Genomic DNA, 115783 nt, shown 5'->3' on the forward strand with positions numbered 1-115783 from the left:
GAGGCTTAGTTGCCCTGTGGCACGTGGAATCTTCCCAGACTAGGGATAGAACCTGTGTCTCCCACATTAGAAAGCAGATTCTTAATCACTGGACCACCAGGGAAGTCCTACTTTTTAGAATTTTAAAAGGTTATGTAAATATATGTCTATATAAAATTATATAGAAATATATATATCAGGCTATGGCTTTTCCAGTGGTCATGTGTGGATGTGAGAGTTGGACTGTGAAGAAAGCTGAGTGCCAAAGAATTGATGCTTTTGAACTGTGGTGTTGGAGAAGACTCTTGAGAGTCCCTTGGACTGCAAGGGGATCCAACCTGTCCATTCTGAAGGAGATCAGCCCTGGGATTTCTTTGGAAGGAATGATACTGAAGCTGAAACTGCAGTACTTTGGCCACCTCACGCGAAGAGTTGACTCATTGGAAAAGACTCTGATGCTGGGAGGGATTGGGGGCAGGAGGAGAAGGTGATGAGAGAGGATGAGATGGCTGGATGGCATCACTGACTCGATGGACATGAGTCTGAGTGAACTCCAGGAGTTGGTGATGGACAGGGAGGCCTGGTATGCTGCGATTCATGGGGTCGCAAAGAATCGTACACGACTGAGCGACTGAACTGAACTGAACTGATATATATCATTTTAAAATAAAGCATTAATACATGTTTACACACATACATATATGTGTGTGTGTGTATATATATATATATATATATACACACACATACATACATGCATTTTATTTTTAGAGAAGTTTTAGATTCAGAGTAAAATTTGGCGAAATGTGCACAGAATTCCCACCTCCCTACCTTGTCCCTGAACACAGTCTCTCTGATCATCAACAATCCGAATCAGTATGGTACATTTATTTGTAACAATCAATGAGCCAACATTGACAGATCATTATCAACCAAAGTCCCTAGTTTACATTAGGGTTTACTCTTTGTATATTATATAGTCTATGGATTTTGACAAATGTATAATGACATGTATTCACTCTTATAATGTTATGCAGAATAATTTCACCACCCTAAAAATATCCCAAACTTTACCTGTTCATCCCTGCCTTCCCACCACCCCCTGGCAACCAACTACTTATCTTCCTACCTCCCTACTTTTGTTTTATCCAGAATATCACACAGTTGGAATCATTCAGTACGTAGCCTTCACAGATTGACTTCTTTCCCTGAGTAATATGTTTTCGTTTCAGTTCAGTTGCTCAGTTATGTCCAAATCTTTGCAACTCCATGGACTGCAGCATGCCAGGCTTCCCTGTCCATCACCAACTCCCGGAGCTTGCTCAATGTCCATGTCCATTGAGTCGGTGATGGCATCCAACTATCTCATCCTCTATCATCCCTTTCTCCTCCTGCCTTCAATCTTTCCCAGCATCAGGGTCTTTTCAAATGAGTCAGTTCTTCACATCAGGTGGCCAAAGTATTGGAACTTCAGCTTCAGCATCAGTCCTTACAGTGAATATTCAGGACTGAGTTCCTTTAGGATGGACTGGTTGGATCTCCTTGCAGTCCAAGGGACCCTCAAGAGTCTTCTTCAACACCACAGTTCAAAAGCATCAATTCTTTGGCGCTCAGCTTTCTTTATAGTCCAACTGTCACATCCATATGTGACTACTGGAAAAACCATAGCTTTGACTAGATGGACCTTTGTTGACAAAGTAATGTCTCTGCTTTTTAATATGCTGTCTAGGTTGGTCATAGCTTTTCTTCCAAGGAGCAAGCGTCTTTTAATTTCATGGCTGCAGTGACCATCTGAGTGATTTTGGAGCCCAAAAAAATAAAGTCTGTCACTGTTTCCACTGTTTCTCCATCTATTTGCCATGAAGTGATAGGACCAGATGCCATGATCTTAGTTTTCTGAATGTTGAGTTTTAAGCCAGCTTTTTCATTCTCCTCTTTCACTTTCATCAAGAGGCTCTTTAGTTCCTCTTTGCTTTCTGCCTTATTTTATGGGTGGTGTCATCTGCATATCTGAGGTTATTGATATTTCTCCCAGCAATCTTGATTCCAGCTTGTGCTTCATCCAGCCCAGCATTTCATGTGATTTACTCTGCATATAAGTTAAATAAGCAGGGTGACAATATACAGCCTTGATGTACTCCTTTCCCAATTTGGAACCAGTCAATTGTTTCATGTCTGGTTCTAACTGTTGCTTCTTGACCTGCATACAGGTTTCTCAGGAGGTGGGTAAAGTGGTCTGATATTCCCGTCTCTTGAAGAATTTTCCACAGTTTGTTGTGATACACGTAATCAAAGGCTTTAGCGTAGTGAAGGAAGCAGAAATTTTTCTGGAATTCTCTTGTTCTTTTTTTTTAAATCATGATGTGTTATTCTTTATATGTTTTCTACTATATATGCATATATTATGTATTATTGAATTCAATTTTTAAATATTTGTTGAGTTGTTTTTTTTTTTTTTTTGATCGCGCCACTGCTTGGCAGGCAAAATCCTAGTTCCCTGACCAGGGATCAATCCCTGTGCAGCAGAAGTGTGGAGTCCTACTACTGAACCACCAGGAATCCCCCAGCTGGGGATTTTTTTCACCTATGTTCATGAGGAGTATTGGTTTGTAGTTTTCTTTTTTGGACTCCCTTTCTTTGGTTTTGTTATCAAGGTAATGGCAGCCTCCTAAAATGAGTTAGAAAATGTTACTTTCTCTTTATGTTTTCTGGAGAGCTTTTTAAAAACCTGAAGCTGTATTGTAGCCAAATCAAAGGACCATTTAAGGTAAAATTACTCTCTCAGCATTTTTTAATCCATGAAATTATTCTACAGCAGATATTTCATTTTTTAAAAAACTATGCCTGTTGGGAGGAGAGGCACCCTACAAAAGGAGATTGATTACTGCCAAATTTCTGTCTTGAATAGTTTTTTGTTTCATAATTTTAGACAATCTTGGATTATCTAAATTTTAGATAATCTTTAGGGGAGACCCTAAAGATTTGTTGGACTTTTGGTAAAATGACTTCTACTCTTTGGAATCCTAATTCTGTTTGACTTGGATTTTTAAACAATTTATAAAGGCCTAATACATTTCAAAACCACTTAATATTTGTACATACTTCAGAATAGTTCATTTTAAGGGAAGAAATATACAGGTGTGTATATATTTGTATACCTGTAAAAATCAATTTGTATATATGTAAAAATAAAAACCATGACAATTATTGTGTGAAACAATGATTTAAATATTTCTATTTTTTTCTGGAACCAGTGACACAGATAAAACATTCTTACATAAACAAAGGCATGGAAGTGTGAATTGCTGAGGGATGTTCAGTTCAGTTCAGTCACTCAGTTGTGTCCAACTCTTTGCGACCCCATGAATCGCAGCACGCCAGGCCTCCCTGTCCATCACCATCTCCCGGAGTTCACTCAGACTCACGTCCATCGAGTCAGTGATGCCATCCAGCCATCTCATCCTCTGTCGTCCCCTTCTCCTCCTGGTGTTCAGCAAATGCTTCTATTTGCCCTGAAAATCAGATGTATGAAGGAGCATAGTAGGAAATAAAATTGGAATGGCAGTTGAGAGTAAGGGTCTTAAGTGATAAGCCCTTAGACTTCACTGACTGCTCACTCAGATTCTGAACGGAAGAGGTGATAAAGAATAGTGGTTAAGAACCCAAGTCAAATGAGGGAGATCTGAGTTCCAAACCTAGGTCTGCCATTTAGTAGTTATATTTCCTTTCCAAGAGACTTATTTTTCCTAAGCTTCCATTTTCCTATCTACAGAATGGGGTTAATGATGGTACCTACTTTGAGGGGTTGTTATGAAGATTAAATAAGATGATAGAGAGAGAGCCTGGTGCCTGCCACATAGCAAATATTCTGTAATTAGTGACTATCTGATAAGAGCTGTGCTTCAGGAATATTAATCTGGCAGCAGTGTGTATAAACGATATAAGTACATGGCTTTCCTTCTTAAAACAGAACCAGAGCCTTCCAAAGTTTGTGCCAAGAATATTTCAGAAAGTTGACTCTCTCGGTGGAATGGCATGTCTCTGCAATTGAATTACCAAGATTTAGAGGCTACTCTGAAGGTCAGGGGAGAGGGAGTCATGACTGCATTACTGTTTTCTATACTCCAGTGTTCCCGTACACTGTTCTATTTTTAAGCACTGAAATTCAAGTATTTCTGTTGGTGTAATACCATTATCCTAGACATTTGTTGACAACGTTATTTACTCTCTTTAGGTCCTCTTCAAACCCTCTTTCCTTCTGCTCTAACCCCCTCCTCATCACTACCACCATAAACTCTTCCATCCCCTCCTTACCACCCAGTTCCAGTAACTCCCTACCTCTGCTAACTTCTTCATCCTCCACTACGCTCTCTCAGCAAAAATACTGAGTGAGGATTAGATGGGAGGAGCCTCTGAAGTAGGAAATCTCCCCACAGGAGATGAAGAAGAGTCAGATTCAGCTAGAGCTCACAGGAGATAAGTCATTTACAATCAGAGGAAGTAGCCCTGAAAACTCTACGGGTTGTAAATTGGGCAGGAAAGTTTAGAAGCTCTTCCAGACCAGCTACAACAGAGATGATGTATGTGTGTGGATGTGTGTGGGGGTATAGATGGGAGAGCAGTAAAGCTGCAAAAAGCAGCAGAGCCAGTAGTGGCTAGAAGGATATTTTGTCATTTTAAAAAATATATTAAATAATACTTAGTTACATTAATATTTTAACTTTGTAAATTCTAAACATGTAAAAAATCCAATATTTTGACTTTGCAGGAAATCAAAACAGAAACATTAATAACATAATTTTGTTCCAGTATTGTAACTACTCACTAAGAGAGGAATCAAAGATAGTTTTAAGTGTGAAAAACCATTGAGGACAGGTATAAAAATAGGGAATGTCAAAGCAGGATTATCAAACATTGTCCTGTACTATAAAATATGATGTCATGATATGGATTCCAAACTGTTTTATTTCTTTTTTCTTTCTTTTTCTTTCACTCTGTTTTAAACTAAAGAGAGACAGTGAAGAGAGAATTTTGTAGTTTTCCTTTGCTTTCCTTTGGTATCCACACCAAGTACCAAAATATTGGATTTTATTTCATCATGTGTTCAGAATTTATAGCATTTTTTTTTGAAAATTAGTGAAACTGCTGCTAATTCACACTGTTGTTGTTTAGTTGCTGAGTTGTATCTGATTCTTTGTGACCCCGTAGACTGTAGCCCACCAGTCTCCTCTGTCAATGGAATTTCCCAGGCAAGAATACTGGAGTGGGTTGTCATTTCCTTATCCAGGGGATCTTCTGGACCCCAGGGATAGAACCCACGTTTCCTGCATTGGTAGGTGATTCTTTACCACTGAGCCACCTGGGAAGCCCTTCTCGCCTCAATAAACTTGTCTAAAAAAATAATAATAGATAGTGAACAAGCAAAAACAAAAGGTGATCACTATATCACTGTATTTAACAAATCTGTTAGAAGTGCACCTAGAATCAAGGCCAGTTGGCTCTCAGTGAGAATTGAAGAACATTTCTCATAAATGAAGTCCATGAACTCGGATATATAAACTTCATGACCTCTATTTTGGTAGCTCCAGGTGGTTTTTCAGAGCTGAGGGCATAGAGATGTTCCTCTGCAGAATCAGCTTCAGTAAACTCTTTAAGTGTGGGCATCTCTTAGGGTTTTATTCTCTGAATAACTGAGTTGTCACATAAATTATCTCTAGAAGATGAGTTGTACCATAGTCTAACAAGGGGTATTTCGCTCTTCCAGGATTGCACCAGCAAATCATTAGGTTGCAAAGAGAACCTCACAGGATATTTAAGCCACCTGGAGTACAGACAATAACTATTAAGTGTAGAATTTAAGAGCTAAAGGAATCTGGGATTGCCTTGCAGAATACAAGGCCTTTCAAAATGAGGAGTCAATTAAATAAATATCAATTGAACACTGTTCTGTTACTGATTGCTTCCACTGCATTCATTTCCCCTAAAGTGGTACCCAGATTTTGCTGAAGGCACACCATTTATGGCCACATGGCTTAGGTAATATAAATGATACCTCTGGTTTTAGAAGTAGGTTCTGATAGACTTATGGCAATATTTCTGGTCACAATAATTCATTCAAGGATGGCAATATGACCCAATTTAGGCCAATTACACTCAATTCTTAAACATCTATTTGAATGAATAAGAATCTCTCTTAATTGCATACAAATCCATATACACCTAGATTCAGGCAGCTATCCTGAACCAGGAAGGGAGAGCTTGCTGAGGATGAAGACAGTCTCAAGAAAAACTAGAAGAGAAAAACCAGGTCCTGGTCACATTTTTTGAGTTGTTGGATCAAGCCACACCTGAAGCCATATACTTGTGGACATTTTGGTAATGTGCACTAATAAATTCCATTTACTTTTCAAAGTCAGTTTGAGTAGGATTCTTTGTGTGTTACTTGTTGTTCTAACACAAACCCCAGCTGAATACAATTCTGATGCTAACCACCTGCAGCTGGTGCAAGACTACACAAGTTTAAGGGCACAGTTCTCAGCAAGACTGCCCTTACATCAGATGCCCGCCACACTCTGAGGGTCCCCAGGTCACCCACAATTCTGACAACTGGCAAAAATTTAGGGATTCCCATGATCCCCTCAGGTTCAGTAAGTCACAAGAATAACTCACAGAACTTAATGACTCAGGAATGCACAGTTTAGTCAGTTCATTTGTGCCTGACTCTTTTCGATCCCGTAGACTGCAGCACGCCAGGCTTCTCTGTCCTTCATCAACTCCCAGAGCTTACTCAAACTCATGTCCATCGAGTCAGTGATGCCATCCAACCATCTCATACTCTATTGTCCCCTTCTCCTCCCACCTTCAATCTTTCCCAGCATCAGGGTCTTTTCAAATGAGTCAGTTCTTCGCATCAGGTGGCCAGAGTATTGTAGTTTCATCAGTCCTTCCAATGAATATTCAGGACTGATTTCCTTTAGGATGGACTGGTTGGATCTCCTTGCAGTCCAAGGGACCCTCAAGAGTCTTCTTCAACACCACAATTCAAAAGCATCAATTCTTCAGCACTCAGCTTGCTTTATAGTTCAAATGTCACATCCATACATGACTACTGGAAAAACCATAGCTTTGACTAGATGGACCTTTGTTGGCAAAGTAATGTCTCTGGTTTTTAATATGCTGTCTAGGTTGGATATAGCTTTTCTTTCAAGGAGCAAGCATCTTTTAATTTCATGGCTGCAATCACCATCTGCAGTGATTTTGGATTCCTGAAATACAGTCTCTCACTGTTTTCATTGTTTCCCCATCTATTTTCCATGAAGTGATGGGACTGGATGCCATGAAGTGATGGGACTGGATGCCATGATCTTCGGTTTGTGAATGTTGAGTTTTAAGCCAGCTTTTTTACTCTCTTTTTTCACTTTCATCAAGAGGCTCTTTAGTTCCTCTTCGTTTTCTGCCTTAAGGGTGGTGTCATCTGCATATCTGAGGTTATTGATATTTCTCCCAGTAATCTTGATTCCAGCTTGTGCTTCCTCCAGCCCAGTGTTTCTCACGATGTACTTTGCATATAAGTTAAATAAGCAGAGTGACAATATACAGCCTTGACATACTCCATTTCCGATTTGGAACCAGTCTGTTGTTCCATGTCCATTTCTAACTGTTGCTTCTTGACCTACATACAGATTTCTAAGGAGGCAGGTCAGGTGGTCTGGTATTCTCATCTCTTGAAGAGTTTCCCATCTCTTGAAGAATTCCCATCTCTCGAAGAATTAAGTGCAGGAATGCACTGCACTTTACAATTACAGTTTTATTTAAAGGATACAACCAGGGCCAGTCAAATGAAGGGCAGGGTGAGACCTGGGAGGGTTATGAACAGGAAGCTTCCATATTTCTGCCTGGGAGCCAAGACGTGTCACCTTCCCAGCACACATGTATTTACCAACCAGGAATTCCTCTGAGCCTCAGCATCCAGAAACGTTATTGGGATTTCATTAGGGAGGCCTGATGCATTGGGTCATTAGCCACATGATTCGACTCAATCTTCAGCTGTGTTAGAGATGTTTGCTCAGGTTCCCTCTCCTTGCTGTCCCCCCTGCCTGTGCATGAATTCAATCCCTCACCACTTCTCACCTGAACCCTTAGTATAGCTTCTTGGTTCCCATTCTTATTCCATGTCAGTTTCTCACTGGTTGGGCCTCCTTATTCTAGCAGTTTCTCTGCCTTGATGAAGCCCAGGAGATAGGCTTAGTCTGGAATAGTACAGGTGGGATTTCTTCATCCCTAGTTAACCTGCAAAGTCCAAAGACCATCTTAAAGATCCTTGTTACCCGAAACAGAGAATATAATTAATGGGAAATTTAGGATGTTTCTCACTATTCTCTCACCTTCTTGTCAAATCTGTCATTTTGAGGTCCATGTCATCCATCCATTCATCTTTTATCCCTTCTGAATGCAATGATCTTCCAGATGCTTGGCCATTTTCCTCACCTGGCTCATGGCTTTCCTGTTCCTTTCCTGGGCAATTATAAAGTCCATGTTGCCTCTCAGCTTCCTGTTCCCATTATCTCCAATCCAATGAATTTCTTCTTAACTCCATGTCATCCACAGTTCTCTTCTGTTGTCATGCTGCCATGTCTCCTTGACCCTCTTATTAATTCTTATGGCTTTAGACACAGTCTGTGTACTCATTACTCCTAGTTACTCTTCCAGTTCAGGCTTCTCTTCTGAAATTCATACCTCCATATTCAGCTGCCTGTTTAGCATATCCCTTACATGACTCACACTCAGACATCTCAAACTCAACTTCTCAAAACTTATATATTGCTTCTTTGAACTTCCTTAGGCAAATCTGCTACATTTCAGCAAATGATACCATCAGCCATTCAACTGTGCAATCTGCCTTTCTCATCCCTTCATTTATTCTATCAAGTCCTATTCATTTTACCTCCAAGATATGTCCTGAATCTGTTTACTTCTCAACATCCCCAGTGCTGCCAACCCAAGCCAATGTATCATCCCTTTTTGCCTGGACGATTGTAGGAGTGTCCATCAGGCCTCTATTTGTTCTTGTATTCTTTCAACTCATTCTATACGTAGAGAACATGTATGTAAGTTTTTTTTTTTTATGTACACATTTTGTCTTTATTCTCCTCTGTAAAATATTTTAGAGGCTTTCTGTTTCCTCGGAGGATGTTGTTCAAGATCTTTTGCATGTTCAACAAGGGCCTTGCATGATCTGGTTCCCTCAGTCTTTCTGGCTTGCCTCCTGCCACTCTTCCGTCTGTTCACTGGGCCTGTCACACAGGCCTTGCTCTTTTCTGAAGCTACCAAGCTCCCTCATGCCTCAGAGAGTTTATATATACAGTCCCATCTACTTTGAACATTCTCAACACCCTACTCTCGTCTCCATCTACCCCTTAGAATGTGACAGAAGACACAACTAAATAAAATACAACTCTCTTTCCTTAAGAGCTCTTGGTTTAATAAGAGATTTGTGCTGTGCTGTGCTTAGTTGCTCAGTCGTGTCCCATTCTTTGTGACTCCATGGACTGTAGCCTGCCAGGCTCCTCTGTCTATGGGGATTCTCCAGGCAAGAATACTGGAATGGGTTGCCATTCCCTCTTCCAGGGGATCATCCCAAACCAGGGATCAAACCCAGGTCTCCTGCATTGCAGGCTGATTCTTTACCATCTGAGCCACCAGGGAAGCCCAAGAATACTGGAGTGCATAGCCTATCCCTTCCTCAGGGGATCTTCCTGACCCAGGAATTGAACCAGAGTCTCCTGCATTACAGGTTGATTCTTTACCAGCTGAGCTACCAGGGAAGTCCAATAAGAGACCTACATGTAAGCAAAATAAATAAATAAACAAAAATTCCACTGCAGTATATAAATGCAATAGAAGTATGGCCAAAGGAAGAAATATTTATCTATCCATAAAAGTCAGGAAAGGACATTTAAATAGAAGAAGCAGATGTCCCCAAGGACAGAGGCAAGGACTTGAGGTGATATAAGCAGCTTGGCATCGTTGGAGAGTAAAGGCAAGGGGGTTGTGGGAGATGAGTTGGATGCTGTGTTGATGGTTTTATCCAGTACACAAAGAGGGTGTCCTCCATAAACGATTCTACGTAGAAAAATATGAATACATATCAACTACAGTGCTATCAAACTGGTAGTGTTGAGAGAGAAGGGCCTCAATAGAAGAAGGTGAAGGCAGGAAGTCAAGTAGGAGAATGCTATGATAGTCTTGGCAAGTGGGGATGGCAACTGAATTAAGGCAAAGGTAGTGAAAATGGAAAAGGAGATGGGCAGAAGATATTTTTAAGGGGGAGGATTTGATAGGACTTGAGGACTGAACAAAACATGAATTCTTGCCTTTATGGAGTTTGCATTCTACTATAGAAGGCAGATAATACGTCCAATAAACAAATACATACATGACACAATCCCTGTCATGCTACAAGCTATGAAAGAAAATAGAGCAGAGTAAAATCCCAGCAAATGAAGGAGAGAGTTATTTTAGATGAAGTGGTCCCTTTGAGGGGGTGACATCCGAACAGAGACATGAGCCATGTGAATATCTGGGGAAAGAGTATTTTAGGTAGTGTGAACAGCAAGTACAAAGGTCCAGAGATGAGAATGTTCTTGTCATATGTCTGAGGAAAAACAATGAGACTAGTGTGATTGAAGTAAAAAAAAAAAGGAAAGGGAGAATGGAAGAAGATAAGGTCAGAATATAGCAAGAAGCACATAGATCATGGGAAAAACCTTGGGTTTTAAGTGTGAGGTGAATCACTGGAGGGTTTTGGAATAGGGAGTGGCATATCCTAACTTATACTGTAAAAAAATCACACCCAGAAGACTACAGTGGGACAAGTGTGGAAGCTGGGTAGCCAGTTATAAGGAAGGGATCTGGGTGAGAGATGACGGCAGTTTGGACTAGAAAAATAGTGATCAAGTTGGTGATAACTGATCAGTTTGGTTTATATTTTGAAGGCAGAGCTGATGCAACGTGTTGATGGATTAAACGAGGGTAGCAGAAAAAGAAAGGAGTCAACAACGACCCCAATGTTTTTGGCATGAACAACAGGCTGAATCACTGAGCCATTTACTGAGATGGAAAAGACTGATAGACAGGAAGTCAAGAAATTGATTTTTAGACATGTTTAGTTTGGAATACTATTAGACTCCCAAGTAGAGTAGCTATTGGAGATATGAATCTGGAGTTCAGGAGAAAGGTTAAGATATATAGTTTTGGATATATTGGCATATAAATGATATTTAAGATGATAGAATTGGTTAAAATGAGTATAAGCAAAAGCTGAGAAGAAGTCCAAGGATGGAACAGTAGAATAAGGCTTAAAGGTTGAGAAAAGGAAGATCCAACAAAGAGACTGAGAAGGAGTGTCCAGTCAGGTAAGAAGAAAATCAGTAAAGGATAGAAGCCAGGTAAAGGTAGTCTTTCAAGAAAGAGGAAGCAATCAACTGCTTAAATGTTGCTGTTAGGTCAAGTAGTTTGAGAACTGGATGTGGCAACATGAAGGTTATTGGTGACCTTGATAAGAGAAGTCTCAGAGAAGTAACAGGGATAAAAGGTTCTAAGTATCATAAGAAGTTAATATACAGTACATAAAAAGAAAGTGAGAAGATTCTGTACATCAAGAGGAGCAGAAAAGTAGTGCAGTAGCTGAAGAGACACATGCCGTTTAAGGAGGGTTTCTTCAAGAAGGGAGGAAAGACTGGTGATGCAGAAGAAAGAGGAGCATAGGTGAAGAAGAACTCAAGCAGGTGAGTTCTCTGGATATTTGAATATACAGGCCTGGAGCTCAAGAGAGAGGTTAAGGCTAGAGATACAGATTTTGGAATGATTAAACTATATATGAAAGGGGCAAATGTGAAACTAAAAGAAATTGGGACGAATGAAAAGCAGAAGCCAGGGAATAGCCACAGGTATCAAAAATTAGGGGAAATAAGGGGAGTAGATCCAGTAAGGAAGACTGAGAAAGAATATCCCCTATTTTCCAGCTATTTTTATGCTCACAGCCCATGGCATATTGTTTCACTTCTCATGCCTGTAAAGCATTTCCTTCCCTGGATTCATACCCATCTTTCATAGTACTTTATAAAAATCTTCATTAGCACTTATTTCACTGCATTTACATTATATGTCTGCTTCTTCCACCAACCTGAAAGCTCCCTCTGCCAAAAACTTTATTCATCGTCTTATCTACAACTCTTAACATAATGCATAGAAGGTGCTAAATGAATGAGGCATGGAGCAGGGGGAAGTTAATCCACAAATAGAGTGTGTGATATATAAGCATAAGAAAGTGTGAATATGCCTTTTATGTCTTTCTGAAAGAAATAGACATGTTGGAAAGAATTCACCAGAGGAGCCATCTGGCATATTTTTTGTAGAAAGGTTTTGAATTATGAATTCAATTCCCTTAAAATAGAAAATATAGAATTTTCTCTTCATTATTATCTCAGTTTTGATGTTTTATTTTTCAATAAAAATTTCCACTTCATCTGAATTGCCAAATTTATTGGTATAAAGTTGTATTCTCTTACATTTTTAATGTCTATAGGACCTGTGGTGATGCCCCTTTTTTATTGTTGATATTGATAATGTATTCTCTTAAATTCTTCTTTGATTAGTCTTTCTAGGGTTGATTAACTTTTTTAGTCTTTTTGAAGATTAGTAAGTTTTGCCTTGTTGATTTTCTCTCTTGTTTTTTGCTTTCTATTTCTGATTGTATCTTTATTTCCTTTTTAAACTGTCTTTGCATAAATTGCCTTTTTCTAAATTTCCATCCGCGCTCTGAATTCTGACAGTAGTTCTCTAGCTAAAGTGGCCCACTGGAGAAGTCTCAAGTCTGGAAGGAGTGGGCTTGCATTATTACTCCACCATGCTCAGTCATTAGCTAGGAGCAGGTTGTGGGAAGTGTGGCCTCAGTCGTGAACACATTGGCGGATCTACATCAATATCTGAGGTCATCAGTTAACTGTGTACCACAGCAGGAAATCCAGTGGCCCATTTTCAGAAACACCACTATCCACTCCTTTCCCCACAGATCTACTTCTTGCTGGTTTGGGGGAGAGCTCTTCCATGGACCTCTCCTTCTGAAGAGAAACTTGGAAGAGGGTTAGTGGAATGAACTACAGAAACTGGTCTGGAGGCCACGATTGATACTCATTCTCTCCCTTTTCCACTACCTACTCTAAATTCTTCTCACCTTCAGTTACCAACTTAGCAGGTCTTGATGGCTTGTGTGGTGGTGTGGTTCAAACTTTTATTTCTGTGGAGACTGAGCTCTTAGTAACCACATCCTTCTTAGGCCAGAGTTGCTGCATGTGTTCACAGTTACAGTGAGGCAAGGGAGTATCAGGAGATGCCCAAGTGGATCACATGGAATCTGTAGAAAGCAGTGATACCTTCTACTGATCTGGGTCAGTTTTCCTTGTCAGGATGGTGACTTCTCTTTTCATCTACTGGTCCCTTGAATAATGAATTCAAAGTGCCCTGGTGCAATCATAGCCCATAGTTCAACAGAACCTTTGTTATGACCCTTGGATGGGAGTGTAATCCCTTTGGGGACCAATACTTCCAACCCTACATATTCCAGATTTGTGGGTATTGGAAACAAAAAATCCTCTAGTGGGTCACTGGTAGTAAAGGTAAGTGGAGCTATTTCTGCATCCACTCCCTGGTTAGTGGACCCATGTATTTTTCCTACCAGGGTCATAAAGGCCAGGATTTAATGTGTATAACATATCCTGGATGATAGCATCTTGGTTTTTCAGAGTGGCCACTGACTGGCATTTCACTTGAACCTTTAGAAATGTCATTCTAACTCTGTATCAGGTCAGTTATTTCTGACTGGTGTGGTACTGATGAGGTCATAGGTCCACTCTCGCACTTTTTTTTTTTTTTTTCACCATGAAACAGTTGCCCTGTTTGGATGCTACATTATGCAGGATTCTGTGCCTGTGGATTGGACATCCCACAAGCCCCATGGTAACCCACAGTTATCAGGAAAATGAACTATTGGCCCCTCCAGAATGGAAGGAACCCAATGTTGTCAACTTGTCACCAAGTAGCCAACTGTCTCCCTGAGTAACAGATCCAAACTGGGGGCTCAGCATTGGTCTCTATTGCTGATATGTTGGGCATTTAGGCATCAGCAGCTAGGGTGGCCTTAAAAACTTGGAGTCCAAGCTTCATGGGCCCACAGCTAGCTTCTGTCTTCCATGGTGGCTCACTTGGTAAAGAGTCTGCCTGCAATGTGGGTGACCCAGGTTCAATACCTGGGTCGGGAAGATCCCCTGGAGGAGGAAATGGCAACCCACTTCAGGAGCTAGCTTCTGTCTCTACCACTGTGGGCACACCATTTGTGTGCCTGCATTAGTTTCTTAGAGCTGCATTACTAAAGTGATTTAAACAACAGAAATGTATTTTTAAACAATTTTAAAAATAATTTATTTATTCATTTATTTATTTTTGGCTGCACTGGGTCTTCAGCAGTTGTGGTGATGCACTTAGTTGCTCCAGGGCACGTGGAATCTTCCTGGATCAGGGATGGATTAAATCCGTGTTCCCTGCATTGGCAGGTGGATTCTTATCCACTGTACCACCAGGGAAGTCCTAAACAATAGAAATACATTGTCTTACATTCCGGAGGCTAGAAGTCTGAGATCAAGGTGTCAGAAGGCTTGAGTCCTTCTAAGGATTGTGAGGGAAAACCTGTTCCATGTTCTCTTCCCCAGCTTCTAGTGGTTTGCTGGCAATCTTTGGCATTCCTTGGTTTTTACTGCATCACCCTCATCTCTGTTTTTATCTTCACGTGGCATTTCCTCTGTGTGTCTGTCTTCATACGGCCTTCTGCTTATAAGGATACTGCTGCTGCTGCTGCTAAGTCACTTCAGTCGTGTCTGACTCTGTGTGACCCCATGGACTGCAGCCCACCAGACTCCTCCGTCCATGGGATGTTCCAGGCAAGAGTACTGGAGTGGGGTGCCATTGCCTTCTCCTTATAAGGATACTAGTCACATTGAATTAGGGCCCATCCTACTGCAGTTATGATGTCATTTTAACTAATTACATCTGTGAGAACCCTATTTACAGATGTCACATTTTGAGGTATTAGGGATTAGAACTTTAACGTATAAATTGGGGGGAGGAGGCAGGCGCGGAGCGTGTCCCAGGAGAAACCATGGCATCGCTCAGCTGTGGTACCACTGTCTGCGTTATCTGTTTGGAGAAGCCCAAATACCGCTGCCTTGCCTGCCGCGTGCCCTATTGCTCCTTGCCCGGCTTCTGGAAGCACAAAGGGAAATGCAAGCCTGCAACTGGTCTTGTTGAGAAAAAAATAAGATCAGCTCTCACTGCAAAAACTAAAAAGTCTGTGGAAAATGAAGATGATGAAGACGACTCTGTGGCTGATTTTCTCAGTAGTGATGAGGAAGAGGACAGAGTGTCTTTGCAGAATTTAAAGAATTTAGGGGAGTCTGCAGCGCTGAGGAGCTTACTGCTCAACCCGCACCTCAGACAGTTGATGGTTGACCTCGGTCAGGCAGATGACAAGGCCAAGCTTATGTGGGCCTGCGTGCAGGAACTCTTGTTTGTGGAGTTTGAGGACTGCTGCTTGAGTATCGTGGAGCCGTCTCAGAACGAGGATCCTTAAGATAGATGACTATGCTGTCTGCTTCTCCTGGGAGGCGATCATGTGTGGGCCCTGCCCAGGGTGGCGCGTCCACGACTCAGCGGCTGATGTCAGGTGGGCCACCCCAGCCCCCTCTCCAGCACTGCAGGCTGGGGCACAGGCAGGTGAAGGTACTCACCGTGGCAGACCCGTATGGAGAGAGAACTTGACGTTCAAATGGTTGTTTTTAAGTGTTTTATTTTTGGTACAATTAAGACATAAATATTCCCTGAGTTTCCACACCCATTTGAGTAAAAACTTGCTCAGTGTTTCTAAATAAAATTATGGTGTGATGGTTAAAAAAAAAAATGGGGAGGATACACTATAACCCACAACAGTTCCCATCAGACTGGTTCCAAGGTAGCCAATGATTACGGTTGGTAATGACAATTGGATGAGTTATTCTACTTCACTGTTTAGTACCTTTTCCCTGGCAAGTGCAAAATGTGTTACAAAAATCTTCACAATTCATGCCCACTCCTGTATATCCACCCATAAGACTCTACTCTAGACCTTCTTGTCTTTGATCTTTCAGGCCTTTTTCTTCCCAGCCCCCTACCAGCGAGCCAGGCCATTGACATATGCCCAAGCATCTATATATATTTACTTCAGACTGCTTCTCCTAATATACAAACCAACTGACCAGGGACAATGCTTGTAACTCTATCCATTCGGAAGATTTTTCCTCTTCTCTATTTTTCAAAGCTTATCAAGTATGTGGCTATAAAACAGCCACTATCTAATTTTGGCTTACACCCACATACTAAGCTGACTCATCCATAAACCAAACTCAGCCTTTATCCCTCCTCCTTCAGCTGGTCAGCTGTTGGTGCAGCTATGGTGGGTGACATGGGAGTCTGGATTACTTGGTCCTGCAGCTTACAAGTATCTCAATTGTGCTTGAGGTCCATTTCAGATGTACTATTTCCATCTTATAATAAATGCTACTGGGTCCATCTGAATACCAAAAGAACCCAGACCATAACGGGCAGTTCTGGGGACAGAGTCACTTGGAGTCCCATGGTTAAGTGTTTGGTTTCTACCAACGTGCAGTATCACACTAGGAGTTGTTTCTTAAAACTTAGGTAATTTTCTGCTACAGATAGAATGCTGCTACTGCTAAGTCACTTCAGTCGTGTCCGACTCTGTGCGACCCCATAGACGGCCCACCAGGCTCCACCGTCCCTGGGATTCTCCAGGCAAGAAAGAACATTGGAGTGGGTCACCATTTCCTTCTCCAACGCATGAAAGTGAAAAGGGAAAGTGAAGTCACTCAGTCGTGTCCTGACTCTTCTCGACCCCATGGACTGAAGCCTACCAGGCTCCTCCATCCATGGGATTTTCCAGGCAAGAGTACTGGAGTGGGCTGCCATTGCCTTTGGCCCTGCTCAAACCCCAGGGACTGCACTTTGATTTTTCCACTGAGGCTTACCATAAGTTTTGTCTCAATTCAGTTTGGGCTGTTATAATGAAATACCATATACTGGGTGGTTTAAACCACAGAAATTTGTTTTTTGACAGTTTTGGAGGCTGGAAGTCTGAGATCATGGTGCCAGCATGTTCAGGTTCTGATGTGATCCCTCTTCCTGATTTGGAGACAGTCACCTTCTCATTCTCACTCTGCCCTCATGGTGGGTGGGGGCAGCCAGGGAGAGCTATCTGGTGTCTCTTCTTCACCATCACGTTGGGAGTTAAGGCTTCAACATATGAATGGGGATGGGGACAAATTCAGTCGATAACATTCCACCCCTGGACCCCTAAAATTCATGTCATTCTTGCATGCAAAACACATTCACTCCATCCCAACAGCCCCCAAAGTCTTAACTCATTCTAGCATCAACTAAAAAGCCTCCTCTAAATATTATCTAAATCAGATATAGTAAGACTCAAGGTATGATTCATCCTGTGGCAAAATTCCTCTCCAGCTGTGAATCCGTAAAATCAGACAAGTTATGTGCTTCCAAAATACAATGTGGGGGGAGGGGCAGGCATATAGGATAGGCATTCCCATTCTAAAAGAAAGAAACAGGAAAGAAGGAAGGAGTGATGGGTCCTAAGAAAGTTCAGAATTTAGTGAGAAAAATTCGATTAGATCTTAAGGTTTGAGAGCAATTCTCTGGCTCAGTGCTCTGCTGTCCAGGTCTTACAGGGTGGCAGCATCACTCCCAAGGCTTTGCTGTCTAGTCCCACTCCCAAGGCTTCAGGAAGAAGCCACCTGCCTGTCAAAACTGACACAGTAGCCCTGACGACCATCTATTATTCTGTCCTGTCCAATTCAATAAATCCAACAGTCATCCTTTATTTTTTCCCATCTCTGTCCTCTTCAGTTCAAATTGGCAGTGTTTCTGCTCAGGTAATCCCTATACTCCTTTTTAAGTAATAATCTAGTAACACTGTTGGTTTTTTCATTCAAACACGTTTTCTCATTTTTTGCGATATGGGTAGGCCGAGAGTCTTCTAAGTCATTAAGTTCTAGTTTCTCTTTGCTTTTTAATTCACCTCTCTCCTTTCATGTTTTACTCTAAGTAATAAGGTGAGACCAAGCCCTTCCTTCAGTACTTGGCTTAGAAATCTCCTCAGCTGAATATTCCATTTTATCACTCAAATTCTACCTTCCACAAACACTAGGACACAATTCAGGCAGGTTCTTTACCATTTTATAACAGGAATCACCTTTCCTTCATGTTCCAGTAACATATTCCTCATTTCCATCTGAGATCTCACTAGATTTTCCCTTAATGTCCATATTTCTAGCATGTAACTTAAAATCATTCCAGCCTTTACCCCTTATCCAGTTCCAAAGCTGCTTCTGCATTTTACTTATTACAGCTGTACTCCACTGCTCATATCTGTATTAGTCAGGGTCCTCCAGAGAAACAGAATAGGAGTTAGATATAGATGTAAATTTATTATAAGGAACTGGCTCACGTGATTACAGAGGCTGAGAAGTCCCAAGATCTGCAGTCAGCAAGCTGATGACCTAGGAAAGCCAACGTTCATGTCCAGCTGAGTTCAAAGGCTTGAGAACCAGAACACCTATGGTATAAGTTCCAGTCTGAAAGCTGGCAAGCTCAAGATCCAAGAAGAGACAAGGTTTCTGTCCAAATCTGAAGGCTAGGAAAGACCAGTGTCCTAGCTATACAGTCGGGCAGTTGTAATTCCCTTTTACTCAGTTTTTTTTGGGTTCTATTCAGGTCTTAAATTGATAGGATGTGGCCCACCCACATTAGACAATCTGCTTTACTCAGGGCAATCTGCTTTACTCATTCTACCAATCCTATGTTAATCTCATCCAGAAACAAACCCCCACCCCACCCCAGACACACCCAGATGTTTGACCAAATTATTTGGGTACTCCATGGCCCAGTCAAGTTGACACAAAATTAACCATCACAAGCTCCAAATTGCATCTTTTCCCACTCTTGACCCCTCTAATACAAGAGTCTGCTGGAATATATGGCCAAAGTGACAGAGATACTTGTATAGGAGACCGGACCATCTGAAGAGCCCTTCTGTTCTGGGTCTCAAAGCTGGAAATCTTCTGTTACCTAGTATATAAGCTGGAGAAGTATTCCCAGGTATGGAATATACTGCCCCAGAAGATGAAGAGAGATACCAAGCCCTGTGCATTCTTTGTGGGAGGGGATGCAAGATGCAACAATTTATTTTTTACATGGAAGGGTGGACCCTTAAAAACTTCACTGAAGTGACAAATCCTTGAATCTTCGCAGCATTTTTCTACTCTCTGCAGCATGGGTCTTACCAATGCCTCCAGCATACTAGCCACCTCTTGCTTGCACTTGTCTGCCCAGCATAATATCATCTATGTAATGGGTCAATGTGATATTCTATGAATTGTCCAGGTGGTCCAGATGTCTTTTGACTATATTATGACAGAGGACAGAGTTAACTTATCCTTGAGGCAAAACTGTACATATTATTATTTACCCCACATGTATGTGAACCTTTTCTGATATCTTCTCTAATTAGAATGGAAAAAAATTCATTCAACAAATCACTGGCCATACACCGTATCTTGATGCCTTATTAATCTGCTCTAGCAACAATATTATGCCCAGCACAGCAGGTGTGATTAGAGCTGTTACTTGCTAAAGCCTGCAATAGTCTACAGTCATTCTTCAGGATCCACCCAGTTAGTTTCTGCAGGGGCCAGACTGGCTAATTAAATGGACACATGACAGGGACTGGGTTTCCCAGGTGGTGCTAGTGGTAAAGAATCTGCCTGCCCATGCAGAAGACACAGAGATGCAGGTTTGATCTCTGGGTCAGGAAGATCCCCTGGAGGAGGAAATGATAACCAACCCACTCCAGTATTCTTGGAAAAGTCCATGGACAGAGGAGCCTGGCAGACTACAGTCCATGGGTTCATGAAAAAGTTGGACACGACTTAGAGACTAAACAATAACAGCAGCAACAAATTACAAGGTTGGTGCCAAAGTAACTGTGGTTTTGCACTGTTGAAATTTGCCATTTGATATCAGAATATATTCTTAAATGTGGTTATGTTATTCATCATTTTAATGTACATTTCTTGCTCTGTTTTTTTGCTAATGAATTATTACTTGCTATGTATATTATATATATTTTAAACTATGGAAATCATGTTAGGCAAAAAAAGCAAATACAAGCGATTTTCTTACTCAAGTTCAAAATGGGTCATAAAGCAGCACAACTTGCAAGGTCAACAATACATTTCTCCCAAGAAGTGCTAATATACAGTGCAGTGGTGGTTCAAGAAGTTTTGCATAGGAGACAGGAGCCTTGAATATGAGGAGTGCGGTGGCATGCCATCTAAAGTTGACAATGACCAATTGAACCATCAAAGCTAATCCTCTTACAACTATATGGGAAGTTGCCCAAGAGCTCTACACTGACCATTCTATGGTCATTAAGCATTTGAAGCAAATTGGAAAAGTGAAAAAGTTCAATAAGTGGGTGCCTTATAAGCTGACTGCAAATCAAAAAGAACTGTCATTTTGAAGTGTCATCTTCTCTTATTCTGTGCAACAACAATGAACCATTTCTCAATCAGACTGTAACATGCAATGAAAAGTGGATTTTATGTGATAACTGGTGATGATCAGCTTAGTGGTTGGACTGAGAAGCTCCAAAGCACTTTCCAAAGCCAAACTTGTACCAAAGAAATAAAGGATCAGGGTCACTGTTTGATGGTCTGCTGGTGGTCTGACCCACTACAGCTTTCTGAATTCCAGCAAAACCATTACACCTGGGAAGCATGCTCAGCCAATTGATGAGATGCACTGAAAACTGCAACGCTTGCAGCTAGCATTGGTCAACAGAAAGGGCCCAATTCTTCTCCATGACAATGCCCGACCACACATCGCATAACCGATGCTTCAAAAGTTGGATGAATTGGGCTACAAAGTTTTGCCTCATCCACCATATTCACCTGACCTCTTGCCAACCAACTACCACTTCTTCAAGCATCCTGACAACTTTTTGCAGGGAAAATGTTCCCACAAGCAGCAGGATGCAGAAAATGCTTTCCAAGAGTTTGCCTAATCCTGAAGCATGGATTTTTATATGACAGGGATAAGTAAATTTATTTCTTGTTGGCAAAAATGTATTGACTGTAATGGTTCCTGTTTTGATTAATAAAGATGTTTGAGCCTAGTTACAAAGATTTAAGATTCAGGTGCTCTTGCACCTAACTAACTGTCAAATAGATCAATTCCAATTACATACACAGGAACTGAAGAAATGATCATTGGGTGGGCCAACAGACACCATGGACCCACTGTTACTGACTTTAACAAGGACCCCATTTACCACAAGGCTCTCATAAGCTTCCAGTCTAACAGGGGGCCATGACAATGCTTGGGTCTCAGGGTACTGATATCCATTTTTTGAGTCAATTTTCTGGTTATCCCTCTTCCACATTGTGCAGTCACTATAGTAAATGGCCACAGGTCTCTTTGGGGGAAGGACTGGAGAATTATTACATGTATAACTTGCTGAAGTGCTGCAGGATCTGCCATCTCTTAGTCAATGGATTTCAGATCTGAAAAGTGGCCCAAATCCAGACACTGAACAAGGGATAATGACTTTTTGGCTAGGGTTGGGGGTGAGGGGGACCATCTTCAGTCTCCTATTTTTCTATCTTGGCCTGTTTTTGGTTGTAGATGTTAACTTTACCTCTAGAGATGCTCTATATCCGTCGCCATAATTCCCTGTGGGTCAAGGCCCTTGGCTGACAATCTTGTCAGATGTTGCTAATCTTTTTAATATTTGTGGCCTCCCAGTGATTAAGTGCCACCATCTGGCCTATATTACTTGGGGGAAGGGGGATATCATTCCCATAGTTATTAATCAATCCCAGCTCTGTTCCAACCCCAGACTGTTTCTATGTCAGCCCAGACTGCAGAGAACTTCTTGGTGATGCTCTTGCCCCTCACCAGAGGATTTCTGATGGCCGTAGTGAATGGTGTGTTTCCTGGGTCTTCCTGTGGAACATAATCCTCTGATGGGTCCTCTGGCCTCACACCTATTCCTGCATGCCCACTTCCCTGTCTTTTTATTCATTCTTCTACCACATGCCAGGGCAACTGAGACATTTCTACTTTACTCAGCATTGGCCATCACTTTCTCTAGGTTCCTAAAATCCCCCCTGCAGTTTGTTTCATCCCCAAGGGTTTTTGCTACGGTGTTAAATCCTGTGCCTCCAGAAAGTGCTCCTAATTCAATGAATTCCTGATTATAGTCTTATAGTCCAGCCCCTTTGATCAAGCAACCTCAAAATTCAACTGCAGGATACTCTCCTGGCTTCTGTCTGTATATGCTAATTCTTACAGCTCTTTGTATATAATCTCTTTCCTTCTGTATCAGGCCAAGTATGTTCTCAGCTGGGCTTCGGTAGGATTTAACTCTAGTTACTGGAGGAGGAAATGGCAACCCACTCCAGTATTTTTGCCTAGGGAATCCCATGGACAGAGGAGCCTGGCGGGCTACAGTCCATGGGGTCGCAAAAAGTCGGACACGACTGAGCGACTACTACTACTGCCCTGGCAGCCAGCAGAGGAGGAGGTAGAGACTTCTATGTTGCCTTGTGGGGCAGTGGCTCTGCAGTGTCTTTCAGCATGAAGGGAGTAATAAGAAGAGGCAAACCACCTCTGCAAATTTTGAGAGTTCATGCGGGGCTTGCAGAACTAACATCCTTACAGACATCCATTCAGATGCACTATCTCTTGTTTCAGGTTTTCTCAACTAGGGCCCTGACCTGTTGTCTCTTTGATGTCTCGAGTCAGTGGCCTAACTGTCAGCTCTTCCATTATGGGAGATAAAAGCCTCTTTGAAAGCTACTAAAGAGGCCCACTGTCTCTCATTCTTAACCATTATCCAGGGGAGAACCCTTGCTTTCTCCTTATTCCTTTCCAGAGTGTCACTACAACTGCAGTAACCAGTAACTGCCCTTACAGGCATGTTTCTCCCCCAACCACCATGCATTTCACATGCCTGAAATTGTACCTGCAAGGGCTTTCTCCTCCACTAGGATGTGTTCCCAGGTTGTTCTTAGTCGCTCGGTCATGTCCAACTCTTTGCGACCCCATGGACTGTAGCTCACCAAGCTCCTCTGTCCATGGGGATTCTCCAGACAAGAATACTGGAGTGGGTTGCCATGTCCTCCTTCAGGGGATCTTCCCAACCCAGGGATCAAATCCTGGTCTCCCGCATTGCAGGCGGATTCTTTACCGTCTGAGGTAGCAGGGAAGCCAGGTTACTAATGATTAAACCTTTAGCAACTAGATCACCAACTGTGTTAGTAACTACCCATGCCCCTACACTACTCAGGAAAAACATCATCTTTGTTTACAAGGTAGTGAGTGTGCCAGTCAGAGTTTCTCAACTTTCTATGTTTTCTTGGACCTCTCCTGGTACCACCTGTGCTAGTTTGGGCCCTCTAAGAGGCAGTTGCCAAAGTGTGATTTGACATGTACATCAGCTAGGGCTGGGTGGCTTAAACAATAGAAATTTATTTCTCACTCTTTTGGAGGCTAGAGGTCCAAGATCAAGATGTCAACAGGTTTGGTTTCTTTTGGGGCCTCCATCCTTAGCTTGCAGATGGCCACTTTTGCAGCATGGCCCTTCCTCTGCACACATACCCCAAGTGTCTCCTTACGTGTCCAAATTTCCTCTGCTTTTAAGCAATCAGCCAAACTGGATTAGGGTTCACCTTAACAGGTTCATTTTAACTTGTGTCTTTCAAAGACTCATCTCCAAATACAGTCACATTCTGAGGTACTGTGTGTTTAGGGCTTCAACATATGGATCTTGGGGAAATCACAATTCAACCCATAACAACATGCAAGATATTTATTAGGGGAGCTTCTGTCAAAGATAAAAGGAAAAGGAGAAGGGAAGGTGGGAGAGTCTGCAAGCTGTGACTGTGAAGTCACATACCTGACATCTATGCAGAGAAAAAGGAAAGGATTGAGTAGGCAGGTCTCAGACCGCAGCACAAATTGAAGAAACTCTAAGTTAGGCTGATGGGTCCTCCAGTCAGAACTGCCCATCAGAGGAGTCCCAAACGTTACAGCAATGAACCACATGAGCAGCCATGTGCAGTTATTTATAAGTCAGACAACTAAGGGCACATAAAGGATTCCGTTTAGGGACCATTTCTTACTGGTTTCTTTGCGTAGTGTTTCCAGTCCACTCTGGCTGTTCTGCCACACTTTATTTTGCTCCAGGACCCATGTGCCTAGCTCTCCAAGGTGTATGTCTTTCTATTTTTTGAGTCCAGCTCATTCTCTGTTTACCTCATTCCTTTCCTTTCTGTCTATGGCTTCCTTATTACTTTTTTTCAGAGGGATATCCAGTTCATCTTTCAATGAAACACTTATTGAACGGGATTGATTACGGGCAATAAACTACAGTAGGTGCTGGATTTTTATGCCCTAATGGTCTACTTTCTTGGGAGAAAACAAGATTTCCCTTCTTATCCACAATCAGAGCTACCTGCAGCTTCCTTTCACTTATGATATATAGGGCACAAGCACATTTACCCTGAGAATTCTACATTCAAATAATTTTTTGAGACATTCACCATAATATCTGATATTAATAAGGGCTGCAGAGCACCCTGCATCCCTGGATGTTCAGGATATATTATTATGCTTGAAGTGAGCTTCCCTGGTGGCTCAGCAGTAAAGAACCCGCCTGCAATGTAGTTTGATCCCTGGGTCTGGAAGATCCCCTGGAGAAGGAAATGGCAATCCACTGCAGTATTCTTGCCTGGGAAATCCCATGGACAGAGGAGCTTAGTGGGCTGTAGCTGTAGTCCATGGCGTCACAAGAGTCAGATAGGACTTAGTGATTGAAAAACAACAACAACCTATTTAGATACATAGGTAATATTTATGTAGGTATGTATAAATAGTTCAGTTCAGTTCAGTCGCTCAGTCGTGTCCGACTCTTTGCGACCCCGTGAATCACACATGCCAGGCCTCCCTGTCCATCACCAACTCCCGGAGTTCACTCAGACTCACGGTGTATTTCAAAAGAACTTCAGAAGAGAAAGCATAATGAACTTAACAAAGCATAATGCAGCTTAACTATGGCCTTTGTAATAGAAAGGCCATATTAAGCTGACCAGAAACCTGAGGGATAAATCTAAAAGACGTCTGAGGATTGCTCTTGGAATTTCTCCTCAGTTTTATCAGCGTCAAACTTCTTACTGGCTGGAGGACACAAAACAAAATTCCAGTTGAACTCATGAGGGAAGGACATAAAGGATGGGGAAAACAGATACCAATACTCAGAAGGCTTGTTTCTATATTTCCCTTAACACTGAATTGCCTTGATCATTTACAAACCTAATCTGAGGCCAAGTCAGGAATTTGAGAGAAACAGGCCTGGAGAGGTTGAGGCCTTGACCAGTGGTATATTATTAACCAAAAATGGAACGCTGGCGTTTCTCTTTCAGTCATACACCACGCACTAAATGACTTCCTAACTGGCTATCTTTCTTGAACGTATGATTTACAGCTCTCTATGAAGCTGTGAGTGTGCTCTCCTACCCTTAGGGAAGGTAAGTTAGAAAAACAAGACATTGCTGCCAGTTAATTCATGGATAATAGAAAAAGCAGTGAACAATTTGAATCCCAGATCCAGAGCTCTGGGTCACTAGGTTGAAAGCCTGTAGTACTAGTGGCTGGGGGGTTAAGAATGGGAAGTCCCCTACACATGAATGAGTTCCCTTCCAAGAGCGTGTTAGTAAGTCCAACAAAGTTAGCCTAAGCATCCAACTAACACAATCGGCTATATAGTACTGTACTGTGATAGGTTTCTAAATACTTTTCACACTAATATATAAAAAACAAACACAAAAAAATAAAGAAAACACTTTTAATCTTATGGTACAGTCCCTTGGAAAGTACAGTAGTACCAGCTACATCACCACTGCTTTAGCTCACTTCAGGATGTCTTGGCCTTGAAATAAAGATACTATACTACTGTACTCTATATACTACTGTAAAGTACACAAAAGCAAAACCACTTGTAAAGGACGCACACATGTGACAATGTATGCCAGACATGTGAACTAACTTAGGTAACTGGACAGGCGAAGGCACTTCCCACCTTTGAAAGTTTGCAACTTTCAACTTTGAAATTTCCTATGTAGGAGACTTCCTGTAAAATTACCCTGGCCATGGGGAAACTTCAAGACCTTCCTACCAACTAAAACTCACCAACTTTTCTCAACAAACGAGCCATGGGAGAGGTGAGCTGAAGTGAATGGACTCGCTCACGCCACCGGTGCAGACGCAAGCATTTCCCAAGTTCAGTCCTGCAGGCAGTCACAGCACCTAGAGGGAAGTCTGCGCCAGAGCCGGAAGAGCGGGGAATACAGCTAACAGCCGGGCAGGTGGACAGAGAGGAGAGCCTGGGACAAACGCTCTCTGACAGGGACCCATTAAACCAGGGTTCAGACAGTCTGGCTCGCCATAAAATTACCCAGTCGACAATCTTGGAACAGGTTGACCACACGCCTCCAGTTCCGAGCGCCCCTGGCAACCACTAGCGATTTAAAACGGAAGAACGACCTTTGTCCCACCCACCCTGGGCCACCGGAGGCCCGGCGGGTTAGCTCGTTGGCCCAATCACCTCGGCGGGAACTCCGATCAACCAATAAGAGACAAGTACGGGAGGGCGGGCTGAAGAGGTTGCGAGCGCACGCGCAGCTGGGAGAGTGGCCCTGGCAGTGTGGCGGTGTGGGTGAGTTAGTTGCAGGTGGACTCGTGTTGGCTCTAAGAATCCCGGAGTAGCCACTGCCGCTTTCTCCTGCTCTTACCATGTTTCTCACCCGGTCTGAGTACGACAGGTCTGTATGGCTGGGGGGGAGGGGAGAGGGGGTCAGGTAACGGGTGGGCGGACGCGGGGCCCGGTCTGGGCCTGGGTTCTGCCGTGTCATCGGGGCACCCCACGAACCCGAATTCTGGCCCAGCCAGGGGGTTTCCTCCCTTCCCCAGGCGTCCGCTGTGTTCTCCAAGGCTAGATTTGTGCCCATCGGCCTCAGTTGTCCTACCGCTGAGTCACTGCTGGGTCCCAAGTCGGTGCGGAAGCGTGAAGCTCCGCTTTGTGCTTCGGAAAAGAAGGCTGGTGGGGCCGGAACTCTGACCTTTAACCCGGGGAAGGCTAGGAGTCACTCTCTCTTCCCTTCTTTTTGTGCTGAGTGTGACTGCCTTTTAAAAGATGTAAACGCTCTACCTGGAAGAAAAAGCAATTAGGGATCACTTAATGGGTTTGATGATTTCAGCTCCCTTTTCTTTCTAGGAGGACAGCCTCGTTTTCCGTTTCTTAGTTGTGGGAATAAAGCTGCTATTCCTTTGATTGAGTTGTAGTAGGGCGTCCTGGGATGTTTAGTTTCTGCAGAGGAGCGAAGGAAGTCTCAGCTTTGCCAAGACACAGTGTCTGGAGTCAGATTTTGTGGGAACTGGAATTTAGAGTGATTATCAAGAGTTTTGTCATCATGCTGATTCAAATAGCCTTTTTGAGTTTTTAAAAAGTTTAAGGGAAGTTGCTTTAAGTGTGTCGAAAACCAAACCTGTTTTTGAAATCAGAGCTGTGAGATTGTTGTAGCTATTTAAAAGAAAAAAACTTTGAGAGCTTGGGAATGTTAATATTAAGTTGTTCTACTTATGCTGTAGACATTTTTACTTTCAGTTTCTGTTTTGATCAGTTATGATTCACATAGCTAGCTATTAAGTTGCTTAAAAATTTTGAGGTCAGGAAAGGCAGATGTTTTCTCTTTATTAGATGCTTTGAGAAGCTGCATTTCTTCTCAAGTATATGTTGATCTTGTTGAAAGTCTTATCAACTTAGAACTGCTACTTCTAAAAAAAATTTTTACTGACTCAGAAGATGTATGTGAGGCTTTAAAACTGACTTTTTTTCTACTGTCCTATAAAATGACTTTGTTGGTCTGTATTTTCTAAAACATTGAAGAGAATCGTCTTTGTGTGATACAGTTTTGAGTAAGGGTGTGTATGATGGAAATTGTCCTTATCAGAAAACCTTTATTAAGGTTTTTGTGATCATTTACTTAACAGCTTTATTAACTGCTTCGTGTTACTCATTTTTGTATCTTCCTGCGTTTGTGTTGAGTCGCTTTACTCGTGTCTGACTCTTTGCGACCGCATGGACTGTAGCCCACCAGGCTCTTCTGTCCAGGGGATTCTCCAGACAAGGATACTGGAGTGGGTTGCCATTTCCTCCTTCATTGTATCTTCATAAGAATGCCTAAAATATAGTCTGCTTGGCTAATATACTTAAATGCTTGCTGTGTACAAGGCACTGTTTTAGTTGCTGATCATACAGCAGTGAACAAAAATCAAGATCCTTGTTCTCATATGGGGGACTGTCCTTTAAAAACTACTTAACAGGAAAATTCTCTGGTGGTCCAGTGGTTAGAATTCTGGGCTTTCACTGCTGAGGGTGCAGGTTGGATCCCTGGTGGGGGAACAGATCCTGTAAGCTATGAGGTATGGCCAAAAAAGAAAAAAAACCAACGCTGTTTACAAAAATAACTCCAGTATAAGTCAGAAATGTGTTCATGTCATTAGAGAAGCTGAAATCAACACTACGGGAGTTTTAATGACAGAGGTTGCATTTGATATTATAAGGGGATTATGGAAAACTTTAGAAGGAGTTGATATTTAAACTGAGTTCAGGAGTAAGAATTTAATAAATATGCGCAGTAAGAGTTAATAGTTTTGAGGCAGAGAATATAAGATGAACAGAGGAAGGGCCATGAGAAAACACAGTTCATGTTTGGGAAAATTCTAGGCTTCTGGCACATACGATGCACATATGGGAATAGGGGGAGTTCAGAGAAAAACACTGGTGCTAGGTATTGGGTGGCTTTTAATTTGAGTTGAAGGGTTTGGGTCTTATTTTGTGCCATTAATTGTCATTTTAAGTTACATACTCATAATTGTATTTATAGAAACTAATTGACTGGATTAGAGGAAAGAGTCAATACCAGTTAGATGGCTGTTATAGTTGGGTGAAAGGTAATGAGGGCATTGAGAATGGAAGGGAGAATTGAGTTACTGTGGGAGAGGAACTGATTTAAATTAATATGACTTGGCATATGGTTAATATGGGAAAGGGCTTCCCAGGTGGCTCAGCGGTAAAGAATCTGCCTGCCCATGCAGGAGCTGGAGGTTCATCCTTTGGTCGGGAAGATCCCCTGGAGGAGGAAATGGCAACCCACTCCAGTATTCTTGCCTGGAAAATCCCACAGACAGAGAGGAGCCTGCTGGACTCCAGTCGGTGGGGTTGCAGAGTCCAGCACGACTGGAGAGACTGGGCACTCGTACACTAATACAGGAGAAGGGAAGCACTGAGTCAGGTCATTCAGAACTTTCTCGCTTGGGAAACTGGGAGCAGGGAGGTGTTTCAAAGTAAACAATGAAGTAGGAATGGCAGCAGGTGGAGCCGATTTCGAAAAGGATGACTGGATTTAAGATATATCAGATTGGAAAGTGTTAAGTGTTTGGTATTAATGGGATATCCATGTGGAAACACTCAGAAGACATTCAGATTAACGAGGAAAGAGGTCAAACTGGCAATAGAGATTTGGAAGTAGTTAGTGCTTAGTATAGATGAAATAACCCAGGGAAGGTTTGAAAAGAGGGCCAAGAGCAGAGCCCATATTAGAGAAGATATGGGAATACTTCACCAGGATGAAGTTCCTGAATTAGAGCGAAAATACTGTATTCATATTCACCGAGTAATTTGGTGGCTCAGACCGTAAAGCGTCTGCCTACCATGTGGGAAATCCAGATTCGATCCCTGGGTTAGGAAGATCCTCTGGAGAAGGAAGTGGCACCCCACTCCAGTACTCTTGCCTGGAAAATCCCGTGGACGGAGGAGCCTGGTAGGCTACAGTCCATGGGGTAGCAAAGAGTCGGACACGACTGAGCGACTAAACTTTCACTTTCATAATCTGTGCCATTCAATACCAATTGTATTGTGACAGAAGCAGGATAGGGGGGGTGTTTTTTCTTTTTGCATTTGAGAGAAGGAAAGTTAGTAGGTGACACAACTAGAATTTAATCCCAGATCTTCTGCCCTGACTTCCCTCTCAGTGATTTTTAAAAAACTGTTCTTTAGAGTCATAAATTTCCTTTTAAATGACCTTAAGGAAAGCACCTCTGTGGAAAATGAGAGGCTGGAATGGTGAGATTCTCCTTTGAGTCCTGATAGTTAGAAGCTTCTTCTCTGTAGTCGGATTGCCTAAATTCTCATTCCAGCTCTGATTCTTATATGCTGAGTGACTTTGGGCAAATTACTCCACCTCTTTGTGTCTCAATTTCCTCTTCTCTAAAATAGTATCTGCTTTAGTGTACTTCATGGGATTGAGGATTAAGTGTGCTGTCATTTCTAGGATTATAACAGTGCTAGGCATATAGTAGACATGCAGTAAACATCAGCCTTTATTATCTGTTTTATGTTTGGGAGTTACACGCACACACATTTCTTTTAGGGGAAGAAAGTTTTTGATAAATTTGAAAACACTGCTTTTTATCATGATAGTTACATGTTGTAAACTCCAGATTCCATAAACCAAGGAACACAACTATTTGCTTTTATTTGTTCAAATATTCTTAGTGTCCATCACGTGCTGAAAGCTTGTATAGCTAATACTATGCTGCCTCTTCTCCAAAGGAATTTCTAACAGACCGGAGCAAGGAAAGGTTGGGAATTGTTTAAGGGAGAAGAGCATTCTGGCATATAATTAGATAATATACTGAGTGAATTAATCAGGTTAGGTTTTAGGAACCACACAGATCTGTGTGTTGTTCCGATAACAATACTAATTCATACGAATAAACAGAGAAATGTCCCTGTGGCTGATTTCTACTAAAAAGAAATGTCAAATGCACATAATGGAAAGAGGATAAGGATAAACGCACATTTTCTTAAGAATTACCTGATAGTTTGGGGGCATGAATTTACCAAAGGGATTCCAAATTGATTCAGGCTTGAGGCAGAAAGTCGCCTACTGTCATTTGGTCAGTTTGAAGATACTCTGGGAGTGGGACAGAAGTGTTCTGTACATAGGTTCCATTCTCTTGAAAAACTGTTAAGGTACCCAAAAAATAGAAGATTGTTGTGGTTAAAAGAGAATAATGACAATATGCACATCTGAGCTAGATGTCAGGGAACTTGAGTTTAATGTCTCTATGTGGTTTTTTTGTGTGTGTTTTTTTTCTTTTCTCTGAAAATTTTAATACCTTTTTTTTCTTTAAATTATAGGGGTGTGAATACTTTTTCTCCTGAAGGAAGATTATTTCAAGTCGAATATGCCATTGAGGCTATCAAGGTATAGTATCCAGTAGTATCAAGTGGGATAGTTTTTGAAATTTCATGTTTAATGCTTTGCTGGCAGAGCATTTGGAGTAAATGTATTTAAATAATTTCTTTAGAAAATGTTCTGTATCTCCCTTTAATCACAGTTAACTATAAAAATATTTTAATTGAAGTATAGTTGATTTACAGTGTTGGGCACAATTAAACTTTTTTATAACAGATTGAGTCCCAACTATTTGAAAGCTTTTTAAACAAATTACTGCTTCACAGTTATGTAAGTAGCTTTTTCTTAGTAGGGTTGGAAGGACATGTTTGTGTTTGTAATGTTCTTAACTATAAAGAAAGGGGTATAGAATTCCTGAGTTAGCACCTGCGAGATATTTTGTCATCTTGAACAAATTATTTAACTGATCGCCTGTATTCTTGTTGGTAAATTTGTCAATTTGTACTAGATATTTTTGGGACTGAATAAGAGATGTGTTCTGTAATCTAACAACAAAATTGAATAGTTCAAACCAGTTTTCAAAAAATTAGTTAGAAAGTAAACTGTATACTGAAATTTAGTTACGTGGGATCTTCTCTTTGTTGGATTGTGGATAGTCTGAATTCTGATTTAAATCTAAGTTAGGTCGAGGAGAATGAGGTCCAGGCATCAGTATTTTAAGGACTCCTTCGGTGATTCTAGTGTCTAGCAAGGGTTGAGAATTACTGATCTAGTCCAGCTCTTCGTTTCAATCACCTTTACATCCCCAAACAGGTTGTTTTTGTAGTTCTAGTGACAGAATATTTTCTCACTAGATAGCTCATTCTGTTTGAAAATAGGTCATAATGGTTAGAAATTTATCCTGTATTGAATTGAGTCTAGCTTCATGAAATTTGCTTCAACTGGCCGTAGTTTTACCCTTGAACCATACAGGATGTTTAAACCTCTTCTGTAAGACAATTGCCCACATATTTGAAGAGAACTGTTGTGCTTCCCTCTAAATTACCTTTTCTAAAAAGTGTATTTTGGGGGAAATGGTTGTATGACAGTCTGGAAAAGGGCAAAGCAGATTCTTAGTTGAAGGTGTAGAAGTGAAGGTGGAAGCATTGTAATAGATAGTGGGCAGAAAATGATGGACCAGCTACCTGAGCTGTTTTTCTGTTTCCTCACAATATTGTTTTCCTGAGAGTTAATAATTCTTCTTTAAAAATTTGCCTGATTTGGTATGTAAATATCAATAATTCATCCCCAAGTTCTCCAAGTTATGCATATCCTTTCAAAACACCCAGGCACGTTAAGTATACCGTTTAAAAGTTCTTAAGAAATCTTTGAGCCTCTGACCTGCTTCAGCCTGACTGATTCTCTGGGCCTGTGGCATGGCTGTGCATTTAGGATCTTCCGTTGTCATCTTCCTTTAACTCCCTCCTGCATTGTTTTATCATTTTATCCTTAAAATGATATGATATAAATCATGTTGCTTCTGGACTTTCTTTGCTTAGCTTAGAATTTGGATTTCTCATGTCTGCTTTATTAAAGAATTAAGAATCCTTTAATTCTTCAAGGGTTAAAAAAAATTTTTTTTTTTTAGATTTTTTTTTTAACCCTTAAACTAGCTAGATTCTTTAGATACTTTTTTTTGAACTGCAGATCTTGAATTAGTGGGCATTGGGTCAAATTAGCAGGTAGTAGGAGCATCTCTCTTTTTAAGTGGAATGGAGCAATGGATTTCAGGATGCCTTGCCCAGAGTGTTGGTGATTTCTGTTCTTATTTTCATGAAACTTTGTTTCTATTATATTTGTTTCTCTGTATCTATTTGTACATTTTGGTCCTTGATGTAGAATGTATTTCTTAATGTAGATTTGGATCAGAAAATTTGAAAACTCCTACTGTAGAGAAAACTGCCTCTTCTCATATCATGCCTGAAGGGTATTTTTGGCTACTCACTTCCGAGAGCAGTGTAGGGGAAGAAGGCTGGGATTTGTAACATTAAGCTTGTCAATTTTTACTTAATCCCCTTGTTTTGACAGTAGTACTCCTACCTTTGAACGTGCTTGGTGTCCTCCAATGTAGACACACCCTCATTTTATGCTTTCCAGAGTCGTCTGCAAGAGTGGGAGTGGGGGGCATACTCTAGCTTTACAGTGTGGGGTAAGGGATCTAGAAATCTGTTTCTTAAGCACACACTGAACTAATCTTGTAATTTTTAGCTGTTCCGCTTCTATTCCCAGAGATCCTTGTTGCCATCATTCCCTTTTTGAGCACCAGTAGTGGGGTGGTCCTGTGATATAAATCATGTTGCTTTTGTACTTTCTTTACTTAGCTGGGGATTTGGGTTTCTTGTGTCTGCTAAGTAAATTATCACTTCCCCACCTTCTTTTTTGAAAATGTTGTTGTTTCTGTGGCTTTGCCTTTCTCTTTGTCCTAGTATGTTTATCCTACCCATGGTTAAGCCCTTTAATCTCCTATCCTCAGGCTTGGGGAAGGAGTGGAGCTAATGTACATATTCAGTCTACACCTTTATTCAGAAGTAAGAGCATTCATTTTTTACATAAAATTCTTTGGCAGTTCATTTCCTGCAGTTATGTATGTACTGTGGATTAATAAAATATACAATGAAAAGCAGGTATATACATTTAGTAACACTTCTAAATAATGTAATGGCAACCCACTCCAGTATTCTTGTCTGGACAGCCCCATGGAGCCTGGCGTGCATCCATGGGGTCCCAAAAAGTCGGACACAAGTTAGTGACTCAACAACAACAAAAAATAAGGTCATAACTTTGTACATTTGAAAAGTAATACAGATATGTATGAGCCATGATCATTCAGTCTGCATATGTGTTGAAAGCATGTTGTGCACAATGATTCATGAAATTCATTCAAATACTTTGCGATAACAGACTCCAGGAACCTGATGCTCACACTGACAGTCATTGCTTTGTAGAACTAAGTGAAAAAAATGATTAATTAGAGAAGCGAGCACATATAGTCCTGGGAGACGTTACGAATGATGGGGTGGGATTTGGATTGGAAAAGGGAAGCGTATATTCCAGGGGTGACGGCATGGCAGAGGTGCAGATGCAGGGGATGACATGGCATGAGAAAATGGATTTGGCTGCAACAGGGGGATCTGGTTAGAGGATAATGCGTAATAAAGTTGGAAGAGAAAAGTATGGTTAGGTTTTGAGAACTCTGGAAGCTTGCTTGGATTTTATGTGTAGGCAGTATAGGGAGACATTGGTTCTTCACAGAAGAAGTATAATGAAAATAGCATATTATTGTATCAGTTAGGCTATCCATGAACAATGCATTGGGAGGGAGATTAAAGATGGGGAGACTAAGTAGGAGGCTGTTGAAGTCATCTTGGCACATAAAACAGCTAACATCTGTTGCTCGTTTATTATGTGCAAGTTGCCATTTTAAGTATTTTATGTATTAGTGTGTTTACCCTTCTTGATGGATAGATATTATTACCCCCATTTTGCAGATGTGAGATGAAGGGTGGGTGACTAGGATGGTGTTGTGCAGCTGGAGGGATGAAATCAAGCTATATTGTAGACTGCTAGTGACCTTGAGAGAGATTTTTATGTTGTTGGTGATATTTCTTTTTCTTTCTTTCCTTTTTTAAAAAAATTTTTTTAAGTAAAATTTTTTTTCTGGAGGTCACATACATTTGAGGGATATCACCTTTTGGGATAATTCAAGGTAGCAGAGGTAAAAAGATACCAAGTCCAAAAGCAACATTACAGTTGTATTATTTCTCATCCACTATGTTTAGGATTTTAGAACCTGCCCGTCTCCAAAAAACTGGCACTAGAGTTGATTGTTTTCCAGACATTTTGAATACCTTATAATAAAACTTCCCCTTTACAAGCACAGAATTCTGTAAATCAATGGTCTTGTCACTGACAGGAATAGTACATTATTTATTAGGGGACTCCTGTTCTCTCTGTGTACTAGATATGGCTGATTGAAGCTTCAATCCTGTGAAGATATACAGAGAGATTTCTGGTGAGTAGGTGAGACTATTCTTTGACTTCTCCATGATAACATAACCTGTTTTTCTTTAGCTTGGTTCCACAGCCATCGGGATCCAGACATCAGAGGGTGTATGCCTAGCTGTGGAGAAGAGAATTACCTCTCCACTCATGGAGCCCAGCAGCATTGAGAAAATTGTAGAGATTGATGCTCACATAGGTAAGAAGTAGAGGAAGATTGTTCTGTAGGATCTTGCTGAGTTCATCAGTCTTCCTTGATGTTCCAAGGGAGGTTCATTAGGTGAACATCTTATTCCCTTGTTAGCTGTTGCTTTCCAGGCCATTGTGCATAATATTGGTAGTAGGAAGCAGTTGTAGGATTCACCTACTCCCAGAAGTTCCTTTTTCCCTCAAATTTAGACTTGGCAAATGTGATCGTTATTGAAGTATGTAAAAGTTGAATCATAGGCCAGTTCCCTATGATGGCTGGGTCTTCATGGATGTATAACATTAGGAGGCCACCTGGAGCAGAATTATTGTGTGGGCAGCTAGGGGTATCCACTGAGAAAAGAGAAATTCTTAAAGATCTTCGGAGTGACTAAGGTGCAGAGAGTATAAAGATAATAGACTTTGACTCAGATCGCTACTCTTCCTCCGTTTTCAGATTTATCATTGTATTCTATCTCCCCCTGCCTTCCCTTCCTCCCCTCTTAGGTCTCTGATAAATTCCCCTCCTGTAGCTTCTGGCATCACTGTAACATAAGCAGTAGTTCTACTTCTTTATAGCATGGCATTTTAGTTGACTGCCCACATTTTCTTCACCTATCTATTCATCTAATTAATGAAACATTGCTAAAATAATTAATTGCTTGAAGACAACAGAACCAAATGCCATGGTGACGAAGGAAGCTTGACACTATCTCTTTCATAGATACAGAAACTGAGATTTAGTCTTTAAGGATTAGAACATTGTATCTATCTCAAGCCATCTCATCTGCCTTTTGGAGGTAGGTCAGGGTCACTTCATTCAACAAACTGACAATCTACTGTGTGCCAGACTTTGTGCTAAACACCCGGGACACAGAAAAGAGACATAGACATAGTCCTTTGTGTTCTAGGAGCATGCAGTTCAATCATAGAGATAAACATGTAAATAAGTCAGTGCAGTTAAGTGATGTAGAAGGCAATGGCACATCACTCCAGTACTCTTACCTGGAAAATCCTATGGATGGAGGAGCCTGGTAGGCTGCAGTCCATGGGATTGCTAAGATTTGGACACGACTGAGCATCTTGACTTTCACTTTTCAGTTTCATGCATTGGAGAAGGAAATGGCAACCCACTCCAGTGTTCTTGCCTGGAGAATCCCAGGGACAGGGGAGCCTGGTGGGCTGCCGTCTCTGGGGTCGCACAGAGTCGGACACGACTGAAGCGACTTAGCAGCAGCAGCAGCAGCAGCAGATATTAAGAAAGACTGTGGCATATGTTCAATAGGAGTATAACTGGGGAAATACTTAGTTTTTCCTGGGGCCTGTGTTAGTGAGGCTTTCAGAACATAATTCCATAAAGGTGATGCTTGAGCAGAGCTGAATTCTAAAGGATAAGGAGGTGTTTACCAAGCGAGTAAGTGTCTGGGTGTAGCAGGGGAGAGCTTTGTGATAAGAGGGTATAGAAAAGAGCAAACCTGTGATGGTGTAAAATATAAAATACCTTGGCACCGGCAATTTGGGATGAATGGGAGGTATAACGTGGTAAGAAATGAGTCTAGGATCAAAGAGTGAAAGTCCTTTTTACCATACAAAAGAGCTTAAACTTGATCCTTTTGCATTGACATCAAAGATTGTATGCATTGAGGTGACATGATCAGATTAGGATTTTAGAAAAACCATTCTGACAGTAGTGTTGAAGGTAGAGTGAACGGTACTGAAACTGAAGGCAGGGAGACCAGCTCAGAATCTAAATACAGAGATGAGGAGGGCTTTAGCCAAGGAAGTGGCTGGACATCGGCGAGGTAAGGATTAATACCAGACAGGCTAATCAGACAGTGATCGATAGAATTTGGGATTTTTGATTGGTTATGAGGGCCAGGGAAGAAGATGGAGTCAAGAAGGGAAATGAGTTGAATCTGTGGTCTCTCCATGCAGATATATTAAAGGAGACATTTGGCTTTATAGGTCTGAACTGTGGAAGTGAGACCTAGGCTGGAAATTTGGATTTGAGTCATGATATGTTAAGTAATAGCCATAATCTCGGCTTCCTGGGCCATCTCTACTATAACTAGTTGGTGTTTGGCTAGGACGTGAGATTTTTTATATTACTTTAGGGTGTTCCACTGTAGCTCATAGTGAGATAGTTATTTAAAAAATTTTTCCCCTTATTTTTCTTGTTGGAGTGTTAGTGCTTGCATGGGCTACAAAGAGTGCTAAAGGAATGTTTGAGTATGTAAATATGACAATTCATGTTTGATTACCTGTCCTTCTCTGTCTCCTCTCTTAATAGCTGGACTTCTGTGTCACTGTGGATGGTTTTTGTTGGTGATATAATTATACTTGTGTTCAGTGCAGATACTTGCTCATTTAATCTTGTGGGTATAGTGCTATGGGATTGCTGGTTGGCTGCCATGGTTTCACTCCAAAATTTCAGTTATTTCCTGAGTGGGTGAAAGTTTTACAAGGATTTGGCTTACTGGGTCACTGTTGCTTTTACATTGCAGGTTGTGCCATGAGTGGGCTAATTGCTGATGCTAAGACTTTAATTGATAAAGCCAGAGTGGAGACACAGGTAAAATCAGCATCAACTCTCCTTTTCACCATGATGCTTGGGTTCCTTGTTTAGTGATGATACAACTGCCTGGGCTGTACTGTAGCTATCTGTGTTAATATCTGATGTCGCTCTTGGGAGTGATTTTGAGCAGAACCGCTGGTTGTAACTTTCTGAGGCCGGGAGTCTAGCCATCCAACCATTGCGGCTCTGAGGAAGCCCTGGTAAATAGTGCTGACAGTCTCTTGCTTTTTCTTGATTTGCCTTATATAAAGTAGGCAGTGCACTGCATTCTGTTCCCTAATTGACTTTCTGTGGGAGCACTATAGCAGGAGGTAGCGGTAGCTAGAGAAGTTTTGCCCCACCTGCCCTTTGCTGCTAGGCTTGCAATGACAGCTCTCCTGTGGTGAGTAATTATATGTACCAGGTGATAAATGCTGCTTAGGAATACTGATTTTTTTTTTTTTTAACTGAGTTCTTACTACCTGTAGAGTAGACTGGTCAGGGGAAAAAAAAAAACCTGATTGGTAAAAATTCTTTGTGCTTATTTGCAAGTTTGCTGTCAGTACTTATGTAAGAATAAGTCATTCACTTTAAACCAGCAGAATAATAAAATAGAGTCTTTGAGGGAAAGTGGCACTCAGCTATTAACTTTCACTTTGTAAAGAGACTAAATTTGGTTCTTTGAGGGGTTAGCTGTTTTTCAAGGGAGCGATCCTCTAGCCATCATTGCCCAGAGTCCTTTTGGTATAACTTTATTTCCAGAGCTATTCCTCTTCCTCTCATGCAGTCCCAAACATTTGAGTTTAGTGTTAAGGAAAACACACCCGAGCTTGAGCCTGCAGTTTTTAACCACAGTTCAAAGGGATGTGTGTAGTTAGATGGTAGGCTACTTTTAACGCCCGTCTTGTGAAAGGTAAACCATGCATTGCTCTTCTTTTAGAACCATTGGTTCACCTACAATGAGACCATGACCGTGGAGAGTGTGACTCAGGCTGTGTCGAATCTGGCGCTCCAGTTTGGAGAAGAAGACGCAGACCCAGGTGCCATGGTGAGTGTGGTGTTTGCGCCAAGCTGTCTGGCTGCCCTGTGGGACTTAGGATGTCTGTCCTCGGAGCGTGTCTTTCCCTGGTCTTCTTGCCCTCTTACTTCACTGCTGTTGACCTTAATATCTTCTGATTTGTGGTTCTAGTCCCGTCCCTTTGGAGTAGCCCTGTTATTTGGAGGAGTTGATGAAAAGGGACCCCAACTGTAAGTACCGTTTTGCCATTTTCCTCCTGATTCCTTTTCGGGAGACTTTTTTATAATTTGGGATGGGATTGGTTGTTTATCAACTGAGAAAGATTATTATAGAGTTGTAAAAATGAAGGGCTTCTAATTCTATAAAGTTGAGTGATTCTGGTCTACTTACACAAAGACAAATTGGGGGATTTTATGAAGAGCACCCCTATTGGAACCAGTGCCACTTCTGGAAAGAAAGGAGAAGTAACTTTGTTACTATAGTCAAGATATGTTTTAGAGCCTTGCTTGCGAATATTTATTTGATCCTTATCCTCAAATGGTGTTTGGATAGTCATACATAAGTGTCATATTTATATATACTGTATGTGTAGAGTATATTTATATGTAATTCTCTAAATCCCAAAGGAAATTATTGTTTTCTTAAACACTTTTTTAAAGATCTGATTTCTCCAGCCATGGGATGTCTTTTGGATGTATGCCTTGGTATTTCCTGGCTGCAGGGCCAAGCATTTATATTTTTTAGAGAGATGTTTGTAATGGAAAATATCACCATTTCTTAAGCATTTTAATCCTCTTCTTTCTGGTGGTTTTGCAGGTTTCACATGGACCCATCTGGAACCTTTGTACAGTGTGATGCTCGAGCAATTGGCTCTGCTTCAGAGGGTGCCCAGAGCTCCTTGCAAGAAGTTTACCACAAGGTAATTAAGCATTCCCATGCCTTTATTATTATTTTGAAAATCAGGGTAGAATTTACATACAATAAAATGTACAGACCTAAGAGTTCAGTTCTGTGAATTTTGATGATTGTATATACACTGGTAATCACCACTTAAAATATAGAACACTTTCATCATCCCATCCCAAAATGCTTGCCTCCTTTCCAGTCAGTCTCTCCCTCCCTTTCAGCCACATTTGTAGATTAGTTTTGTCTGGCCTTTTTATAAATACAGTCATACACTTTGTATTTTTGTGTCTGCGTTTTGTTCAACATACTGTTTTTGAGATATGTTCATGTTCTTGAACATTTCAATAGTTTCTTTTTATTGATGAGTGATACACCATGGTATAAATAATACCACAATTTGCTTATCCTTTATCTTCATAGCTTTACTTAGCATTTTATATTGACTAGTCTGGCTCTTCAAGCAAGTGGGCTTTTTACCTTTGTGGGATGGAAGATTTGGTTTTGGGTGACCCATTGTAGTGGCTGAAGACTGCTATACTTGTCATTCAGGTGGTTCATACAGGGATGTCTGCTTATAGCAACCCTTCATAGCATTGCTTTTACATGTGCAGGAAATTAAGTATAAAGGGGGGTAAGAAAAGAGCAGATTTTCTAAACCATTGGGCTACCTTCTAGATCATTTGGGAATTATTCATAGGATATCACCATTATTTTCTTGTTTTTAAATTAAAAGACAAGGACTGGAGAAGTTTAACTCTTTCTCCTTCAAAGATCACTTACTGTATTAAAGTTGAGGACTTTATTCTGGTTCAAAATAAGGCTTTTTTTCCCTCTGAATAAATGTACTCTACAAGTAAGTGGCAAATATACCACTTACTTGAATTCTACAGATAATGTACTATACTTACTAAGATGTTTGATTTATTAATATTTGCTGAATCATTTTTTCAGAAAGATGAGAGTTACAAGGGGGATCTGTGTAGGAAAGACGAGTTATATACGATTAATGGCTACTCTTCTTACCCTCTTTGTTTCAAGTCTATGACACTGAAAGAAGCCATCAAGTCTTCACTCATAATCCTCAAACAAGTAATGGAGGAGAAGCTGAATGCAACTAACATAGAGGTACTTTTCTGTTTTACTGATTTTTATTCAGATATCATAGCTCTCATTGCTAAAGGTTAAATAGGTCAAGACAGTCACATTTTTATATGCTCAGTCCTTAAGAAATTATTGGTTTCCATTGAGTAAGCAATTCTAGTAAAGTAGTAATGGCAGAAGCCGAAGTTCGATGAGCTAAAGAAGGAAAGGGAGTGATGGAGTGGACAAAATAAGAATATGCTGCCTTCTCAAGAAGACATTGATGTCAGCAGCAGCAGGCAGCATTAAGGAAAAGGATTTTTGTCTTTTTAAGGATACAGAAAGACTAGAAAATACTTTTATAGTCTGAAAAGAAGCAAGAGAATAGAAAAAATGTTAAAAGAATTTAAAGCAGAAGTTAGTGATGGGAAATTTCTTGAGAGAGAAGACATGGTACAAATGAAGGAGTTCATTTTGGAAAGTAGAAGTGATTCAGCATTATATAAATACCCGTTACATGCCAGGTACTATGTATCGGAAGATGCCAGGGATACAGACACACAAAGTCCAGTTCCAATTTAAGTGTTAATAGTATACTGTGTGGTATAGAGGACATACAGGTGATTGCAGCTTGGGTTGATACTTCGGTAATAGCGATAAGAACGGATTGACACGGGAACATATAACTTACACTGGGACATTAGGAAAGGCTCCTGGAAGAAGTGATGTTTGGAAAAGGGAGAAGAGAGTGGAATTCTGGAAGAGGAAGCAGCACATGTGGAACATCATCGGGCATCACAGGGAACCTTGAGGATTCTGCCTTATTGCTGGAGTGTGAGATGTGTGTAAGGTGGGGAGATGATAAGAGAGGACACTGGAGAGGCATGGACTAGATCCGGAAAGCCCTAATTTAGCATCCTAAGAGTAGACAGGAAGAAAGGAAGTAACGATAAGGTAAGGTAAGTTCGGAAATTAATTGGGAGAGAGGGATTATATTTCCCTGGTGATTGTGAGATCACCTTCTGAGGGTGGGTGAATGCAACAGTGAAATGAAGAAGAATGGGAAATATTTGGAAAAGTGTTTTCAATAGGGAAGAGAAAAGACAGGGATGAGTAAAAGGATTGCTGAATCACATTAAAATACTAGCTAAGGCTGGAATCACAAATTGTTGTAAAAAGTCAGGATAGTGGTTACCCTTGGAGGCATGGTATGTACGTATGTTTTAATTCAGAAAAACTTAGAGGCCAACTGAGGCTGGAATCACAAATCAGTTAAACTAGTCAGCACTTAACCAGGATACTTTTCAGCTGTACTCTTCATGGACTGAGAAAATGTATTTTTGAATTAAACCTCTGAAGGAGGATTGACGGGTTATAGCCAGAAGAATGGAGAGTATTGTTATCAGTCTGTCACCAGTAGAGACAGGTTCTGTGGCTACAGGGAAAGGGGCAAAACGATGCCAGGACAAGGGGCTGGCCTAAAGGTCGGACGATCTGATTCGAGTTGGGATGTGGGGGTTGGGGGCATTTGGCTTGCTTGGATTCTTTACCACTGAGCCACCTGGGAAGCCCCTTATTTTCTCTAGAGAAATGTTCAAATCCTTTGCGCATTTTTAATGTGGGTTGTTTGGTTTTTTATTGTTGAGTTATAGGCTCAGTGGCATATTCTTGATTCTGAAATGCATAATGCAGTTAATAATAATTTATAAAAGTTCTCCCAGCTGAAATTTGGATTGACATCCCCTTGAAAACATTATCTTGGTTATTCCTTTGTCTTTCTCTTCCCATCACCAATTTTCAACCAAACCTATTAGAACAGGTATTTGTCCTCAGTTTCTCAATTATGTTTATAACTTGTTGAGTCATTAAGCCATGTCTAACTCTTCGTGGACTGCGGCACGCCAGGCTTCCCTGTTGATCACTATCTCCAGAGTTTGCTCAAACTCATGTTCATTGAGACGATGGTGCTATCCAACCATCTCATCTTCTGTTACCCCTTCTCCTCCTACCCTCAATCTTTCCCAGGGTCTTTTCCAATGAATCTTTCTTGAGAAAAATAAAAATATTAAACTTTACCTTTGTCAGCCTCTCTCTGTACTTAGTATCCTTTTTGAAAGATCAACTTTGTTGAGGTATAATGTACATGCTATAATGGGGACCTATTTTAAGTTTATAGTTCAGTGAATTTTGACAAATGAATTACCCTTGTGTCTACCACCACAATCAAGATCCAGAACATCTCTGTCATCCCCAAAAGTTCCCTTATGCCCCTTTTTAGTTCCTGATCTGCTTTTTGTCGCTACAGGTTTGTTGTGCATCTTCTAGAATTTCTTATAAGTGGATCTACAGTGTGTATTCTTTCTGTGTCTCACTGCTTCCACTTAGCTTCATAATTTTGAGATTCAAGAGCCTGCTACATTTTATTGCTATTAGCTGTCTTCTTTAACCTTTAGTTGCTAGACGATGCGTCTATCCATTGTCCTCACTGCCTCGCCTCTCATTCATTCCTCAGTCACTGCCATTGGTTTCGGTTATTTTCGAGACTGTCCCTTGCTAACATACTCCTCTAATCAGATTTCATGGTCATTTTTAAGGCTTACTATATGACTTTTTCTGAAGCAGACACCTCAGACTTTCAACACTTCTAAAACCTGTCGTTTTTCCTGAAAACCATTTCCCCTTCTCGTATTTCTAATCCTGGACACCTTTAGTGTACCTGTCATTCACAGCAGAAGCCTTGAAGACATTGGCCTCCCTTTGTCTTCACTGATCTGTGCCTTTGCCTCCTTAAATAACTCTCATATCAGTGCCTCTTCATCCCTTCTCCCAGGGCCTTCTCTTGTTCAGTCTCTCATTTTTCTGCTGCCTTGCATATTCTCAGAGATTTCCTAACTAGTCTTCCTGCTTCTAGTCTTGCCCTCCTCGTTTTCATTCCATTTCCCCTGCTACTTCATTGTGCTACCGAAGTGGATTTTCTGAATTGCGTAGCTAACCTTGATTGTTCTCCACTTTAAAAAAGTCTTTTCTAGGGGTCTTCCCATGTGGCTTAGTGGTAAAGAATCCATCTGCCAATGTGGGAGATGCAGAAGACACTGGTTTGACTCCTTGGTTGGAAAGATACCCTGGGGGAGAAAATGGCAACTCAGTCCAGTATTCTTGCCTGAAAAATCTCATGGAGCCTGAGGGCTACAGTCCATAGGGTCACAAAAGAGCTGGACATGACTGAGCACAGCACACACATATGGGCAGCCAGCTGCTAAAAAAGTCTTTTTGTGACTCTTACTGTCTGCAAGATAAATTCCAAACTTCTTTTCCTGTCACAATAATTCACACCTCTTAAGGCATATGTTTAACCTGTTAGGTTAATTTTACCTGAAATTATCATTACATGCAATTAAAAATTGCTAATCTTACATGCAGGAGATGCAAGAGACACAGGTTCAATCCCTGGGTCAGGAAGATCCCCTGGAGAAGGGAATGGCAACCCACTCCAGTATGCTTGCCTGGAAATTTCCATGGATAGAGGAGCCTGGCAGGCTGCAGTCCATGGGGTCGCAAAGAATTGGATGCAACTGAGCATACATCGGAAGCTTCAATAGCAAGTGTGCTGGGACCAGGGCTTCCCTGGTGGCTCGGTGGTAAAGAATCTGCATGCCAGTGCAGGAGATGCAGTTCGATCCCTGGGTCAGGAAGATCCTTTCGAGGAGGAAATGGATACCCACTCCGTTATTCATGCTGGGATAATCCCATGGACAGAGGAGCCTGGTGGGCTACAGCCCATGGGATTGCAAAGAGTCAGACATGACTGAGCACGCATGCACAAGCAAAGAAAAAACAATTTCACATGCAGTTATCTTTAAATCCTCACAGTAGCCCTATGGGATAGGTGTTCATATTTCCATTTTACAGAGGAAGAAACTGAGTCTTTGAGAAGGTAGGACCTTGCCCAGAGTAATAGCATTGGTAAATGGTGGGGTCAAGGTTTGAATTGCCCCACCTCTCATTTATTCCTCAATCACTGCCATTGGTTTCTGTTATTTTCGAGACTGTCCCTTGCTAACATAACTCCTCTTATCAGATTTTCCTGGTCATTTTTAAGACTTACTATATGACTTTTTCCGAAGCAGATACCTCAGATTTTCGACACTTCTAAAACTTGTCATTTTGGGGGCCTTATTTGGGGATGTGTACTTTTAACCACTTTAATATACTGTGTCTCTGTGAGCTCTCACTCCTAGTATCTCTCCCTTATGTCACATCTCATATGCAACCTCTGCTCTAGCCATTCAGAATTACGTTCAGTTTTGCAAATACATCATCTTGTTTCAGGCTTTTATGTATTTGCATATTCAGCCTGCCCTCTGCTACTTCAGATTGCTGTCCTTGAAGCCTTCCTGGACTCTCTAGATTACTCCTTTGTCCCTTTCTCTGTGTGCCAGGCTCTGTTACAACCCTTATCTGACATTAAAAGCATTTGACCTCTGTAACCCTTAGTGACAGACTTAATCTTTGGATCTGTAGTGCCTTGTACAACCATAACTTATACACAGGTGCTTAGCAGTTAATTATTGATCACATCACTAAAAGAAAATAACTCTTTTATCTACCTCACAGAGGTTTTTTGAAAGTGAGATGAATAGAAAAGTAGCTTTCATATTCATTATGTAAATAAATGTATCATTATGTAAATGCAAGGGGTTATTTTTACTCATCTAGTGATGAGTACCTTTCTGAAAGCAGTATTTGGTTTAAGTCCTGTTAGTATTGATTTGCAGCCTGGTTTTACGGGACTATTCTAATTCAGGATTACCCAGTTTTCTGGTTTTTAGCCCTTGTAATGATTGAGGAGGACTAGCTTGTGTGCCATCGGTGACTTGACAAAAAACTCTAGCCCCTCACTCTCCTCTGGTTTATTGACTTTGTATCTCCCTGTCCTCATGTCCGTAAGGGAAGTGTTTATATGTTTTCATTTCCTTGAAATAGAACTTACGGTCTATATGGACATCAATAAATTATTTGACATATATTTTACAAATGTGTTTGGGACTCTTCTGACATTTCAGGTACTTGGATAGATCTTTTAGGAGAATCTAGTGGAGACTGCAGGGTTTTTTTAGTTTGTCCCTAGACTAGATCTTCAGGTGTTTTGAGATGTGCAGTCATAGTCTTTTTCTAAATTTTACCTGTAGTTGAGGCAGAGTTTCATGTTCATATCATGGAACTGGATGGGCTGATTTTTGCCAGTTTTCAAATTATACTAAATACTAGTAGTGAATATTACTCAAAAAATGCCCTACTATGTTTAATTTTAAAGTTAAAAAATAAAATATAAGGGAATGACATCTCGAACACAAAAGCTGAAAGCAAAAATGAAGTTGCCCCTATTCCTCAGTATTGCCCTAGAACATGGGACTGTGTTGTCAGTAGAGATGATGGGAAACCTGGGGATTTGATTAAATTTGAAACTAACCATCTCCTGCCCCTGGTCTTATATTGCTTAAATATGTTGTAACCTTGACTGCTGGATTTTACAAATACCTTGAGTCACAGCTGATTTCCTATTGTCAGTGTTAATGGGATCTTTTCATGGCCAGTCCTTTCAAAAAACAAAACAAACCTTTTTCTTACTAAGTTAGCATATAGACAATTTTATAGAAAATAGTACCCAACAATAATAGTTAAGTGGTGCTTATTATAATGTTTTAAGCACTATTCTAAGCATTTTACATGGATTGACACATAGACAGGACTTGGCAACTGAACAACAGCAGCAATCGTATGAGCTGGGTGCTATTCTTATTATTATCTCCATTATCCCAATATAAATTGAGGCACAGGGTGTCCAAGTATCCCAGGGTCACACACAAGCTCAACTTGCAAGTGTGTGAATATGCTTGTCTATTTCAGAATCTAACCTGTCTAAAGAAATCTTCAACAGAAAAATGTTTGACCCCAATTTACTGCTGCTTTTGTGATCCTTGTTGAAGTAATCTCAACAAGTGACAATGACGCCAGGCATTTGGTTAACTATTATGTGGTTGGTTAACCTCAAAATAGAAAATTTGGTCAATAAGAGTTTTTATTTTGGAGTCAGAGAGCTATTTTAGGGACGTGCTGCTGGAAAGGCTATCCCTGGGACAGCAGATCCCTTAGTTCCTAATGAACAGCTGCATCACCAACAGCTCCTGACCATGCGAGGACTAAAGCAGGTAGTCGAGCCCAGTTTATTAACCCTTCTCTGTTTTCTTTCCAGCTAGCCACAGTGCAGCCTGGCCAGAATTTCCACATGTTCACAAAGGAAGAACTTGAAGAGGTTATCAAGGACATTTAAGGAAGTGTGATCCGTAGAATTTCTTGGGGACAATTTTAGTTCTTCTAGTTACCCTTAACTTTTATTTCCAGCTCCAGTTCCTTGGGAAATCTCCAGTGTATGTGCATTTTTTTATGATGTCTGTACATAAAGGCGGTTCTGAAATAAAGAAAAATTTAAAATATTTGTTAATAGACTATTCTCTTCTAATGCAGTCTTGTGTATAAAATGCTTATATTAGGGGCAAAAAGGATGGTGGTATTAACAGCCCTATCCTACCAGAATATTCTAAAATTGTTTCGGTGGCTCTCTACAACAGAATCAACTTATTATCAATTCCTTGGTGTTGACAGATGAACTTCCAGCTGGTCCAACTCCTCACGTATAATAGATATTACTACTACTGTGAACCCATTTCAGTTCTGTAGTTTTTCTTGAGTAAATGGGTATTTTTGCTGCTTTCCTTACATGAAGAAGATGCTACTAACTGACCATCAAAAAGAACGTGTTTTGAGGTCCTCCCCAAAATACTAATGGCTTGGAATAACCCAGCTACAATGTTGCACTAGTTCTTGTGCCTTAATAGATCATTTGGAATGAGATTTTTTTTTTTATGAAGTCAGTCACTATAAAAGAAATGAATTCATGATCTTGGTTTCGCTGGCAATCAAAAGTGGATTAAATTCAGAAGTAGTTTACATTAGACTTTGAAATATACTATGAATTTTCCCTGTTAGAGCTGCCATTATCTGACTGGTTGAGATTATTTAAAGAATCAATCTGTTGGAGCCTAAAAAATGGCCATGTGAAGTAGGTATCTTTACTTATAACATCATACTTAATAGGTGAAGAAATCTAAGGATGTGTGACCATAGACACAAAAAACTAAGCTCTTGGGACTTGAACACAGATTTTTCTGGTTTTAAATCATCAGCTCTTAATTTTTAAAGTGCCAGGTATGAGAAGCCTAGATACCTACTGAGTAAGAGGGAAACCTCAGTGAGATTTGAGAATATACTATCCACAACATGACTAATCCATATGTGAATAATGCATAATTGATTATGTATTATTTTCATTAATATTTCTGGGAAATTTTCCTCTATTGATGTAAAATTCTGATTATTTGAATACGCTGAATTCATATTAAATTCATACCTTTTTTCAGCAAAAAACGTGTCCTTACATACATTTGGAAACTGCAATGATGGGAAACATTTGAGAAAAAAGCTTTGCTTGAGACACACACACGTAAAGAAAATAGGGAACTAGAGGTATATTGTCACCAGTGTTCTGGAGACAGTTCTGGTGATTTATTAAATATAGCATAATCATGAGATTAGTTTCTCTCACATTCACTTCTTAAATCCTAATAGGAAATACCATTGAAAAATCATCTCAACTACTATTTATTCAGATTTAGCAAATAGAGTACTAAAAATATAGTAAGGTTTTAGGCACTGGAGATAGAGCTGTGGTATAGGTATGGTCTGAGCTCCAGTAAAGCTTCTAGTAGGGAGAACTAGACAATAAATACCTATTTTAACTCAGTGTAGATTAATGCAGCAATGGACTAAACATGCTTTAGGGGGAGGTGAAGTTGTGTCTTGGAATCATATATATTATGTAGGGAAGAAAAAAATACTAAGGAATAAAGTAGCTCTCAGCTTCAGCTTACACTGTACTGGTGAAACAAAATTCATTCCCTCTGTAATCCCAATTACAGAATTATTGGAAGAGATTGACTGCAGTTTTCTGCAGAATGTTTAAATTTTTTGTGTGTCTTTAAATAGAAGAGACATAATCTTATTAACAAAAACAATGGTTGTGTGATGTGTACCTGCTTTCAATTCATCTTTCTGCTTTAGGATTTATCTTGGAGAATAGTATGGTTTTAGTAATAGGATAAATTTACATATTTTAGTCTTGCAAGTAAGATCTTAGCTGTGGTATTTCACAAAGGAGATCTGACAGTGCAACTTTTGTATTTAGTGCCTGTGTCAGACGAAAGTGAAATACTGAAATAATTCATTAACTCAAACACTGAGTGCCATATGCCAGGTACCATGTCCCCAGCAGCTAGTACAGTTTGAAGAAGGCAACATATTCTGTAAGCATATAATGAAAACTGAAAGCAATATATTAAGTAACTGCAGTGATACAATGTTAACTAGTGGGGTATTTAGTGATTTCTCCAGGAGATGGCACTGTTGAGTTGGCTTTTTTCTTTTCAGACAGAAAGACAATAGACCATTCATGTACTGGCCCAAACAAAGAAATATTCCTGTATAGCCTGTCTTTTCTCTCCAGCTAATCACATGCTACTGGAACTGACTGCCTTGTGATCTACTCCCTACTTGGCATAGATTAAAAAATAATCTGTATTTTAAAAATCTGACACATTGTAGTTAATGGAAAAGAACAAATTGTTCACCAGTTTTCATGGAGCTTTATCTTAGCTCAGTAGCTGAGAACTTGGAAGTCTATTCCAGTGATTTTACCTTTCAAAATTATGTTTTCACTTGTCACACCTTACTATGGTTGTTCCGGCAAAATGTAAATTTGTAAACATTAAAACAGTAAATTTTTGTTTGCAAATTAACATGACTAGAGGATTTTAATTTAATGTAACAGTTGGTTTGGGGGCACTGCACCATTCATTTTGCTCTACAGTAAATATCATTTGGGTTTACCTGCAGTAATTGTTAAAAGTAATTTTTAGTGACTTTATTTGGGTATAATGTTTTGTATATTTTGTTTCTATTTGTTCCCTCTTTTACAGAACAACCTCTGGGATTCTGAAGGGATGGAGTCAGTAAGAAGAAAACCCAGAACTGGCTTTACCTGCACTGCGTGTTTCAGAGTAAAGTTATGTTTGCAGTCTGTGCGATGAGGGCAACAGCTTAGGGATTTTGTTTTATTTATTGGAGGCAGGATGCTAAATTAGGGAATATCGTATATTGAAAATCAAACTTGTGCCGTGCACTCACTGCAGGGTTAAAGTACTTTGAGAAAGATAAATGTGCATTTACGCAATAAGTAGGCACTGGGCAATTATATTGCACCCTTTTACCTGGCCCTAACGTCTAAGCTACTTTCTAACTCCGGGAAAACCAATAAGCAATTCCTGTTTTGGCCTAACTCCCTGCCTAAAAGGAAGGTGAGTGAGAAGAGATTTCGCCAGGCTTGCGTGAGTCACGGATGTCCTGATGTCTGTGTGCCTCACAAGACTCAGCCCACACAATTCGCATTCACTTTTGTCAGCAAGGCGGCTGCTGCAGTAGACAATGGGCGCTCCAAAGTGCGGGGGTTAAAAACCAGAAGCACCGGTTCATGAAGGAGCCCCCTTTTCCAGATAAGCGAGCTCAGAGATTCCCTGAGAAAATTTTCCAGGCGCTGCCGCAACCCAAAGGAATTTTAGGGGTGTCTCTGGGGGAGAAGAGGGGACCAACCCAGCCCCAACTTGAGGGTGCCAGAGAGAGTAGTGGGGGGTCGGGGCGCCACGGAGCGGGGGGGGATTCTTGTGAAGGAAGCTCCTCTTAACTCTGGAAGCCCGGCCTTGGAGACGCGGGGCGAGCGGGGGATGACCTCAACCGTCTCTTGCCACGTTCCAGCCAATCAGTCCCGCATCTTGGCATCCGAATCCAGGACCCCCGAAGCCGGAGGCGACGCGAGCCAATGAGCAGAGGGCCGGGGAAGAAGGACAAGCGGCCAGCCTATGGGTGCGGAGAGGCCCGGCTCGGCGTATCCAAGGAGCGCCGGGCTCGGGCTCGGGGGTGTGGCGCGGCGCCTGCGGGGGTGGGCGGGAGCGCCCGGCTGCAGGTGTCCGCGGCGTAGGCATTCGGCGGCGATGGAGCGGCCCGGGGGAGCTGCGGCCACCCTCTCGCGCTGGCCCCACGGCCTCGGCCTTCTCCTGTTCCTCTTCCAGCTGCTGCCGCCGGCGACCCTCGGCCAGGACCGGCTGGACGCGCCGCCGCCGCCCGCTGCGCCGCTGTCGCGCTGGTCCGGCCCCGTCGGGGTAAGCTGGGGGCTGCGCGCGGCCGCGCCCGGGGGCCCGGCTGCCCGCGGCGGCCGTTGGCGCCGCAGCGCGCCCGGCGAGGACGAAGACTGCGGCGGGGTCCAGGACTTCGTTAGCAGGCTGGCTAACAACACACACCAGGTGAGCGGGCGCCAGGTCCGGCCACCTCCCGGACTGCGAGGTGCCGACCCTCGTACCCCCAGAGGCCCGCCCGCCAGGCCCGCGCAACCGGCCGCTCTTTCTCTGTCCGCGCGCCTCGCGTCCCCGAGGAAGAGACCCCGGCCGCGCGGCGCCCGTGCTCCCCGGGCCGCGGCCCCGAAACTGCGGCGGCAGGAGGGCCGAGTCGGGCCGAGCGAGCGACCCTCGGTTGTCGCGGCCCTGGAAGCGGCTGTTTCGTCACAGGGAAGGCCGGCTTAGACTTTCACAGCATTTTTTTTTTATTTAAGTTGTCAAAATTTGTCGAGCGTTGTTGTTTTGCGTCTGTATGAATAATTAGGATCGAGTAACGCTATCCCCCACGAGAAAGCTGCAGGAGTTAATTACCTCTTAAGTGGTTGGAGAAGTTGGGGCTGCGCGGAAGCAAAGGTGTGTCTTCGTGGGGTCAGTACTTCCAGGGTCGGTCGCTGGTGTTCAGAAGTACCAAAGCAGTAATCAGGTTCCTGTGTGTGTTTTAATAGCTAAAGGAACAAGGTTGTCTGTGGGATTACAGTGTGTGATCTGTCTTACGCCTTCAATTTGGTCTTCTGTCTTGGTATTGGACTGTAACCAGGATGTCTCGATAATGTTGTAACAACGGTTTTCGACGGTGAAGAAACACTGCAGAGATTCTCCTTTGAGCCAGGTCTTAGGCGAAAACTTTAGAAATTGTGGCAGTTCTGTCTCTGGGGATAAGCGGCTCAACCTTTGCACACTGCTGGATTGACAGTAGTCAGTGTCCCGGCTCCTTGCTCTAGTGTAACCTGGGCATCTTCCTCGTGTTTTTTCTAGAACTAACGATGTATTTGTTGCATAGTGTCTTTTCAGTTCAGTGCGTTTTCTCCGTTATATCTCTTCCTCTTTCAGAGAGAGTTGCAGTGGGGGGACAGAGGTGAGTGGGTGACTGCACGTGTCTTTGTAGAACCACATTCTGTACCAGGCCAGCTTCAGTCTCCCCTTGATCTTTCTTCCTCTGCCTGGACTAGTTATCTGTGCAGAATTCTTTGTTCTGGGGACCCAGGGCAATTGCAACCAAAGCACAAGCAGTCAGGGAAAACTTGGTAAATACAGTCCAAACAACAGCTGTAAAAAGGTGGCCAAGCTAATGCTGACCTGTGGGACAGGGCAGAATGGGAACTGGGAAGTCTTCCTGTTTGACAAGGAAAAGAAAAAATATTATAGACTTCCATCTCACAGTGGGGAGTGGAGAAAGGCTTTACAACACCAATGCCTAATTTATAACGGGACCACTTCCTTCCTTGAGCCAGCCAGACACAACATTCTTACTCCAGACACAGCATTCTTACTCCATATTTGGATTCTTCTCTTGCTGATTGACCTACCTTTAGGACCTGCTGCTGCTCCTGGATTTATTCCTTTAGTCAGAGTCTTCCCTGGTTGGTTTGAATAGATATGTCATTTGTAATATATTGGTTTCTAAAGCAAGAGGTTGAAAAAAAGCTGGCTCAGGAGGTGCTTAGGCCAGATCTATCAAGAGCAGATCTGAAATCTCATTGTTTGAGGTGTGTATATATATATATATTTTTTTTTTTATTCCCCCTTTCTTTCATTTTATTTAGTTACTCTTTCCAGTGATGTTTTAAAAAAATTTCCTTTTTAAGTCTTCTTTTCAGTGACCTTATTTAAGAGAACTATTTGTGCATTTCTTAATCGTCTACAGTTTCTTCAGAGATCCCATCTTTTTTATAGCATGTATATGTAAGTGGAGCCACTGTTAATAATAATCACCTTAGAAACAGTTGAATAAAGCAGTTCTTAGCTGTGCAGCCACCTTAACCAAGAATTGTTATGTAGTGGTCTCTTCTGCTTTGCAGTTCTATAGTTTTAAGTCATAATGAATCATCCTGAAGTTTGTTGAAGAAATCTAGTGTTGTGAGAACCTTTAGAGACAGTGTGAAATAAATGTATCAGCATGACTGAACAACTTTCTAACTTTCTATTAGAAATATTGTATACTTTGTACAACTGAGAAAGTGCCATTTAGAGTAGTTTTTCGTAAGATAACAGGGTTCAGTTCCTAAGAAGAATCAAAAGTTCCTGGTTCTCTTCTTGTGGTTCTTCTGTTCATGTCAAGCCTCCTTCATATAATCAATGTAGGTAAATATCTTCCACTGTCCAAGATGTGTTAGATATTAGAGGTGCCAAGATACAAAGAAGAGATAATTCAAACTGGAGAATGAAAAGCCTCAAAGTTTTTAGCATATCTCCTAGACCTGTTCCTGTGGCCTATTTAGCTTTGTGAGACTATGCTGGGGTTTAATCTTTAGAAGGCAAAGTAGAACTAAAGCATGAGAGTGCTTTTATATTCTTCAAGTTTTAGAAGACCTTGTGCGGTAATGACCTATATAGACTTGGTCTCTTCAGTCATGAAATCCAGCAACTAAGTGTGTGTGTGTATTTATAAATGCTTTTCTTCTTAGACTCAATAAATAACTTTCCTTTTGCCTTTGACCCCAAACTCTTTTCATGACACACTTTTAACTGATTCTTTCCTTTAAATGCTTAGAGTGTTCATGACATGTATAACCTTTGTGCAAGAGAAAAGTTGAGCAAGCCTAGAATATTTTATTAATGTTGGTTGCTAAGTTGGATTGCTTCAAAACATTCCTACTATAAGCACCCCTTGGAGGTTAGGCCTGAAACTCTGTCTTAAAGAAACAGATGAAATGCCTTGGCCAGAGTTATGGCGGTGGCTGACATAATTTCCTTACTTCTCATTCCTGAGTTCAGAGCATTTGACAGTTTCTTTAAAACTTTTAACACTTAGGATTAATAAAGCCAGGAACTGTGGTTCATTCTCTGTCCTTCTGTTCCTGTCATTAACTGTTTCTTTACATGTAACTTCACAACTTCTACCCCAACATCAAAGCATCTGGTTTCTTAAATAAAACAGGCCCTGTAGTGAGGCCCTGTTGCATGGGGTGTCAGTTCTGAGAAGAATGTGTGTGTTTGTTTGCTGGCGCTGGCAGGACTGAGTCCAGGCTGACAGGACTGAATGTGCCTGTTGGAGGCTTTACGGAGCGACTGCTCATAGCCTGTTGTGGATCTTTGTCATACCCAGAAGTCTGAAGGTCAGTGCCTTTAACTGCCCTGGAACTTTCTAACTGCCTCTTTTATTGCAGTACCCCGCGTCTCTTTATACTACCTCCCCCAGCACTCCCACCTTCACCCTCTAGTTAGTCTTCTCTTGAGCCCTGTTTCATCCTTTCGTTTTGAGGTGAAGGAATAGGAATTCTCTAGGCTCTCCTTCCTGGTCCTGATTGAGCAGAATGAGCAAAATCCTGTTGAGGACTCTGCATCCATACAGTATATCCATGAGACCTGTAACCCTTAGGAGATGTTCAGATGACTTCTGTGTCAGGGATTTCAGTTAGCAGTATCAGCCAAGTTGATGAAGTATACTTATCTGGGGAGGAGTTAGTTATCATCTGAGGTTTGATTAAGGTGAGGGTAGAGAGCTAGCCACATAGAATAAATGGCTCAAAGGGGATACAGGGTAACAATTAGGTAGGTTCTCTGCTGACTCAAATGTTTGGCTTTGCTCATAGTGATTTTTAATTAGAAAATTAAAAACACTGGTCAGTTTCTACTGGCAATTTTCTTTTTGTAATGGTGATAATAATAGGCTCCTCATCCTGCTGTTTGGATCTGATATTTTGTGTTAGGTTCACAGAAGCAGTTAACAGCCTCTTTTGCACTCTGCTGATTTCAAATCAACTCTCGCCAGTAAATGTTGGGTTCTCAGTGAGTGACTACAGAGACCATGCCCCACGACTTTTCCCTAGTTGGCCTGTTACTCTCTTGTGATCCTCAAAGAGAGGGCAGTGCTTAATGCTGAGTTGCAGTGGTCAGATCAGGGGAGTCACATTTCCTCTTCCTACTCCTCAAAGTTCTCTCTTCTCAGAAAGTGGACTGTGCCTTGACACTGGAGAAATGAAGTACAGATGTTTTATACAATTAGAAGCTAAGTTAGACCAGAAATTAAGGTAGACCAGATATCAGATTTGACATGTAACTAAAAATACAGCTGTTTTAGCAAAAGGCTGTGTGTCAGTGGCTCAAAAAATATTATAAAACAGATACTGCATTTGTAAATTTCTAAAAAAAAAATTTTTTTTAAATTATCTCTTTATCTTTTTCTAACCAATGTTTCTGTTGTATCTTATACTCCTTTTTAAACAGTTGGTGAAAAGCTTGTTCTTCCCACTGTCTTCATGGCCTCACTGATCTGTGTGTAGGTGGTTCCGAGGAGAAATGGGGCTTGAGGGACAAATTGGTCAATTTCAGTCTGTTCTAGGCAGGTCTTTTTGGTGTTTTTTTTTCCTTGACACTGTAATGGTGACTACAGTCAAGGCTGTGTTAATAGTATGTGGCTTTGAGCTAGCTGGGTTGGATGAATCTTCATGATAGCGTCTTCATACTTGTAGAGGCTGTTAGGTGAATGCTGGACATATGAGGGTGTTTTGGTTGTTTTTTCTTTCTTTTTTTTTTTAAGATTGGAGCTATTTTTCCTTCTCTGTTCTCAACCCCAGTCTCAGGAAACCATAGCAAAGACAGAAGCTTCCATTCAGAGCCCGTGGTGTTTTGCTGAGAAAGTTTTCTATGAATGTAATTTATTTTCTGTTTTGCATTTCAATATCTGGCCCTCAACTTCTCACATGAGAAGGTTTGGACTAGATTGAAAATGTCTAATAAATTCTGTGATTCATATAGAAGAAGAGGAGGCTAGAGGTTGTGATCACAAATGTTTATTGGTTGATTCCAAGTTTAGAAGCAAATTGTGGCTATTCTGCTTCCCAGTTGAACTTGAACATGGCCTGGATTTCACATCTGGGGTAATTTGTTACTACTTCCAGAGCTTGCTTCAGTGAAATAGGAGTGTTCTTAAAGATAAGGGGCTTATTTTTGTCCATATATTTATGAGAAATTTAACTCTTACTTGGGCAAAAATACTTTATTGTTCCCTGTTGATTGTAAAAAATCTAATGTTAATCAAAGCTACTAGCTTGGATAGTCCAAAAGAAAACCAAATAGATACCTAACAGTAAATTTGTTTTCATTTTCCTTCCCTATAATACTCTGCCAAAAATGAGGCTTTTTTTTTTTTTTTCTTTTTGTCATGGCTGCTTGTGTGTTTGAAAAGAGATGGTCAGCCTCCCATAAATATACTCGGCCCTGTGCTAGTTAGAAATTTAATGTGATTAATTGTCTTGATTTAGATTTAGATTTCTTCTTCATTAGAAGAAAATGTATATTTTTTCCTTCTAGGGCTTATGTATTTCTCATGTTTGCTTTTGTTAAGAGTTTTGCTCTTTTTACCTGAATGTTCCAAAAATCTAAGTGCTAATGTTATAGTTGAACCTATTTGCAAATCTAGTTCAACAGTAAGATCACCCTGAAGTACCAAGAGAAATTGAACTGGGAAGGAAATTTTTAACCGACTTTAGTACTTCTCAGATAATTCAGATCAAATGTTTATCTGGTACCTGCTCTTTGTCAAAGGGATTCCTGTCATAAGCATGTTATATACAAAATTCAAAAAAGAAATCTTAATACCCAGACTTCCCTCGTGGCTCAGACAGTAAAGAATTCGCCTGCAATGTGGGAGACCTGGGTTCAGTCCCTGAGTCGGGAAGATCCCCTGGAGGAGGGCATGGCAACCCACTCCAGTATTCTTGCCTGGAGAATGAATCCCCATGGACAGAGGAGCCTGGAAGGCTACATTCCATGGGGTCACAGTCAGACACGACTAAGTGACTAAGCACAATACTGGATTTGAATCCTGACTCTGCTGTTTCATAGCTGTGTTGTATGATTATAATCACTTCTCTGACCTTTATAGTTTTGTTGTTGTTTGTTCGTTTTACTAGAGAGTCAGGATTATTTGGAGAGTCAAATGAGAAGTTTTATCAAAATATTTGTTAAAAGTAAAGTGTTGTGTAGGCATCCTTCACTTAAACACTTTTGGAGTTCTGGCCTGTGCAAAAGAAAAGTTAAACATTAAAAAAATCTGTATTGTTGTCATCTTAAGGATTTAACTGTTGGGTGATGGTTTGCTGAGAGTCTGAAAGAATTTTAGAAGAAGGCATGATGACTGCAATGCAGTAGTCTGGAAAGGCCTCATGGGTGAAGAGAGAATCAAGGTGTGGAGGGAATTCTTAGGGAGACCTGTAAAGGCTTGGAGATAGGGAAGTCCATGATATGCTCAAGGGATGATCAGCAGAGACTTTCTGCTGGGAAGAAGTAGTTGATGAGTATGAATAAGGTTTCCAGAAAAAACTAGTTAAAAAGATAGCTCATTGTAGGGGAAAGGAAAGAGACAGGAAGTACGGGGAGGGAATCTGCTAATGGTACTTACTGGGTAAAGTGTTTTAACAGTTAGTGGTTGACCGGAGGCTAGAGCTAGATAAACCAGAGGTGGAAATGGAGAGCCAAGAAGAGTTATCCTTTCAGAGATCGACCATTCTTTGTGATCTTGGAAGAGTATGTCCAGCCCGGAGCAGGACAGAGGGCAAGGCAGATCATCTTTTGTCCTTGAAGTGCTCAAGGTTTCAGGGAACACTCCAGGACTCCTGGACCTTATTGAAGGGGGAAGTGAGCCCAGGGATGAGACGTTCAGGAGCTAGAAGACAATGAAGACTGTGAACAGATTTTTCTGAACATCTGTCAACAAGGATAAAATTGAACTCTTGCTGATAATGTGCTTAACAGTTTGAATCATAGATTGTTAGGCTGATTAGCTGGTCAGCTCTCTTACCAACGAAGCTAAATAACTTGCTTACAGGCCAAGAGCTGGGTGTAGAACATGTATGTCCTGTGGCACTGCATTGGAAGGTTGCATAGAGATATTTTAAGTCAATTCATTTGCTTTAGAGGTAAGGCAAGATTATAGACCCTAGCTGTAAGTCATGTAGTTGTGAATTCCTCTCTGCTCCTTAAGGTCATAGTTCCCTCAACAGAGCTCAATTAGCCTTTCTAAGCCTCAAGTCCCCATCACGTAAAATAGGAGTATTATCATAAGACTTTGAAGAGAAAACATTTTGAAAACCTTGAATCCTACCATATATGTAGGATTTATGTCATTTCTTAGTAGGCCTGTTAATCTGTTTCTGTGTCCATAGAGCCCAATTGTCAGCCAAATGATGCTGGTAAATACCAGCTCCTGAGGAACATGTGCATAAAAGGAGACAGATGGTGCAAAAATGTATTTGGTTTCATCACTTGGCAGGGTTGAGTGACAGCCTTGGGCGGGGGTGGCAAGAATGAGAGTGAGTCAAGATTGGCAAAAGTGTAAGAAGCATATGTGTTCTTTTTTTTTTTTTAACCTTCATGATTACAGCAAAATTTAACTTGTTAATATGAGTGATACTAACAAGTAATATTAATTTGAACCCTTTTAGGAGGTGATTAGGAAGGAATGTGACCTCAGGTTAGACCTGGATTCAAAGTTTAGTGGTGACCAGGGACAGATGAATCTTAATGAACCTTAGTTTTTTCATCTATAAAATGGATATAAAAAGTGTAAGAAGCATATGTGTTCTTTTTTTTTTTTTAACCTTCATGATTACAGCAAAATTTAACTTGTTAATATGAGTGATACTAACAAGTAATATTAATTTGAACCCTTTTAGGAGGTGATTAGGAAGGAATGTGACCTCAGGTTAGACCTGGATTCAAAGTTTAGTGGTGACCAGGGACAGATGAATCTTAATGAACCTTAGTTTTTTCATCTATAAAATGGATATACTAATACCTACCTCCTTAAGGTCCTTGTGAAGAATAAATACCTACCTCTTAAGATTCTTGTGAAGATTAATTAGGATTTGGTGTGTATTCATCCTTTATTAAAGGTATTTTGTGATGATTATCCTCACACAGCTTCTAGTGGATTACTAGTTAGATGCTCAGATATTTGTCTATGCACTTAAATATTTTTTTCATAGCTGAAATATTCCAAGAGAATGAGTATGGTTACTCACAAGAACCAAATCTGGATTAAGGAGTACGTTCTACTTATGTTCTTGGACTTGGAGTTAAAAAAAAAAACTGGGTCTGATGAGGGAGAGACTGTCTATCCAAAGTGTCTGTTTTTAAAATTTTATTTATTTTTAATTGGAGGATAATTGCTTTACAGTGTTGTCTTGGCTTCTGCCATACACCAGCATGAATCAGCCATAGGTGTAAAACTGCATAATAAACCTAAAGCTTGGGGCTTCCCTGGTGGCTCAGTGGTAAAAAATCTGCCTGCCTGCCAGTGCAGGAAACATGGGTTCAATCTCTGGTCCAGAAAGATCCCATATGCCTCAGAGCAGCTAAGTCCGTGTGCCTCAGCTATTGAACCTGTCCTCTAGAGCCTGGGAGCCACAACTGCTGAGCCCAGGGGTCACAGTTACTGAAGCCCGCGTGCCCTAGAGGCTGCGCTCTGCAATAGGAGAAGCCACCACATTGAAAAGCCGTGCACCACAACCAGAGTAGTCCCTGCTGCCACTAGAGGAAGCCCATACAGCAACGAAGACCCACACAGCAAAAATAAATGCTTTTAAAAGCCTAAAGCTTAGTGAAGGAGAAGAGAAATATTATTGAATGATTTTTTATTATGTGCATATCTCTTTAAAGTAGTGTTGCACCACTTCCTGGCCTACATTAACTCTCTGCTCTAGTTGAAGTTGCCTTCTCACTAGTCGCTTTAGCTTGCCGAGTGCTCTGTTGCTTCTTTGTTCTCATGGCGTTCCTCCTCTGCCTTTCTAGCTCTGCTTGGTGTTTTCTGTTCTCTCCTATGGCACTTAACAGCGCTTTGTAACTGAGCACTTTACTATAGCATTCAATTTCATTTATCCCATGGTATTCTCCAGATTATAGACTTCTTAAAGACAGTACAAGCATGCCCCTTAACTCTTTGCCTCACACAGTGCTAGAGAAAGAGTAGTCAGCAAATGCTTAGTCTGGAATCAGACAGACGCTTGCATTCTTGCTCTGTCCATTTCCACGCTCATCTGGCTCATCCAGGTATGTAACTTTGTCAGGTATGTAACTTTGGGCAAATTACTTAGCCTCTCTTTTCTTCCTTCATCTATAAAGTAGCAGTAATGCTTTATAGATCATGAGTGCTCAATAAAGGTCAATATTATTATTATTCTTTAATTCAGCCGCTTTTTATTGAGCACCTACCACATGTTAGGCCTTGTACTGAGTCCTGGGAACTGATACAGAACACAACAGACAAGATCCCTGCCTTTATGGAACAGCAGACAAAATAGACATTAAACAAATATGTAGTTATAAATACAGTAAGTACCAAGAAGGAAAAAAGCAACTGATAGAGCTCCTGAGAAATTATTTAAGCTGGTGCTTAAAGATGAATAGAATTTTTCCTGTAGGAGTGTCCCAGGCAGAGAGAACAACATGTTCACAGATGTGGGGCTAAAAAAGAGCATAATGCCTCCAAAAGTCTGGAGGAAGGCCCGTGTGACTGTCGCAGAGAGAGTCAGGGGCTGGCCTCCACACCCTGTCAGGAACCGTAAGCTATGATTCAGCTAGCTGGCAACTGGTGCAGACCCTTTCATCACTTTCTTTTCTTTGAAATCAGACTAAGATGTAGTAATTAAATCCTAAGAGTTTTGAAATTTAACTGATTTTATTAGGCATGAATAGAAATGAATTATCCCATGAAAATGAATTTTTCAATAACTATGCCTACCCTTTTAAGTGCCAAAGTTTTTGTTGTTTGTTTTTTAATGGATATCTTTCTAAAATACTTCTCTGCCTCCTTAGTCAACTGTAGGATCTTAGATCATTAAGGAGATTAAATTAGGCTGTACCACGACTCACATTATTTTAACGTGGTGTGGCATTAATACCCTCAAGGTCTGTTGAGATTTGCGGGGCTATTTTCACCCATTTCGAATGGCCCAGAGTTATAAGCTTAGTGAAATGGTTTGCCTTGCTGAAGTTTACTTTTTTTTTCCTATAAAAATGATAGTCCCCTTTCAAGATCCTGTTCCTTCTCACTGCTGTTTCTGTCTCTAGAAACACTGTCCCCCAAATTTAACTTCTATAAACTAAAAATTTTTACTTAGCTTAATTTTACTTCTGTAAACTAAGAAAACAGATTACTAATTTTAGACAGTCTAACAGGTTTAGCAAGCTGATTTAGTGTGATGGTCTGCAGGCTTCTCTTAGTGGCCAAGTCCTTAGGTTTTTATTGCATGGACAGGGGCGTCAGAGATCTCGTTCCCTTGCTTCCTTTCAGTGAGTGCCCAGGTTGTTGAGTTTTCTAGATAAGGGATTATTGTTGCCCTTTCTTGTTGACACTAGACTATTGTGGAACAAGGAGCTGATTTTTTTTTTCCCAAACGAAGACAGAGCAGTGGAAAAGCAAAGTGAGTTGTGAAATTATCGATGAGTCATAGAATATTAATGCTTACAAGAATTAGAAATGTTGTTGTTCCAGCTTCGTCACCGTGGTGGTGAAGTTAGGTTGCACTGCTCAGATTCACAGAGGTATTGGCAGAGCCAGAAATAAAATTCCAGTTGACCAGGTATTAAGTCAGTGCTTTCTCTGTATCATCTGGCCTCACAGGAAACTGAATAATTGAATAGGTTTGCAAGCTTGTATGCTGTTTTATGTTTAGCTCTTTTATTTCTAAGGATAGTCTCCAGGAGAACTGGAACATTTGTGATCTTATTTTTGGCTCATGTTGTGTGATCCTAGCAGTGCCTTGTTTAATAGAACTGTATTCTGTTAAGGTTTTCTTCTGCCCGCAGGAGCTTTGCCTGGGTTTGTCCCAGACCTCTCTTACACATCAGTATGTCCTGTCTATCCCTGTGTTTCCTGGTTGGGTTTGGAAGCCTGAACCGTCAACTCTCAGCCTTTATGGAGTCACCAGTGCCTTGTTACTTCATTTGACTCTCATTATTCCAGTGAGCAAAGGAGCATAATACAGTTTTATTCCTGAGGAATTATAATAGATTCCCAAGAGAGAAAATGAGTTGTGCCTACTTTCCCAACCAGCTAGTTACTAGACCAGGTTTTAACACTCTTTTGCAGTTTTATTTTCAGTGACAGGTCATCTTCTGTAGGTTGAATATCTTGCATGTTCAGTCTTCATTTTTAGACTTCTGTTAAGTGTGTTCACAGAGTACAAACTTCACGAGCACAGTATGTGTTTTATCACTGCTGTGTCCCCAGTGCCCGAAAGAGGGTCTGGCACGTGGTAGGCAAGCAGATTTTTTGTGGAAAGAAGGCATGTGTGTGAAGGGTGACATCATTCACTCCCTGTTTATTTGCCAGAGAGGCTGTTCCTGATGGCCAGACAGTTGGGTCATCTGCAAGTGGCTTTTAAACCAGATTCCCCCATGTGAAACCGACCCAGGCTCAGTTGTGTTGGTGTGAGTTCTTTCAGTATTTTACTTTCGATCGGGTATATAACTAAAGATAGACAGAGATTTCTCATTACCAATATTTTTTTTCCCAAGCTACAGTGACTCTTGGGACCAACTGTGAGTTCTCCTAGCCATAGCAACGGTAATTTAATTAGGCTTCTAGTTTAATTAGATGTGAAGACAGAGTTATTTCTGTGAAGAATGTTGTGTTTTGTGGCCTTTCTTTTTTTCCAGATGAAACTGAAAAAAAAAATGTTTTTTAAATTTTAGTCACTCAGTCTTGTCCGACTCTTTGTGATCCCATGGACTGTAGCCCGCCAGGCTCCTCTGTCCATGGAAATTCTCCAGGCAAGAGTACTGGAATGGGTTGCCATGCCCTCCTCCAGGGGATCTCCCCAACCCAGGGATTGAACCCAGATCTCCTGTATTGCAGGCAGATTCTTTACCACTGAGCCACCAGGGAAGACCAATATGGAACTAGGGATGAGCCAGATGAGCATGGAAACGGACATTTGTGTTCATTCATGGTCTCTTAAGTGTGTGAACCTCAGGCTTTTAAATGGTGGGCGTTAAATGTCTGGATGAGTCTTGCATTATCCACTGTCAAGGCGAATGTATTTCAGAAAGCTGTCACCTACTTTGTAACATAATGAGTCCCTGGAAGCCAACTTGGTTGTAAATGCCCTTCTACCCAGAGCTCCCCTGCTGGGGTCAGTATATGGCTATCAGTGCCACCTGGGACACTGAACATCACAGTCCTTTCAACAGATGATGAGGTGGAGAGTAATCCAGTCACTCGGCAAAAACTATAAGGAAGAAACATCACCATAAATTCTACCAATAAAAGGTACTTTCTGTTAATATTTAGAAGAATTTGTTTTTAACCATAAACACACAATTTTACCTATTCTGTAAATCTGCTTTTTACTCAACATGTTTTGAACCTTTCAAAGTCGGTAAATACCTGAACATTTTCAGTGACACCTGGTATATTGTTTTATTGCCTGAGATAACTTACTTAACAAAGCGTCAGTTTGTCATCTAGAATATACAGATAAAGTAATATGGGGTTGTTACGTGGATTAAATGATAATGTGTGTAAGGCGTTCAACACAGTAGATGGCCTGCAGGATTTAGTGAACGTGCAGGTGTGTAACGTCCCCTGTGAAGATGTGTAATTAGCCCGATGATAAATTCCTGAGTGGGGTTGCTTGAGTCATGTGGCTGGGACATTTTCAGTTGATTCACATCACCAAATAGCTCTCCAGAAAAGTTAACAGCCGTTTGTATACTCCACTCCCACCCACAGTATACACAGGCGCTCTGGTCTCCACCTCTCCCTGGATGCCTATTGTCAAGCTTTTCCAAAAGGGGGAAAATGTTATCGCATTCTTCTTCTTTGATTACTAGTGAGATTGAATAACTTTTCAAAGGTTATCGGTCATTTCTGTGTCCGTTTGTGAATTGCGTGCTTGTGTCTTTTACCTATTTTCTGTTGAGGCCTTTGTCTTTTTCTTATTGACCTGAACACTTTGTATATTAACCCTTTGTTGTGTTGCAGATAGTTTTTCCAGTTTTGTTTCAACTTTATGTCCAATATTTTGCTATTAATTTTTTATATAGTCAAAGTAATTGATATATTAAGGGTTCTGGCTTTTGCATCATTTTTGAAATGGCCTTCTCATTCTAAGTTTGTAAAAATATTCACTCACACTTCTATGGTTTTTGTGGCTTAACTTTTTGTGTTTCAATCTTTGGTCTATGTGGAATTTAGTTTGGAGTGGGGGAGTGGTAGGAAGGAAGTTAGGAATCCAGCTTTTTATTTTTTCCAAATAGCTAGCTTTACCAACTCTCTTTTACCAATGATTTGAAATGCCTGCTTTATCATACATTAAAAGAAACTTTGTCTAGTCTTGACCTTTGTTTTGTTCTATTGATCTGTCTTGTCTATTCCTGTGCCAGTAACTGTGCTATGGGATTAACAGATCTCTCACTGGATGTGGCCAAGTTTCACGCTCGTCTGCTCCTGATTGGATCAAGCTGACATTTTACATAACTAGTCTTAAATTTCTTGGTTTCTGAGCTTTCTATGATAGGGTATGATTATGTAATCTGAACTATATTTACTCTGTGGTCCCTCTGGATGCTGGTTTTGGATCCCTAATCACACAAACAGCATGTTTACGTGGTTTCCCTTAATTCTGACTTGCTTCTAGAGCTTACATTTGGCTGGCTGTTTAGCAATATGTAGCAGCCAGATCGTGTTGTCTTTCTGCTAAATAATCTACCTCTTAGGCATACTACACTGGGGCAACACAATTATTGTTTGTCAGAAATAAAACAGGCCTCAGCTCTGCCACCTTTTCCATATCAGTTGTCATGTATACAGCTAATACATAACATCTTTTTTTGTAACAGTGCTTGAGGCAGATTCTCTACCTGCTGTTGGCTGGACCCCTCAACTCCTACATGTTTTTGGATATTTATTATTTTCATTTTGTAGGATGTTCATTGGAAATACTGTGTCAGACGTTTGCGGTTTTCTGTTCCTGAAGGGCTTATTCTGCCTTGTGGTTCTTTCTATCCACAGAACTTTGTCCTCTGCTCTTATTTCTCTTATTCATCTTACTTTGCCTTGATTAGAGCAGTCGAACCATAACTTACGAGTTGATTATGTTCTGCGGTATATACCGTTGGAAAGCTTCCTTGTGTGAGTAAGTGATCCTGTGGCGTCGTGTCAGTTTTCTTTGGGTATTTCAAAAAGTGATTTTCTTTTCACACACATTTCATTTTCTGTGTTTTCATTATCCTTCCCTTCCCATCATAACTGTGTTTATCCTGATCTTGAAGTTCTTATTTAACAAGTACTTGATATACTGTATACTCAGAACTTTACTAGTTGGTGAAATTAATATAATTTGTTTTATCATTGTTACCCTTTGAATTTTTTCAAAATACTTGCCTATATCTTCGTGTTTGTTCTGCCTGCACAACCCCCTCTGCCATATCCACTATTATTTATATCTGTTCCCACCTCCGTAAGCCCTGTTTAAATCTCAGTGGACAGACTTTTATTTCTTCATAGTCAAATATTTGAGTTTCTCTTCTGTATAGTCGACTCCTGGCCATTGCCGCTAAACACTTTGATGTGTTTGGGGGAACTTCACCAATTTTTGACTATATGGAGTTGATGGGAACTACAGTGGAAGGAGAGGAATAAGATCACTATTGTACATGTGAACACTCAAGAATATACACTAGTGTTTAATAATGTTTTGGCTGCAGTAAGGGCATGGGAAGAAACCCTATTTAGCCATTATTTACTGAAATGGTGGAAACCACATTAGAGGGGGCGGGGGTTACACACAGGTCAATTTTGGTAGCAAGAGTTTGTGAATAGACTTTTATGGAGTTATTCATGGAATTCTTAATATCTTGTAAGATCTTGTGCTAGGCCTGATGGGTAATACTAGATCATAGTATTTACCATCTAAGAAGTCCCAGCATAATTTGAGAGTACAAGCAACAGTACTTTGAGAGTACTGTACAATTTACAGTATAAGCAGCATCCGTAAGCACTGTGGAAAGTAATACCTAAGAAGAGATCATTCAAGCTCTGATAACTAGGAACTAGAATGGTTGGTTTTACATGGAAAAATGGGGTTTCAGCTGTCTTTCAGATCTTTTGCACTGGTGTAGTCCCTCTCTTGTGGCTGTCAAAAATAAACACCCACAATATGGGCTGAAGCCACTATGAAAACAGTATGGAGGTTCCTCAGAAACCTAAAAATGGAATTGTCATATGATCCAGCATTCCCATTCCTGGGCATATACCAGACAAAACTCTGATTTGAAAAGATTCATGCACCCCTCTGTTCATAAGCAGCACTATTTACAATAGCCAAGGCATGAAAGCAGCCTAGATGCCCATCAGCAGATGTATGGATAAAGAAAACGCCTGTGTGCAGTGGAACACTGTGTATATGTGTGTGCTTAGTCACTCAGCTGTGTCTGGCTCTTTGCAACCCCATGGACTGTAGCCTGCCAGACTCCTCTGTCCATGGGATATTCCAGGCAAGAATACTGGAGTGTGTTGCCATTTCCTCTTCCAAGGGATCTTCCTGACCGAGGGATTGAACCTTCCTGACCGAGGGATTGAACCTTCCTGACCGAGGGATTGGCAGGCAGATGCTTCACCACTGTGGCACCTAGGAGGCCCTAGTGGAATATTACTTACCATTAAAAAGAATGAAGTAATGTCATTTGCAACAACATGGATGGATCTAGAGATTATCGTACTAAGAGGAGGTAGTCAGAAAGAGAAAGACAAATACCATGATATCAATTACATGTGAAATCTAAAATGGGACACAAATGAATATATCTACAAAACAAAAACACACTCACAGATATGGAAAACTGACATGTGGTTGCCAAGGGACTGCAGGGGAGGGAGACTGGAAGCTTGAGATTAGCAAATGCAAACTGTTGTAGAAGAATGGATGGCAACAAGATTCTGCTTTGTATAGCACAGGGAACTGTATTCAATATCCTGTGGATAAACCATTATGGAAAAGAATGTATACATGTTTAACTGAGTCACTTTGATGTACAGCAGAAATTAAACTCAACATTGTAAATCAACTATACTTCAATAAAATAAACTTTAAAAAAAAATCCTGCCATATAATGCTGAGGAGCATTGGAAAAGTTCAGAACAGAACCCTTCTTTAAAACCTGACCTTTTAAAACGTATTCTCACTGGGTATAGATTTCTGTCTTTACAGTTTTTCCCCAGTTCTTTAAAGATTTTGATACACTGATTTGCATTGTTTCTGAAGAGAGATCTTCTATGATTCTTTATTCTTCAGTATGTAATATCATTTTTTCTTCTGGACACTTGTAACAGTTTTATCTATCACTAATTTTAAACAATTTGAACATGATTTGCCCTGATACAGTTTTCACTGTGTTTCTTAAGCTTGGGGTTTGTGAGGTTCTTGGATCTCTGGGTTTATATTTTTCATTAAATTTGGGGAAATTTTGGTTATAATTTCTTCAATTTTTTTCTGTCCCACCCTCCACATCTTCTAGACTTCAGTTATGTGTGTGTGTGTATGTGTGTGTATTAATTCGTTTATGTATAGTTGCTTGAAGTTCTTTAGCTCAGTGATTCTCTGTTAATATTTACATTTTTGGCCTTTTATTTTTTTGCTGTGTTTCTCTTTGGATAGTTTCCACTAGGTATGGCTTCCAGTTTATTAATCTTCTCTTCCACAATGTCTATTTCCTGTTAATCCTTTTCATTGTAATTTTCATCTAGGATGTATAATTCTCATCTCTAGAAGTGCAATTTGAATTTTTTTAAATATTCTTCCATATCTTTAATGCTCATCTTTGCTCAGTCTATTCTCTAACTTCTTGAGTGAACATCTGGAGTAGTATTATAACTTTTAATGTCCTTAATGTTATTATTTGTGTTATTTCTGGGTCAATTTGGTTGATTTTTCTCCTCATTATAGGTCCTGTTTTCTTCTTTGCATGTCTGGATTTTTCTATTGTTGTTGACTGTTGGACATGGTGAATTTTACCTGCTTGAGTGCTATATATTTTAATATTCCTATAAATATCCTTAACTTTGTTCAGGGTCATGGTTAGGTTACTTGACAATAGTTTGATCCTTTTCAGTCTTGTTTTTACAAGTTTTTTAGGCAAGACTAGAATAGCGTTTAGGGTTATTTTTTCTTCATTACCAAGGTAAAACTTTTCTGAGTATTCTGTCCAGTTCCTTGTGAAATATGAGGTTTTCTGTATGGTTGCTGGAAACAGGAATTGTTTCTGGTCCTGAGTAAGGCCCTGATATTGTTTCCTTCCGCTTTTACCCTGGCCTCTGGTAGATTCCTAGCATTCATGTGATGATTAGTACTCAGATGAAAACTTGGCAGGGTGGTTAGGGAGCCCTCATCTGCAGATCTCCACTGTTCTCATTCTGTACAGCCCTCTCCTCTGTCACACACTTCACTATGAACTCCAGCCTCTTTGGCCTCCCCAGACTGTCAGCTCATCTCTTCAAGGGAGAAAGACCTCTGGACTCTGCCTGTCTCCCCTTCCCTGTACCATGGCCTGAAAATTATTTCAGGACAGTACACTAGGGCAGATGTAGGCCATCATTTGCTGCTTCTCTTTCAGGGATCTGCTGATCTCTTTCAGGGATCATTGTCCTTCATTGCCGAAAGTCCAGTGTCTTGAAAATTACTGTTTTATGTATTCTGTGTTGGTTTTTATTTTATTTTTAGTTGTTTCAGGTGGAAGGTAAATCTGATCCATGTTACTCCATCTTGGCTGGAAACAGAAGTCCTCTCAGAATAGAACTTTGACATTGCATACTCATTTCTGTCTTGAGGAAATTAAGAGGATCTGGCCTTATCACTCCATTATCCTCCCTTCAGAGCTCTGAGTCCTTCTAAGAAATGAATTTAATCTTTATTGTCTTCCATGTGCTATGCTGTTTGTGCTGCGCTCAGTCGCTCCATTATGTCCAACTCTTTCTAGCCCGCCAGACTCCTCTGTCCATGGAATTCTCCAGGCAGGAATACTGGAGTGGGTTGCCATGCTCTCCTCCAGGGGATCTTCCCAACTCAGGGATCGAACCCACGTCTCCTGAGTCTCCTGCATTAGCAGATGGATTCTTTACCACTGTGCCGGCAATAAAGAATCTGCCTGCTAATGCAGAAGATGTGAGTTCAATCCCTGGATCAGGAAGATTCCCTGGAGGAGGAAATGGCAACCCATTCCAGTATTCTTGCCTGGAAAATCCCATGAACAGAGGAGTCTGTAGGCTGCAGTCCATGGGGTAGCAAACAGTCAGACACGACTTAGCAGCTGAGCACACTATGCTGTGTATTAGTTGCTACAATGAATAGGCTTGGTCCCTGCACCAGATGGGCTTCAGATCTAATGAGGGAGGCAGGCATGAGTCTTGTTGCTATAATTAGAAGTAATATATGATTTGAAATGTCTAAGATGCTACCACAGTGTAGAATGACGTGTACCTTTTGTAAACATCACAAATAAGCAGTAGAATTAATGGCCTTTTGCTGACATTTGTAAATTCTGTCTTCTAATCATGACCAGATTGTCCACACTTTTCCTGGACATTTGTAATCTTCCTGTTAAAGGGGTAGGATTGAATCTGTGGTCTTGGTTCCCCAATTCTCCTGGATTTGTTTCCTTTCCATATGACCTTTTCTTTCTATCTGAGCTTTGGTCTGTTGTTAGATCTAATTTCATATTTTTCTTTTATTTACAGCACTGTAAGAGTGGTAAAGACTGAAATATAAAAAATTGATTGCATTTTCTCTAGGTGGATGGGTTTTCTCAATGAATTTATGCATTTTCAGAAGTAAAATGTAGTTGGTTGCTGGGAAGGGAAGACTAAGGGTAGCAGAAGGCCACTATTACAGTTAATGAATTTCACTTCCATTTTCCCAAAGGAACTCTGGATGGTGAATCAGGTCAACTATACTTGGATTTGTTTGGGTTAAGTTGAGGGTTGCTAGTGTCATCTAATAGTCCTCTTCTTTCTGTGGCTGAGCAATAGAAGATATGAGTAATGCCAGTGTGTCTGCTGACTGGGCCAGGTGTGGAGAACATTGCCTGAAAAGTGAAAGCTTGATCAAGCTAGCAAGAGCTCCAGTGATGGAATTTTTCTTTTATCCTAATCAGCTTTTGTGCCCAGAGCCTGTCTTGGAACGATAGCCTTTGTTTAGATAACTGTTAGCCCGTGCAGTCTGTCTGGTATTTGTGGAAACTCTGGATATCCCTGTTTCTCCTCAAGGAGCTCATTGATGTAATTTCAGACACTGTATCCTCACTCAAGAGAACATGCTGTCTTGCTCTGTGTGGTATCTTAGAAGACGTGCTGCTATATCCGTTTTTAAGCTTATGGGTCCAGATGTCTCTAGCAGCAGACCTACTTTTTCTCAGATGCTTGGCCAGCTTACATGTATGAATAGCCTTTCTGTCCTGCAGTGGCTGTGAGAAGCTCTGAGCATTTGAGAGTTAACTGGCGTTTACTGAGCAAGCCGTCTGTGTGGCACTGAGCGTACTATTTACAGAGATTGTACAAGAGATTCTGTCGACCTCGAAGCTACTTACAGTACAGGGGAAAATAGCATAGGTGAATTTAGCGACCCGTCTAGTAGGACCACAGAAGAAAATTAGAAGATAAGCCAAACAGTTAATGTGTGAGTTCTGTTTCTTCAGACATCTCTGTTGGGATTGGTGGCCTGAGTAACCATGCAGCTGGAATCCCACCAATTATAGACATGCTGTATTTTGAGTCAACTTTGTGGTTTGGGAAGGATGTATAATTCAACAAATGCTTATTGAGCATGCAAAGTATCATGGTAGGCACAGGGCATACTGCGACTATAAAAATTATATCCTTGGCTCCTAAGGAACTGCTCATATTTGGAAAGGCAAGGCATATTTAAGATTTTAAAAATCTTTGTAATATTTTTAAGTCTTCAGAAAAGAAAAGCATAGTCATCAACAAACTACTAACTCCTCTGGGTGGTGGGGCTGTGGTGAGGTTGCGGTGGGGAAGAGGAAGGATTTTCACTTCTTACTGTATACATTTCTAATATTAATCTATGTAGTAAGAAGTTTTTACCAAGTGCCAATGTTGCCTTTTTGGTATTATTTCTTTATCAGTTAAAAAAGTGATAGAGACTAGATTATACACATAATGTTAACTTTGAGTATCTCTGTGTGATAAGATTTATATTTTCTTTGTTGTGTCTCTCTGTTATTGTCTGGGCTTCCCAAGTGGCGCAGTGGTAAAGAATCCACCTGCCAAGCAGGAGACATGAGTTCGATCCCTGGCTTGGGAAGATTCCCTGGAGAAGGAAATGGCAACCCATTCCAGTATTCTTGCCTGGAGAATCCATGGACAGAGGAGCCTGACAGGCTTCAGTCCATGGGGTCACAAAAGAGTCAAACAGGACTTAGCGACTAAACAACAACATTATCATCTACTTTTTTCTATAATGGATATATATTATTTTATAAATAGAGAAGAAAGTATTGGAAAACCAAAACTCAAAAGGACCTACAATAATTATTAAAATAAATTTTAATATGATTACCATATTTTAGATACAGTATACCAGCTTTCCCTTTTTTGTCTCCTCACTTTCCCCAGAGCGATAAGCCACAATAAAGTTTCCCCACAACTTTATTAAGGTGGTTCTATTATTATTAATATTATTACTGTTGTAGTTATTATTATTAAATAAAAAGGTGAAACAAGGGCATTTACTCTTGCTTCTTTCCCTTGTCATTTGGATGTATTAGCCTAGAAACAAAAGGAATCCAGCTATTAGCTATTTGGCTGTACTGTGAAGGCTCCTTAGAAAAATTTAAATTATGCTGATTGGTTTACAATTATATCTGTCATTGTGGGCTGTGATCTCTTGTTTTAAAATATCCTAAGAATACTTTCTATATCTTTATATTTAGTTCTGTTGGAGAAAGCAAATAGATTATCCCATCTCCCCATCTGGTACAGTGAAGAGAACTCATCTGCTTGGCTTACTTTATGTGAGAGAGAATTAAAATTTCCAAGTTATTTGTGATTCAGGTTAAGTAGTTAAATGCTGTCTCTTCCAAATTTTGCTCCAGAAATCCATATCCCCTTTTAATTGTAAAGATAATTACTTTGAAAGTAATAGTGGTCTATGTTATTTAAAGAAGTCGAAGATTGAAGAGGAGATGTCATTTCTAAATGAGGTTTTTTTTCCCCCTTATAGCATGTATTCGATGATCTCAGTGGCTCAGTATCCTTGTCCTGGGTTGGAGACAGCACTGGGGTAAGTAATGCTCTGACTTTGTTGATTCAGCCTAGCAAGAAGATGGTATAGATTTGGGGGAGTTTAAGTGCTAAATGTTTTACCTTCTGAAACTGTCTCCAACTTCAGCTGTAGGAAATGCGTTTGTAGGACAGACTTCCAGAAGGCTGTGGTTGGTTTGGTTTTGCTTTTAGAACTAGGAACATCTTGTGACCACCTTCTTCCATAATAGAAAGCTAAACACCTTTTTAGTCTTTGGTGGCTGCTTGATAGCAAGATGAGCAAGAAGAAGAAAAGAGGAGAGTGCTGTGTGAAAAGGCAGCCGTACAATTCTTGGGAAAACTTCTATGTGGAAGCAGAAAATGGCACATTACACATGTTGGCATTTTTCCTCCGACCTGTATTGTTCCTGTATCCTTTCCCATAGTTAGTTTTAAAGGACTGTGGCAGCCATGGGCTTATCGCTGTTCAGCTCCATCTGTTGGCCTTTCCCCAACCACAAAGGAGGTAGGTACTGCCAGCATCGGGGGAAATGAGACAGTCAGTTATTATCCTGCCTGAGCAAGGGCAGGGACCACAGCTCATGCCCTCCAGTATTCCAGTAATGTATGTATCAGAGCACTGAGGCACGTGAGGCTATATCAGAATCCAAAAGAAATAGAATTTTTGTACTAAAGAGCAAGTTATTAATTTTTAAATTGCTGGTAGAATTTCTTTAAGCCTGTCTCATTTGCTTCTAAAATTTGAGTTGTTCACTATTTCCCATGATTTATCACTTTATCTAAGATAGTTGGTATCTCCAAGATTTCTTGTTATATGGCTGTATGAGACCCCCTAGCCTCTTATTCCAATTTATCACAATCATATCTTCATGTATGTTTTCTCTAGAAAAATACTTATTTAAAAAATTGATTTCATGGAGAACTAATAGCAGGGAGAAGAACAAAAGGACAGATGTGATATAGCAACCTCTATTAGAGCATTCACTCTGTTCTAGCCTTGTAAGCAGAGAGAGAGATGATTCTCGACTGAGAATATCTCAGAATAACGTGGATACAAAATAGTTAAATTCTTCCTTTACTGTTATTTGGAGTTGATCAGCTCTGTCTCACGCTGCATCAGGTGTTAGGCAGTGGGACCATCTCAACAAAATAAGCTGAGAATTTGAATCATTGTAAGCCGTAATCACTTGGTCCTTCTTGGTTTTCAGATGTATTACAATATAGGCTACTGTGAAGCAGAATTATTGGCAATATTTCTGATATTCAGATATTGCAAACATGTAATTGGATTATGTTTCTTATTGACCACATGCTTTTGTCTCTTCAGATCATTCTAGTCTTAACCACCTTCCATGTACCACTGGTAATTATGACTTTTGGACAGTCCAAGCTATATCGAAGGTGAGATGCCTAGCATATGATTGGGGAATTTGATTGAGTAACATATTGTGACTGTAAGTTCTCTGCTTTTCTAGGCATGATGGGATCTAACAGTTGATTTTAAAGATCTTCTGGCCGTCTTAAATTTTCACCAGATTGTCGCCCTCAGCACATTTTTAAATGTCTATCTAGTTAGCAACCTAAAGCAGCATGAAAAGGAATCTAGTTCCAAGGAAATAAGGTTGACCTGACTGAGTGGCAGAACAGTAAAAGAAGATGAAGAGTCTATAGGCGTGTGTGTATGTTAATTTAAATGGATATTTATTTGTGGGGAGGTAGCATAGAGTAGAAATGGCAACCCACTCCAGTAGTCTTGCCTGGAGAATCCCAGGGACGGGGGAGCCTGGTGGGCTGGCGTCTGTGGGGTCACACAGAGTCGGACACGACTGAAGCGACTTAGCAGCAGCAGCAGCATAGAGTTTAGCCACCTTTCTACTTATTATCAGGACAAAATAGTTTTATACTCCTGAAGTAACAATCCTTACTGTACCTTCCAAGTGATTTTTTTTTTTTTTTTTTTTTTTTTGGGCCCCACCATGAGGCTTGAGGGATCTTAGTTTCCTGATAAGATATTGAACCCAAGCCCTGGCAGTGAGAATGTGGAGTCTAAACACTAGACTGCCAGGGAAGTTAGATATCTAATATCTAAAATATTAGATAATGTTTTTCATCTAACATTATGAGCCCCAAACAGATTGTTTTTAGGTCCGAAGGAGGTTCTCAGGTCATACCTACCAAAGTGCCTGGTAATGATGGTGGTAATATATGTTTTGGGACTATAGTCTATACTGTGACATTCACAAAGTTTGAGAGTTGTCTTTTCAAAGGTCCACCTTGGTTAAAGGGTAGGATTCTTTTCCTTACCTGTAAGATTCAAAGCCAGCTAACTCCCAGAAGTTGCTGATTGTCTTCTCCACCATGGGTGTCTATCCCATTTTCTGCCTAGAGACCCAAAGAAATTTGACATTTCAGCAGATAATATAGAAATTACCCTCTGGGCCAAAGGATCTCCCAGAAGCTACCATACTTTCTCAGGGTTCTTTGCTTGATTGTTGACGCTGGCCAAGGTGGGAATGAACCCATGTTGAAACTCTGATGTATATCAGTCCAGCCTCCCTTTCCCAATAGGTGACCCTTGACTGCTGCTCCTGAGTCTGGAGCCAGTGCTTTCTGCCCTTCAACACAGAGACTTTAATTTAAAAATAGGTCAAGAAAGAATTGCCATCTTGAAATTGTTGTACACTGCATGAAGGCAGGTTCTTGACTGACTTGGGGTTCTCCAGCAACTAACTAAATGACTGATACATAACAGACAGGCAGTACATATTAATTGAATGAATGAATGCCTTGCCTTCTTTAATAATTCTCAGGCTAATAGTATTTTTATTTGTTTGATAAGGATTGACAAAGTATTACAGAATCCTAATTCTAGAAGGGACTGTAATTTATAGGTGATTTTGTTTATAAGTTAGAAAACTAGTTGAACCATTTCGGGTAGATGAAGTGTCCTGTTTAGGAAGGAAAAAAATGCATTAAAATTTTTGTAACCTCAGTAAACTCTTTCCATTTTTTAAGAAACTTTGCTGTTGTAAAAGTCTTTGTGATACACTTTTTCTTACCTATTCACCTTCCATTAAAAAGACAATGCAATCAAATTGTAAAACATTGGAAATTTTAAATGAAAAAAAAAATCACCTTTAAGTCAAGTAATCTTATTTACAGTTTATTATCTTGACTTTTCTCCTTTAATGTTATACCATATAACTCTGTAGCCTTAGGAAGCAACATGGTATAGTGTAAAGTTACCTCTTGGCATATAGGCCTGGGGTTGAATCTCAGCGTTATTTGTGAGCAGAATGAACTTGGGTAAGTCATTTAAGCTCCCCAAGTCTTTCTGTCACCTGTAAAAGAAAGATGATAATAACAGCCGCCTTAGAGCCACTGAGAGCTGTGCTTCCCAGCACCTGTCATGGAATAAGAACTTGGCACTGTTAGCTGCTGCCTGGCCAGTGGCCAGGTGTGGCATGTGACCAGCATGTACTGGCACTGTGGTACTGTTAGTAGTTTTCTAAATGAGTTGAAACCCTTCCATACCAGTTGATAAAAGGTGATTTCCTGCCTGCCCCCAGATGCCTCTATAGCTTCTACAAGTACACCCCTACCTCAGCCAACATGCAAGTGTTACCAACACCTGATGTTATGAACTATAACCATTCTGATTGGTCACTGCTCCTACCATAATCTTTGTCAAATTCTTATCATTTTTGTTAGATCGAAAGAATTTACTTAGTCATTATTCTCTTGAACACCTAAGTTGTAGTTTTTTCACTACTGTTAATGCTGCTGTGATAAATATCACACATGTATGTCATCAGTTCAGTTCAGTCACTCAGTCGTGTCCGACTCTTTGCAACCCTATGAATCGCAGCATGCCAGGCCTCCCTGTCCATCACCAGCTCCTGGAGTTTACTCAAACTCATGCCCATTGAGTTGGTGATACCACCCAGCCATCTCATCCTCTATCATCCCCTTCTCCTCCTGCCTCCAATCCCTCCCAGCATCAGAGTCTTTTCCAATGAGTCAACTCTTCGCACGAGATGGCCAAAGTATTGGAGTTTCAGCTTCAGCATCAGTCCTTCCAATGAACACCCAAGACTGATTTCCATTGGATCTTGCTTCTATCACCAGTCACATCCACAACTGGGTATTGTTTTTGCTTTGGCTCCATCCCTTCATTCTTTCTGGAGTTATTTCTCCACTGATCTCCAATAGCATGTTGGGCACCTACCGACTTGAGGAGTTCCTCTTTCAGTATCCTATCATTTCACCTTTTCATACTGTTCATGGGGTTCTCAAGGCAAGAATACTAGTGGTTTGCCATTCCCTTCTCTAGTGGACCACATTCTTTCAGACCTTTCCACCATGACCCGCCCGTCTTGGGTGGCCCCACACGGCATGGCTTAGTTTCATTGAGTCAGACAAGGCTGTGGTCCGTGTGATCAGATTGACTAGTTTTCTGTGATTATGGTTTCAGTGTGTCTGCCCTCTGATGCCCTCTTGCAACACCTACCGTCTTACTTGGGTTTCTCTTAAGAAGATGCCTATTTACAGTTTATATTATGGTAGCAAATGAAAACCTCCTCTCTGATCTCTGCATGTTTTGAATCCTTTACTAAACTCCTTCTCTTGGTTGAATTATGTTCGAAACCTGTTGCTTCAGCTGCTTTTTTGCTTGCCTTCTCAATTCACGTGTTAGCCTCTATAGTGCTCTTCAATCAGGTAGCTAGAACTGGACCTGACAAACCAGAGTCATACCTATGGGGAGTGAAGTGTTTTCACGACTGCTTTTCCTGTCCTTTTGCTGATTTTCAGCGTTTTGCTTACTTTGAGACAACCCCAAACAAAACAGTATCACTATGTTACTGCTTAAATACCTACCACCCTCTGACTCAGCCTTTTTCCATCCTGTATTTGCCTAGTCTTGTGAGAAACCACTAATATATACTTTACTAGAGAGTAAAGCAAGTTGTTTCTGGTATAGTATGTTAGTAAGGTTCTTTTTCTTCATTTTGCACACCAGGTTTGTTTGTTGGGTTTGTTTGTTTTTGCAAGGTCATTTTGAATATTAATTACTTCCTCCCTGCTGTGAAGTGAAAACTCTTCCAAAATTTGGGTGGACACTGTAAATATGTCTTGTTGCCTCTCCAGCTAGGCTGGCCTGGCCTAGTCTAAAGTGACTCATGTTGTTGGACACACCAGCCAAGAGTCACGTGTTACTTCAGAAATGGGAAAGGGAGGGAGCAATTTGAGCAAAATGAGTCCTGAATATGCTGAGCTTGCACAACTGAGAAATCAAATAAAAGCCTGTTGAATCTGCTCTGAAGACTATTCTGTTTTTTGCAGCTTTAATGATTGTATTATTTATTGGATTGCCTATCTCTCTCAAGTCTTATGTGGTCAAAGGTTCATTTGGGATTCAAATAGGAGGCAGCTAATCAGATGCCACCTGCCATAAGCAGTACCATATGGAGGTATGCATGAGGAGAAGGAAGTTAGCTGTCTCTGTTACCTGTGCCGAGTTAGAGGGAGCACACTTCAGAAAGAGGATTGTTACGGGGAGGGAGGTGAGAGGGGGGTTCAGGATTGGGAACACGTGTATACCTGTGGCAGATTCATGTTGATGTATGGCAAAACCAATACAATGTTGTAAAGTAATTAACCTCCAATTAAAATAAATAAATTTATATTTAAAAAAAAAAGACTAAGGGAAATAAAGTCCCTGGGCATTAATGATTGGATAGAATTGAATAACATACTAATATCTTCAGTTAAAGGGAATCATATTTGAATAGTATAAATTTTGATTCCCTCTTCAAGAATATTAATTCATATAACAGATTATAAAGTTCATTTACCTCTCACTTGCAAATATGAAATTAAAAAGGAAATAACTAGCTATAGTTAAGATGATAATTTGATTTTCAGCAACAAATGTTGTGTGCCTTTTTGTTTTATGGCCCTTTGAGTCTAACCTTTCATTGTAAGATTAACTTAGTGAAGCACATTATGTACAGCAAAATTCTATACCAAGTTAACAGAAAACTGCTGGACTGTTAAACTTGTGATTTCTATTTCCTATTGAAAGTTGTTCAAATTTTGGAAATTGGTAAGGGAATCTCTAAGAGATTTCACATTAAAGTTTATACTGTAGTCAATGTAAGTTTTTCAGGAAGTTACCTGAGGTTAATAAAAAGGATAACTTAAAAATATGCAACAGAAACTTCTCTGACATTTTAGTGTTTAAGACTCCATGCGTCCACCACAGGAAATGCAAGTTTGATCCCTGGTCAGGGTACTAAGAACCCACATGGTCAATAAATAAATAAACAATAAAGATATGCAGCAGATATTAAAGCAGAGTTCAGTAAACCAGGTTCTCCAAGGCATCTCGTTATGACAACCTTTTTAATGATATGCTTGGCTCAGTTTTCACCGTAGTAGATTATTAGCAATGACTGGATATTCTAATTACAAGGTTAGCATAAATTCTGTTTGCAGAATATATCTTTCTACTTTTTGTTTCTTAAAGTTTATTGAAATGTGTGATAATGGCATTTTACTGCACCTTCATTTTCACAAACTTAGGGCATATAAAAACCATGAAGCTAGGTGGTTTTTGTCACTTAAATATTCCCATGATTTTCACGGGAATGAAAATCCTGTTCTTAGAATTGTCTTATTATCAATCAGAGCAAAATAAGGACCTCAGATACATACTCACATTCCTTCTGATAAAAAGTTGTGTGATTTTATTTATAATATTTCACCCTCTTTATTTTCCTACTTGTATTTTCAAAATTTCTGTAGAAAACATGCATTCTTTTCAAATAAGTATAAAACACAATGACAATTAAATTAAAACACATAAGGTAGCATCAGACAGCTGGGGTTAAAACAAAGAAACTGAAGTATTGGGAATTCAGTTTAATGTAGATTCAGATTCTGCCCAGCTCACCCAGCAGTGGTTTCAGGTCTGTAAGTCTTTTGGAACATTTTAATAAGCTACATTCTCCTTATTGATCTTTTAACTGGAAATCTCAATCCAGTTAGTTCTCGTTCACAGTAGTTATGTTCTCCAGTCTCTGTGAATTACTGAATTAGTGAATATTGAGCCATTGCTTCTAGGGGAAATACAGAATTAGGTTCCTGCAAACTTCTGGCCACAGTATTCATTTTCATCAATCGATCTTGTTTAACCTTGTTTTATGTGTGTTTCTGTTTAAAGATACCTTATGTGTATTATTGATTGATTGAGCTCACAACCAACTGTTGCAGAAAGAAGCTTATCTAACTCACATATTTTCTCCAGAAACACTAAGCAGCACTTCATAACTATGCTTGGGGACTATTTAAATAACAAGCACTAACAGAAGGCACAAAAACGCAGACTGCAGAGCAGTAAACAGACTGTGAGGAAGATACTCATGCACAGAATAAGAGCTGAAACAAGAAAGCAGGCCAGCCTGCTTGTTGGACTTCAGAAGGGAACGTGAGCCCCAACAATTTTTGCTGCCCTATGCATATCTGCCAGTGACTAGGAAAGTGCCATGAGTATTGATTTGGGGTTACAAATCTGAGTAGGCAGATTTATAAATATGGAATCTGTAAATAATGAGGATTAACTGTATAAGCTTTCTCAATTAGTGAAAACTACAAAACTAACTTTTTTGGAGTTTGTTGTCTTCCTTTTTGCTTTTATGTAATAATTTATAGTGACTTAATCATGGCAAAAATGAATTAAAGGAGTAAAGAAGTAGGTAGGCCTGAAAGTCAACCAACCAAGGATATTTATGCTTGTTTGATTGTTGAAAAAAGTAAAATGTAAGATTTTCTGAGATATTTATTGTAGGATTCTTTTATTGTTACTTTTCACTGAATGTCTGCAGGTCAAATGCCCATTGTCACAGTTCCTCTGTATTATAAATGAAAAGTGGTAAAAAATGGAGGTGTGATTCTTGGTTATTGGCATTTGGGTTGAATGTCGGTCAACATGTTAGTCTTCTGGAAAAATACCCTCCTGAGTCCTTCATCTTAGGAGGAATTTTAATGCTATGTCTTATCAGAACTCCATGTGGTGATTACTTTTTTTCCATTTATTTAAATAATCTCTAGATTTTCCCTGTTCTTTGGTGGTATTAGGCTCTATCCCAAAAACGTTTGTACTCCAGTACTATTTTTTGTTGTTCAGTTCAGTCCCTCTGTCATGTCTGACTCCTTGCGACCCCATGAATCGCACACGCCAGGCCTCCTTGTCCATCACCAACTCCCGGAGTTGACTCAAACTCATGTCCATCCAGTCGGTGATGCCATCCAGCCATCTCATCCCCTGTCGTCCCCTTCTCCTCCTGCCCCCAATCCCTCCCAGCATCAGAGTCTTTTCCAATGAGTCAACTGTTTGCATGAGGTAGCCAAAGTACTGGAGTTTCAGCTTCAACATCAGTCCTTCCAGTGAACACCCAGGACTGATCTCCTTTAGAATGGACTGGTTGGATCTCCTTGCAGTCCAAGGGACTCTGAAACATCTTCTCCAACACCACAGTTACAGATGTACATATTCTTATACATGTTTACACCACAGATATAGCAAAAGTGATCATTTATTTTTGCTAACCAGAAAGAGCTTTGTTAGGTTTGATGTATAGAATTGTTATCAAAAAGACTTACTTCTAAAGCAGATGGTTTCACAGGGCTTTGTTAATGTTTCCTGTTCATAACTCTTAATTATCATATGGAATTTGAAAAGTTATTTATTTTTCAATATATTTCATTGATTTCCTCTCCATGATATATGATGTATGCCAGTATATATGCTGATAAAAGATAAAGCCACTTTAAAGCAAAGTGCCATATTAAAATATATTCCTGGCCCCAACATGGCTTTGACAAAACACTACTTAAATCCCAGCAGGTTGACACTGGTCTATCATGCTCCATTTGTTTATCTGGCTAAAGTGCCAGAGTGTTGTAGCAGATGATTTTTTGTTTCCCTCGTGTTGCTTTCTTTTTCTGAAGGGCAGGGATGTGTTTGTGTGCCAAGTTCTTGAAAAGCAAGCACACTTGCCAGCAGGTTTGTGGAGGTTCCCTGGGATGTCATGAAGGAGGGGTGACTTGTGAACTGGTGATAATCAAGCTGCTGCAAACCCTTTAGGACATGGTCTGAGCTGTTGATGTATGCACTGTAGAACTAGGACTCGAATATGCATCTCTCTTGGCCTGCTGTCGAGAAGATAAGAACTTTTCTTGTACTCAGAAGTCAAAGGAAGGGTAACAGGAATCTGTTGGGTGTTTCTAATCCCTATTTTATATAGTTTTCTCTGTGTGTGTTCTAAGAGATGGAAAGTCCCATGCAGTTTGCGTTAGCATAGTACGTTCACTCAGAGATACTTCCCTCCTGTCTCTCTCCAGTTTCCTCTGAGCGGACCTTTCCTGACAGGCCACAAGCCCTGGCAAGAAAGAGCAGGACCACTGGTTGCAAAGGAAGAATTCCTTACACATAATTAAAAGTTGTCTCAAGTTTGGGGCTGAGCGTTAAAAGAATTAGATTGTAGTTTCAGTTTTGCCCTTAATTGACTGGTTGACTTTTGATGAATTGCTTCCCCATGAACCTCCTCCTCTGTGAAATAAGGGAGTTGGACAAGATGTTCTCTTCAGTTCCTTGCCTCTCTCGTGGTCTGTGGTTCTGCGATTCTTTTCCTGCTGAGGCTGATAGCAAAACTGTACCACCTCTCAAGTCATATATTCTATCAGTGAAGACCACTGTACGTTGCATTTATCATGGGCAACTGACTTGCAGTGCACTGTGGTCATCACTTATGGATACTGAAATTTAATTAATATTAAGATCTAGCATTATATATCATGTTAGAGCTACGCATAGTATTAAATACTCCTGACTTTTTTTTCTCTTACGTTTTGAAATCTAAAAATTGACTTTAATACTTCTCAAAGGTATTGTTGAAATGAACTTTTGGGTAAAGCTTTAAACAGCCTAGGAGTTGAGATTAAGTTTATCTGTCTTCTTTAGCTGGGTGCTGCATGCATTAAGAGATTTGTGCCTAAGGATGGTAACTTTAGGGGAGGAGGTTCTCAAGATCCTGCTACTTAACTTACAAGCTTTATCATGAGTACAATACAATGCATTGATAAATTAGTTAGAAGGCCTTTGACTACATTTAGCAGAGAGCCCAACTCAAAGTTTTAATATAATAGCTTAAGTAATAAGGGAATTGGGACTTCCCTGGCGGTCCAGTGGTTTAGACTTCACCTTCCAATGCTGGGGGTGTGGTTTATGGCATCCCACTCCAGTACTCTTGCCTGGAAAATCCCATGGACAGAGGAGCCTGATGGGCTGCAGTCTATGGGGTCGCTGAGGGTCGGACACGACTGAGTGACTTCACTTTCACTTTTCACTTTTCATGCATTGGAGAGGGAAATGGCAACCCACTCCAGTGTTCTTGCCTGGAGAGTCCCAGGGACGGAGTGGGGTCGCACAGAGTCGGACACGACTGAAGCGACTTAGCAGCAGCAGCAGGGGAACTAAGATCCGACATGCCTCAGGACTGAAAAACCAAAATAAAAAACAGAAGCATATTGTAACAAATTCAATAATGACTTTAAAAATGGTCCACATCAAAAAATATTTTTAAAAAAATAATAGGGGAATTCATGGCTCATAACTAAATACAGAGGAAGGATGGGTCGATTCAGTGCAGGGTCACAGGCCACCTCTCTGGACTCCCAGAGCTATTTCAGCAGTGCTGGCCACTTACGTTGGCTTCTACTTCAAGTTGGGCTCTCACTGTATCAGAATGCCTGTTGCATTTTTTTGTTTTGTTTTGTTTTGTATTCACATGCTACAATATGGGAGTTTCTCAACGTTGATGCCATTGACATTTGGGGCCAGATGCACCATTCGATGCCAGATGCTTGTGGCCCTCTCTTTTTTGGGAGACTGTCCCATGTATTGTAGAATGTTTAGCAGCACCCCTGGCTTCTACCTACTACGATGCCAGTACAGTGCCAGTAGCACCCAACCCTGAGTTGTGATAATGAACAATGTCTCCAGACTTTACCAAATGTTTGCTTGGTGGGGTGGGGGCATGGGGCAAAAATACCTTGGTTAAGAACCACAGATCCTTAAGGAAGACAGACCGTTTCATTAAGTGGTTGTCTTAAGTGTGTTTCCTAATAGACTCCAGTTCTCCCAGTTTTTTCTCACTGGCTCAGTTTGGGTCCTTTCCTCATTCCTGACCCTGTCACCCATGAGGGATTGGAACTTCGTTCCACTAATTAGGCCCACCACTGCGGGTAGGGGTAGAATCAGGAGGGTGAGGGAAGCTTGGTACAAACCCATCAGTGCCCATGACCTCTGCATTCTGAATTTGTCCTTTTTTTCCCCTCTCAGTGAGGACTATGGAAAGAACTTTAAGGATATCACAAATCTCATCAATAACACATTCATTCGGACTGAATTTGGCATGGCTATTGGTCCTGAGAACTCCGGGAAGGTAAGACTGTTCATACGTGTACAAAACTGCGTTAATACCGTAGGCAGGGCTGTCAGATGTTGATACGTGAGTGGTCTAGTGGTACACAGCAATCTATTTAGTTTACTGGTACAATATTTACAATATAATAGAATGAGACAATTTAATACTCATTACAAAAGAATGGCATTTTGCGTACAAGTTCTTTTTTTGGACCTTGTCTAAGATGCACCAAAACTCTTCATAATTATGTGGTGGTTGTTTAGCATTACAAGGTATACATCTAAAGACAACCTTCTAGTCTTTGGGAAAACTGGCTGATCTCAGACTGATCAAGCTTATCTTCATAGATACAGTGCACTGGCTCAGGACAGTAGTTTTTTCGTAAGACTAACACTTCAGGAAGAGAGTGTGTCAGCTAATCTGTTTTTATAACTCTTCTTACTTTTGGAACTAAAATTTTTGAACAAATGTCTGGTGAAAATGGTGGAGGAACTTCGTGTAATTTTGTAGTATTATACCCTGGTTCTGAACTTCCTTCTCCCTGACCAGGTGATTTTAACAGCAGAGGTATCTGGAGGAAGTCATGGAGGAAGAATCTTCAGATCATCAGATTTTGCAAAGAACTTTGTCCAGACCAATCTCCCTTTTCATCCTCTGACTCAGATGATGTATAGCCCGCAAAATTCTGATTATCTTTTAGCTCTCAGCACTGAAGTAAGTCTAGCTGAAGAACTTGTCTTGCCTTTTGTGTTTTTATAGTCTCAAAATACACTGTCTTAAGAGGACCATGCAGGTGATGCTTTTTATGTTGGACTGTCTTCTAGTGACTTCTTATGGTATGAAGTGTGGGTTTTGGGTTTTTGTGTGTGTGTGTTTTCCTATATGGTAAAGGACACAATTTTCATATGCTGTCTATACCAGATAGGTGTATGTCTAGTTATCATTACAATTTTTTAAAAAGTGAACAGATACTTACTGTTAAGAGTAATGAACTAGGAAACAGTTTAATCATTCGTGATCTGCAAGAGACAGACATAAATTGTTAAACTTTTAAGATTGTTATTGTTTCTTTCCTATGGCCAAACTACACCTTTATAATTTTTCCTTGTTCAGTCCTTAGTATAAAAACCTGCTGATGTCTGTCTTTGATGCCCATGTATTAATATCCAGAGTCCTAATTCCCTGCAACCCCTACCCCATTCCTGTACTCTTCCCAGAAACCACGGGTGGCCCTCCCACCTTTGTTCTGAAAGTTTCCTGAGGAGCAGCTCAACTTTACCATTCCTGGAGGACCAGTCTGTTTTATCATAGATGTTAAGGGCCCAGAGTGGCTGAGTTGCCAGACTATGATAGTAGTCATAATTACATTCTGTGTTTATATGGCTCTCTCTCATCGTATTGCTTAGAGTGTGGTTTGCTGACCTGCAGGATCAGATAGAAATCCCTGGGAGCTGGTTTAAGATGCAGATTGCTTGGCCCTGATCTGGATATAGTGTGTCAGTGAGGTGGCTAGTGTTTTTAACAAGCTCGCCAGATGAGCCTGCGCACTAAAGTCTGAGAGCCACTGCTGTGATGACCATTCTGGGAATGGAAATAGGGTTATCAAATACAGACAAGTTGGGCTGAGCAACAGGATGGCATAGGGAGGATGAGAAGGACACTTGGAAGAGAGGTCTAGGGTTCTGGGCCTTCTGGGGGCAGAACTTTCAGCTGAGGTCAGGCTGAGAGGCTCAAGGAAGGTCAGAGTTAAACTCAGCCAGAGGAGGAAAACTAGCCTACCAGATAGGCATCACATCTGAAAGCAACAATTCCTGGGAATTGGCCTTCAGCAGCTTGAGTCGGACACGATTGAAGCGACTTAGCAGCAGCAGCTTGAGCTGAAGGCCCTTCAAGGGAACAAAGAGACCCCTGTTGGAATGGACAGAACCATTGATCTGCCTTTGAAAACCCCATCACCCTTACCGAGTACCTTAAGTTTATTAAAACAGCTATCCTAGGGAGAGGCAGGCACAATCTGCCTTTAGACCTGAAATTTCTTCCCATTAAGGGTGAGTTTGAAGTACAAATAATCAGGGTGGAAAGATGGACCATTTTGTACTAAAGTGTAAATAGGTGATATCAGACCGTTCCCTATTTCTAAGTGGATTAGGTTAATTAGGAATGCTGGGAGGTGAATGTTACTAGAGGAGGAAGAGTTAAAGAAGAATGATGGGTGAGAGTGGAGGACCGCTGAAGTTATTTCTGCCTAAATCATTACCGTTTCATTTGAGCTGCTCCAGGACATTTCAGTCCCACCTCCAGGGGCTCTGGGCTCACTAGACTCCTATTGCCAATGTCACTGAAATTGTCTGTTTTTATGTTATGAAGTCTCTGCTGCACTTGAAAGTATTGACCTCCTTTAGGGAATTCTACTTGCTTGGCTTCTGTGGCAGTCCCTTGGGTTCGTTCTTTCCTACCTTCTAACCATTGCTTCTTAGTCTCTTTTTTAAACTCCTTTCAACCTCCCCTGAAATCCCTATTGCTCATGTTGCTCTGAGTAAATGCTCATTTTACTCTCCCACTCTTTACCATTTTGCTACCACTGTGATGTGTCAGATTCTCAAATGCCTACCTCTGCTCCTGGCTTCTTCCTGGGGCTGCAGATGCCTTCCTTGCTGTCTGCTGGGTATCTCTAGCTAGATGTCCCACAGGTCCTTCAAACTTAACCTTTCTCAGCCATATTGTTCTTCCCTTCATCCTTATGCTGGCTAAAGATTCCACAACACTGCTTTCCCCTCACCAAGAATCCCGGAGTGTTCAACTTTCACACACACACACACACACACACACACACACACACACGCACTCCATCCTGCCCTACAGAAAGTGTCCAGTTCTACTGAATCTAGAGTCTATATTATTTCTGAGCCTTTTCCTCACAGCTGTGGCTTCAGGCTTCACTAACTCAATGCAGCAATTAGTCACTGCTTTCCCTGCTTCTATTAATAGTTTGAACCCTCTGAAATCCATCTTTCCCACTGTCACCCAAGTATTCCTCTTAAAAAAAGTAAAACTGGTTGTGTCATTCCCCTCCTGCCAGTATCCCATATAAAATAAGGACCAGATTCCTCTGCACGAGCTGCCACCCCTCCCCAGCACTGGCTCCTCTCTTCCCCTTGAAATGTTCCTCCATCTGTGTCTGAAGGCTTCAGCTCCTTGCACACACTGAGATGTTCCACCACCTCTCTGTCTCTGCTTGTACTAATCTCTTCGTGCATTGACATCTCATCTCCCATTTGCCTTCTTTCGGTTACACTGCTCATCATTTAAGACTCCGTTTGGCTGTCTTCTTCACAAGTCAGCTCTAATGCTTTGTCTCTCCCTGCTGTTACCCCAGAGACCATGTTTCCATAAAACTTACCGTGTGTATTGAACTTTCTTTTGTGTACCCTTGTTAAACTGTAAGCTCCTTGAGAGCAGGGAGTATGTCTTATTCATCTTTGTATCCCCAGCGCAGCATCTGGTATACCTGGCACATAGTAGGCACTTCATAAGCATTTGTTATTCTGAACTTGTTCCAAGACCCTAGAGGGGGCCCTATAAACTGTGTGTGTCTGTGAGCTCAGGCAGCTTGGCTGGAATTTCAGTGTGTGTTTTTACTGCCCTGAATGATTGGATATGAATTATTAAAAGGTCATACAAGCAGCTGCACATGATAAAGCTGGAATTTTGATAAGTCATTTATAATCTTTCAGAATGGCCTGTGGGTGTCCAAGAATTTTGGGGGAAAATGGGAAGAAATCCACAAAGCAGTCTGTTTGGCCAAATGGTGAGTAACAGAAGAGTCCATCTGTGCAGAGCCCTAAACTTTCCCTGACGATGCCGCCAGAAGTCGCACAAATCAGTGTTGAGCGCTTAATATGTGCCAGGTGCTCTTCAGGGTGCCATAAGGGATGTGAGAGAGGGGTGCAGCATAGACCTTGGCCTGGAGAAACTTCTCATTCTGCTGGGAAAGAAGACTTGTCTCACTAAATGTTAAAATATAAAACAAGGCACGTCACCAAGTAGGTACTGCCTGCAAAAGGTTTATTCTGTGTAAACGGTGACATCAATTGCGATAGCATAAAATACAGCTTTGATTGAGGGACTTACATGCTTCTCTGCATGCACATTTATGCTCCCTCATCTAGAGATCCATGCCAGTTAGGTGGAATGTAGTGAGGAATCAGGAAGAAAGCTCAGAAAGCTTCCTGGCTGCCAGAGTCACGCTATCCATGCACCGCAACTCATTCACTCCTCTTGATTGCGCACCCCATCTGCTTACAGAGGATACAGTGGAGGAGGCTCTTACTCGGGAGTCAGGTCACCTTTGTTCTAACCTGGATCAGCTGCTAGTCAGTGGCTTGACTTTTCTGGGATTTAGCTTGTTCCTTCTATGAAAGGAGATTTATTTGGGGAGTTTGGGGAATGGTTGAGCAAGAATTAAGAGCCGTCATACCTCCAAATCCTGATTAGGCTCAGATTCTTGTTTAGAGCCTCTTTCTTCTTTCACTTTGACTAATTTCAGCAAGTTCATTGATCTAGTTTCCCAGTTGATAGCAGGTTGCTGCCAGAAGTGGGGTATGTGAGTGTAAACAGCAAGCACAGACCAGCCTGAGAGTCTGCTGCCTGGGAGCCACACGGAGGCAGGAAGAGCTCTAAGAACATGCAGAGACAGAGAACAAGACAGAGAAGCAGACAGGATGGAGGGATTTAGTGCTATGTCAGGAGCTCAGACGGTAAAGCATCTGCTTACAATGCGGGAGACCCGGGTTCGATCCCTGGGCTGGGAAGATCCCCTGGAGAAGGAAATGGCAACCCACTCCAGTACTCTTGCCTGGAAAATCCCATGGACGGAGGAGCCTGGTAGGCTACAGTCCTTGGGGTCGCAAAGAGTCGGACATGACTGAGCGACTTCACTTTCACTTTCAGGAGAACATAGAAGCTTCAGTAACTTCTAATGGGAACACTGCATTACAGTTTCATACAGTTGGTGTTCATGACATTGATCCATAATCCCAAGGAAGAGTTTGGTGTTTATTGTTCTCTGCTTAGGGAGGTAGGAAAATGTGTGATATAGACATTGCCAAATATGTCCATTGAAATTAACCAAAACATTTAAAAAATGATGCTTAAGCAAGCATCCTTTCTTAGGAAATGCTAATTAAATGAGGTTTTTATAGCACTACTGTGGTACACATCGCGTGTCTGCTTTCGTTTTATGTATTTTAATTAATTGTCTTTATATCTTATATGATCTCATCAGGAAGGAATTTTTAAAGTAACGAAGTTAACAAATTATTTTGCTCCTGATAGACCTAAAATATGTAGTGTGTGTTCAGATAAGACTATAATAATTTTAATCATTAAAACTCATCTTTGCATCCATATATCAGATCACCACAATGTACACTTTAGATGTCTTACAGTTTTGTCAGTTATACCTCAATAAAGCTAAAGGAAACAACAGAAAACTCATCTTTAAAACTAAAGAGTTATTTTAAAATGGTATTTTGTTTTGTATCTTATGCAAGAATCTTTACTCTTGTTACCTTGCTTCATTGAATAGTGTCTAAATATGAGGTCTGGGCTGCTGCTAACTGTCTACTCACCCTTTAGATCTTTGGTTGCTAGAAATTTACAGTCTAAAGCTCTGAAAGAACGTGCTCAGACCCAGCACCTTTTTTGTTTTATTGAGGTACAGTTGATTTATAATATTATAATCATTTTAGGTGTATAACATAGTGATTCACAAATTTTATAGGTTATACTCCATTTATACTTATAAAACATTGGCTTTGTTCTCTGCTGTACAATGTATCCTTGTAGCTTATTTATTTTATACATAGTAGTCTCCACCTCTTAATCTCCCACCCCTTTCTCGCCTCTCCCCAGTGGAAACCCCTAGATTATTCTCTATATCTGATACCCAGCACCTTTTGCTGGTGCTAATCTATAAGTCCTATCAAGGTCTGAATCTAATTCCTTGGAACTCCCTTTCCAAGTTAGAGTTGAAATAATTCAACATCTGACCTAGTTGTCTACTTCAGATGAAAGAACTAAATGATTTAGTTCATGCAAAGCAGTGAACTAGGTTCTAAGGGAAAACAACAAAACTTAGAACCTGCTGTGAAGAATTCAGTGGTGTAGTAGGAGAGGCAAGGCACACAGTATGCAATTAGAATAGCCAAACAGGAGACAAAGGAATGGCCAGGTGGCTGACACAGAGCTGCACGGGCTCTCGAGCAGCATTCCTCAACCCAAGCACTAATGGCGTTTGGACTGGATAGTTCTTTGTTGTGGGGGACAAGCCTGTGCAGGATATTTAGCAGCATCCTTGGTCTCTCCCCACGTAAGAGTTGTAACATCTCCCCTGCCCCACTGGTGACAGCCAAGAATGTCCCCTGGGGAGCAAAGTCGGCCCTGGTTGAGAACCACCACTCTAGAAGTTTGCAGCAAAGAAGTCTTCAAGTTAGAGTGACAGGAAACTTCATGGAAGAGCTAGCTTTTAACCTGGAGCTTAAATATTGTGAGGGTAAGATTTAGTCACGTAAGAGAAAAACATTTTAGGAAGGAAACAGTCTGAACCAATGCAGGAGGCAGGCTTGGAGAGTGTAAGGAGACCAGTTTGACTGGCTGGAAGAGTTCACATAAAGAAGTAGTGGAGTGTGGAGAATGCCTGGGAGCAGACTGGGGTCGCCTAGATATGATGCTGTGGAAGAATCATGTGTACAGCATCCGAGAAGGCTGTTTTTGGCTAGTACCCATGGGTGACGCTTATTAGACCTGCCTGGAGCTGAGTGACTAAGGTTAACGCAGTCTGTTAGCAGTCTTGAACCGTGTCTTTTCCCTGTCTTTGCCTCATTGTAGGGGATCAGAAAACATCATCTTCTTTACCACCTATGTGAATGGCTCCTGCAGTAAGTATATTTTAGTCCCAGAAAAGTGTCCTGGTGTCCATTCATGGTAGAATATTCTGAGCTGTAATAGGTAGAAGCATCAAAGATCCTTCCATTCTCTCATAATTTTAATAGCTAAAGATAACTAGCTGTTAGTGATTTTTAAAATCTTGGAAGCACGAACAACCAAGTACTATGCTGTGCCTTGATCAAATAAATAATGCAGGCTATACACAGAGACAGTATCCTCAATTTTAGCAGTGTACATAAAGTAAATATTAGGCTACAACCAATAACAAAATGAAATGCATAGTCATTTCTGCCAAAGAGCATGGGCTGTGTTTGTGTTGGTGGAAGCCACTGGCTTTCCAGTCAGTGGTGCAAAGCTGAAAGCATAATCTTCCATTTATTCGTTCAACAGATTCATTTCATGTATTCATTCATTCGAACACCTGCAGTGGTATGTTAACACTCTTCTCAGGATGGTGAGAACAAAACACCCGAGGCCTGCTCTCATGGAGCTTAAATTCATGTAGACATGTTGGATGATCAGCCATAAAATCAAAATTCAAATGATACAACTTAAAATACAATAAGATAATTTCAAACTGTGTCATGAAGAAAGTAAAGCAGGATGCTGTGGTGTTTTAATGCAACACTGTACTGAAATTAATTCTCCTTCCTGTCCAATATAAAACTTCACATATATAAAGGTAAAACCAAAGTGTGAATTTCCTGTGTCAATTCCTATATCATTTTATATTGTTCTCTGATTAACATGCATAGCATTGAAAATTCTGTTGCTATAAAACTAAGAGTAGTTCTAAAACAATTGTTTTGAACTAGAGGCTCACCAGTAAGTGAAATTTTAATTAACATTTTGTCTTGTTTAAGAAGCTGACCTTGGGGCGCTGGAATTACGAAGAACTTCAGACTTGGGGAAAAGCTTCAAAACCATTGGTGTGAAAATATACTCATTTGGTCTTGGGGGACGTTTCCTTTTTGCCTCTGTGATGGCTGATAAGGTGGGTGTTTGCCTCTTTTCTTTGGGTTCTGATGTTTCTGTAAATGTGCCTCAAACAGATAGCTTCGGTGCATGTACTGATGGAGTTTCTTGCCTTTTGTAGTATTTAGTGTCACTGTTAGATGTGGAAGTGCTTCTGTTTATCGGGGCTGATTGTTTCTTCTGAACTTCTCTTCACTTTGGCCTGTGTCACCAGCTAAACTCTGGTGTCCGTTTAGGATGTATCGACCCAGTGTTTGGGCTTTTCTCACACATGGATTCTGAAAAAAGCAATCTCCTTGCTCATTATCCAATGAAAATAATGGAAACGTGTAACATTTTTTGAGTACCTACTGTATACTAGGTACTGTTCTGGGTTCTAGGAATATAGCAGTGGACAAAACAGGTAAATGTCTTGCTCTCAGAGTTTCTATTCAAGTAGGGAGATAGATACTAAACTAACAAATATGATATAATATCAGGTAAAGATTAAAACTATGAAGAAACCTAAAACAGAATAAATACATAAAAAGTGGCAGGAACTGGAGCAGCGCTGTTCCAGATAGGGTGGTTTGGAAGGGCTCTCTGAGACCCGACTGAAGTGAGAGCGTAGCTGCGTGGATATCTAGGCTGAGGAAACAGTGAGCACAAAGAGCCCCGGGCTGGAGCATGCTTGGAATGCTGAAGAAAAGTGAGAGGGGCAGCAGGGCCGCAGCACGGGAAAGGGTGGTCCCAAGATGGGCAGCCAGTGGCCAGATCACACAGGGGCTCTGGAGGTTGTGAGGAAGACCTTGCTTCCGTTCTTCGTGCATTGGGAAGCTGTGAAAGGGGTGCAGGCAGGGGAATGGTTTAACTGGCTGTTTTGATGGAATAGGTGTGCATAGTGTCACCTAAGGGTCAGGAATGGAAGCAGCAGCAGCAGCAGCAGCAGCGAGAGAGACAGTAGGTTGGACCAGGGTGTTAGCAGTGGGTGAGGGGAGACGTAGTAAGATCACGGATATGTTTTTAAATGCATCACCAATAGTGTTTGCTGGTAGATCAGATGCAGATTGTGAGAGAATAAGATGAATCGAGGATAATTTTAGAGTCTTTGGCCTGAGCAACTGCGTGAACAGTGGTGCCATTTACTGATATGGAAAGGACTGCAGGAGAAGCAAGTTTGTGGGAAGAAAATCAAGAATTCAGTTTTGGATATGAGAGGCGTGTAAGATATCTAGGTGAAAATGTCAGGTAAGCATTTGGGTATATGAATCTCCCAAAATTATATAGTAGAATTATATGGATGGTCTCATCTAGCTGTGTGACTAGATGGTATCTGGTAGGGGAATGAGTAGGTCGAGAAGAGGTGGGAGGGCTGAGCACCGGGTGCCCTGGTGCCCCTCTCGGAATGGTGGGAAGAGACTGAACAAGCCAGCAGAGGTGACTGAGAGGGAGGGGCTGGTGAGGGGGGAGAATAGGACCTTTCATAACAGTTGTTCCCAGTGAGGAAGTGGATAATGAGATGTGTAATTATTAATAATAATGTGCCTGTTAATGTCACTGCACATGGTGATATCTTGAAAGCCAAGCGAAGAAAAGGTTTCAATGAGGAGGAAATGGTCAGCTGCATTAAATTCAGCTGAGATGTGGAGTTAGATGTGTTCTGAGAATTATCCACTGGAGTTGGCAAAGTATAGGTTGTTGGTGACCTTGATGAAAGCAGTTTCTTTGGAGTACTGTGGTTAAGAGACTGATTGGAGTGGGTTCAGAGAGAATTAGAGATAAGAAAAGTAGACAAGGTAACTGCACATCACGCCCTCGAGCAGTTTTGTAATAATCCTCCCAAGAGCCCTATAGTTCATACTGTTATCTCAGTTTAGGAAATTGAGTAACTTGTCTAGGTGGAACTCTGGTGGGAACCAGACTGTGTAATTCCAGAGATAGCTGCCTGTACACTGCTGGTGTCCACAAAACTAAAATTCTACTATGTGCTTTTGAACTCCAGTTTTTACCTATAACAGCGAGTATAAGATTCAAAGTAAACATCTAAGATGTAAGTTAGAAAAGTAAGTTAAATGGACTCATTACTGAACTGTAAAAAGACTAATTCTCGTGCCCTGGCTGAACTGTATCTAGAAGCTATTTTAAACTATTTATCAGATAGTACATGTTAATTGCCTCAACCTGTGGATTCGTACTAAGTTGTTTCAGTTGTGTCCAACTCTTTTCGACCCTGTGGGCTGTTACTTCCAGGCTCCTCTGTCCATAGGATTCTCCAGACAAGGATACTGGAGTGGGTTGCCATTCCCTTCTCCAGGGGATCTTCCTGACCCAGGAATCAAACCTGAGTCTCCTCCACTACAAGCAGATTCTTTACCGTTGAGCCACGAGGGAGACCCCTTTTAACAGCTAAACATTCCCTGATCAGCTTCCTTATGTTAGTTTCTGACTCTCCTTGCCCTCTTTCCAGCCTGGCCTGTTCCCTCCATCATGGCTGTTCTGAGAGCCTTCCTTAAAGAAGAGACGTGTCACATTTTGATTTACTTCATGATCTTCCAAACCTGGGTTTCATCTCCATTTTCCAGACCCATTATCTAATTCTTTCGATGATGCCAGAGCTATCTGAAAGGAACCAAACTTCTATGCAACAGCCATCATTTTAAGAATTATCTGAGCAAACATATGCAAATGGCTACAGAGCCAAGCTCATCATGGTCCCAACAAACCCTTATCTCTGTTGAAGGAAATTGGCATGTCAGAGGTTCATTTCAGTTCAGTCACTCAGTCGTGTCCAACTCTTTGCGACCCCATGAATCGCAGCACGCCAGGCCTCCCTGTCCATCACCAACTCCTGGAGTTCACTCAGACTCATGTCCATCGAGTCCGTGATGCCATCCAGCCATTTCATCCTCTGTCATCCCCTTCTCCTCCTGCCTTCAATCCCTCCCAGCATCAGAGTCTTCTCCAGTGAGTCAGCTCTTCACATCAGGTGCCAAAGTACTGGAGTTTCAGCTTTAGCATCATTCCTTCCAAAGAAATCCCCAGGGCTGATCTCCTTCGGAATGGACTGGTTGGATCTCTTTGCAGTCCAAGGGACTCTCAAAAGTCTTCTCCAGCACCACACTTCGAAAGCATCAATTCTTCAGCACTCAGCCTTCTTCACAGTCCAACTCTCACATCCATACATGACCACAGGAAAAACCATACCCTTAGGAGGATAATATTGGTATCTTAGAGGGCCACACAAGAATGAAGAAGCCAAAGAGAAAGCCAGGATAACCTTACTTAAAATAGAATGGATTGTTCCAGTGCCTGGATCTTTGCAAGAGGTTAGAAAAAGCTTGGATAATTGGTACTAGGACTTTTCATTTATAATAGATGTACCTAGTGAGGAAATAGGTAATGAGTATAATTATTAAATAATAATGTGCCTATTAATGTCACTGCATATGGCATCTTGGTGGAATATTTAAAAGATAAGTATCGGCATTTGTTCCAGGATACAACAAGAAGGATTCATGTGTCAACAGATCAAGGAGACACATGGAGCATGGCCCAGCTCCCATCTGTGGGGCAAGAACAGTTCTACTCTATTCTAGCAGCTAATGACGACATGGTGTTCATGCACGTAGATGAACCTGGAGGTAAGAGCTTTGCAAATGGTTCACCCTTGACTGCGTAGAGACTTAAACTCCGAACCCTGTTTTAGTAGCTTTCCTTCTTAGTGTGCATGCTGACTCATTTTTGACTCTTTTCAACCCTGTGGACTATAGCCTGCCAGGCTCCTCTGTTCATGGGATTCTCCAGGCAAGAATGCTGGAATGGGTTGCCATGCCCTCCTCCAGGGAATCTTCCCAGCCCAGGGATCCAACCCACATCTCTTATGTCTCCTGCATTGGCAGGCGGGTTCTTTGATTTTTCTTTTCACCACTGGGAATTTATTAGTGGCCTACTTGTTTTAGAGATGATATGTAGCCTCTGTTAAAAAGGCCACTTTCTTTGACCCTCTAATGTGGTTTGTAGGTACATCCAGGTGTTCTGGAGCAGTGCTACTCAACGAATGGTCAGAGAACTAGTACTGATTTGCAAATTCTTCATTAACAAATAAGTGCAGAAAGCAGCAGCAAGCATTTAGAAACTCTTACAGCTCTGTGACAAAGAAATTTTGTATCTGTTGACTCTAATAATAAAAAAATTTGAAGATTGTATTTTTTTTTGTATTTCATTTTTCTAGTGATAAATTTTTCATTATATTTACAAAAGCATCAGTTTGTGACATAATTAAAATATTAAAACTGATCATCACAGAGAGTTTGAGAAGCATCCGTTTAGAGTAAAAACATTTAAAGATGTGTAAGATATGAAGCTGAATGCAATGCCTCTGCTACCAAAATATAACTGATTATACCAAAATATAAGAGCTTTTCTGTAACGTCTGAGTAATTTATTAAAGAGATTCATCATCTGCTATATTCAGGCACTAAGCTGGGTACTGGAATTAAAGATGGCCACGAAGCTCTTAACTGTGAATCCCTGATTAACTCCCAGGTCTGTGTCTGCATCGTGAAGAGGGACAGGTGGCTGATGTGTGCGTGTGTGTGTGTCCTGTGTATGATTAGACTGTTGTTTTTCTCCCTGTTCCCTCCCAAGACTTGGTGGGTTTTTGTTTGTTTGTTTGTTTGCCTATTCCAGACACTGGATTTGGTACCATATTTACCTCGGATGATCGAGGCATTGTCTATTCCAAATCCTTGGACCGACATCTCTACACCACTACGGGTGGCGAGACGGACTTCACCAATGTGACCTCCCTTCGTGGGGTCTACATGACAAGTGTGCTCTCAGAAGGTGGGTCCCTCAGCTGAATATGCTCAGAGTGGAGGCGTTGGGGGAAACCGATGGTCCTGTCCCCTCAGCAGTGGTGCCTGCCTGGCCAGCAAGCCTGTCTGTGTGAATTCTGGCTCTCTATTTTAAGTAAGCTACGGTGATTAGAACTAAGAAAGAACAAAGCAACAGCAGGCATAAAGAAAGATTTGAGGTTATTTAGTTTATGAAAAAAGTCTTATGTATTGGGAAGTTCAGGCCTGTGGGAAGGAGTTTGAATCACTTACTGCTTTTCTGATTGTCAAGGATGGAGCAATAGCCAGCCCAGATTTTTCCTGTGTTCTCTTCAATGGCTCTGCAGAGCCCAGTTGAACAAATAAACACATTACTCTGAAGTACAAAGGTTTTTAAGGTTTTATTTATTTATGTATTTACTTTTTTGGTAGGAGGTGAGGGATGTTTGTTTTAATTTTGTAAACACCTTGCAGTTGTCTACAGGATCTAAGTGATTCTGGCCCCTGGTTCATCCCAGACATCACTTCCAGCTCCTTGCACCTTTGCTTACTCTTGCAGTCACTCCAGTCCTCTGCCAGTCCTTAAACACACCAGGTTCACACACTCTTGGCTGAGAGATTTGCAGTGATCTCTTTCCCCAGATATCTGCATGGCCAACACTTTCCTCCTGCCAGCCATTGGTCATGTTACTTTCTGATGAGACCTGCCCTGACTATCCTGTTTTAAATGTCAGTCTGCCTCCCTGCCACACATGCACTCCCTCTTTCCCAGTTATCTGTACAAGATTTTTCCAAAGCATGCATTTTCTAACACGCTATGTAATTTACCTATTTACAGTGTCTAGTGTTTGTCTGTCTCACCCTACTAGAATATATATTCCACAGAGGTTTTTTTTTTTTTTTTTTTCTGATTTGTTCACAGATACATTCCCAAAGCCTTACAGCAATTTTCATATAGTGGATAGGCAATAAAACATTTATTGGGTAAATAAAATTTACTTTACTAGCTTTCTTTTTAAATTTTTCCTTAAGAAAACTCAAAGCATTTCTTTTAATTTAAATGTGCAACAGTTTATGTATCATTAGCAACAGAGAATAGGGAAGACACATGAAGAAAAAAAAATGTGTAAGAGAAATAGGATATATCGTGGTAAAGAGACAAAAGCTGGGAATTATTCATTGAGACTTAATGCAGATACATTCAAACCCTGAGATTTCCTAAAATAAGCCTGGTATCATGGCCTTAGTCCAGATTAGAATGCCTTCCCATTGCAGATTTTCCTCCAGGGCAAGCAAGCAAGGAAGAATAGAATTGTGCTGATGAGATAAATGGTATCTTTTTTCAAGAGTATCAGTCTAGATGATTTCTGGAATCAGTAGAATCCCTGTTCAGGTGGGAAGCCTCTTTCAAGTATCATACTCACCAGTATTGACCCATTTCACAGGATGTCAACATCTTGTGGGACTCCAGGGTTCTATTGGTATTACATAATCTCTGTTAGAGAGTTATACAATGATAAACTGAACTGATTAGGGTGCTTCCTAATCAATATATCAAGATTGATGTCATCCTTTTCCTATTCAGATAATTCTATCCAGACTATGATCACTTTTGACCAAGGAGGAAGGTGGAAGCACCTGAGGAAGCCTGAGAACAGTGAATGCGATGCTACTGCAAAAAATAAGAATGAGGTTTGTCTTACTCCTACTGTCATATGTATTTGGAGCAAAGCAGCCATTCTGTTCTGCTCTCATTAGTGCCAGGCTTTTGAATAATGAAGTTTGTACTTGCTGAGGGTCCACAGCTAACAGTGGAAAATTGGGAAATGAGAGGTTGAAATTAACTAGGATGTAAGAAATTTGAACTGTGAAGAAAGACTAAAATATTACGCTTTATATGTCTTTAAAGAAAACCAAAATTGAAGGCTAACAATTTCAGTCAGTTTAGTTCAGGTGTTCAGTCATGTCCGACTCTTTGCGACCCCATGGACTGCAGCATACCAGGCTTCCCTGTCCATCAGCAACTCCCAGAGCTTACTCAAACTCATGTCTATCAAGTTGGTGATGCCATCCAACCATTTCATCCTTTGTCGTCCCCTTCTCCTGTCGCCTTCAATCTTTCCCAGCATCAGGGTCTTTTCCAGTGAGTCAGTTCTTTGCATCAGGTGGCTAAATTATTGGAGTTTGAACTTCAGTATCAGTCCTTCCAATGACTATTCAGGACTGATCTCCTTTAGGATTGACTGATTGGATCTCCTTGCAGTCCAAGGGACTCTCAAGAGTCTTCTCCAACACTGCAGTTCAGAAGCACCAGTTCTTTGGCACTAAGCTTTCTTTACAATCCAACTCTCACATCCATAATCAGATCCATACATGACTACTGGAAAAACCATAGCTTTGACTAGACGGACCTTTGTTAGCAAAATAATGTCTCTGCTTTTTAACATGCTGTCCAGGTTGGTCATAGCTTTTCTTCCAAGGAGCAAGTGTCTTTATGATTGCAGTCACCATCTGCAGTGATTTTAGAGCCCCCAAAAATAAAGTCTCTCACCGTTTCCATTGTTTCCCCATCTATTTGCCATGAAGTGATGGGACTGGATGCCATGATCTTAGTTTTCTGAATGTTGAGTTTTAAGCCAGCTTTTTCACTCCTTTCTTTCACCTTCATCAAGAGGCTCTTTAGTTTTTCTTCCCTTTCTGCCGTAAAGGTGGTGTCATCTGCATATCTGAGGTTATTGATAGTTCTCCCAGCAATCTGGATTTCAGCTTGTGTTTCATCCAGCCCAGCATTTTGCTTGATGTACTCTGCATTTAAGTTAAATAAGCAGGGTGACAATATACAGTTTTGACATACTCCTTTCCTGGTTTGGAACCAGTCTGTTGTTCCATGTCCAGTTCTAACTGTTGCCTCTTGACCTGCAATTTGTGCTAACAGTGTGTGTTATACTAAATTGCTGAATGAACACAGAGTGGTCAGATGGGCCAGTGATTAGTTAGGAGTCATGATGGCAGCTATGAGACTTCAGCAACTCTACAGAAAGCCATTGACCAGCCATTCATGAGCAGTGCAAAGCTGTACTGGCCAGAAACAAATGGAGGAGAGCTTGGCCTCTCTTCCCATCCACCAGGGCTCCACATGGCCTGTGGATGTAGGTGGTGACCTGGTCTAACATGTGGATTCAAGAGCTGAGCCCTCTGAGGAAAGGCCACAAACTAGAGATTCAAAGGCATTGCTGCAGGAGATCCAGGTTCCATGAGTGACAGGTCTTGACAGGAAAGAAAAAAAGCAAGCTTTGTGTCTGATTCTTTTAGAGAATTTGAGAGGAGCTTAGCAGAACCCTGGGAGTTTCCTTTAAAAGTGACAGCATTGGTAATTCCAGGCTCTCTTCTGAGTACCTACCTACAGCTGGTATGGACTCTGCTGTCCTGACTGAGCTTTCTGTTTTAAGAGACTCAACCAGTGGGAGATAAATGTACCCACACCATTCCCATCACACTCTCTCCCTTGTGTTTCTTCATGAAACACATGGTGGGGTCTCTCCCTTCCTGCTCCCCTTCCCACCCCTCCACCCTAGCCTTGCCCTGCTCCTGCCCCTCCCGCCTCAGGCACAGGCACAGGCGCAGTGGCCTCCTTACTTACCCTGCCACCCTCGTGCTGCTGTGCCTCTCTCTCCCTAGCACCCTTCGTGGCTCTCTTTTGCCCATGATCTGGTGAATGAAGGTCCTCTCCTCCCCTGGCAGATTCTCTTCTGCCTTTTCATTGTTGCCCATTTCATTGTCGTTGTCACCGACACACCCCTTGTTGTAACTCTGCTGCTCCCTGAACACCCTGCATGTGCCTCTAGCCTGTGTTATTCCTGGGGAGGGCATCCCTGTCTCCCCTCCCCCCAGTTCATTAGGGTTAGTGGAAATCCTGACCGTCCTTCAGTTCAGTTCAGTTATTCAGTCGTGTCCAACTCTTTATGACCTCATGGACTGCAGCACCCCAGGCCTCCCTGTCCATTACCAACTCCCAGAGTTTACCCAAACTCATGTCCATTGAGTTGGTGATGCCATCCAACCATCTCATCCTCTGTCGTCCCTTTCTCCTCCTGCCCTCAGTCTTTCCCAGCATCAGGGTCTTTTCAAATGAGCCAGCTCTTCTCTTCAGGTGGCCAAAGTATTGGAGTTTCAGCTTCAACATCAGTCCTTCCAGTGAACACTCAGGACTGATCTCCTTTAGGATGGATTGGTTAGTTAGAACTAATCATTGCTCCTCATTTCATCAGCAGTTTACATGAAGCTTTTTTTACTGCAATAAAATTGCACATGGCATAAAATTAACATTTTAACCAATTTGAACCTCTTTGTTTACTTGTTTATTTTTTGTAATTTTTTTGGCAACACCCTGTGGCATGTGGGACCTTAGTTCCCAAACCTTAGTTCCCTGACCAGGGATCAAACCCTTACTCCCTGCATTGGAAGGTAGGGTCTTAACCACTGGACCACTGGGGAAGTCTCCCGAACCTCTTTTAAAGCATCCTTTAAAGGATTGCCATCCTGCTTTATAACTCAACTAATTTCTAAGAAATGTTTCTTAAAGACAGGACTGGGTCTTATTTCAAATCACCACCACATCTTGTTCAGTATCTGAAATATGGTAGGCAGTCATCAAGTTGGGAATCCTCTCATTTTCTTTAGAGAAATGTCTTTTCAAGTCCTTTGCCCATTTTTAATGCGGGTTATTTGTTGTTTTTTTTTTGTTATTGAATTATAGGCTCAGTGGGATATTCTTGCTTCTTAAATGCATAATGCATTTAATAATAATTTAATAATCACATTTATAGAGAAAGTAGAGTGGTGTCAGGGTCTGGGAATACCAGGGTCTGGGAAAGGGGGAATAGGCAGTTATGGTTTAATGGACACAGAAGTTTCAGTTTTGCAAGACGTGGAAGTCTGAGATGAATTATGGTGATGGCTGCACAACAGTGTGAATGTCCTTAACGCTACTGAACTGCACCCTTTAAAACGTAAATTTTATGATACGTTATTTTAACCACAATTTTAAAAAGAAGAGTATACCACTGAAGACTGGGTTATTAAGTTAAAAAGCCTTATTATTAGAAGACTCTGTGAGATGAATAAAAAAATTTACACCTTTGGTTTTAATGTAAGCTTTGGTTTCTTTCCACAGTGCAGCCTTCATATCCATGCTTCCTATAGCATCTCTCAGAAACTAAACGTTCCAATGGCCCCACTGTCAGAGCCTAATGCTGTTGGCATAGTCATTGCCCATGGTAAGCAGCCCTCCCTCACCTCTGTGGGAAGAACTAGTTGAGCACATTGAAGCTCAGTCATAGCGTTGAACCCTGTAAGAAAACCACCATCCATGGCTTTTACCACCCTTTGCAGAATTTCTTGTAAGATAAACCCAAGAATTTCTTGGGTTTTTCATGGACTCCTATCAGAGAGCAGCAGGATGACCTCTTCCTTTACCAAACTGTCGTGGCCTATTTTTTTTCTTCCAAGAGGCCTGATGGGAAATAATCTGAATAAACTCATTCAGAATTCTTCTTGTGACAGTGAATCCTCTCTGTTTCACTGCTGATGTGTGCTGATGAGATGGTGGGCTGTGTTGTAGGTAGCGTGGGGGATGCCATCTCCGTGATGGTCCCAGATGTGTACATCTCAGATGACGGGGGTTACTCCTGGATGAAGATGCTGGAAGGACCCCACTATTACACCATCCTGGATTCTGGAGGCATCATCGTAGCCATTGAGCACAGCAGCCATCCGATCAATGTGATTAAGTATGCATGAGCTCAGCTCCACCCACGCTGCCCAGAGGGCTACCCCGGGATGTTTTTCAGTTTGTGGGGAAGTTCCGGACCCTGATTCAGATTTAGGCATTCTGCAGAGCTGCAGGGGAGGTGCTTGAAGGGGTTGCATTCAGAGCAACTCAAATTAAATGCCTTTGTGTTTTTCCTCTGACTCTGCTAGCTAACATTTTTAATCACTTAAAAAAAATGTTCTTCTTTCTTCCCACAAGAATATTATGGATGCATTGAAGCACTCTGGGTGGGAAATGACTCCTTAAGTACAAGTTCTTATTGTATAATTTCTGTTTATTGATTCAGAAGCCCGTTCTTATATGGGTCACTATTCTTTCTTGCCCTTGGAAGAATTTTTATAAATGCATTTTCTTCCATACTGTTTGAGTGAATCCCGTTTCCTTGTGAACTGCAGGTATTAGAAATTAATATAATTGTCAGTCGGTAAGCCGTCACCTAAATATGAGAGTTCTCTGATTGGGGATGGAAACAGCTGGAGCGGTTTCCTGATACTCCGGTCAACGCTGGTCCTTTGTCACGGTCTCCCTCTAACTGTGGTTTCAGGTTCTCCACAGACGAGGGCCAGTGCTGGCAAACCTACACGTTCACCAGGGAGCCTATCTACTTTACGGGCCTGGCTTCAGAGCCCGGAGCCAGGTCCATGAACATCAGCGTCTGGGGCTTCACAGAGTCCTTCCTGGCTCGCCAGTGGGTCTCCTACACCGTCGACTTTAAAGACATCCTCGAAAGGAACTGTGAGTGTCTTCTTTGACCTTTTCTATCAGAAACTTGTAAACCCATTTTCCTAAATAACCCATCCAGTTCAGTTTCTTCTAACTGGAATAAGAAAACCATGTATATGAAAGAGGATTGAAGGATGCTCCACGTGGGTGAGCAGGCAGTGAAATGGTACCAGAAAAGCACTTCCCTGTTTGGATTAGCACTGTCCAAGAGAAATATCATGAGAGCAACGTATAATTTAAATTATTCTGTCCGCTAGCTACATTATACAAGTAAGAGGCAAAATTCATTTTAATAATATAGTTATTTCAGTATGTCTAAAATATTATCATTTTAACATGTAAAACAATATTTTATAATTATTAGTGAAATACTTTACACTCTTTTTTTAAAGATTTTTTTAAAAAATATTGGAGTATAGTTGATTTATAATGTTGTATTAGTTTCACTATACAACATAGTGAATCAGTTATACATATATGGATACCCACTCGATTTTAGACTCTTTTCCTCTGTAAGCTGAGTACTGAGTAGAGTTCCCTGTGTGCTACAGTGGGTCCTTATTAGTTGCCTATTTTATATATAGGTAGTGTATATATGTCAATCCCAGTCTCCCAATTCATCACTCTCCCCAGTTTCTCCCTGTAACCATAAGTTTCTTTTCTATATCTGTGGATATTTCTATTTGTAAATAAGTTCATTGTACCTCTTTTTAGATTCCACATATAAGTGATATCATAAGATGCTGACCTTTGTCTGACTTACTTCACTCAGTATGGCAGTCTCTAGGCCCATCCATGTCACTGCAGATGGCATCATTTCATTCTTTTTTGTGGCTGAGTAATATGTGCACCACATCTTCCGTTTACGTGTGATGTGCCGTACCATACACACACACTGCGGACAGCACAGTACATACGTACCACCACAGCATCTATCCATTCCTCTGTTGACGCTTTTATTTTTGTCTTGGCTGTTATAAATGGTGCTGCAGTATGAACTGCAGTGTGCCCCTGTGAGCATAGGGGTACCTGTATCCTTTTAGATTATGGTTTTCTCTGGTTATATGCCCAGGGATGAAATTCCAGAATCACATGTAGTTCTATTTGTAGTCTTTTAAGGAACCTCCATTCCATTCTCCATAGTGGCTACACCAATTTACATTCCCACCAACAGTGTAGGAGGGTTTTCTTTTCTCAACAGTATTTATTGTTTGTAGATTTTTTTGATGATGGCCATTCTGACTGGTGTGAAGTGATACCTCATTGTAGTTTTGATTCTCTGATAATTAATGATGTTGAGCATCTTTTCATGTGCTTTTTGGCCATCTGTTATATTCTTTTTCTTCTGAGTCCTCTAAATCTGATGCATATTTTACACTCACCCTTACTGTAAATCTCAATTCACACCAGCCGCATGTGGATATCTAGAAGAGTTTAGTTTTGCACTTTAGATCTCTGTAGCATTTTCTGAAAGTTTTTTTTCTGCTTGTAAGGATAATGCATGTTTATGTTTGTCTAAAATTATTTCATGAGACTTCAGGGTTTTTCATTGCTGGTTACAGCAGGACTATAAAGAGGAAACTTTAGAGGAAAATGTGTTACATCTAATTGATTATGTCATTTATTAAAATGTTGAAGTAAGGAAGTTTTCATGCAAAGAGTTTGGCTTGAATGTCAGTCACAACTGAGACTCTAGACTGGCTCCTGAGCAGGCAAGAAGCCCACACTGACCATTTCTGAATGCTGTGACTTCAAACTGGAAGACATGTTAAAGACCCAGAAAATGGCTTCAGAGAAGGAGTTAAAAAATTCATTTTGCGGTATTCCTAAAGAATCACAAGCAAACCCAGACCCCCAGTACTAAAGACGCTGACACTGCATTGAAAATAAGAAGGATAAAAGAAAAACTGGACAAAAAGTGACCACCTGTGACCCGTGATTGCTTGGCAATGAAAGAAGATATAAAGTTTCAAGATGCTTGGGTTAAATTTTGGTCCTGACTCTTTTAGACTGTGTTAGGGGCCCATTTCTTAGCATGTTAATTTAGTGACTCCTGCAGGAAGTAGAAGCACTTGGTTTGGACCTTTTCTGCAAGATGTTTTAATGATTTAAAACCAGAGAGTCATTATAATCTAAATTCTTTAAATAGACTGTAAAAGAGCTGGCTTATGAGTTTTCCCCTCTGCAGATGCAGGCAGCTTCTAGTTATCCCTGAAGTTTAACATCATTAAAAGATTGGTTAAGCACTGCTGTTTAACAGGCTGGGTGCTAGTCTTCATATCCCAAAGGAGAAAAGCCTAATCCACAGTCTTTAGGCCACAGCCTTTGAGTCATTTTTCCAGGAGTGGATGATATGACACACTGAGCCAGGTTGACTGTCATCAGCAGTCTTCATTTGAAAGCCAGTCAACAAGAGTTAAAAGACTAGAGAATGTTTGTGCTTGCTTCATCAGCACAAATACTAGAAAGAGAATGTTTCCCCTTCCTTTCAAAGCATACTCACCCATAGTACAACTAAACCCTTACTTTTGGTTAATTGGCGTCTTGCCCTAAAGGCAAACATCTGGTTGCTTATCTCTGACAGCTCCTGACCGAGAGCACAAGTGTACAAGACTTAAAGACAGCAGCCTCTCAGTCTGGAAGTAACTTTAGAGGGTCTCCATCCACCTTCCTGCTGCACAAGGTTTTTCCTAAAACTCAAATGGGCTATGAACTGCAAAGACTCCTCCCTTGGCTTGAGAAAAGGCCAATCGCTAGTAGGCTCCCACTAATGCAACTTTCTTTTGCAGTTCCAAAGCAAAACAATAGGTTAAGTCAGACATCTGTACTTTTCCTCTCCTTTCTTTCTGTTGCCTGGCAACTGTCTCACATGGGTGGATTCAGTAGTTTCCTGAAGAGCCTGTCTTTCTTTTAGGTGAAGAGAAGGACTATACCATCTGGCTGGCTCACTCTACAGACCCTGGAGATTATGGAGATGGCTGCATTTTAGGCTATAAAGAACAATACCTCCGGCTACGCAAGTCATCTGTCTGTCAGAATGGTCGAAACTATGTTGTGACCAAGCAGCCGTCCGTCTGTCCCTGCTCCCTGGAGGACTTCCTCTGGTATCCGCACCCCTCAGATCCCTGTCAGCCACTTCCTGTGCTGGAGGAGGCAAAAGACAGTTGAAAATTATTTCAGTCCTTTTTTTTCCTTTTTTCCTCAAGAGTGGAAAACTGTTGCTTCTTCTTTCCTCAAGGAAATTGAAGCACAGAGGAAGGGAAGCAGAATTGTTAGTAATTGGACAAATAACATTATTGTATCAGACCGTTAATCATTGTGCAGGACCAGCAACAACCCCTGAAATCCTAACTTACCTGTGTGAGGGAGGAGAGGAGTGTAGAGTGAGGATGAGAGTAAGAAGGTAGAGAGAGAAGGCGATAGGACAGAAGCACCAAGCGAAGAGGGCAGGAGCTGAGAGCTTAGAGGAAACTGGGCTTTAGCAAACAGCCTGATTGCCTGGGTTCAGCAGGTAGGGCTAGCTTTGGGGTTGTCTGCAGGACTGAAGGCAGAGAGAGTGTGGCTCTGTCCTGAGAGAGGAGATGACATCAGAATGTTTGGTCTCTATATCCCGTCAAGGCTCAGGAGCCATCATGGTGGACCCCTAGAGTTCAGAACCATCCAGGCTTAAGGATTAGTTTCGTGGCTGGCACAGGGTTAGTTGATTGTACAGGGGCAAGGGAGTCCCTTGGTAGCCTAGCTTAGGGCAAATAAGAGGAACTGCTTCACATCACAGGTAATAATCTTATGGAACGTGTCAGCTGCAGAAGATGCTGTCAGGGAGGTAGAAGTGGATTTGGAAAAGAAGACAAGGAGATAGCAGTCCTACGCTCCCACAGTGTATTCCCCCGAACTGTAGGTGACAGGAGTACGGGACTGAACAAAACCCAGTCTGACCCAGTGTGTTTCCTCCTGCGGTGTTCACATCTGTGTGTGGAATGGCCGGGGGTCCTCCCTTCTCTGTTTCTACAAGGGAAAATGGCACTCAGGTCCCTTGGATATTATAATAGGGCTGGAGTTTGTGGATACTGTCAGACTCTGAAGGGCTCTCTCACCCTTAATGGCATACAGGCTGACTCTCAGTCACCTGAACTACTTCTGTCTTCCAAACTTGCTCTGCGGCTTCAGAGCTCCATGCCACTGTGTATGCTGCTGCTCCTGCCTGGAAGGTCTTTTCCACATTTGCTGCTTGACCCCCCAAGCCTGGCGAATTCCTCCTTGGCCTTTAATGCTTCAGCTCAGATGTGGCCTCCTAAAGCCTTCCCCAGTTTTTCCTCATCTAGGCTCCCACTGCACTCACTACGTTTTTACAGCACTCACTATATTTTAAGTCTTAGGTACAGATTAGATTCCACCATTAAAATCTAGACTCCCTGAGCACACATATTGTATTTGATAATCACATAGTCATAATGACAGCAGCTCACGTTTTTAAACATTGCCTCTGTGCCAGGCACTGTTCTAAGCAACTTACACTTCTCCTCAGCAGCCACCTGAGATAGGTGCTGTGGTTATTTGCATTTCACAAAGGGAGAAACAAAGGTACAGGGGGTCACGACTAACTTGCTGTCACGTGACAGAGCTGGGACGTGAACCCGGCAGTGAGTTCTACCCCAGAGCCTGAACACACACCCCACGTGCCTGAGGAATGTATACTTTGTGAGTGGGGAGGCTGTGGTCCCTGGAATTTTGGATTGAACACACAAATTTTTTGCCAGAAATTTCTCCTTGCTATTTGAGGCATGATGTCTTCTCTTGTTCTTCCTACCCCCTCCCTTCAGTATTTGTCAGCAAACCTTGAAGTCCAAGCAGCATCTATATATTTACCAAATATTCCTTGAATATTTGTTATGCACAGGGCAGTGCAAAAGTGAGAACAGACATTTTACTATAGACTCTTCTGGTAAGAGTCACATGATTATGTTTGAAAAGAGAAAGTGGTAAGTCCCTTATGGATTTAGAGAAGGGAGAGATTCTTCCATCCAGACCTAAAAGGAGTTGGATCAGAGAGGCTTTGTAGAGGTGGTGGCATCTGAGCTGAGCCCCGATGAGCTGTAAGATTTGATCTGTGCATCTGGAAAGAAGCAGATCATTAAAGCCAGTGGACTGATGTGAGCGTAGGCCCCCGACAGCACGATTAGGAAGGTTGTGCTGGGGCTTCCCTGATGGCTCAGTGGAGAAGAATCCACCTACCAATGCAGGAGGCATGGGTTCAATCCCTGGTCTGGGAAGATCCCTCATGCCCCAGAGCAGCTAAGCCTGTGCACCACAACTGCCGAGCCCACATGCTGCAGCCGCTGAAGCCCTTGGCGCCTAGAGCCAAGCTCCATGAGAGAAGCCGCCGCAGTGAGGAGCCGTACGTTACAACAGACAGGAGCCCCTGTTTGCCGCGACTAGACAAAGCCCACCTGCCGCAACAAAGATCCGGGGCAGCCCAAAATAAATAAATAATTTTCAAAAAGAAAGAGTATGCTGGAAGATAGGCTGTGAGGGGAAGCCATGGCTGTCACAGGAAAGAAATGAGGGCGTCCAGATGGGGGTGCTCAGGAAGATAGCACCCTGGACAAACGTAAAGAAATGACAGGAGAGGCCAGCATAAAGGAGGAAACATGATACATTTTGAACATTCTTGTTTCTTTGAGGTTCTGTCAACAGATTTATGTGGCAAGTGTTCAGCAAGTATTTGGAAATGTAGGATTAGAGCTCAAGAGAGGTAGAACCTGGAAGTTTTATTAATTTTTTAAAATTTTTATTTATTTGTATTTTTGGCTGAGCTGGGTCTTTGTTGCTGTGCACAGGCTCTCTCCAGTTGTGACGAGCAGGGGCTACTCTCCATTACAGCCTGCGGGCTTCTCACTGAGGTGGCTTCTGTTGTTGCGGAGCACAGGCTCAGTAGTTGTGGCTCCCAGGCTTAGTGGGTCCAAGGCATGTGGACTCTTCCCAGACAGGGATCAAACCCATGTCCCCTGCGTTGGCAGGTGGGTTCCTCTCCACTGCACCACCAGGGAAGTCCAAACCTGGAAGTTTAGTTGCAGCCAGTAGTTAAGCTCACGAAGGGAGAGCAGATACAGAGTAAGAGAATGAATGATAGAATCTTGGAAAACATCTGCACCTGCGTGTTGGGAAGAGAGCAGAGCCAACAGTGGCCAGAGAAACAGATGAGTGCAGCTCTCGGGGTGCAGCAGGTGTGGCACAGCGGCGTGCCAGGGGGCCAAAGTGGACAAGACAGAGAAGCCCCCAAGGCTGGGTGACTGGTGGGCCTGCGGGGGCACAGACATTGATTTTCAAGGCTGCAGCGGGGGGTTCAAGCCAAGATGCAGAGAATAAAAAGTAAATGAGTAAAACAGAACAAGTAGAAGAGAAAGTTGGCCAAAAAGGGAGAGAGGGTGGTGAAGGAAGAGGACAGGTGCAGGCTAAGGAGAAGCGGCCGGGTGAGGGGACTGGCGGCCCCTCCACGCTGTCCATGCAGCAAGCCCCCACCTAGGGGCACGAGGTGCCAAGGCCCTGCATGTCCTTTCTTTGGGGAAAGCAGAGAAAGGAAAACAGGTTGGGGGCACTATGGAGAGATGGGATGGAGGGCAGGGATGGGCATTCACATTGGCATCAGGCACCATCTAAGAAGCTGAGAGGGACACAGATGTGGGGAAGGCAGGAAAGGTTTGATATACACTCTCATGGGTATGACATAATGAGTTATTTGGAGATGGAAGAACTGCTAAGTGTCCGTGCGTTAGGTCTGTGGCTGACGCACTGTTTCTCTGTGTCTTAGTTGCGTGTATCCCCACCCCCTATAGACTGCACGCTTTCCCTTCCCTGAACGTGAGCTGTTTATGTGGAACTCCTAGCTACTGAGTCCTCAGTCCACCAGGCCCAATCTATAAGCCATTCCCCCCCGCACCCCGTGCCAATTAAGCCCTGTCTGTGTGCTTTTGTTCCTAAAGAGACCTCTTTATATGTCACAGACTTCCTTAGCTGCCTTCTGGCAACCCACGCCTGGAATATTAACCATCCTCTGCCCCACATAAAGCCTTCACTGCTATTTGCCTCCTTTCAGCAACTTCGAAAGATACATTCTTTGCTGATTCTTACAGTGATTTTGGCTACTTCCGTCCAGAAAATGACTCCAAATGTGTGGAACAGCCAGAACTGAAGGGCCACGACCTCGAGTTTTGTTTGTATGGAAGAGAAGAGCACCTGACGACAAGCGGGTGAGGCGGCTGCTCCTCCCGTGTCGGGCCTGCGTTTCCCCTGTGCAGGGAGAAATTGCCCTCCACGCACTTCCGAGTACTTGAGAGAGTCTAGAAAATCACTGTCCGGTAGAGCCTCCTGTGATGGGGTAAATGCCCTGTGACCTGCTGTGGCCCCTAGCCCTCTGTGGCTGTTGACACTACAGTGAGGAACTGAAGTAATTTTGATTAATTTAAAAGTAAATAGTCACCGTAGCAGAGAGTGCCATTCTAGAGGAGCCTGACTGCCGACTCCCCTGATAACTCTCCCCTCCCCTGTATCTATACTGCGTACTGACGGGCTTTCCCCGGCAGTCTCATAGGGCAGAAAGTCGGCATGTCATGCAGCATGGCAAGGGATGTGTGGTCTGTCCAAGGACCGAAACTACACAGAACATCCCCCCAACACCCCTGTGGATCTCCCCCAAGCCCTGAAAGACGGTGTAAGGACCAGAAGTTTTTCTGCAGCTTTTCAAATCTTGTTTTCAGGAAGTGAGCAAGAATCCAGAAGTGCATCCTTGTATTCTGTCAACACCTTTTCTCTGCCCCTCAGGTACCGGAAAATCCCAGGAGACAAATGCCAGGGTGGCGTGAATCCAGTTCGAGAAGTGAAAGACTTGAAAAAGAAATGCACAAGCAACTTTTTGAGTCCAGAAAAGCAGGTGTGTTAAAGTAGATCTAGTGTAGATACAAGTGGGGTTTCGAGTTCCGCCAGGAAGGTCAAAGTTGCAGTGTGTCGAGAACTTTATCATCTAATACAAGTGGCCAGACCACTTATGTCAGGTTTCCCGTTGCACAGGAAACTGTTAGGATGGAAGGATGGTCACTTAAGCCAACAATAAGCTCATCTACTGAAAACTTTTTTGGGGGAGGGAAAATGGTGCTCAGTATTTATCCAAGTCTTAGAAGCTTAGGGTTGAGAAAAATTCTGAGGCTCAGAGTCACTTAGAAAAAAGACTCAACAAGTCCTGCCATCAAGGGCTGGGGTTTTGCACGTGTGGAAGGGAAGGGCATGAGACCCTAATTAGTGGGGATCTCTGTGCTGAGTATGTCAGGTATGTTCATAAGGAAAACCTGCACTGCGGTAATAAGTGGCTGGTTTTGATTTAGAAGCAAGTTTGGGGGCTGATTCCAGATCTGTAGCACTGAACTGTCTGGCCAGGATATGGGGATCTGGTAAGAGGAACCCTCTTGATAAAGAAGCACTGGCCCAGCGGTGTGACTGGGAACAGAAGACTGTGGACCCCAGGTTCCTAATCTGGAAATTGAGAGGTGGGCTGTCTGCAGTCCCTCCTGTCTAACCTTCTCAGGACTGAGGGCCTGATGGGGTGGAAGAAGGCAGGGGGAGAAGAGTGTGTGGGTGTGTGTACTTGTTGGGGGCAAGCTCCTGCTTCTCTGCATCACTGCCCTGCACTCCTGGTGGCTGTCCTCAGAGTGTTTGTGTGTGTGATTGCACAGGACTCCCGCCCACAGGGACACAGCTTGTCCCAGAATCCAGCTCCGCCTCCTCTGGGATACACTGAAAACACACACTCCCTATCTCCCACCCAGAAGCAGGTAGGTCACACTCAAACAACGATATGACAAAGCTTATTTATAACAACATACGAAAACTTAAAAAAAGAATCTTGCTATCATGGGAGGGCCTGCCTGACATAGCATTGGCACAGCTCCTCCCCAGGTGATGGCCCTATGCTAGATTCATTCACCCACTTACTGTCACGGTCTCCTTCTCTGCTTCACCCTTAAAAGCACCAAGACTTAGAATCAGTGGTCACGGGGAACAGCCACAATTATATTTGATCTAGGTAATTACCATAGCTTCCAGTGTAACTTTGACTCATTGAAGCCCCTGAGTTTGCACTATTCTGACAGCTTCAAGGCAGCTCAGGTTTCGATTACCCTCTGCCAGCTGTGGTATTCTCCTGGTAGCACTGAGATGGTCATCTTGAGGGGTTTGGGAACATTTCATCATTAGGTGCCTAGAGACTGCAGATCGTTGAACAGAGAAATGAGAAATTGAGCAGCCTGTTTGAATTCAGTCCTGGAATATGCACGCCCAAAATTGATTGTGTGTTTGTGTTTTAATTTATCAAGAATTCCAAGTCAAATTCTGTTCCAATTATCCTGGCCACTGTGGGATTGATGCTGGTCACAGTCATAGCAGGAGTGCTCATTGTGAAGAAATACGTCTGTGGTGGAAGGTAAGGAACCAGAATCAGTCAAACCCACAAGTCAGCCAAGGCAGAGCCTGCTGCTGGCCAAAACTGACTAGTTGAAGTGACGTTACTGAAACATCAGACTCAAATCTTTCCTTCCATTTTTCATATGCCAACTATAGGCTGTGCTTCTCGTATGTGTGACTCATTCCATGAGTGTGTAAAACTTGGAAAGTCCACAGCCCTATAAGAAATGCATTCTTCCTCACCACCTGAGGGTTGACAGCAGTTTCCACCCCCAGGTTTCTGGTGCATCGATACTCTGTGCTCCAGCAGCACGCAGAGGCTAATGGTGTGGATGGTGTGGATGCTTTGGATACGGCCTCCCACACTCACAAAAGCGGTTATCATGATGACTCAGATGAGGTGAGCCTGTTTCTTCTTGAGGGGTGGTGCAGAAGTTTTTAAAAGAGCGATTCTTTTTTTACTTATGACCAAGGTATGTTTGAAGCAACAGAGGGTATAAGCTGGAAGCAGCAACTTAATGACTAAGACTTGGCCAACCCAGAAGCTACGTAATGGCTTTCAAAATAAGGATTAGGGATTTTTTTTGGTCTGTAAATAATACGGCCCATGTCTTTTTTTTCAGGACCTTCTGGAATAGCTCCTCAAAAGAGCTGGGACTGAGTACAAATGATGGATCCGCAGTACCTCCTACACTCCCTGTGGCTCCGACTTAGGGAAATAAATTTCCCATTGCGAAGGACCCAGCTCTGTTTCTGCTGCTTCCATCAAAGCCAAAAGGACCTACACTAAAGAAATAGTGGGGTGGGGACCTGAAACACTCTTGCCAATTGGCTCGGAGAAGAGAGGGGAAATTTTTAATTCTTTAACTTTACGAGTTCTGTGTTTTTGCAAGGTATGGGCCCTTTTTGGTTTTGGTTTTTAAGGGAAATGAAATGGAATTGAAGGGAACTTTTCACTAACCCCACAGTCGCATGTTTTGTGTGGCGCCTACCCCAGGGCACCGGCCAGCTTTGCCATCAACTCTCGTGAAGCCCTCGGTGCCATCCCTGGGCTGTGCCATCCCTGGACAGTGCCAGCACCATGAAGCAGCTGCAGAGATGAGCAAAGAGGCTGCGATGACTGGCACAGCCTGGGCAGCCTCTCTCCCTCTGGGGCCAGCCCCACTCCAAGAATAGTGCGCACCAGCTCCTCTCACAGTTCACTGCTTTTTGTTATTTCTTTCAAGAGCGGTAGGCCACAGTGATTTTTCTTTTCCCCTGTTTAATTAGGCAATACCCTTGTTAATTGCCCTTTGGCAACTAACTTACATGTGCTTCCAAGACACTAAATCAGGAAAACTTAAAGGGCAATATTTTTAACTTGGGGCAGGAAGAAGGGAACAGCAGAGAACTGACTAGATTTAGCACCTATTAAAGGAGAAATTCTTGCTTCTTCCAAGATCTTTCAAGCCATGCCTTATGTGTGTGCCAGTGGGCTTGCTCAAGGATGGGGCTCAAAGCTGGGTACCCAGGCTGAGCAACCTCTTCACTGGAGCGGCTGGTGGCATGCACAGCACAGCCTCTGAGGACGACTCATCCGTGAATCATTAGAGTGGCTGCTTATTCGCTTCCTCTTAGGTTGCTGCTCTACATGGAGCCATGACTAGACATGTTTTCAGATTTAGGCTTTAAAAAAAAAAAGTTCAGTTTTGTTACCAAGTTCTCCTCCTTACCCCTCCACTTCCCCAGCTTTGCCAAGTAATCTGTTGGCTTGAAACTTTGAACCAAACCAACCGAAAAACACACTTCTAGTGCAGATTGATGTTTTGTGTGATACATTAAGTTCATATTTTAAATTTAATAAAATGTTCCCTTTGACATTTTTTTTTAATGACATAAATTAGAAAACGTAGCAAGGTGGATTTCTGGGTGGCCAGACAGTGATGGAAAGCTGTCATCATTTAGCATAGCTTGACTGTTCGCTGTACTCGAACATAGCAGTACGTTTTCAGTCTTCGCACACCTACTGTGCTGGTCACAGTTTCTCCCAATAATTATGACTGGGGACATTCTTTGGTAACTGCGATTTTGCTGCTAGTTCATTTTATGGCTAGAAAGTCAGGAAAAAGTAAATGTGCCAAATGAACTTTTGTCAGAATGTGTGAGCAGATGGGTGAATTGTCTTCTCACCAGAATGGATTAACAGCAGTAGGGAAAGCAGGGGAGGGAGTGGATGGAGAATTCTGGAGAAACTGAAACTGCAGTAAGATTAACGGAAGTCAGGGAACTATAAAGTTAAGGCAATTTTTGTGAAGAGAGTTCATATTTGTTAGAGCCAGAGAGCACTAGTTTTTTAGGAAAATCTCATTCCTTTTGTAAGGTTTTTAAATTGAAAGTAATTCCAAAGATACACCAGCTCACAAATGACTGAAAAGTCTCAGCTTTCATCCCATTCACCCTCACCTCCTGCCCCATGTGAATTTGACGCCCAGAGAAGACCTACTTAGACCACGCACTCTTCTCCCCACACACACCC

The 115783-nt window shown here is 41.5% G+C and overlaps 3 protein-coding genes across 4 annotated transcripts; all 3 read left to right on the top strand.

Moving 5' to 3' along the window:
- The first annotated feature begins 15187 nt into the window (after positions 1–15187).
- On the top strand, positions 15188–15658 carry LOC138074465 (zinc finger HIT domain-containing protein 3-like). 2 transcript variants are annotated; one of them, XM_068966609.1, is made up of 2 exons: positions 15188–15390; positions 15428–15467. In XM_068966609.1, exons 1-2 carry the CDS (start codon positions 15188–15190, stop codon positions 15465–15467), a joined length of 243 nt encoding a protein of 80 aa, XP_068822710.1. The 2 variants fall into 2 exon arrangements, with proteins under 2 accessions (XP_068822710.1, XP_068822709.1); XM_068966608.1 differs by having other exon boundaries at positions 15188–15658.
- Positions 15659–26914: 11256 nt separating this feature from the next.
- Positions 26915–47742, top strand: PSMA5 (proteasome 20S subunit alpha 5). Its single transcript, XM_068964276.1, has 9 exons — positions 26915–27038; positions 31481–31547; positions 35589–35715; positions 38207–38274; positions 39197–39304; positions 39446–39504; positions 40091–40193; positions 41219–41305; positions 47514–47742. The coding sequence occupies exons 1-9, from the start codon at positions 27010–27012 to the stop codon at positions 47589–47591; spliced, it is 726 nt and encodes a 241-aa protein (XP_068820377.1). The 5' UTR covers positions 26915–27009; the 3' UTR covers positions 47592–47742.
- A 3678-nt stretch (positions 47743–51420) lies between these two features.
- On the top strand, positions 51421–114783 carry SORT1 (sortilin 1). The gene is made up of 20 exons (XM_068964414.1): positions 51421–51729; positions 72999–73058; positions 74367–74440; positions 84444–84546; positions 85078–85242; positions 88263–88336; positions 91417–91466; positions 92340–92470; positions 95927–96071; positions 97120–97275; positions 98851–98957; positions 102439–102541; positions 102886–103054; positions 103640–103830; positions 106733–106922; positions 110949–111065; positions 111637–111745; positions 113181–113287; positions 113545–113668; positions 113892–114783. The coding sequence occupies exons 1-20, from the start codon at positions 51421–51423 to the stop codon at positions 113904–113906; spliced, it is 2499 nt and encodes an 832-aa protein (XP_068820515.1). The 3' UTR covers positions 113907–114783.
- Positions 114784–115783: the final 1000 nt, after the last annotated feature.

This window comes from Capricornis sumatraensis, chromosome 2 (genome assembly GCF_032405125.1).
Source record: "Capricornis sumatraensis isolate serow.1 chromosome 2, serow.2, whole genome shotgun sequence".
Taxonomy (NCBI): Eukaryota; Metazoa; Chordata; class Mammalia; order Artiodactyla; family Bovidae; genus Capricornis; species Capricornis sumatraensis.

Bases quoted from the DNA above. Each gene is read 5' to 3' on its own strand.
- SORT1 (XM_068964414.1), top strand. From the start codon at position 51,421: ATGGAGCGGCCCGGGGGAGCTGCGGCCACCCTCTCGCGCTGGCCCCAC. The intron at 51,730-72,998 runs GTGAGCGGGCGC...TCCCCCTTATAG, and splicing joins TGGCTAACAACACACACCAG to CATGTATTCGATGATCTCAG. The intron at 102,542-102,885 runs GTAAGCAGCCCT...GCTGTGTTGTAG, and splicing joins TGGCATAGTCATTGCCCATG to GTAGCGTGGGGGATGCCATC.
- PSMA5 (XM_068964276.1), top strand. From the start codon at position 27,010: ATGTTTCTCACCCGGTCTGAGTACGACAG. The intron at 35,716-38,206 runs GTAAGAAGTAGA...TTTACATTGCAG, and splicing joins AGAGATTGATGCTCACATAG to GTTGTGCCATGAGTGGGCTA. The intron at 38,275-39,196 runs GTAAAATCAGCA...CTCTTCTTTTAG, and splicing joins AAGCCAGAGTGGAGACACAG to AACCATTGGTTCACCTACAA.
- LOC138074465 (XM_068966608.1), top strand. From the start codon at position 15,188: ATGGCATCGCTCAGCTGTGGTACCACTGTCTGCGTTATCTGTTTGGAG.